General features: G+C 33.0%; 11 protein-coding genes across 19 annotated transcripts; 5 read left to right on the top strand and 6 right to left on the bottom strand.

Annotated features, from left to right (window-relative positions):
* The first annotated feature begins 14,759 nt into the window (after window positions 1-14,759).
* On the top strand, window positions 14,760-27,069 carry LOC133789178 (pleiotropic drug resistance protein 2-like). Its single transcript, XM_062226936.1, has 20 exons — window positions 14,760-15,073; window positions 15,409-15,529; window positions 16,268-16,356; window positions 17,131-17,215; window positions 17,312-17,602; window positions 18,089-18,179; window positions 19,259-20,159; window positions 20,330-20,490; window positions 20,988-21,091; window positions 21,178-21,337; window positions 21,422-21,493; window positions 22,126-22,232; window positions 22,393-22,728; window positions 23,034-23,324; window positions 23,423-23,506; window positions 24,446-24,579; window positions 24,667-24,894; window positions 25,014-25,185; window positions 25,270-25,524; window positions 26,800-27,069. The coding sequence occupies exons 1-20, from the start codon at window positions 14,835-14,837 to the stop codon at window positions 27,067-27,069; spliced, it is 4,191 nt and encodes a 1,396-aa protein (XP_062082920.1). The 5' UTR covers window positions 14,760-14,834.
* Window positions 26,667-32,031, bottom strand: LOC133789176 (disease resistance protein RGA2-like). 5 transcript variants are annotated; one of them, XM_062226931.1, is made up of 4 exons: window positions 28,488-32,031; window positions 28,161-28,241; window positions 27,891-27,984; window positions 26,667-27,159 (listed from the first exon to the last, which is right to left on the bottom strand). In XM_062226931.1, the coding sequence occupies exon 1, from the start codon at window positions 31,940-31,942 to the stop codon at window positions 28,508-28,510; it is 3,435 nt and encodes a 1,144-aa protein (XP_062082915.1). In that variant the 5' UTR covers window positions 31,943-32,031; the 3' UTR covers window positions 26,667-27,159; window positions 27,891-27,984; window positions 28,161-28,241; window positions 28,488-28,507. The 5 variants fall into 5 exon arrangements, with proteins under 5 accessions (XP_062082915.1, XP_062082916.1, XP_062082917.1 ...); XM_062226932.1 differs by having other exon boundaries at window positions 26,667-27,053; XM_062226933.1 differs by having other exon boundaries at window positions 26,667-27,048.
* A 1,561-nt stretch (window positions 32,032-33,592) lies between these two features.
* LOC133789175 (4-hydroxy-tetrahydrodipicolinate reductase 2, chloroplastic-like) lies at window positions 33,593-38,143 on the top strand. The gene is made up of 9 exons (XM_062226930.1): window positions 33,593-33,740; window positions 34,257-34,460; window positions 34,561-34,798; window positions 35,382-35,515; window positions 35,620-35,694; window positions 35,978-36,079; window positions 36,602-36,711; window positions 36,803-36,890; window positions 37,746-38,143. Exons 2-9 carry the CDS (start codon window positions 34,284-34,286, stop codon window positions 37,812-37,814), a joined length of 993 nt encoding a protein of 330 aa, XP_062082914.1. The 5' UTR covers window positions 33,593-33,740; window positions 34,257-34,283; the 3' UTR covers window positions 37,815-38,143.
* Window positions 38,144-46,143: 8,000 nt separating this feature from the next.
* Window positions 46,144-49,471, bottom strand: LOC133792623 (uncharacterized). The gene is made up of 3 exons (XM_062230530.1): window positions 48,069-49,471; window positions 46,916-47,220; window positions 46,144-46,499 (listed from the first exon to the last, which is right to left on the bottom strand). Exons 1-3 carry the CDS (start codon window positions 49,469-49,471, stop codon window positions 46,144-46,146), a joined length of 2,064 nt encoding a protein of 687 aa, XP_062086514.1.
* Window positions 49,472-57,570: 8,099 nt separating this feature from the next.
* LOC133789174 (protein TIC 22, chloroplastic-like) lies at window positions 57,571-62,983 on the top strand. Of its 3 annotated transcripts, none has more exons than XR_009873507.1 (9): window positions 57,571-58,077; window positions 58,522-58,584; window positions 58,987-59,061; window positions 59,327-59,377; window positions 59,738-59,797; window positions 59,907-59,978; window positions 60,091-60,126; window positions 60,212-60,385; window positions 62,710-62,983. XR_009873507.1 is itself a non-coding variant. In XM_062226929.1 (8 exons), the coding sequence occupies exons 1-8, from the start codon at window positions 57,691-57,693 to the stop codon at window positions 60,302-60,304; spliced, it is 837 nt and encodes a 278-aa protein (XP_062082913.1). In that variant the 5' UTR covers window positions 57,571-57,690; the 3' UTR covers window positions 60,305-60,396. The 3 variants fall into 3 exon arrangements, 1 of the variants encoding a protein (XP_062082913.1); XR_009873506.1 differs by having other exon boundaries at window positions 62,699-62,983; XM_062226929.1 differs by lacking the exon at window positions 62,710-62,983 and having other exon boundaries at window positions 60,212-60,396.
* Window positions 62,984-64,296: 1,313 nt separating this feature from the next.
* LOC133789173 (UDP-glucuronate:xylan alpha-glucuronosyltransferase 2) lies at window positions 64,297-68,742 on the top strand. 2 transcript variants are annotated; one of them, XM_062226926.1, is made up of 3 exons: window positions 64,297-64,678; window positions 64,782-65,442; window positions 67,594-68,742. In XM_062226926.1, exons 1-3 carry the CDS (start codon window positions 64,478-64,480, stop codon window positions 68,541-68,543), a joined length of 1,812 nt encoding a protein of 603 aa, XP_062082910.1. In that variant the 5' UTR covers window positions 64,297-64,477; the 3' UTR covers window positions 68,544-68,742. The 2 variants fall into 2 exon arrangements, with proteins under 2 accessions (XP_062082910.1, XP_062082912.1); XM_062226928.1 differs by having other exon boundaries at window positions 64,531-64,683; window positions 67,594-68,741.
* Window positions 68,743-71,195: 2,453 nt separating this feature from the next.
* Window positions 71,196-76,284, top strand: LOC133789168 (protein WEAK CHLOROPLAST MOVEMENT UNDER BLUE LIGHT 1-like). The gene is made up of 4 exons (XM_062226921.1): window positions 71,196-71,532; window positions 71,684-71,744; window positions 72,995-73,913; window positions 74,070-76,284. The coding sequence occupies exons 3-4, from the start codon at window positions 73,047-73,049 to the stop codon at window positions 75,945-75,947; spliced, it is 2,745 nt and encodes a 914-aa protein (XP_062082905.1). The 5' UTR covers window positions 71,196-71,532; window positions 71,684-71,744; window positions 72,995-73,046; the 3' UTR covers window positions 75,948-76,284.
* Window positions 76,285-76,748: 464 nt separating this feature from the next.
* Window positions 76,749-80,175, bottom strand: LOC133789169 (pentatricopeptide repeat-containing protein At2g04860). Of its 2 annotated transcripts, XM_062226922.1 has the most exons (5): window positions 77,696-80,175; window positions 77,472-77,584; window positions 77,269-77,373; window positions 77,101-77,189; window positions 76,749-77,006 (listed from the first exon to the last, which is right to left on the bottom strand). In XM_062226922.1, exon 1 carries the CDS (start codon window positions 80,090-80,092, stop codon window positions 77,891-77,893), a length of 2,202 nt encoding a protein of 733 aa, XP_062082906.1. In that variant the 5' UTR covers window positions 80,093-80,175; the 3' UTR covers window positions 76,749-77,006; window positions 77,101-77,189; window positions 77,269-77,373; window positions 77,472-77,584; window positions 77,696-77,890. The 2 variants fall into 2 exon arrangements, with proteins under 2 accessions (XP_062082906.1, XP_062082907.1); XM_062226923.1 differs by lacking the exon at window positions 77,269-77,373.
* On the bottom strand, window positions 76,863-77,857 carry LOC133792622 (uncharacterized). Its single transcript, XM_062230529.1, has 4 exons — window positions 77,563-77,857; window positions 77,295-77,373; window positions 77,096-77,189; window positions 76,863-76,991 (listed from the first exon to the last, which is right to left on the bottom strand). The coding sequence occupies exons 1-4, from the start codon at window positions 77,855-77,857 to the stop codon at window positions 76,863-76,865; spliced, it is 597 nt and encodes a 198-aa protein (XP_062086513.1).
* Window positions 80,176-84,997: 4,822 nt separating the features above from the next.
* Window positions 84,998-88,586, bottom strand: LOC133789172 (alpha-amylase-like). The gene is made up of 4 exons (XM_062226925.1): window positions 88,407-88,586; window positions 88,171-88,300; window positions 86,141-86,898; window positions 84,998-85,397 (listed from the first exon to the last, which is right to left on the bottom strand). Exons 1-4 carry the CDS (start codon window positions 88,494-88,496, stop codon window positions 85,146-85,148), a joined length of 1,230 nt encoding a protein of 409 aa, XP_062082909.1. The 5' UTR covers window positions 88,497-88,586; the 3' UTR covers window positions 84,998-85,145.
* Window positions 88,587-100,384: 11,798 nt separating this feature from the next.
* LOC133789171 (alpha-amylase-like) lies at window positions 100,385-104,083 on the bottom strand. Its single transcript, XM_062226924.1, has 4 exons — window positions 103,930-104,083; window positions 103,697-103,826; window positions 101,692-102,494; window positions 100,385-100,772 (listed from the first exon to the last, which is right to left on the bottom strand). Exons 1-4 carry the CDS (start codon window positions 104,017-104,019, stop codon window positions 100,518-100,520), a joined length of 1,278 nt encoding a protein of 425 aa, XP_062082908.1. The 5' UTR covers window positions 104,020-104,083; the 3' UTR covers window positions 100,385-100,517.
* Window positions 104,084-120,272: the final 16,189 nt, after the last annotated feature.

Below are 120,272 nucleotides of genomic sequence, written 5' to 3'. Positions count from 1 at the left end.
CGTGCCCAACGTCGTTCCCAGCCTCTCGCCGTTCTCGATCCACACCGTTCCCGACTCTAGCCGATCATTCACATCATAATATTCATAGCACAGCAAGCAAGTACAGAATTCTAGCATATTCAATTAAAGGGCTATGCCTTGCAGTTCTAACATATATGGTCTAAGCCCTGCATACCAATTCTATTCAAACACATTGGGCTCAGCCCTGCACACAAGCTCTATGGGAACAAGGGTTTTCTTACCTGAGTTCCGAGCTTTCTGAGCACCGATGCCCCGAGCACAGTCCTCTAACGTGAGCCTCGCCGAAACCCTAGTCACAACATATTAACAATGTCCATCCATCAAATTCTAATCCTCCAAATAACTTCGAGCCATAACCCTAACCTCCGGGACCTTGAATTCTATCATTCTGGGTGATAAAATCCATCCCGAGCCTTACCCATTGAGTTCCCAAGCCTAAATACCCTTAAAAACACAATTTGGTGCTAAGAGCCGCGACCCCTCCCACAAGCGCCGCAGCTACCCTCGAAACAAAGGCTAGCACCACATTAACCCCCACACGGGCCGCGGCGCGCCCACCAAGCGCCGCAGCGCGCTTGAACCTCTCAGCCTCCCATGGCCGCGCGCACACACGGGCCGTGGCGCGCCCCTCCTAGGGCCGCGACCCTCACCACCGAACCCAGATTTTCTCACCATTTTCCTACACCTTTCCTCAAGCCAATTCATCCTAAGCTTAGCTAATAATCCTAGGTAACCAGCACAATCATTTCAACCCAACAACAGCAGTAAAACCCCACTAAATCCTACTCCAAAACTCAGCTAAAGCACCCAAAAGTGACTAACATGCAATCCCCAATAACCAGCAGAAATCCAAGACTAAACCTTAGTAATTAGAGCTTACCTTTGCTGAACTCAGTCCCTGGGTTGATCCACAATCCTTAGCTTCAAGCTCCTAAGATATCACAGCTGAATTCCCTTTAATTTCTAGCCAATTCCTTTGAGTTTCCCTTTGAGTTTGCCTTAGAGAGTAAAGAAGAGAAGAGAATAAGAGCTATCTCAGTAATGGAAGATTGTATATGTTGGTTTCCCCAAAGCTTCTAAGTAACTCCTCTTTTTGTTTTATTTGACTTAAGTCTAAAGGGTTACCTTAAGGCTCGGGGTACCAAAACGTCCCCGAGGGCAAAGTGATAAATTTTCCCCAATATTCCCGCCTAGACATTCTATTCTCAAATATATCTCCAAATATTTATTTTCATGTCCTGATAATCCCATAACACACCTAGTACCCAAATTACCCCTCGACTCTCCCCGAGTCCGAATCTCAACCCTGTTGTGACTTTCTGACTAACCGCTCACCAGGACTGTCTCGGACCGTGCTACACAGACGTGTCACATATATATAACATTTATCACATTTATACCCCTAATATCCAGACGGAGCCCACATGCACATTTAGCTCAATTAAACATGCATCATAATCATATATTCACATAAATCCACGTATAAGCATATTAAATCATTTATTGCCCTCCAGACACACTAATCAAGGCCCTAAGCCCGATTAGCAAATTCGGGTCGTTACAACTATCCCCTCCTTACAGAAATTTGGTCCTCGAAATTACCTGAACAACTCGGGGTACTGCTCCCTCATCTCTGACTCAAGTTCCCACGTCGCCTCTTCAACCTTGTTGTTTCTCCACAGCACTTTCACCAAGGTGATGGTCTTGTTCCTCAAGACCTTATCTTTTCGGTCAAGAACCTGAACCGGCTTCTCCTCATAGGATAAATCCCGATCAAGCTCCAAATTCTCAAAACTTAAAACATGCGTTGAATCTGACATATACTTCCAGAGCATGGATACATGGAATACGTCATGATCCCCTGATAAAGCTGGAGGCATCGCTAATCTATAAGCTACCTCTCCAACCCGTACCAGAATCTCGAAGGGGCCAACAAACCTAGGGCTCAACTTGCCCCGAACACCAAATCGTTTCACACCCCTCATGGGTGAAACTCTAAGGAACACATGATCACCCACCTGAAACTCCACGCTCCTACGTTTCAGGTCTGAATAACTTTTCTGTCGACTTTGGGAGGCGAGCATACGCGCTCTAATCTTCTCAACTGCCTCATTCTTCTCAACTGCCTCATTGGTCCTCTGAACCATCTCTAGACCCAAATACCTCCTCTCACCTGTCTCATCCCGATGAATAGGTGATCTACACTTCCTTCCATAAAGCATCTCATACGGAGCCACACCAATGGTCGCCTGATAACTGTTGTTGTACAAGAACTCGATCAAAGGGAGATACTTACTCCATGATCCCAATCAAGCACACAGGCTCGCAGCAGATCCTCCAATATCTGAATCGTCCTCTCAGACTGCCCCTCCGTCTGAGGATGATAAGCGGTACTAAACCGTAACTGCGTGCCCATAGCCTTCTGCAGACTCTCCCAAAACTTGGAGGTGAAGGTGGGGTCTTTGTCCGACACTATCGACCTCGGAGCCCCATGAAGTCGAACAATCTCCTTCACATACAATTCAGCGTACTGCTGAGTGTGAGTACAACGCAGACTGGGCATATTATATTTCATGTTCGATCAACATGACTTGTTAGTATTTATGTGTGTGAGTACAACACACAATATGTTAGTGTGATATTGTGTTTATATATCACACGATGATTATTATGTTTATGATGTTTATTTTTGTTTTTTAGTTTGGGGAGTTATGTCCTACATAGCTCTTCTTACTAGGCGTCAGCTCACGGGTACTCTGTGTGCAGGTAAAGGCAAAGCAAAGCAGTGAGTGGTGCGGCCTCGAGGCATGGACGGAACATGTTAGAGGCAGGGCTCCAGTTAGTTTATGTTTTTAGAAATAAATGTTATGTTTTTAATTTTTCAGACTTGTATGTTTATTTTTTTATGTTGTTGTTATTAAACTTAGCGTCCAACATTTTTATTTTTAAATAATGAGATCTCATTATCTGTTTAAATTTTAAATAAATATTTTATTTTAGTGTCTTAAAGTATTTATTGATTATCATTTTTAGACTCCCTAAGTAACGTCTCGAGAAATCGAGGCGTTATATGGCCGCCACGGTCGGAGTACTTTTGAGGAACACAATGTAAGTGTCTGATTTTGTCGCCTAGGTCAACTATACAATGACTGTTGAATTGTAAATGTCTTAAACAACATTTCGGGATCCCAATATAACTTTTTTATAATCTTAATGAAAGTTTAAATATTTTGTATGAAAGTTTTATTAGATGAGTTTTTACGTTAATTTAATCATACTTTTGAGTCTAACACCTTGATTAGCGAGTCAAATACATATTTTAAAACCACACGGTAATAGCTCTAGGGTAGTATGGCGTTGCAATAAGATATTAATTTATTGTTATTTGATGTATTAGTGGGTCAGTCCATTTTGGTATTAGTGGTTCATGTGCCTATTTTCTCTCTTGTAATTGAGATAGTAGGGTAGTGGTATGTTTGTCTTGTATGCCTATATATAGGCACCTATTGAGCCAATAAAGTGTGCAGAGCAAAAGTTATTTCACACGACTCTTTCTCTATTCATATATGTCTTCTATTTATATTATAAAAGAAACTAAGTCTTTTTCCCAACAAAAGTGGTATCAGAGCCTTAACGTGTCTTGTGGTGAGTCTAGTGAAAAGACAATGGCCGTAGTTCCATGAGTGTTTCTCAACCCCTTATTTCCATTTTCAAAGGTGAGTGTTACGAGTTCTGGAGTATCAAAATGAAGACTCTATTTAGATCTCAAGACCTTTGGGATTTAGTGGAGACTGGCTACGACAACAATAAAGTAGATGAAAGTCGATTAAGGGAAAACAAGAAGAAAGATTCAAAGGCATTGTTCTTCCTTTAATTAACAAGCAGTTCATGACACAATATTTTCCAAAATCGCAATGGCATCCACTTTAAATGAGGGTTGAGAAATATTTAAGAAATAATTTATGGGCTCATCAAATGTAATACAAGTAAAACCTCAAACTCTTCGACAAGAGTTTGAGGATTTTCTTATGAAGGGTAATTAACTTTTACAAGAATACTTGTCTAGAGTAATTTCAGTTATTAGTCAAATGAGATTTATGGAGAAGAAATATCTGATGCCAAAATTGTTTCTAATTAAAGATTTACGAACTCTGTCTTCTAAATAAGATTATATATGTTGTGTTTGGTAAAATTTTTGTTTTTGAATTTTTTAAACACAAAAATAGAAATATTATTTTTATTTTTGTTTTTTATTTTTAAAAAATAAAAATATGTTTGATAACTATTTTTGTTTTTTGTTTTTAAAAATAAAAAAATAATAAATGTGTTTGATAACTTTTATTTTTATGTTTTGTTTAGCAATATAAAGTGAGGTGGTGATTTGAAGAAGAGAAGAAAAAAAACTAAAAGTTGAAAACAATTTAAAAAAAATTTGAAAGTGAAAATTTTCTATTTTCAAAATTTAATAAATTTTGTTTAAAATTTAAAAAAATAAAAATAGAGTTACCAAACGCTATTTTATGTTTAATTGTCAAATTTTTAATTAATTAAATAAAAAACTGTTTTTTTAATGGTTACCAAACAACACCATAGTAACTACAATTGATAAAAATAAAGGTATCTCAGTCTATTCTTCTGATGAATTAATGGGTTCTTTGCAAGCACATGAGGCAAGGCGCAATAAATCAGCTGAGAAAAATGATGAAAAAGTTTTTCAAGCTTCTCAGGTAAAGGGGGAGACAGACAAAAAGCAGGACTCTTCAGGAAGAAGACATGGAAGAGGAAGTTTTCGTGGAAGATGACGTGAAAGAGGCAGAGGAAGAGGAAGTTTTGATGGGCAAGAGAGGCAGTCCATTAAGGAGCAAAGGTGGAACAAAAGCTTCATTCAGAGTCACAATTGCAAGAAATTTGGGCATTTATTGGGCACCACAAGCACACTAAGTGGAAAAAGAAAATGATAAAATTAAGTCTGTGTTAGGTAAAATTTTTGTTTTTGAATTTTTTAAATACAAAAATAGAAATATTTTTTTTATTTTTGTTTATTTATTTTTAAAAAATAAATATGTGTTTGATAATTAATTTTGTTTTTTATTTTTAAAAACAAAAAATAATAAATGTGTTTGATAACTTTTATTTTTATATTTTGTTTAACAATATAAAATGAGGTGGTGATTTGAAGAAGAAAAGAAAAAAAAAAAGAAAATAAAAGTCGAAAACTATTTAAAAAAAAATTGAAAGTGAAAATTTTCAATTTTCAAAATTTAATAAATTTTGTTTCAAATTTAAAAAAATAATAAATAAAAATAAAGTTATCAAACACTATTTTATGTTTAATTGTCAAATTTTTAATTAATTAAATAAAATCTATTTTTTTAATTGTGACCAAACAACACCTAAGTTATAAGTTATTTATGGTTCATTCTTCTTCAAATGATATTCAAAATGATGTTTGGTTTTTGGATAGTGGTTGTTCAAACCACATGACTATAAATAGATCATTGTTTAAAGAGCTTGATGAGTCACAAAAAGCACAAGTTAGACATGAAGATAACAAGAAAATTCAAGTTGAAGGCAAATGTGTTGTTGTTGTAAAGACTAGCCATGGGAAAGAAAAATTACTTTACAATGTTTTCTTAGTTCCTAATTTAGGTCACAGTTTGTTAAGTGTTGGATAGTTGATAGCTAGTGGCTATGCAATTTTATTTAATAATGGAGCATGTGTTATTAATGACAAAAAGTATGAACAAAAAGTATGGGCGTCCATTGTTAGAGCAACTCCAATGGGAGTTGCTTTGGGGAAAAGCTTGTCAGAGTAGGGGTTGATAAATGAGGTGGAGGGTGAGGTGGAGGGGTTGTTTTAAGAGAAAATTGGCAACGTTGCCCAGTAGTGGCAACGTTGCCTTCATTTTTTTTTTTTTTTTTGATTGGTTAAGCAAAATGGAAAAGGTGTGATTTGACAACTTAAGCAACTAAGCACTGGAGGTGCTCTTAGTGTGCAGATGACAGAGAATAAGATGTTTCCAATTAAAATCTCTGCAGTGGAAGATAAAGTTTTTATTGCCAATGAGAAGAATGAATTTGAAGTGTGGCATTTGGGATATGTGCATCTCAATATCAAAGCTTGCAACTTCTAAGTCAGAAAGATATGGTCCAAAATAGAGTTATTTTACCAGATTTTATATGTTAATTGTTGCTTATTTGTAGAGTTTTTATTTGATTTGTTAAATTTGTAAGTAATTTTGGATTTATTAGGTTTATTTTAATTTGATAGATTTTTGTGTATCTTTATAGTTATTTTGTTGTAAAATGTTGTAGTTTAATTATTTGAATTATTATTGTTCAGTTAGAGTTAAAAAAAATGTGTTTTTATTGATCTTAAATGTTAAATTCAATTAAGTTTTAATTAATATTTTCAAAGAATTAATATAAAGTATTTTATAATTGAAAATACTTTATTATCACTTAATGCATGTTTATTTTGTAGGATGTACTTTGCATTTTTTTTGTGCTTGAAAATTCAGAATAAAAAAAATGAAAAGTGTTAGTTTTGAAAGAAAAGAAAAAAAAATTAGTGTTTTTGAAGCCAGGCCTTCAGCTCCATGCAGCCCAGCAAGGAACACCCGGCCCAACCCCCTTCTCTACCCAAAGGAAAGCAGCTCCCAACCAGCTCATTCACCACCATCGCATAGGCCTTCCTTCACCAGCAGCCCACCTGCCAGCAAGCCCTCCAGGCCCACTCCATCAGCTCCCAGCCTCCCTCCTCCTCACATGGGCCCACGCCTGTCAGAAGCCTCCCAGGCCCAAGCCTCCCTTCGGCCCAGATGCCCACAGCCGCCTGCACCCCAAACCCAGCCACCTGCTCCTTTGCCTTGAGCCCAACAACGTCCCATTGTCCCACAATGTCAACTTAGGTATAACTGAAGGGTATAATTGGTAGATTCAAATAAATGTTGGGTATAAAATTAATTTTTTTAAAAAGTGGCTAAAAATTAAATGACATCTCTAAAATTGGACACTCCGTGTAATTTGTACGTCAAAAAATGATATTTTTTACTTAATTTTTCTCTACACATTTTACTACAAAATCAATCATTACACTCCAAAATTGATATCTACATATGCCATATTATTCTTTATTTAAAATTGGGTTATTTGCGACAATAATACCTATGTAGTTCATTTTGTAGCACTTAAATACTTATGTAAAAAATTTAGCGGCAATAATGCCTACCGTTAATGTTTTGTTGCAGTAGTAGGTCTCTGGCCGTTAACTCTAACTGAGAACCTAGTTGGCGGACACATGGCAGCATCTAATTGGTGAAACTAAATTTAGTTTATTTAATGTACTAAAAATCATTACAAAAAATATTTTTAAAAATATAAATGACTTAAAATAATTAAAAAAATCAACAAAATCAAAATAAATAAATCAAAAGAATAAAAACTGAAAATTTAACTAATTGAAAAAATTTTAACGTGAAAACTAAATTTAATTGAAAAATTAAAAACTAATTAATATCTTAATATCACAATCAACACAATTTTATCATGTTTTCAAGATCACCAAAGCCTGGTAATATACTACAAATTTGAATCAAACCATTTTTCATCAATAATCCTTTCATTGAATTTTAAGAAAACAACTCCAAAGTTTAAGAAAACCTAAATCATTAACCAAAAACTCTTCAAGAACACCTCAGAAAATACCATTACAAAACACCCAAATCAAATACAAATCTAGAAATATTAATACTCAAATATGATACAATCCTAGAAGTTTCAATACCCAAATCAAAATACAATTTTTTTTTTAAAAAAACCCAGTAACTTTTTTCAAAGAAGAAATTAAGATACCCAGAAATCTCCATCCCCCAAATCTTGTTGCTGTCTCAGTCGCCCAGATTTGCCCCAAGCTTCGAAGTCGTCGTTGCTGTCCAAGGTCTCAGTCGCCCAGATCTGCCAAGGTCTCAGTCGTCGTTGCTGTCCAAGGTCTCAGTCGTTGCTGTCAAAGCTTCGAACTCGTTTGACGCCGGTCTTCAAAGCTTCGCCCAGGTAGTCGAAGTTGCAGTCGTCATCAAGATCTGCCCAAAGCTTCGAAATCGCCGTTGAGAACTTCAAAGCTTCGAACTTGTCTGTCGCTGGCCATCAAAGTTCTGCCTAGATAGTCAAGGTTGCAGTCGAGATCTACTGCTGGAAAAGAAGAATAAGAAGACCGGAAGAAGAAGAAGAAGAAGGACGGGAGACATTGTCGAGATTTGCCCATATGTTGAAGTCGCCATCGAGATCTGCCCAGAGGTCTTCGTCCTTCAAAGCTCCGCTTAGAAGTCGAACTCGTCTGCCATAGGCCTTTCCGTCGAGATCTGCTGCTGCTGAAGAAAAAGGACGGGGGGAAGAAGAAGGATGGGGTCTTTGCACGGTTGGGGGGAGAGAGAAAGCAAGAGGTTGAAGATGAACCCTTTTTTTTTTCAGATTTAGTTTTTAAGAATTTTTTAGTTAAAATTTGAGATTTGAGATTTTAAATTTTTTATTAGTTATTAAAATTTATGTTTTTACTTTTCTAATAGATTTATTTTATTTGATTGAATTTATTTATTATTGTAAATTAATTAGATTTTTAAAAATAATTTTTAATATATTTAGTAAATAAAAAAAATGGGCCAATCAGGTGTCGTCACATGGCTACCACGCTAGCCCTTGTTCAAACTTAACGGCCAAGGACCAACGTCTGCTCCAAATTCGTAACGGTAGGCATTATTACCGCCAAAAATTTTACATAAGCATTTAAGTGCAACAAAATGAACTACATAAGCATTATTGCCGCAAATAACCCTTTAAAATTTAGTTTAATCAATTTAAATTGATTATTTTAACATTTTATTTTGGCTATAAATAGGTAGTTTCAAGAGCATTTTGGGCGTAACCAGTTACCCTGAAAGGAGTAACCTTCTGCCTTGAGTGGAGAGCTTAGGTGGTAATGGGTACATATGCGGCCGCTTGACCACCACGGCCAAGGAGTTCTCAGAGGAACTAGGGGGCTTACCCTATTTTTGCCACTTAGGTCGGCGGGATTGTAAATTTGAAACAGTAATGACCATTTTGTACTGAGAACAACTTGTAAATGTTTTGATTAGCTCTACAGAGCAGTTTGTAATAAAAGGTATCCATCATTTTTTATTAGTTTTTCCACCTTAACCTGTTAATCACACTTCGAGCACGTTTTTAACCAAATGACTCGGGTAGCGGGTCAAATTTCCAGTTCACCGTAACTGTTCTGGGGTAACCAGGGCGTTACAGTTGGGGGCAAAATTCTTATAAATAGAGTGTTGTTATTTGACAACTTAAGATGTCCAACACCACATGAGATGACACCTCATGATTGGTTAGCGATACTTATAATATTTATTAAATTCAAATAAGTGAGATATTTATTTAATTGCACACTACTAGTGCTCAACCCATTAGCAATCTCATCATTATATGTGGAAATTACATTTTATATGGACTTTTTATTGAAGTTTTACAAAATATGGCTTTTTTTTCAACATAATTTTTTTATGGCTTTTTATACTTTTTTATCATTTTTATGGTTTTTTTTTTCCATATTTTTGTCAAAATTTCTGATTATACCATATCTTTGTTACTATTAAACTTTTTTTTCAAGTAGAAGGGTAGTTTTGTAATTTCATTTTATTTAATTTTTTTAACTTTTCTATATTACATTTTTCATGAAAAAAAAACTTACCTTTTTAGTTATTATAAAGGATAGTTTTATATTTTTATATTATTTTATTTTAGCTTTTTTATATTACTTTTTATATTATTTTAGGTGCCATCAAACCAACTAAATAAGCATGAAGGTATTTTAAAATCATTTTCAAAAATATCTTGAAAACTTCCTCGTGCCCTCTAAAATCAACTAGTTCTCATAATGATGTGAACTCCACTGTCGGTATCCACAATATCGCTAATCTCCCCAACCTTAAGAGCAAAGGTCGCCTCTTCGAAAGGCCTCTACATTTGACCACGACCAAATGGACATGCATGGATAATTTACACTTGGCTAGAACTGGTTTTTTTTTTTATATATAACTAATTTATATTAAATTTTTCTTTGGTTGTTTTGTAAAAAAAAAATTTTTGTGATATGAATTGTGTTTATTATTTTTTTATTTATTATAAATATTTTTTCATTTTTTTTATATTGTACGTTTCTTTTTTCAAATCCTGGGTAAGGTAACCAGTTACTTGATTGATCTTTGACAATTATGTAAAAAAAAATCCTAGAACTAGGTTAAATAACATGTACCAAGAAGAGTAACCAGTTACCCTAAAAGGAGTAACCTTCTGCCATAAGAGGGGTAACCAGTTGCCATAAGAGGGGTGACAGGTTACTCTTATTAAATATGAAAAGAAACATCAAATCTGAATGAAAAAGAGGAAGAACACTTCATTTAATAAAAGGAAGAAATAACTAAGAATTTTGTAGCATAGGTAACAAGTTACCATAAAGAACCCAGAAATATATACACACATCATAACGTGAAGGTAACCAGATACACACAGAAATATACACACAAAGAACATGAATGTAACCAGTTACCATCAAGTTTTTTGCGCCGTTGTGGGGGAGTTGCAAGAAAATAAACAAACTCTTACTCAAGGTTAGTGAATTCTTGTTCTAGTTATTTTAATTTTTGCACTATATAAAAAACATATAAAACTAAAATAAAAAGGATAAGAATAAAATATAGGACGGTTCTACCACCCATAAAAAAATTACTTATATATCTATTTATACTTACACTTTCTATTATTTTTGTATAGTTGACGACATTTGTGCCTCCTAACTTTTGTTGTAATTTTTATTTTATTTTGTTGTTGTATTATTGTCTTATGTTTATTAGTTGATGACAATTTTGCCTCATAGATTTTGCCTTATATTTACCAGTTGATAACAATTTTGCCTCCTAGATTTTGTCTTATTTATTAGTTGATGGCAATTTTGCCTCCTAGTTTTTGCTTTATTTTTGTTATGGTTGATGACAATTTTGCCTCATAGTTTTTTCTTTATTTTTAATTCTCTTATCATATTATTGTGTAATTGTGGAAAAAATGCTTGAAAAAAAACCTAAATCTTGTCCTTTCACCATAAGCAATCTTTGTTTAAAGGAAATTTGAACAAAATTCACAATCCGCTTTCACTAATTAACCTCGGGGAGTTGTTAGTAGTGTGCGAGTAAGTTGAATCAAATAGGTCAGGGACAAGTAAACCATAAAAATTATATTGTTGTGAAATCTTTAAAAATTCTAAGTATACTCTATGGTTGCGGTTTTAACTATTCTTCCACATCAAAAATTTGTGTGCTTGAGATTATCTTTGTTACTTTGTTTGTGAAAAATGTATTTTTTCTATTCATATTTTGCAGCGACATAGGACCTATTGTGACATAATTGCCCATACGAGTAAGTCAAAAAAAAATTATATAGTCTTTGTGTATTGTTAATTTATAATGTTTAAGGTATAATTTTAATTTAGCAAAGCAAAAACTATGTTTGATTAATTTTGATATATATTTGTAGTAATTATTATTTTTAATGCTTAATATTATATATGTATATAATTTAATAAATTTTAAATTTCATTAGTAAATTGAATAAAATTAATAAAAAAAATTAATTGTTTAGGTTTTATTGTCAATGAAGATCATATATTTCAAATGCTTAAAAGAGTAACATTTAGAACACTTTTATCCCATTCTCTACTAAAATCTTAATCTTTCTATTTTACATCGAATTTTTATTTTACAATGCTAACTCTACAAAATAGAATTATTTTATTACATATTAATGTCAAAATATGGATTAGTTTTTGAGTTTTTAATTAATTTATTAAGTTTTTAAGTAAATGTGAATTAATTAGTATTATTTTATTTGTATAGAATTTTGTGTGTAAAACACATATTTTTGTTTGAATTTGTTGTATTTTAATTATTGGTAAATTTTGTGTTTCATTTCTATTCTATTTTCCTATTTTAAGTGTGTACGCCCTAAATATCTACGGGCTATTAGCGAGCTGAGAAATGACATAATTATATCAGCCACGTGGATGCCACGTATCCGGAGCTGTTGTTACCAGGTCCTACCTCTTTAGCTCGAGGTAACCAAAGACTTAATAAGATTACTAAGGAGTCGGGTCAGAAGTATGGACACCACGGGCTAAGAACACAACAAGCTCGAGGTACGAGCTTAAGTTGGCACCTCTGACCTCTTATAAAGTCAACCACGCAAAGTAAACGTACATATATCAGACATCACGTGTCTGATATATCCCTGAATTCTCGGACAGGCAGCATAAATGTGCGTGTTTAGGCACCCACGGCTGGGTTGGGCCGTGCGGCCCATTATCCCCCTTACTTATTGATTAGACCACACTTCATTTGTCAGGTTTTAGGAATTAACCATGAATGTCACAGAAGTGACATGATAGGTAAGAAGGTCACGGGATGACCCCACTTGCCAACCCCCAGGTGCCCTCTCCCTATAAATATGGAGACCCTGGGAGTTGCAAAGGGTTGGATGCTATTCTGTAAAGAAATACCCTTGTAAAGAATATCAGAGAGATAGCAATAATATTGGCTGGTGGACTAGAATGATTTTAACCTTTGAACCACCTAAAAAAGTATTCGTGTCACCATTTTACTTTGAGATCATTCATCTGTTACGGTTCATTATTTAGCACTAATCTCACTATTTATTCTATTAATTATCTGTTGCCGAAGAACCGCGTCAACAAAGTGTATTTATACAAAAGTGAGGACTTAAGTGAAAGAAGATTTTGAAATTATAAAACAAAATTAGTGTAAGAAAAAATATTAAAAGCAAAAAAGTTGAATGTTGTTAGGGGCTAGCAAAGTGTATATGAGTATTTTTTTAAGACATGTTCATCCAAATATTTAAATCCAACCATCCAAACATATAACAAAATGAATTCAACGACTCAAAATTGATGAAGGAATAAGTCTTGAGGAATGGAAGATAATATATATTTAAAATTACATACTCTTTTTTTTTACATATATTATAAAATTTATTTAATTTTCACATTCTTTATAATAATATTTTGGATCGGTTCTCCTCTTTTTCTTTCGAAAAAAAAACTATTGGAAATTTCTATGGTAGGGGGTTCAAAAAGATCCCTATCGGTGTGATTCTTTTGTGTTCTCAACTCGTGAATAGCTTTTAGCGTGATTTTTTTTATGATCGTGTGTATTGTAGTTATTTAGAACATCATGTAAATTTTCAGAAAATTTCGAATAATTTAAATGCTGAAAACTAGTTTAAAAACAGGTTGTTGCACGCGTGACTAATTTTTTATGCGCGTGTAAAATAGCATGTTTGAATATAGTTTTCAGTACTGTAAATTATTCGGAATTTTCTGAAAATTTGCAAGATGCTTTAAATAACTACAATATACATGATAATAAAAAAAATTGCGCTGAAAATTATTCACAGGTCAAAAATATAAAATAGTCTCACCGGTAAAGCTCTTTTTGAAGCCCCTACCACATAATACTCCAAAACTATTACTGTATACAAAATTTATCAAAGACATACATATATAGATATGCTCTTCTTTATTCGGTTTTTCATAGTACTTTTTAGTTCGCTCAGATGTCTCCAAACAAAATAAACAATTTTTTTTGGGTTTATACATTTTTGGACCCTATGTTTTGTCTCATTACCTGTTTGGACCCTATGTTTTGTAAAATGGTTAAAATAGAACCTTAAACTCAATTTTGATGAAGAAAAAATTGAATATAACAACACATTTTTTAAGCAGAATGATTTTATTTTTGTTCTGAATTGTTAGTTTGGTAAATTATTTGTGATTTTAGTTGAGAAAACATTGACCAAAATCGGTTTTAGGGTTCTATTTTAATCATTTTACAAAACATAGGGTCCAAAAAGTAATTTTTCAAAACACAGGATCCAAACAGGTAATGGAAAAAAACACAGGGTCCAAAAAAGTATAAACTTTTTTTTTTTTAATTTATGGATAGATCTATCTAAACACATGATACATAAAATCATTTAAAGTGCTTCAGAAGATGCCATTCTTAACTTTTAAAGCTCAAATAATTTAAGTTTAAGATCTTTTTGGAATGTCTTCAATATCCAAAAAGATTGGTAGAAATTGATAACATTGATAAGGATAATTTAATAGTAGTCTTCTTTGCTCCAATTTCAAGTAAATCATTGTACTAAAGTGAAAGACAATACTATTATTGGTAATAAACTAAAAAAAAAAAGCAAAAAAACCAAAACCCATCACAACCCAAAAAACTACTGTAAATTGCAACATTATTCATATATATTACATCACATGATCTTTATTCAAACTTTTAAATATTCAAATCAAACGGTAACTGCAAGCGATTCCCATCACCTGCTTTAGAAAACACACCCTTATATTCTACTCAAGCACAATTTAATAGCAAATTCATGATCAAATACTGTGAAAAACACGGGAACAAGATTCTTCCTCTTATCCACAACTTTGTTATCAAATTTTTAGTTCACAGTTCTGAGATGTTTCGTTATCACTTCTTCAAATTTGATTCTTTCTTCATTATAGAAACTTCCCTTGAAGATGTAATATATTCCACCTTTAACATCACATTTCAAGTCTTTTGATAAACTACTCAAAACTGTCACCATTTTCATGCAACATATTTCAATATACCATGCTTAAACCATGTACAATTTCATAGTTCTCTAGCTGCTTTTGTTCAACAAGTACAAAAGTATTGAATATGGCGGGTGATGAAGATGAGCGAGCACTGAAATGGGCCGCGATAGAGCGGCTACCGACTTTTGATAGGATGAAGAAAGGGTTGATCAAGCAGTTGAAAAAAGAAGGAAATGTGGTGCATGAAGAGGTTGATGTTACAAAGCTTGGAGCCCAAGAAAGGAAGCATTTGATAGACAGTGTGCTCAAAGTTGAGGAGGATAACGAGAGATTCTTGAGGAGGCTTAGGGAAAGGACTGGCAGGTTAGTGCTTCTCTGTTTGGATGCTGAGAAAATGAAGGAAAAGACAGACAGAGAACCTTGTCTGCTGTTTAGAATCTCATTGTCAGTTTGCAAATTATTAAGTTTCAGCTTTGTGATACACAAGGTCTCTGACTTTTAGTCTCACATGTCTACACTCATAATTTTTATTTCTTTCTCCTCACAACTCTTGTCAATTTTCATCAAACTAAAGAATATGATTCTTGGTCAACAATACTCTTCCTTCAACACAAATTAATAGTCACAGAAATGATTTGAGTCAATTGTGTATTAGATACTTATTTTCATTTTTTTTTTTGCCTTTTTTGGAATAATAGGGTAGGAGTTGAGATTCCTAAGATTGAAGTAAGATTTGAGCATTTGTCAATTGAAGGAGATGCTTATGTTGGTACTAGAGCACTTCCAACTCTGCTCAATGCCACCTTAAATGCTATTGAGGTACTTTTCTTATGTTCTTCAGCAATGTTATCTTCCTTATAATAAAACTGTTGGGATTAAAATCTTATTTTATGGGTACATATGTATAATGTATAATGCTATTATAAAGTGTGATATAAAATTAAATGACCAATTATGTTATAAATATTATAGGGTATTAAAATGTCTTTAATGTGTATAAAATTTTTAATTTTATAATGGGCAAAATTGGAAATCACTAATTATAAATTAGGGTTGTGGTTTCCTATATAGATATATATATAAATATCATTTTATTCTGTCCGTCATCCCGTTAACAGAAAAGAAAAAAGAAATGAGAGACTGTTCTCTCATAGAGATATATATATATATTATATAGGAAGATCTAAACTCTCCATGCAATCTCCAACAATAGCATCAGGTTAGGGCTTCCGCTCTTGTGTTAACCTTCTTCTTTAATTTAGCAAAGGATCTATAGAATTATGATTTAGGATTTCTCATATATGTATTTATAGTGACATGATTTTGGATTATGCGTTGGAGATTATTGTTCGTTCATGTTATCTGAGTGTATTAGAAATTCTAACAAAAACTACTCAATTCTTTGAATCTTGTTTCTGTTTTCATCTATATCAAAAATATTATATTTGTCCAAATGAGAACTTTACTTTGCCTTTAATGTTTGCTAAGAAAAATACTTCCATATATAATTTAAAATGAACTACTTATAGATCAGGCTTACTTCTTTTCCCCTAATAGGATGTTCTTGGACTTGTGGAACTCTCTCCTTCAAAGAAAAGGGTTATAAAGATACTCAAAGATGTGAGTGGAATAGTGAGGCCATCAAGGTATATCTTTAATGAATTTTGCACATCATATTTGTTATTTTTGCACAACATATATGTTATTTTTGAACTGTCTAATTAGTATTTTTCATTTAAAGTGAAAAATATAATATTTCATTCTCAGCTCCTCGACCACTTTCTCCACTTTTTTAAATCAATCGCATCACTAACGACCCGATAATTTATTTTATAATTGAAAATATTTTGACCAAAATCGGATCTAGGGTACTATTTTGTAAAACACGATGTCCAAATTGTCATTTGACAAAACACAGGGGTCAAAATTGTATTTTCCCTTGTTATTAATTAGATTTTAAATTTTTGAGTATTTGAAATTTTATTTAATTAATTTGAAACTTTTAGTATTGTTTATTTATCTTTTCAAATGATTTTTAAAATTTTTTAAAGATTTAATTATTATTTTTAAAAAAGAAAAAAAAATTGTTTTAATAAAAATGGCACAATTTGGTGGTGGTCAAAGTTCGGGGGCAAAATTGTTAATTATTCTATACATGTCACTGTCACATCAACAGACAAAATGCTACATCATCATTGTGTTAGCTACTTAGATGAAAACTAATAGAAGTCTCATATTTAAGTAAGCTGCATAGTTCGGAGAATTTTTAACATGACAAATCATTCATGTCACGATCATACATTCATAGTTGTAGGGGGCAAAAAATACTATTTATTCTTTTTGAATTATCTAATTAGCTTTGTGAGCCTAGTTTTCTTCCCTTTATTGCTTTGAACTTCGCAAATGGATTGTGTTCTCAGGTTGACTCTACTCCTTGGACCTCCAAGCGCAGGAAAAACAACATTGCTAAAGGCATTAAGTGGAAAACTTGATAACAATCTAAGGGTCTGTCTCTTTTCTCTCTACTTTTTTGTGTTTCACTTGAGAAAATCTTCATTTCTAGTGATGTTCTATTTACTAAAGAGTAGTGGTTTTAAGCAGGTAACCGGAAAAGTCACCTATTGTGGCCATGAGTTTTCAGAATTTGTTCCTCAGAGAACATGTGCTTATATCAGCCAGCATGATCTTCACTATGGCGAGATGACAGTCCGCGAGACATTGGATTTTTCAGGACGTTGCCTTGGAGTTGGCGCGAAGTATGCAACATTAGTTGAGACATTGAGGCGCGAGAAAAATGAAGGTGTTCAACCAGATTCAGATATTGATGTCTTCATGAAAGCAACTGCTGTGGCTGGTCAGAGCACAAGTTTGATCACTGACTATGTTCTCAAGGTATGTTGTCCTGATATTAAGTCTTTCCTTTTCTTATTTGGGTAGGTAACCATTTGATACCCTGTGTTTTTGCAAAGTATCATTTTGGTACCCTCTGTTTTCAATAATGCTCACATGGTATCCTGTATTTTAAAATCGTACATATTTGGTACCCTAAACTTAAATTTAATTAATAAAATTTTACCAATTTAATCAAACTGCTGTCAATTATGTAAGTTCCAAATTTAAATTTAATTACTTAATTACATATAACTGATGACAGTTTAATCATATTGACAAAATTTTATCTATCAAATCTTAGTCTAGGGTATCAAATATGTATAATTTTAAAATACAAGGTACCATATAAGTATTATTGAAAACAGAAGGTACCAAAATGATACTTTGCAAAAACATAGGGTACCAATTGAGTAAATTCCCCTTTTCTTATCTTTATCAAAAAATGAGTGAGAAAAGAAAAGAAAAAAATGAATGTTTCTCCAACAGATACTTGGATTGGACATTTGTGCTGATATTATGGTGGGTGATGATATGAGGAGAGGTATCTCTGGTGGGCAGAAGAAACGTGTGACAACTGGTATATAACACTTGCATACAGAATTTTACCACTTTTATTAACTTTCTTCAATTATAGTTACAAAACAGATATAAAACTTAGTAATCACAAATGTTTGATTGATTATATGTTTTATTGTATAAGATTGGTAGTTTCCATATACAAGATGAGATCAAGTGTAGAGTTTTTCTATTCAAGTATGAAAATATTACATGATATCCATAATTTTTGAAGTAAAAAAATCTAATTGTTAGAACAGTTCGAATCACAAGATTGCATTGTTAGATATTCATACAACATCTTATTCATAATTTTGCATACAACTTATAACACAATAAACAATTAAAGAATATAGTAAACATACCTGATTAAGCCATAAGAGAAAACGTGAATTGTTAATGCAATACTAACCAACTAAGCCTTCTTCACTAAGACCTCTATTTTTGAAGCAGATTATCAATCTACAAAATAACAATGAGACTATTCATATAGATAGAGTTAGAGAGGGGAGTTAGCTTATATTAAGCTAGTTGGACTGGGTCTCCTCATGAAAGGCTTCAGTTAACTAGAAAGCTCACACTTATGTCTCAACTAGACTAATATAGATACTAAGCCCATAAACAAGAGATCACTAAAATTAAATGGGCTAGATCAGCAAAGAACTATTTATCAACCCATATTTTATTAAACAAGAAAATAAATAATGTAAGCCCAAATAAAAGTCTAACATGCTTATCAAACTAGAAATCGAAAACCAAGAGAAGCTAAGACCGTCACAGCACAAAGACTAAGAGTTATGTGGTTTGGATGTATAAGCCCGCATCAACAGCAAGGAACACATCAATGGAGCTTTACTATGAAATCAGTGAAGCTCAGTACAAAACTCTCTTTATACAGATCAAAGATTGTGTTACTTTCAGTCATCACTAGCATGACATCAACACACCCAATAAGAATATGACATGTGAACTAACCAGCAAGACCACCAAACTAACTTAACTTAGGCAACCATATAAGAGAGCACATCAACATTCACTGACTTTTTTTTTCTTGTTTTATATTGTTTGAATAGATTTATTTAAGAAGTAAACTAAATGCAGGGGAAATGTTAGTTGGACCAGCAAGAGCATTTTTCATGGATGAAATATCAACAGGCCTGGATAGTTCAACCACATTCCAGATTATCAAGTACATGAGGCAGATAGTTCAGATTATGGATGTCACAATGATCATATCTCTCTTGCAGCCAGCTCCCGAGACATTCGAGCTTTTCGATGACATTATCCTACTTTCAAATGGACAAATAGTTTACCAAGGTCCACGCGATAATGTGCTTGAATTTTTTGAACACATGGGCTTCAAATGCCCAGAAAGGAAAGGTGTTGCAGATTTTCTTCAAGAATTAACTTCCATAAAGGACCAAGAACAATACTGGTATAGGAATAACCAACCTTACAGATATATATCTGTACCTGAGTTTTCGCAGGCCTTTAACTCTTTTCGCATTGGCCAAAACCTTTCTGAAGAGCTAAGAGCCCCTTATGATAAAACAAAAGTCCACCCTGCAGCTCTGGTTAGAGACAAGTATGGCATTTCAAATTGGGAACTCTTCAGGGCATGCTTCTCAAGGGAATGGCTGCTGATGAAGAGAAATTCTTTTGTTTACATTTTCAAAACATCTCAGATAACAGTCATGGCTGTGATTGCTTTTACTGTGTTCTTTAGAACACAAATGAGAACTGGAAGAATACAAGATGGAACAAGGTTTTGGGGAGCATTGTTTTTCAGTCTCATTAATGTCATGTTCAATGGGATGGCAGAACTTGCAATGACAGTCTTCAGGCTTCCGGTTTTCTATAAACAAAGAGATTCATTGTTCTACCCAGCATGGGCTTTTGCCCTGCCTATTTGGCTACTTAGAATTCCAATTTCACTCATGGAAGCTGGGATTTGGATTGTTCTAACATATTACTCTATTGGTTTTGCACCTGCTGCTAGCAGGTAAGTGCTAGACAAAAGTGCGTGGGAACATTGTACTGTTTATAAGAGCATGAATTACTTCACTCATCATCAATTGACTTTGATATGAAACTCCATGAGTCTAACCATGCCCTTCATTCTACTATTTAAGTTTACTTTTCAAACAAATTGTCTTCTTTTTTTTTTCTCAGGTTCTTCAAACAATTATTGGCTTTATTTGGTGTACATCAGATGGCTCTTTCTCTCTTCCGATTCATTGCGGCTGCTGGCAGGACAGCAGTTGTTGCAAACACACTTGGTGCCTTTACCTTACTATTGGTTTTTGTTCTTGGTGGTTTTATTGTGTCTAAAGGTAAGTAATGTAACTTTAGTTTCAATACTTCTTCCACTTCAAAAGTAGACTTTTTATTTTTTCATTAAGTCAAATAAAATCAACCATGTAACATATATATATATATATATATGGAAGACTTCTCAATAGTTACTACCCATAGATGAGTACTAACAAGTATGATGATGTAGCAACATAGTAACTTGATATAGGAAGTCAACAACAAGTAAATATATATTTTTTTACATTAATTTCGAATTTAATTTTTTCTTTGCCATAATTAATGGTGCTTCCAACCAATAAGAAACACTAGTTATATTTAGAAATTGACATACATTTGAAAAATGAAAAGTTTACAATATTATATTTTCATAATAAATTCACATTTTTCATCAGATAACCCTTCCAAAAATTTGAAAAAATCAAAATTTATTTTTAGAAATATTAATTAACAACTATAAATATGAACCATTGATCTTAATCCAATAGTTAACATTGTGTGTACATTTTAATGGCAGATGATATCAAACCATGGATGCTTTGGGGATATTACATCTCTCCTATGATGTATGGACAAAATGCCATTGCTATCAATGAATTTCTTGATGAAAGATGGAGCACTGTAAGTTATCATAATTCTGGAAAAGTCCCTCTAAAGACTATCTTATGCTATCACATAAGCTCAACATGATTATGTCCTTGTCACAGCCCATAAGTGGATCAAGCCAGCCAACAGTTGGGAAGACCCTTCTTAAAGAGAGAGGCCTTTTTGTAGATGAAAATTGGTATTGGATAGGAATTGGAGCACTTCTTGGTTTTTCTCTTCTTTTCAATGTTCTTTTTATTGCAGCATTGACATTCTTAAAACGTAAGCCATGTGTTCTATAACAGTTCATGCGCTTTTTTTTTATACATAGCTATCTCATCATTCTGTATCCAATCTTAATTTCAGCTTTTGGCGATTCGAAGCCTGTAGTTACAGATGAAGACTTCGAAAATCATACCAAAAAATCCAATTTGGAAGGTTGGTGATTGTGCCAAAGTAGAACCAAATTTATTGCATCATAATTGGCTTTTCAACACTTTGGATCAGAACAAAAAAAATCAAACTTTAATGCCTCTTTTATATAACTCATAAGTAAGATGTTAGCATTATTAGACTATTATGTCCCACATGCAATAAGTGTAAGAATATTGAACCATTAATAAGAACATGTGTAACTCCACTAATCACCAATTGGTTTTTAGATGGAGCCTCATGATTCTTGTCATGGTATCAAGAGCCAATTCTCTAGCGGGCATTCGATCCACACCGATCCAAAAAGAGTGAGCCAAGTCGAGATCCACATAGTGCGAAAAGACACTTGAGATTAAAAAAAAAATAAGCGAGCTGAAAAAAAAATGGGCCACTTGTGATCAGGTGATTCAAGATTGGTGAGTGAAAAATCGCCACCATCTTGAGAGAGATATTAGACTATTGTGTCCCACATGGAATAAGTGTAAGAATATTGAATCATTAATAAGAACATGTGTAACTCTACTAATCACCAATTAGTTTTAGATGGAGCCTCATGATTCTTGTTAAGCATCATATCCCTTCATGCTCATAGCTTTTTCCTGTGATATATCTAAATATAGTTTTTAATATGGTTGTAGGAAATGCTGGAGAAAATGTTGTAAACAAGAAAACAGTACTGGCCTTGCCCTTTCAGCCTCTAACACTTGCTTTTGACCATGTAAATTACTATGTAGATATGCCTGCGGTGAGTTACTTTCTCAAACAATGACTAGCTTAAACTTCAATCACCTATGCAGATATGATCTATGTCAAAGTATTAGCTTATTAAAGTGCATATTATAAGAGAAGAGCCACATACTTTGGTTCCAATGGTGCTTTTGGATTTTTCTTTTTCATATAATCAGGAAATGAAGAAGAGTCAAGGAGCTCAAGAAACCAGGCTGCAACTGCTAAGAAATGTTAGTGGTGCTTTCAGACCTGGTGTGCTAACTGCACTAATAGGAGTCAGTGGTGCTGGAAAGACCACCCTTATGGATGTCTTGGCTGGAAGAAAGACCGGTGGCTACATAGAAGGAAGTATAAGCATTTCTGGCTATCCCAAGAACCAAGCTACTTTCGCTCGTATTAGTGGTTATTGTGAACAGAATGACATCCATTCACCATATGTTACTGTCCATGAATCTCTGCTATACTCCGCATGGCTGCGCCTTGCTTCAGATGTGAAGAAGGAAACTTGGAAGGCAAGTTACTTATGTTACTGCTGTAAAATCCTCATACAACCCAAGCTTAGAACAAGAAAACTCATAACAACCTTCAAAGGCAAAATCAACCACACAAAGAACACAAGTTTCTATACTGGTTCGAACCAAACACTGACTAACAACTAAGAAATTACCAAAGTAGTTGCAATCTTCAATAGCTATGATTATGCATTCGAAAAAGTTGCTTCCTATTGAAAATTTTGAATAGTATCACACCTACTGACCTTGTCATGTTGCTGTGAAGTTGGTTAGAGATTGACTTTAATTTTTGTTTACACTTGTAGATGTTTGTTGAAGAAGTCATGGAGCTGATTGAGTTGAAGCCATTGAGAAATGCTTTGGTTGGACTTCCAGGAGTTAACGGTCTAACAACTGAACAGAGAAAAAGGCTTACTATAGCAGTAGAACTAGTTTCCAACCCTTCCATTATCTTCATGGATGAGCCAACTTCAGGCCTTGATGCTAGAGCTGCTGCAATTGTTATGAGAACAGTGAGAAACACAGTAGATACAGGTCGAACCGTTGTATGCACAATTCACCAACCGAGCATCGACATCTTTGAAGCTTTTGATGAGGTATAGTTAGATCTTAGACCCTTTGTACTGGAAATATAATTGCTCATATGTCTTTAATTATAAGGTCTAATTCATATCAATCTTGTTTCCTTTTTCAGCTGCTATTGATGAAAACTGGAGGTCAAGTTATATATGCTGGACCACTTGGTCACCATTCACAAGATCTTGTTGAATATTTTGAGGTAAATTTTAAGGAATATACTAATTTAGTACTGTATTGTTTGTTCTAGAACCAACTTAATAGTCTATATTGTTTGAATCAATACATTTTTGATACCTTGTATATGTTAAGTCAGTTAAAATTATACCTTTTTCCACCAATTTTGGTAAATATTTTGCTTGATAAAAAATTTATAAACATAGTTTAAAATATATCTAAAAATTAAATTAAAGTATTTAAAACATAGGGTTTGTTTGGTAAAATTTTTGTTTTTGAATTTTTTAAACACAAAAATGGAAATATTATTTTATTTTTGTTTTTTATTTTTAAAAAATAAAAATATGTTTGGTAACCATTTTTGTTTTTTGTTTTTAAAACAAAAAATAATAAACTCGTTTGATAACTTTTATTTTTATTTTTTATTTAATAATATGAAGTGTTGATTTGAAGAAGATAAGAAAAAAAAAAGGAAAAATTGAAAACTGTTTAAAAAAAAATTGCAAGTAAAAAAAATCTATTTTCAAAGTTTAATAAATTTTAATTAAAATTTAAAAAAATAGAAAATACAATTACTATTACCGAACATGATTTTGGATTTTGTTTTCATATTTTTAATCAAATAAATAGAAAACTGTTTTATTAAATGTTACCGAACGCTACCATATTTATCAATTTTTTTGTTTATCGAAACTGGTGGAAAAATACAATTTAAAAAAATATGGTGTTAATTAGACGACAGATGACTAAATTGGTTCCAAGACAAACAATAGGGTACTAAAATGATATATTTCCTAGTTTTTTTATTCAGATCCTTTTAAATAAATTTCTTAAAATGAAACAAAGTCATGTAATTAGTACAAATATGTTCTTGTTTTGGTATTAAATTTTAATGTGCTTGGTGGGAAAAGGGCACTTCCATTCAAGATGAATATATCTAAATAACCTAGTGCACTTTTTGCAGGCTATTCCAGGGGTTCCCAAGATTAGAGAGGGCTATAATCCTGCTACATGGGTCTTAGAAGTGAGCTCTAATGCTGTTGAGACTCAACTTGGCATAGATTTTTCACAAGCTTATGCCAACTCTGACCTCTATCAGTAAGCAACTTTCCATGCAATATTTTTCTTAACCTCCTAATCTAATCTATTTGTCCATAATTAATGATTAATTTCCCCACTTTTCAGGAGAAATGATGAGCTTATCAAGCAGTTAAGCACCCCACAAGAGGGTTCAAAAGATCTTTACTTTCCCACTAAATACTCTCAAAGCTTTATGACTCAGTGCAAAGCTTGCTTTTGGAAACAACATTGGTCATACTGGAGGAACTCTCATTTTAATGCCATCAGATTCTTCATGACAGTTGTTATTGGTATTATGTTTGGAGTGATCTTTTGGGGCAAAGGAAATAATATGTGAGTCAAGTTCTTTACTTTTACTCTAGCACAAAGAAAAATGTTATTACCCTTGAAGTAAAACTTCTTTATCTTCATGTAAATGTTGTTGGATTCTCATTCATCTGTTTTTTTTCTAGACAAAAACAACAGGACTTGCTTAATCTTCTTGGGGCTACTTATGCTGCTGTACTTTTTCTTGGAGCCACAAACACTTCAGCTGTGCAATCTGTAGTCGCAATCGAAAGAACAGTCTTCTATCGCGAGAGAGGGGCCGGAATGTATTCTGCATTTCCTTATGCATTTGCTCAAGTAAGAACAAGCCCAAGTACCAATTTTGATGTCTCATAACTCTGACCTTTGTATTACTAATGTGTATTTGTATGTTGAATCCAGGTGGCTATAGAAACCATTTATGTTGCAATTCAAACCATGGTCTATTCTCTTTTACTATATTCCATGATTGGATTCCATTGGAAAGTAGACAAGTTCTTCTATTTTTATTACTTCATTTTCATGTGCTTTACCTACTTTTCAATGTATGGAATGATGGTGGTTGCATTAACTCCGGGCCATCAAATTGCTGCCATTGTTATGTCCTTCTTTCTCAGTTTTTGGAACTTGTTTTCCGGCTTCCTCATCCCCAGACCGGTATGTATATTAAATTTTCACTGTGATCACAAAACAATTAACAAAATTATAAGTCAAGTTTTTGTCAAATTAACACTCTATAGTGTCCAATGATTTGTAAAAAGAACAAGAGACTTGCATGTATTTTAGTTATTATTGGAAGACTGACCTTTTAAGTAGTAGTGGAAGCAAAAATTAAGTGTAATTCAGTTTACATGTTAAGGGGCTTTAGTGTCAATAACTTTTAAAGTTTGTATAATTTTGGGCCCCTCTACTTGTTTTAATACTAGTTTGGACCATCAGTTTCAAACAATCACATCAGGACCCTCTATTTGTAAAGGATTTATACATTTTTAGACCTTGTGTTTTGTTCCATTACTTATTTAGACCCTGTGTTTTGACAAATTACTTTTTGGATCATATGTTTTATAAAATAGTTCAAATAAAACCCTAAACCCGATTTTAGTCAAAGTTTTTTCAACTGAATCACAAATAATTCACCAAACTAACACTTCAGAACAAAAATAAAATCATTCTGCTTGAAAACTATGTTGTTATATTCAATTTTATCTTCATTAAAATTGAGTTTAGGGATTTATTTGAACCATTTTATAAAATATAGGGTCCAAAAAAGATTTTTTTAAAACACAGAGTTCAAACAGGTAATCAGAAAAAACACAGGGTCCAAAAAAGTATAAACCCTTTTGTAAATTGGTAAAATATGATATAGTCAACTCAGCAGTTTGGATTCTTTCTACTCCCACATATTCAGTCTATCATAGGAGACCAACAAGGAAAATCTGTACTATTTTTTAGTTTATTATTGACTAAATTTAGGCTGAGGGTACTATTTTTTACCAATTTATAAAACAAATAAATATTTCTATTTGTAATTGTTTGAAACTGAGAAATCAAACTAGTATTAAACAACAGAGGGACCCAAAATAATATAAATGATTTTCATCAAAGAATACAAAGTGTAAACAAGAATAGCGAAGCATCCTAACTAGGTGAGCACCCAACTCTAAATTCATCTTCAAACCCCTATCCAATATATCAAAACAAAAATACAAATACAAATACAAAGTCAATCTCAAATAAGAGGATGTAGCTTTGTCATATTGCTATTATAGCAAAGCCATATAAAATTTTAGAAGATGTGATGTTCTTATGAAGTATTGTTAAGATTCTTTAGTGAAAACATGAAACAAAATATTGTGACAGCTTTTAGTGAAACAATCAGTTACAATGACAACAAAAGAAGTTTTTAACACTTGAATCTTTATATAATTGCAGCTAATTCCAATCTGGTGGAGGTGGTACTACTGGGGTTCACCAGTAGCATGGACAATATATGGCATTTTCACATCCCAAGTTGGTGACAAAAAGACTCTGATTGAAATTCCTGGTGCAGCACCAAAGGCAGTGGATGAGTTCCTCAAGGAACTTCTAGGCTTTGAGTATGACTTTCTTGTATATGTCATCTTTGCCCATGTTGGTTGGGTTCTTATCTTCTTCTTTGTCTTTGCTTGTGGCATCAAGTTCCTTAACTTCCAAAAGAGATAGAATGCATCAATCCTCTAAATCATGTTGCATTCAGTCATACTCTTAAGCGGTAAAAAAATATGCTTGTTGTTTCCCTCTTCTTAAACAAATCTACAGATAACAATTTGGAAAAATACTAAAAATTATATTTGGTGTTAGTCCATAGTGCTAAAGTACAAATTACATGTAAATACTCAAATTTGGTTATACTGTTTAATATATATTAAATTTTTTTTATTAATTTAACAAAAGGCCCCTCTCTTTAACAAGGGTCTTCCCAACTGTGGGTTGTGACAGACATAATCATGTTGAGCTTATGTGATATGAAACTAATGAAGATCAACAGATAGTCTTTGAAGGGACATGAAGAAATTCATTGATAGCATCGACATTTTGTCGATACATGTTAAACCAAATGTATCTCATTAGAGCTTGTTAGAATGTGGAAAGTGGTCTAGAGGTAGAATGAAGTGCATGGTAAAAAGTACGAGGTTCCATCTCAAAATCAATTAGTAATGAGTGGAGTAACCCATGCTGTTATGTATTGTTGAATTTACTCACACACTTTTCATGTGGGATATTTTTCTCTAACAGAGATTAATATGTTTATTACGTATTCCCTTATGTTGTCCTAGTAGTCCTAGCTATGCAATGGCATGTGTCTCTATTCTATTTACTTCTAAAATGTACTACTCTTCCTATATAATGTGTATTCATTGAGATGGTTTTGGCATTTATATTGTTTATTCTATTTCCTTTCATATTTGATTTTATTTGGCTTAGTGCAAAAGGAAGCCTCCTTTTAAAATGAAAATAAGTCATGAAACTAAAGTGACATTTACCTTTAGACACAATGAAACCTCCAAGAATAAAGACCAATAGTGAGGTAAAAGGCACCAAGTTTGTTTGCAACAATTGTTGTCCTTCTTCTGGCAGCTGCAATGAAACAAAAGAGAGAGAGAACCATCAGCCATCTGATGTATAACAAATAAAGCTAATAATCATTTGAAGAACCTGAAAAGTAAAAAAAAAAAAGACAATGTGTTTGAAAAGTAAACTTTAAATTTTCATACATCAAATTCCAAGTAACATTTTTTTTGTCTAGAAATTACCTACTAGCAGGTGCAAAACCAATGGTGTAATAGGTCAGAACAATCTATATCCCCTCTAGTCTTCCAGTTCTCATTTGTGCTCTGAAAAAAAGACAGTAAAAGCAATTACATCCATGACATGAAAAATTAAACAATTAGGTTCTGCGGTAAATATTCAAGTTTGTTCAAACTAAATTGAAAAGTCTAATCATCACTATCAAGTTTGTACTTTGTGGCAAAACTACAACACTAAAAAATTCTTAAATATTTACCAGTTAGGTCCAGCGAAAAATGACAGAAATAAGAAAGGAGAAAATACCAGCAACTTATTATAATTGATTCATGTACCTGAACTTGAAATAAATGATTTATGAACCATCTGCAATGGAACTGGAGCGCAAATCCAAATGCGGGATATGAGCAATCTTATGCCAATCCTGGCCTATTTCCCTTTGGCATCTTCTCAGTAAGCTTGGACAATCATGAATGCTTAGAATTTGTAGACTAGACATGTTTCGAATTGATTCTGGCAATGATGTTAAAGTGGGGCACTCCCAAATACATAGAGTCCTAAGTGAAGTGAGTCTCCAAATCCACTCTTCTGGAAGAGCCATAAAGTTGTAGCAGCCCCATATGCTGATGCGTTGCAAAGTGGTAACATGTTGAAGCTCGTCGACGAGTGTCACTAGTTTTGGAAGCTTAAAGAAGGACAAGGAGCGGAGGCTTCTAAGGGAGTGCCACATAATTGCATTTCCGTTAGATATGTCAAGATTGTTGCAACTACTAAGCTCCAATAGCTGAAGAGAAGATAGATGTTGAAGACCTGGAAATAGACACTTTAACTCTGGACAGTCTCTAATACTCAGCTCCTTAAGAGATGTGAGATTTTTCATACAATTTGGTAAGCATTCCATATCCTCATTCTTACCAAGAAATAGAGTCTTCAATTTGGATAGAGGAGTGAGAACAGAAGAAGCTGATAGTACTGTGACATTCATTAATGTTTGATGAAATGGCTTCAAACTTGTGTTTATTAGCTTCAAACATTCTTCAACAAGTGGAAAAAGTGGCATGGATGACAAGTTGGGGCAATAATCGATACTTAAATGCGAAAGACGAGGAAATGAAGGCCACAACTTTTTCTCTACATTCAAAGGTAGTCCTGTTTCTGTATTAAATAAATCATCCTCATCATTGACAGATACATCCCTCCACCATCCATTTAATTTAGGTAAGTTAAACAGCTCCACATTGCATAGAGATGGCAGTATAGAATTTGTTGATGAGTCATAATTGTTCATAATATACTCAAGAGCAGGCATATGACCAAGCTTTAGTATCTTCAGAGAATGAAATTGGTCCAATGGTGGTAGATTTTGGCAATTCACACAGTAAAATAGCTCAAATATGACCAGATTTGAAAAAGAGGAGGGAAACCAACTTGGAAAGCTAACACCTTTATAGTACTCCAATCTCATTTCTTTCAAACTCGGCACCACCCGAAATCCTTCCAATGCATTTCCATGATCAACAACGTCTGCTGCATAAACTTCATGAAGCGAGTTTTCCCAAAATAAGATTAAGGATCTGAGATGTTGCTTATCCTTAAAATTTGCATCTTCATAATGGATCCCATGCCTCAAATTTCTAATTTCCAATCGTCCTTGCAGGTTGTTCAGTCCCGCGAGTTCATTCAGCCCTGCAGTATGCTCTATCACAGAGCTAATGTCTCTACTCAGCACAAATTGTGAGAGTGTTTGCAGATTAGTCAGTTTGCCAAGTCCATTTGGCATATAAGTCAATTTGTTATCACCATAAATCTCAAGATGCTTGAGGTTAATTAGATTTTTAATGCCTCTAGGCAATTCTTCAAGATTATAGCAATAATTTAGTTTCAATGTCTGCAAATTGACTAACTTAATAACAGATTTGGGTAGAGCTCTCATGGATCCATTTCCAGACAGATCAAGATATCTCAAGTGCTTCAAATCACCAATAGATTGAGGAACTATTTCGATCCCCATGTTATTAAAATCCAACATGCGCAGGAACTTAAAATTTAAAAGTATCATGTCACAAACCAACTTTGGAAATCTTGCTTCAGTCACATATGGTGATTGACAAGGTAAAAGAGTTGATCGAATTCTTTTCGCTTGAGTCCATGAGGATGGAATTTGGTCTGGCGAGTACAAATTAAAGTCAAAAGAGAAGTGGCGCGCTTTCCTGTCAACAATTCCTTTAATTGATCCTAACATGATGCACTTTGTGCCTGCTATTGATATAGCAAGCTCATGCATAAGATCATGCATTTTGCATGTAAGTATATCACCCAACACATCATCTCTTTTATCTTCTTGAATAAAGGATCTTGAAAGTAACTCCATAAAATACTCATGGCCTATTTCATCTAGACACTCACTTGGATCACTAGCCTTGATGAACCCTTGTGCCATCCAAAGATTTATCAAGGTTTTCACATCAATCTTATGATACTTAGGAAATAAGCTACAATAAGCAAAACAATTTTTCAGATGGGATGGGAGGTGATCATAACTCAACTTGAGTGTCTGTAAGACCGTGTTATCCTCGTCCTGAGAAATCTTAGAAAGTTCCTTCTCAACAAAAAATGACCACTCCCTCTCAGGATTTTTGAAGTACAACATCCTTCCTACTGCTATAATGGCTAAAGGAACTCCTCCAAATTTTTTGACAATCTTCATTCCCATTTCGAAAATCTTAGAGTCACTCGATTCTTGTCCCGGAACAAAAGCCAATTTTTTGAATAGAGACCAAGATTTGTCAGGATCTAAGGTCTCTAAGCGATATGGCCTTATGGTGCCTACAAGCTTTGCAACCTTTTCGATACGACTAGTTACTATTATTCTACTCCCCTTTGCACCATTTATTAACAAGTCTTTCAACCTATGCCACTTCTCAGAATTCTCATTCCACACATCATCAAGTACAAGGAGGTACTTCTTCCTATTAATCTCTTTATGAAGAATATTTTGCAATTGCCCCATCTCAAGGTTTTCCGGGCTAGTATTAGTAGCGGCTTTAATGATCTTCTCAACAATCAATTTCACATCAAAATCATTAGCAACACACACCCACAACTTCAAATCAAAATGTTCATGGACCTTCTCATCATTAAAAACAAGCTGAGCAAGTGTGGTTTTTCCTAATCCACCAATACCAACTATGGGAATAACCATCACATTCTCCTCAATCTCATCTTTGGTATCCAACAACAGTTTCAAAATTTCCACTCTATCTCCATCCCTCCCTACAACATTTTCCTCAATTACAAAAGAATGGGTGTCTCTCTCTCTACTCACAACAACATTAGCCTTTTCATTGTTCATCACTTGAAAATGAAAATCCCTCCTATCAGCAGCAATCTTATCTAGTATCTTCCTAACACTATTGATTTTATTTGCCATCTTGAGCCTAAAAGCAATTTGGTTTGGGGTTGAGAAGAAAGTGCTTACCTTCTTGGCCACTTTGCTTTTGCTCCCCATGTATTTGACTTGTTGTCTCATAACCTCACTTGAGAACTCGTCTAGGACATCATCAGCCATGAAAACTGTATCTTCAAGCCTCTCGAGCCAATCTTTCACTTGACGATTATGGACGTGTTGGTCCTCTGCATCAAGGAGTACAGCTTTGATTGTTGAAAGAGTGTCCTCAAGGCCTTGAAGCTCCTTCTCTAAACCCCATAAGGACCCAATCTCACGAACTGCAGCAGAACCCAACCAGCTTATGATTCGATCTGTAACACTGAACACAAATCCCTCTGACATTATTAGCTTCAAACTTTGGCACACTGTCTCTCCAGGAGCTGAAGTTCAAGTTAGTGATTAAGAGCAAAAATATCCAAGTCTTAGACTGAAGTTTCTCTTGTATTACTTTTTCTAACACTATTTTGGCTGCTATTGATTTTTATTTTATGAAGGAAAAAGACAAGGCATAACATCAATTATTGCCCACCTACTATGACTTTTTTTTTTTTTTTCTTTGTGTTATGATTTATACCATGTATTTTTTCTCTTCTTTTTTTTCATTATGTTTAGATCATGAGTTTTAATAAATTATTTTTTAGACTTTATATTTTGTAAAATAATTAAAATAAAACTCAAAACTCAATTTCGGTTAATATTTTTTCAACTAAAATCACAAATAATTTACCAAACTAACAATTCAGAACAAAAATAAAATCATTCTACTTAAAATCTGTATTGTTATATTCAATTTTTTCTTCATCAAAATTGAGTTTAGGATTCTATTTTAACTATTTTACAAAACATATGATCTAAAAAGTAATTTATCAAAACACAGGGTCCAAACAGATAATGGAAAAAAACATAGGGTCTACAGAGGTATAAACCCTTTTTTTTTAAGCTAGTTTACACAAAGACAGGCTAAAATTATTCACCATAATTTTAAAGTCATGTGCCACTGCTTTTTAAAAAAATGAGTTCCGACGAAAATAAATGTGATTATTTAAAAAAAATTATCACATCCGTTGGTGTAATATTTTAGTGCATAATTATTTTGTCTTTTGAATTATGTTGGGTTAGATTTATGTTGTAAATAGAATGTATACATCATTAATTGTAACATGTCAGGAAAAAAACTACAAATTTATAATAATAGTTGTGACATATATCACTGTTAAACTATACAATAAAATACCACATGATTCAATTCAAAATAATTCTCAAAGGAAAATTTGAGCTTCTTATGCTTCCTAATACCCCATAATTAAAAATTATCCTAACTTTAATAATTGTTTTTAATAAATATGCTCCAAAGTTCATTTCGGACCAAAATACCCCTCCTATAATTATTTTCCTTCCTTTTGGTTTTTCCTCACCCTACTAGGAATGAGCATATTTGTAACAGGATACATGAATTTCTACCAAATCTCTTAGTAGTGTTTGGTATGAGGTTTGAGTTTGTGTGAGTAGAGTTAAAAGAGATTTAAAGTAAGGAAATATCAAACTCAAGTATTTAAATAAATTAAGATTACCCTCAAATCAATTAACTCACTTAAAAATATAAAACCCAAACCATTAAAAATAAATTTATCAAAATAAATTATAATTAATATTCTCATTCTCATCAAACTAAACTTTCGTACCAAACACCGCTTTGAGATAAATAATATAAGAGTTGTGGAAGTGACTACTGTTTGTCTTAATCACTTTTAAATCGAGTACCACCTTTTGATGAGAAAGGAAGTAATAAAATAAAATTATGTACTTTATTTATTAAAAATTTAAATTATAAATTTGAATTTTACTAAATAAAATAAATAATTAAATGAAAAAATATAAAAGTTGAGTATAATTTCAACTATAATTTATAATTTATGTAAAGTTAATTGAAAAGTACAACAAAATTACTTTCTATGTGGGACTTTCATTTTGTTAAATATGAAAAAATAAAAAGGAAAGAAGTGGAAAAAAACAAATAATAAAAAACCTAGCCACAGTCTAATCTGCCTCTTGTAAAGTAAACTCATTCACTCCCAAAGCTCTCTCCGGCCCGACTCGCCCGACCTCTCTCCTCCGCCTCTTCGGCCGCCGTTCATTCTCTGTACAGTCTAAGATCTCTTCTTATCATTTCCTTTGTGATATTTCAATATCTGTATCATTTTGCTGTGCTCATTCACTTTCTTTCTTCCTTCACACTAACTGTTTGTGTAAATGCCCCACTGTAAAACTCATTTCACTTGCTTTGAAATGGTGAAGAACTTCTCTTTTTGTCATTTTCTTTCTGATTTTCACTTGTGGTAAATAAAAGCCATTGCTTGTCTATAATTTATAAGAAGTGATAAGCAGTAGTGGTTCCAGCTGATATTAAGTACTTAGACTCATTCTGTTTGTATATAGTTTTAATATTAAAATTTAGTTGATGGGTATTGCTTGGAATGATTGGTAATCTTCTTGTATAACTTAAACTCTAGTTGATACATGTTAACTTGAGTATCCCAGAAAGTGATTCTTGCCTATAAGAAGTTATGTTGGGTGATGTGAAGACATGGGTTTGTGGATTTTACTCTTTGAAGATTGCATTGTATGATAACTACTGAAATCTGACTTTAACTTGCAGCATTGAAAACCGTACAACCAATACTCAATGTCTTTTATTGTGAAAGTTCCAACAAGCACAGTTGGAATATCTTGTGAAACCACCCGATGGATGAAAATGCGGAATCATAGTCGAACTTCCTCATCAGCTATGATCCCTCGTGCTTCAATGGCGACACCAAAAATTCAGCCACTGAATAACTCTGTCTCTAACATCCAAATCATGGTTTACCTCACCAACTTATCTGCATTCCCATTTTTCTTGTACTTAACTTACCTTCATGAGGAATATCATATCATATGTATTTTGTTATGTTATCAATTAGGTAAATGGTTGTACTGGAAAAATGGGGCAGGCTGTTATTAATGCAGCGAGTTCTGCTGGTCTTAACATTGTCCCTGTATCATTTGGCTCGGAAGAAGAGTCTGGGACGATTGTGCAAGTTTGTGGGAAGGATATCACAGTGCAAGGCCCTTCTAAAAGAGAAAAGACCCTTGCCTCACTTTTTGATGAATATCCAAATTTGATTGTGGTTGATTACACTGTGCCTGCAGCAGTCAATGGTATTTTGTCCAAGGAAAGATTACTAGATAAAGAAAAATGATATAGTTCTATACTTTCGGAAATTTTGTTTTGTAATTAGTTTGAATTACAAGAAACAAATTGGTTATTATTTGAGAATCTTTTTAGTGTGTTTTCTTTTTTGGCTTGGAAAAAAAAATTGTGCATTAACTTATTGTGGTGAGCCAGTATATAGAAGGCACACTGGTTGAACACTAGCCTAGAGTAGAAAGGGTTTCAGAAAGGGAATAATGCTCTTGTTCAGTAGCATAACTAATGAACCGAGAAACGATGGTTTGGAAACTAGATTGTAGCTCAATTTTTTCTAATAACATTTTACTTGGTTGACGTTTGTTAAGTCAAGTGTGATCCTTATGATTGTGTTGTTTTGTAAATTGCATATGCCCCATTTGTGTTGTAAATCTAAAGTACAATTGCATAAATTGTACTTTTTTTTCCTTTCGGTTTTGTAATTATTCAATGCAGATGCCTCATTTATTACAAAATGCTGCTCATTCATAGTCTTTGTTCTGTTTGTGAGTTTTCCTTTCGAGGTTCCTTAGATTTTTTTTTGCCATGGTGCAGATAATGCAGAGCTATATTCCAGTGTTGGGGTGCCATTTGTGATGGGAACCACTGGTGGAGACAGGGATCGTTTGTATAGGACTGTTGAGGAGTCCAAAATCTATGCAGTTATATCTCCACAAATGGGAAAACAGGTATATCCTTATAAAGGGAAAGCAGGTAATCAGAATTGGATACCATTATTGATATAAGTATGATTTGCATTCACGAGTTTTTAATAGGCTGTTATTTTCTGTAGGTTGTTGCATTTCTCGCAGCCATGGAAATTATGGCTGAGCAATTTCCTGGTGCTTTCTCTGGTTATTCTCTACAGGTACTCTTTGTAAATATTTCATTTTGACAATTAAGATAGTGGTGATGTTGATGATGATAATAATGAAGCTGTAAACTTTTTTATTATGGACCTTAAAGACAAGCTTGTCTACAATCTTTTTGATATATTCATGTTATCACTGTCATCATGCAGCATGCTACCACAAAAACTTTATTAGATCTAAAACTTTGAAACACTTAAATGACATAAAATCAGGGTATTTTATGTTCTATTGGCTGCATTTGAGTACTAACAAACATGGCGGATTGACCTCTTATATTAGGTGATGGAATCCCATCAATCCAGCAAAGTAGACACTTCAGGAACTGCCAAAGCTGTCATTTCTTGCTTCCAAAAATTGGGGGTTTCTTTTGACATGGATCAGGTTTGTTGATGGACAATAATAATTCAACATTGAATGGGATAATTATTTGTATTGTGAGGATTACTAGCCCATATGCTCTGTCATTAGTCATAGTCATAATCATCTTATTAGCTTTAGCTGCACGGTGAACTTGGACAAGTACACATTCATTATCAGTCACACAGGATGAAGTTCGCGGATTATTATTTACTTTTTGGCTTTGTCAAATGGTTTGGTTAGAAGGTTTATCTTCTTCATAATGGTCTAGAAGTCGCAGTTTTAAAAATTTGCTGTAAATTGTAAAACAAACTTTGTTTTTCACACGCGTAGTGTGTACGTATGGGAGAGGCCTTTTCAATTAAAAAAAAGTTTTTTGTTGCATTAATGAAGGGGAGTAGAAACCTCTATATGAAAACTTCTATAGTACTACATCTTTGTGACTGTTTGAAAAGAATGTAAAGTCTTATTTATAGCTTATTGACTAGATCAACTGTTTCTCCCGATGTGATCTGTAACTTTTGTTTTTTTTGACACTTCGATTAGGTACAACTGATTAGGGATCCAAAGCTACAAAGAGAGATGGTTGGAGTCCCGGAGGAGCATTTATCTGGCCATGCATTTCATATGTACCATCTCACTTCACCTGATGAAACGTAATGAGAGGCATCCCTTATCTCTTTCAAATTTGCATTTTTGTCCTCAACTCCAAAAAGTTTAAGATCCTGTTCAATTCCCTCTTGGCAGAGTTTCTTTCGAGTTTCAGCACAACGTTTGTGGAAGATCAATATATGCTGAGGGAACCGTTGATGCTGTGATCTTTCTCGCCAAGAAGGTGCTAACACTTTGAACTTGTTCTTGTGCTTTGATTCTTGATTTATTTATGTACTTCGAATAATGGTTTATTTGTCATCAATGCCTTTCTCCTAGTTGGTGTGTTTGTTGTAAAAGGACGGCTGAATCTCTCTCATCTATTTTTGTTTTGTGAGTTGGCTCAGTCAATATGGTCAAAAGTGTGGGCTGAGTTTGGGTTGAGTTGGTGCCTTCCACCTTCTTATTCTCAGTTGTTATGTCGTGGTTTAGTGGGGATAAGCGTTTGAATAAGTTGTGGAAGGCTACAATATTGGCTTGTTTTTGGGCAAATTGGTCAGAACGAAACAGTAAAATTTTTTATGAAAAGTCTAGCCTATGTGTTTTCATTTGGGAGAGGATTAAGTTTTGGGTTGCCACTTGGGTGGGTGTATCGCACAAAGGGTTTTGAGGGATTATCCTTGGATCTCTCTAGAGAGTGGAGAAGTTTTTTGTTTGTGTAGTTTGGTGTGTAGTTTGCGTCGTTTTGTGTTTGTTTTTAGTTTTTTTATTGTACCAAGGTTTTCTTCCGCCATAAGTGAGGGTTTTCAATATATTTGAGAGGGGCCTGACCTAGTATTTTGTCTCTATCTCCCTTTTCAAAAAAATTTGTCTCGAGTAATGCTATAAAAAAAATAGTTCTACTTTGTTTTCCTCAAAATATGACCATATAGTGTAAAATTTGTGTTCCTAACATTGCTCATTTATTATGGTGTGGTGTGATTGAAGTCTTGAACAGCTCCAAATACAATTTAATTTCATTGTCTATCATAACAATCGATGCACTGCTCTATCACCAATCTCTTTTTTTATGACAAATATTTTCATGTAACATTTGCAGATTCAGTCGAAGGCAGAGAAGCGGATTTACGACATGATTGATGTCTTGCGAGAGGGCAACATGCGCTAGTATTCGTATCTCGGCCAGTGAGGAGATGTGGGCGGAGCTCGGGTTGGTAGTAATAATGATTTGCAAATTTTGTTCCTTCTCCAGTTTCTGTTAATATTATTATCTCTTTCTTTTGGCTGTGCTCATTATGGTAAGAGAATTTCTGATTTAGTTCATGGTTAAAGAGGATGTTAACTTGGCTATGAGAAGAAATGAAGAGGAGGAATAACCTTACAACCTCCTCAACCATGGAATGGCCCTGAAGCTGGGCACAGTTGAGACTTTAAGTTAGACCTTAAACATTTTTGTCCTATGTTTTTATATATATATGGGTGCACTCTTAACGGTTACTATATATGGTTACTTTAATATTAACTATTGATTAAGATAAAAGGTCCATATTTATACTTGTTAATTAATATTTCTAAAAATAAATTTTGATTTTTTCAAATTTTTAGAACGGTTACCTAATGAAAAAAGTGTATTTATTATATAAATATAATACTGTAAATTTTTTATTTTTAAAATGCATGTCAGTTTTAGAATATTGGAAACAACATTAATTATGGCAAAAAAAAAACTAAATTCGTAATTAATGTAGAAAAAAAATATTTACATGTCGATAACTTGTTATACGTAGTCATTATGTTATATAATTGTTAGTATTCATATATGTGAAGAGTATTCCATATATATATATATATATTATTGCAAACATAATCTCTTATTTATTTGTTTAAAATTGCATGATATATGCACATATTTTGGTTATACAATATCACCCATTTAATTTAAACATTGGGGCAAAACAAAGTTTTATGTTTTTTTACTATATATATATATTAGATACAATAAACGTGCAATATGCACGTTTGCTTAGTTTTATTTATAGAATTTATTAATTATTTTTATTAAATTTATATTAATGTTATATAAATTCTGAAATAAATATTGTATATTAATTAAATAATTTATTTATGTTGTTTAAGTTTATGTTTGCTTTAGTTTATGAATTTAAGAGTGACAACAAAATATTATATAGTATATGTTTAATGTAATATTAAATATTATACGCAGATTTTAAATTTAAGTTTCTTTCTAGATTTTTTTTTTAAAAAAAACTATTTTTTGCTAATTTACAGTAGATTATATTATATGTTTAATATGATATTATTCTAATAAGTGAGTGAATTTACGTTTAATTAAATGTTTATTTAAGTTATAAAACATATGATTTTATTATTTTTAAATAATTAGCATTGTAAAATATCTCAAAAATATCATATTTTAATTTGTTTAATTATTTATTATTTAAAAATAATAATTATTGTAAAATATCTAAAAAATATCTTATTTTTAATTTGTTTAATTATTAATTATTTTTAAATAATTATCATTGCAAAATATCTCAAAAATATCCTATTTTAATTATTTATTTTATTTTAGTTAAGTTTAAGTATTTAGAAACTACGGTTAAATATAAGAATATTCTATTAAATATAAAAATATTCCGTTAAAGTTAACCTTAAAAAGATAAAAAACCGTTAAAACCAAGAATTTCCGTTATCTACACACTTATTATATAGAAGAGATATTGTATATCTTTCTTTATATAATAAATACCAATGTAACGGTTTTTATTGCTTATGATTTGTATTTTAAATCAATCAAATTTATTAAAGTGGGACTATACTAATTTTAAGTGCCCTTTAAAACTCATGCCATTGTACATTTTCAGTTTAAAATAAGTATGCGTATCTTCCACCTGAAAACAAACAATGTCAGGTTTCTAAACCGTTTCTAGGCCAAGGTGGTTCCATCCCATTTTTGTTTAAACTTTCTAAACTTAATTTCCAAAAGTTTTGGTTTTTCTGGAAATTGGTCATCAAATTTGTACCTGGATTTATATGAATCATATTACAAGCTAAACAAAAAAGATTAGAGGAGTAATATAGAAAAAGAAAAAGAAAAAGAAATTGCCCATCTAGAAGAAAAATAATTGTTGATCAAATCCTCAAGAAAACTCAATTCAGTTTCAGTGCAAAATATTAAGTCTTTTCTGTGAACCTAATCTAATATTTTAGATATTCCAAATAATATTTGTTTCTTGAATTTTTTTATTTTTCATGTTAAAAAAATTAAAAATTAGAATCTGAAATCAAGTCAGACTTGGTAGGTTTGTGATACCAAATGAGGATGATCATGTTACATTGTTTTGTTCATGGTAATACATTTAATTAATACTATATTTTTTGGATTTTGATTATTGTGTGGATTATCACAAATCCTTTTAAGAAAAAAGATGTGATTATTATGTGGAATTGCATGTGTTGTTATATTGTGGGTTAATTTGGTTGGAGAAATGGAAAAATCATTTAAGAAAAGAAAATGGATTTGATATGATATGTACATGAGAGAGTTTACAGATTTTCTCTTTTTCTTTTTTCTTTTTCTTACTTATTAGTTGGAAGCCTTCAATATTTTTCCTTTTTTCATTTGACCAACACACTGAGAGGTCTTGCAACGATTATATTTTATGTGTTTGATTTGCTGTATTAAGTCGTATTGTATTGTGTTATAATGAATTATATTTTATAACATATTTTTATATTGTACTATGTCTTATATTGACTTGTATTTACATATAAATATATAATATTTTAGTAAAAGTCAATACCAAATATATTACTATATAAAAATATACTATAAAACACAATTCATTATAATACAATACAATACGACATAATAAGAGATACCAAACATTATGGAGAAATGAATAATATATTATCAATCTTAATGAATAATAAATTAAAATTTTCATATGAAATAGTGGTAGTGTCAATACTACAATTTGGACATCAGCCATCGGACATGAGAGGTCGGTTCTCCTTAAACCGACTTAATACATGTTCATAAGTCGGTTTACACAGAATCGACCTATCATGTATGTCCAAGGTAAGCATGGGAGGTCGGTTACGCGAGAACCGACCTACTATGTGGACATGGTAGGTCGGTTCTGTGTGAACCGACCTCCCATGCTTGTAGAAGACATAATAGGTCGGTTCGTGCAAAACCGACCTATCATGTTGTCATGGTAGGTCAGTTCTGTGTCGACCGACCTACCATGTCCTACCTTGCTGACATGGTAGGTCGCTACTATGTGAACCGACTTATCATGTCACATTGTAAGAATTTTAAAATATTTTGATTTATTTAAACTATAAATATATATATCTATATGTAAGCTATTAGTGTATGAAACGATTGTAAGAAATTTATATTTATTAATTTTACATTATAATGTTTTGTAGTATAAATAAATAAATTAAATTAATATATTTTAAAATTTTAATAATGTACAAACAAATTAGAGTATCTTTAACACTATATTTGTGTAATAATGACACACAATCGAACTAACATGTCATTTAAAAAATTATTTAAGAAACTACTCTTATCAAATTTTTATTTATTTATTTTAAATTGTAAATATTATTAAATTAAAATATTTTTTATTTATAAAATATATTTATAATGTAATATTAACAAATATAAATTTTATATTATTTGAATTTAAAATATATTAATTTATTTAAACAATACATATATAAAATTTATTTGGGTATGAAATAAGTATAAAAAATATATAGTTATTAATATTACATATATTATAATTTTTTAAATATAAATAAATTAATAAATTATTTGTAATTAAAAAAATTTATTTCATTTTTATAAACAAGAAATATATTTTAATTTAATAATAGTGATAATTTAAAATAAAAAAAATTATAACATAATTTAATGTATCTCTTTAATAATTTTTTAGAGGACATAGTAGGTCGGTTGTGTGAGAAATGACTTCTCATGTGACATGGTAGGTCGGTTGTGTAGAACCAACCTACCATGTCATTATAAAAATACATTATTAAAGATGCTCTAATTTGTTTATATTATTGAAAATTTAAAATATATTAATTTATTTAAACAATACATATATAAAATTTATTTGGGTATGAAATAAGTATAAAAAATATATAATTATTAATATTACATATATTATAATTTTTTAAATATAAATAAATTAATAAATTATTTATAATTAAAAAAATTTATTTCATTTTTATAAACAAGAAAATATTTTAATTTAATAATAGTGATAATATAAAATAAAAAAATTTATAACATAATTTAGTGAATCTCTTTAATAATTTTTTAGAGGACATGGTAGGTCGGTTGTGTGGGAAATGACTTCTCATGTGACATGGTAGGTCGGTTGTGTAGAACCGACCTTCCATGTCATTATAAAAATACATTATTAAAGATACTCTAATTTTTTTTATATTATTGAAAATTTAAAATATATTAATTTATTTAAACAATACATATATAAAATTTATTTGGGTATGAAATAAGTATAAAAAATATATAATTATTAATATTACATATATTATAATTTTTGAAATATGAATAAATTAATAAATTATTTATAATTAAAAAAATTTATTTCATTTTTATAAACAAGAAAAAATTTTAATTTAATAATAGTGATAATTTAAAATAAAAAAATTTATAGCATAATTTAGTGTATCTCTTTAATAATTTTTTAGAGGACATGGTAGGTCGGTTGTATGGGAAATGACTTCTCATGTGACATGGTAGGTCGGTTGTGTAGAACTGACCTACCATGATATAAAATTTATTTGGGTATGAAATAAGTATAAAAAATATATAATTATTAATATTACATATATTATAATTTTTGAAATATAAATAAATTAAGAAATTATTTATAATTAAAAAAATTTATTTCATTTTTATAAACAAGAAAATATTTTAATTTAATAATAGTGATAATTTAAAATAAAAAAATTTATAACATAATTTAAAGTATCTCTTTAATAATTTTTTAAAGGACATGAGAGGTCGGTTGTGTGGTAAATGACTTAATATGTGGCATCCTAAGTCGGTTGTAGAAGAGACTTATGGTGTTACATTATAAGTCAGTTGCTAATGGGCCGACTTACCATGTAAAATTTAGGGCATTGAAAATAAAAGCCAATTTTTTTTTAAGTATCCCGCGTCTTCTTCACTGTATACACCCCCGCCATTTTTTAACTTCTTCTACTTCATTCTGCCAGCGACCCAAAGGAAATTTTTATACGATAAAATTTATGGTATGCTTATCTTCGGCCTTCAAGTAAATATTCCAGTTGTATAAGATTTTCTGCCTGATTCTTCAACCACAATTTATTCTTTCTCAGATGATGAAAATAGTCTCGCAATAAATGGAGGTCCAGGTTCCATGCAAATATTGGGTGCTATGCGCAGGGTATATACATGCTTTGCATACTATTTGTCTTCCAAATCCCCTTATTCCTGATTTTCTTTTCAGAACAGAGAATATCAAATACTTAATATGATGTCCCTTTTTGCAGGATGCGTTAGAGGGGTCCAAACCTTTGACAGTTTTGAGGTCTTTTGACAACCAAAATCAACAAATTGTTTGTGTCTCTGTACGTAGTAAAAATGTATTATCAGCTTTCTTTGTCAAATAGAAAACATTAAAGCTGAAAATTGGTTCTGGTTCTATCACGTCAGTCTCATATATATTTATTCATGTGATGAGAAATGAAGAATTTATTATGACTATTATGTTAGCTATTGGAGAATCTATTTTAACAAATGAAATATTGAATAATACTATGACACTTATGTCTATCAAGAAAATTCAGCATAAATTTCTTTTCATTTTGAAGGCAACACTAAGAAGATTAAGAAGAGAACTATTTCTTTTCATGAATAAACTATAAAAAAAATTGAAAGTAAATCTAATAATTTTTTTTTTGTAAGTATACATGTTAATTTGTGAGTAGTTTTTGTACTTATAATTGTGTCAGTTACAAGATTTGACGATGATATTAATTGTATCATTAACTTATGGTACAATCCTTCACACACATATGGGAGTTGAGCTTCAAAAGTTTATGTTAATATAAATTTTCTCTCTAATTAAATTTTATATTTTATTCTTATCCTTCTCAGATCTCTATTTTTTTTATTTATTTTGGTTATGCTTGAAGTCTCAAAACATTGTCCATGTATTGAAAGAAAAAAAAATTCTCACTAATGGCAACAATTTACTGAACTTCTACAAAAGATGAAAATCTTGTGCTGTGAAACATTTTGATGTAATATGTCAGTCAAAAATCTTTTATTGCCAAATTTTACTATTGCCACATTTCAAAGTAAATTATTGGTCATGAGCCTGTTTACCCTCAAATATCATAATAGTAATTTTTTGTATCAAACATAATAAAAGGTCATTATATTTGCACCTAAAAATTTGATTAAGACACTTTATTTTTATTAAAAATTAATATATAATATATATTTTTATAAATTTATACTCACATTTTTAGAATTTTTCATATTCTAAAAAATGCATATAAACAATATATTTAAATATTTAAATAAAATTAAAACTAAAACAAAAAAAATGTAAAACTAATTAAATAAATAGTTTTTCTAAAAAAATATACATTATTTTAGAAAAAATTTATGAAAACAAGATAAAATAAAATTATTGAAATTAACAAAAAAAAAGAATTTAAAGAATGTCAAAAAAAATATTGAGAAAAAATGTTAAAAATAATTTTTCTAATTAATGGGGTGCCTATATACATTTTTGGGATGTAAATATAATGCCCCTAATAATATTATATGTAATCTCCACCCTCAATTTAAAAGCCTACAATAAACTAATAAAAAATTGTTGGTGTAATTGAAATAATTTTACTAAATTATGATGAATAACCTAGTGATAAACTACAAAAACATGATTTTTTTATTCAAAAAAAATTATTGGTATGCAAAAGGGTCATTGCCAACCATAAAAACATAATTTTCCATCCAAGAAATTTGGACAAACATCAAGATGATTTAATTCAATTCTGTTTGATGAGTATCCTACTTGATTGGCAACAAAATTATAATAAGTAATTAGTGATGAAAAGAATCTTGTAATATAATTGTAATTTAATAAAAGTATTATTTTGAATATTTTATTAAAACTATTGTTGATTTTGACTCAAATTCTATCTGCTCAGTCTTAGAACTTTGCTTTTTAGTGAAACAAATATTGAGAAAAATCTTGCCTGTGCCCCTGGGTGTTGGTATGCCTTTATTGTTCTTGAACATATATAATGTTATCTCAGTGTCTAAACTGCTGAGATTATATTAATCTCACAAATTACGCACACAAAATTTACAAGTCTTAGATTTCAATCTCATAATTTTCAATAACTTTTTCATAACTTTTTTATTTTAGTTGAAATTGATTATGCTTGGGGGTGGTCAAATCCATGATTTTGTTTGATGTTCTACTCTATACAAACCTGCCTAAGAGCACTCCCAATGTAGGAGGTAAAATGTATAATTTTTTATAATATAGAGAAAAAATTGTCAAATAGTATTCCAATAGGTGATGTAAACTTATAATTTTTTATCTAAATGAATAGTATTTCTCTATATGTAGTGAAACAGTATTCATCAAGCTATAAATATTTTATTATTTTTTAATAAACTTTTGTATATATATGAGTGTGATACTATTATATTTAATTATTTTATTTCTTAAAATGAATAAAATATTTTTAAAAAATATAATATTTAAATGATGTAGAGAAAAAATAGAGAAATTGGTGTATAGTATAATATAAAAATTTGAGGTAAATTATAAAAAAATATATGTTTTGGTGATATATTTTGTAATACACTTTCTCTATAATATTTAGCTAAAACTCACAAAAACATCTTCCATCAGCTCATTTATACATATATTTATAATAACTATGCACAAACTCTAATTAATTCATATCTACATTTACATAACATTTACATATCTTTTATATAATATTTTATTATTATTATTCTTTATAAGGTTTCTTTCTCCTATTTAGTATATATATTTATTATTTATTTTTTCTTTTTTAATTATTTTATTTTATTTTAATTAATAAAATATATTTAAAGATATAATAGAGAAATATATAGAGAACTAATGTGTGTGGTATGATATAAAATTTATAGGTAAATTAAAAAAAAAAAAATGTGTGTTTTGGAGAGGTATTTTAAAGGATGTAGTAAAGCATACTGGGAGTGCTCTAACAATTTGTTAAAGTTTCCAGTCTTTAAAGATTGTGGTCTTCACTAATATCAGAGGAAAAATTATGTTCATTTTGTAACTGTCATTCAAACCCATATAATTCATTAACAACAGGAAAATAAAAAAAGTTGCCCCAAAAGCAAAAGCTCTAACATAAGCCAAAAAGCTAACTTCTCAATCACTTTACAATGTGGCATCTGAAAAATCTTGAATTTCCTTCTTGCTTCTCACCACACAGTGACTCTTAATGTTGAAATCAAGTTTATCCAAATCCTCAACAATTCCCAGGTAGCCATACAAAACACTTTCCAACTTATCTGACACCGCCAATTTTCGAATATCTTGGTGAGTGTTAATATGGCCAGTGGAGTTGTTTTGTTGAAGCTCAAGCCTCCCATGTTTGTTCTCAGCATAATGCTTATGTAGCCTTTCTGCTTCTTGTAAACCAGAAAGTGTGCCATTGAATGTCACTACCAAAATACTCTCATTTGCCGCCATACCTCGAAAGACCTTGGTCTTCTCCCCATTGAATCCCATGCCTGCAATTAGAATTGAAAACAAGCAGATATTAGTTTGTTGTGCATTGAACATTAAGAACAGTAAATATGTGCATTGTTCCAAAGAAAGAAAAAAAGTAAGTTAGAATATGCATTTTCATCAAGCTTAGCAGAAACAAAGATTTTAGCAGTAAAATCTGAATCCTTGCCCAAGAATGTGGAAAAGGCAGCAATATATTCAAGGGTAACATACCTTAAAAATTGTTATTGCATTAAAACAAATCAAAAAACATAAATGGTATTTTCATAAAGTCAACAAGAATCTTGGCCCAAGAAAATGGAAGAGGATAGCACTATCTTTATGCATTAACATACCTTAACAAATTCTATTGCAATAAAAACTATTCATTAGCTTTTAGAGAGAAAGAGAGAATAAATCACTAATTAAGGAGACTTGCCTCTAAGAATAGCTTCAAACTTTTGAATGCTAACAATCACCCGTTCGGCTAGATTGCGATTTGCTATGGAGATATTTTGAATGATTACAACAGGAGGCCAGATAATGAAGTCCTCCTTCAAAGCCATGGCTTCAGCATGAGGCAAAATCTGCCGAACCCAAGGGGTATTAGGGGCTGTGGCACTGTTCCAACCCAATAGTACACAAAGAGCTTTGTGAAAACCCAAGTGTTCTGCTCTCAACTCCTTTCTGCACGACATGAAAGTATGCTTTGCCAGCTCCAATGGACCTAAAAACTCTTTGAAGCTGCAGTATGTAGTGGAGAAATCAAGTAACCAATAACCAAAAACATGTGAACCTTAATCAACAACAGCATGTAGCCCATACTGCAGCCTATTTGAAAATCAACAAGTTGTTTAGAAGGAGATATAGGAGGTAGTATTATTCATCAATATTTTAAGTACCAAAGAGGTTTGTAATTATGGAAAAGATAGCTCAATAATATAACTACTGCTACTACCACAAAAAATCTAACTCAAACATTTCTACAGAATAAGATATAATGAAATAGTTTGATTAAAAGTTTTGCTGAAGGTGTGCACTAAACTCCGCGACCAATAATTAATGCTGTACCAACCAACTGATTTGGTTTGATCAGTTTCCTCGGTTGATCGGTTATCTTGAGCACACCTAAGCCATCTCGCATTAAAGTTTAGACAAGGGAAAGCATGAGCCATGTTACTAACTGTCTTTTCCATGAAAGTATCAACATAAAGATTTTCTTTCTTCATCAACAAGAAAGAAGATAAAATAATCTTGTAATGAGAAAGATGTACAGCCCTGATGATGTCCTGATCATTTCCATAATTTCAGAAACCAAGCAAAATAATAAAGTTCTAACACCTAGCATTCTTAGTCACCCTCCTATACTGAATGCATTCACTACTCCTTAAGACATGTTATGATATACACTAATTTTTCTTGAACTGAAATGTCAACCATACCATCAAAATGATCAAAATATAGTCATACTATATATAGTTGGAATTAGCTAAAGATGCTCAGTAAGATTGCAAAATATGCACTAATATCAAATTAACTGTAAAGAAACTCTATCTACAGAGTATGAATGAACATTTAATTAGATGACAGACCTGCCACATACGCCACACTTCAAAGCAAACTCGCCTTCTTGCTCCAAATATTTTCTTCGTTGAGCTGGGTGCTCATGTAAATTCTTAATGAACTTAAAGAAGGCCTTTCCAACCAACCTGTTGAATTCATCTGAATCTTCAGAGAGCACGGTCTTTGAAGTATTTCCCTTATCTGAAGAGCAATTATTGTCATCAGTTTTCCTTCTCAAGAACTTGTTCTTATTTGGTTCAAGTCTCCCACAGACTGATATTGAAATGGGAGCATTTTGAATAGGCCCCAAACGCTTCTTTACATCTCTTCTAGTAAGTTTCAATTTCCTGCCACGAGTTCTGTTACTGAAGCCCCCATATCCATGGCACCGATAAGAACCATTACAGTCAGAATTCCATCTATATAGACTCCTTTTCTGGTCATCTTTTCTTCTAAGCATCCTTTCATGCTGGTCATCCATCTCGATCCTCTGATGTAACACACTATCCCTCTCTGACATAGCTAACCTCTTCAAGTTCAAACCTTCATAATAATTAACCACCCTCCTTTTCGAGCCCAACACTTCATCAACTCGGTCATCCCTTCGAAAGAAACCTCCTTCCCCATCATCATTACTAAAAATAGTTCCTTGTCTTGAAGATTGATCAAAAGGGTTGTTGGCTACATCAAAGTTATGCATAATACTAGGTCTTAGACAACTATGGGGCCCAATGCTTTCTCCAACATTAGGAACCGAAGTACCCACTTCACCATTTCCATCTTTTAGCATATCAAAACGCTTGTAGTCCGAAATCTCACCGAGTTTTATTAGTTCAGAATCGTTATAGTATCTAAGAGAACCTTCTTTGACATACCTACCACTCGATTGGAGATCATCCCCAATAATCATTTCTTTGCTCTTTTTAAGTCCACTCAAGGGAATGGAGCCGCCATTGTCGTAAACCCCTCGAATGCCTTCATCCTCAAACAATGTATACCTCTGTCCTTGGCCGTACGAAGAGTTATCAAAGTTGATAAAGCCATCGTTTTTCTGAATACCCAGTTCGAGTTTTCCCAATGGCGCCATCGAGAGACCATTTGAATAGCCGTAGAGCCTGGTACGGCCCGAACCCAACTCCCAAAAATCGTTTTTACCATGACCCATTTCCGCTCTCGTTGTGTACGGATTCGGAGACGCGAGTTCAGGGCGTGATAGATTCTGCCACTGAAGCTGATCCAAAGACGAAGATTCTCCGCGAGTTGAACCAGTATCCTTGAGATTATCTCCACGGCCATCAAAATAGTAAGAATGACTCATTGTTCGTAGTCCAACTCTGTTGCGAACTCCATACCGATCCGAATCATCGAACCGGGTCGAGTCATAATACTGGGTTTGGCGGCCTATTTCTCTGTCCCGAGAACGACCCTCCATTGTTGATGACAGAGAAAAGCTTTGTAACTCTGAAAATACAAGAACCCAGAGGAACTGTTGAGATGTTTTGGTGGGAATCCCGAATAGGGAAGTGTAATAAGGTGTCAGAGGATAGAGAGAGAGAGAGAGAGAGAGAGAGAGAGAGATTATGGGAGCGGTTTATGGGAAAGAAAATGGATAATGGAAAGGCTCGAAGGGAATTAAAGAGTAGTAGTGTAGTGAAATGACCGAGGAAGAGTGAGGGAGGGACTATGCTGAGTTGCATGGAAACGCTTCATTCATTTTCCCGCTAACTACGCCTACCTACCTATGCAATAGCCAATAGCCAATAGCCCCCAACTCAAAATAAATATAAATATAAAAATCTTATATTTTATTGGTACATTTGCTTTGAAAGTATGTAAGTTATATTTTTAGTGGCAAAAATATTTTTTTGTTAGTATTTTGGTACAGTTTTAATTCTTATTGTTAAGATTGATTGTAATGCGTGTATAAAAGTATTCAGATAAATAAATAGACTTAATTAAATAAATATTTGTGGTAAAAGTATCTAATTAAAAAAATATTTGTGGCGAAAGTACTCAATTTAAGAGATATTTTGAGTAAAAGTACTCAAGCTATAAGTAAATTTCACGTCGTGGTGACCGACTTAATAGTGAAACAAATAGAGACACTAAACTGTACCAAAACATAGACGAAATGTATTTTCACTACTAAAAAAATAACTTAGGTACTTAAGTATTTAAGTGCTGCAAACGTAATAATTTAGATACTTTTGCCAGAAATAACTCTATTTTATTTTATTTTTATTTTTTAAATTAAATACTTTTAGTGTGAAAGTAGATTTTTATTTTTGGTAAATAGCACTTGAATCCTCAAGTTTCATCACTTGTATTACTTATGTCCTCATTCTTTTTTTCTTTTCTTTTTTTTTTGTATAAATTAGATCCTTAACATTTATATTTTTGCTCACATAGATTTATATTTTATTAAATAAAGCTTAATTTATAAGGGTAAAATAAGATTTTTAACCCAAAAAATATATAGCACCTTTTTTTTTACTTTTTAATTGATTAACTATTGTCAAATATATTATTTTGGTAAATTGATTTAAATATTTTTATCAAATATTAAAAAATTTATTTTATATTATGCTTCTAAAATATTTAATATATCACTTGTATATTAATTAGTTTATCATTTTTAATAAAAAAATTGCATATTTTAAATTTTAAAAGCATGAAAAAAAAAACTAATAAAAATTTAGAAAATAATTGAACTTATATTTAAGTGCCGCTATTAGTAAAGATTTAGTATTATTTCCACATATATATATATATATATTCATTAAATAGTTTTTATAAAATATATAAAATCAATTTGATTTATAACAACAAATTATTTTAAAAGATTTGGCACTTAAGTATAATTATTAATAAAGATTTTGTATTATTATCGTCAAAATAAAAGAATTGATACTTAAGTGAAACTACTAGCAAATATTTGATATTTTTGCTGCTGAAAAAAAAAATTGGTATATAAGTGAAAGTATTTAAAAATATTTGGTATATTTGCTAGCATAATCTATTCTTCAAAAATTTAAAGTATATAATTATTTTTATGAAAAAATAATAAACTAATTGATATATAAGTAATATATTAAATACTTTAGAGGTATAATGAGAATATGTTTTTTTTATTATTTCTTGATATTTCAATGGAATATTTAGGTCAATTACCAAGATAATAATCAATTAGTTAAGAAGGGTTTAAAGAGAAAAAAAATGGGTACTATGTTTTTTTGTTTTGTTAAAATCATATTTTACCTTTATAAATTATAATTTATTGGGATATTTGTGGCGAAAATACTTAAATTTTTAACTTTATAACACTTAAATACCTAAGTTTTTTTTTTTTTTTTGCGGCTAAAATACTTTCCGTCAACATTTTTGGCAGCCGTAGGTACCTCACCGTTAACTGCCAAATAAACTCACACTTGGAAGCATTTGATTGGTCTACGTTATTTATTATTTATTTTTATTCAAAAAAAACCATTTTAATATTTAAAAAAATAAATAAAAAATATTAAAAATATCATAAAATATAAAAAATAAAAATAAAAACTAATAAATTAACATATTACAATTTAGATTTTATTTATATAACATATTACAATTTAGATTTTATTTATATAGGATGTACTTATTTAAAATTGCTAAGACAAACAAGATATTTGAAAAAAGAAAGAGTATAACTAATCACATTTTCTTGGATACGATTCTAAATCTAAATGCTTATTGATGTGTTTTATGAGCACTCGGATTTTTATTTATTCTTGAGACAGTGACAGGAATACTTAATTTGTTAGTTTTGTAACACTTAAATACTTAACTCTTTTATTTTTTTGCGTTGAAAATATAATTAGTCCACACAATTTTAAACCGTCCAGGTCACTTAATGAATGTCATGCCAATATTATTTTTAAAATAAAACTGATATAATTATATAAAAGTAATATAAATAAAAACTTAACCACTAGAAAACTAATTTAACAAAACAATGTTCTTAAAAAATAAAACAAATGTCAAATTTGGTTATGGAGCTCCTGCAAACGTGAAGAAAACGAGACGGGTAGGGCGCAAGCATTTGTACGAACATTAATTCAAAAAAATCTAAAATCTGTAAAAGGAAAACTGAGAAACTTTTTTTTGTTTTTGTCTAAAGAAAACCTAGAAAGTTCTTCTTTTACCCTTCTCTCTCTGCACATGACGATTTGGGTTCTAGGACGGTATGCACACCATCGATGGTGCGACGAGCTAGGTTCGAGGCTGTCTTTCCGTCTGCAAGGCAACAAGCTAGATCTGAAGATGAGATCGAGGTTGGCGAAGAGAAGAGATTAGGCAGAGGTTGGTGATGACTACAGAGGTCGATGATGGAGTTTGGGTATTAAGTTGCTAGCACCAAGGCAACAATGTTCAAGTCAAATTTATGGTCAAAGTCTTCTATTGAGCCTTCGACTTGGCATGCCATTTTTGCACCAGGCCATGTCGCAAGTGCCTTGCAAGTTGGAGGACGAATAAACATTTGTAGATTTGGGTTAAAGACAATGAAGATGGCATTGATGATTTTCAGATCTTGAGTTTTTTTTTTCTTTTCTAGATTCAGTTTCTTCTCCAAATCTGACGACTTGTTATCTGGGAAAGCTAGGTAACGATGGACAACGAAGAACAAATCCGTACGTCTACTTGGGCAACGACGAACGGGGTCGAAGAAGAAGGTCTTGCGTTTAGGCAAGCTAAGGCAATGGTTGGGCTTAGGCCTGGGTTTGTTGTTTCCTTTTTTACTTCTGTTCATATATGCTCATACATAACAACATTGAAGCCAACAAGTTTATGGTCTATATTTTGTAGGTTTGCTCATGTTTCATATTGTTCAACTTGGATATGCACAAAAATTGAGAAATTTGCTAATTTTATTTTTTGGAAATTTCTTCTGATGTACATATTTCGACTCTGGGCTTCATTTTGTTCAGCAATTAATATGAAATGATGATGATGATTGCTGTTGATGATGATCAGATTTAAAAAATATATTTTTTTAATGATTTTTAATATATTTAATAAATTAAAAAAATGAGTTAATCAGTGTTGCCACATGTCTGCCAGGTTGGTCTATAGACAGACTTAACAGCTAAGGACCAACAATTGTACTAAATTCGTAATGGTAGACATTATTGCCGCCAAATTTTTTAATTTAAGTATTTAAATATAGGGCGTATACTTTTTTAGACCTTGTATTTCGTTTTATTATTTGTTTAGACTGTAATATCCAACATTTTTATTATAAATCAGAGTTTTAATACATAAAATGTACAAGTTTAAAATTTAAGAAATAGTAATGGAAAAATAATGTTTAAAATATGATTTAATGTTTTTAATGAGATTAAAGAGAGAGAAACTTGAGTAGTCAAGTATTGGACCCAAATGTCATATAATTTTAATTGGGGATTTTTATAAAATTAAGAAAGTTTTGCTAAAGGGCTTATTTGAAAAGAATTTTAATATTTTGGGTCCAAGTGTAATTTTAAAAATAATAAAAAAAAAAAGAAAAGAAAAGGCTTCAGCCTTTCTTTTTTTACCCGAGTCTCTCTCTCTCTCCTCAGAAAACCCCTCTCTCTCTCTCTCTCTCTCCTCTGCGTATTACTGTTGCCGACGACGCAGGAGTACTTTCTGGCCACCATTTTTAGCCATGCGCCGGACCGTTGGATTCAGAGGCCTCCGAACTATCGACCCACGTGAGAATCTAGAGCTCACTCGCCGATTAAACGCCTCAACCACTCGATTTAAGTTCGGCCACCCCGCGACTTCAAAGTTGCGATTCGGTCACCTCGGGCATCCGTTTGCCGATCTGTCACCACCATCGTGCTCCTTGTGTTGTGGGCTTCAAAACCCAATAACTTGTTCCTACATCTACCATAGTTGGGTGGTGGGCCCACCACGAGCCACCGCGATCCACCGTAGACCGACGGTCGAAACTTAGTGTTCGGGGTTTTGAAGTACGTTTTGAGTCTCAGAAAATTATCGTTTGACTTGTTGTGGAACCCGATCATTTTGGTATAATTTCTTTGACCAATATATTGTGATTTAATTGTGATTGATTAGAGTGATTGTTATTATGTGTATTTATAGTATATAATTATATATTATTGATATATGGAATATTTTTCTGTAATTATACTGGCTGTCTGGAATTATATATATTTTTGATACAAGTTTTGATTTTTTGGAATTGTCCACTTTATAGCCGTTGTGCTGTCCAATTTTCTAGAAAATATTAGATATTAAATAAAATATAAAAATACATATTTAATTGATTTTATATTAATATGGAAATTATTATGATTAAGTAATTTTAATTATTATTGTTATTATTTTGTTAAGTAAATCAAGAATATAGTTTCATACATATATATATATATATATAAAGTGTGATTTATAGTAAACATGTTATTTAACAATTATTCTTATATATTAATATTTTGTTAATATTTGAATATTAAAATAATATCAATATTAGTTTCTTACAGTTATTGATATTTGTAAGACTAGTGAATTTTGGATAAAGTATATTTATTATATCACTGGAATTGATATTATGACTAATTAATAATAATATAAATATTTATATTTATATTATTATCATTATACTGATTATTACAATTTTATGTTAAAAATATGATTTCTTTTATAAAATGACTATTGGAATATATACATTCATATACGTATTGTTATTGAAGTATTTTGTTATGAATATTGAAATAAGTTTATTTATAGACGATAATTATAATTATTGTTGGGATTATTATTATTATTATTATTATTATTATTATTATTATTATTATCATAAGAGTACATTATCTTATGAGCAAGGTTTAAAGTATGGTTTTATATGAAGAGTGATTTGCATTACGTTGATAATAATTATTATTATCATTTATATAGTTTCTGGTATTGTTAATATACACTATCAATAGTGTATATTTATGGATTTGATAGAATTTAATAAATTATGTGTCTTGAATAGGATTTGTATGGATTTAATTGATTGACTCTTGGTGAGCCGTTTTAAAATAAGCTAAGGACCTAAAGTAAGTAAATCTCACCTTTTGTGCTTAAGTGTAAGATGCATGACTACATTGATTGTGTACATCTGATGAGTTAAGTATGGTACGATGATGATGCATATGATAAGTATGTGAAGAATGGTTATATGAACACCATAAGGGTGTTGTGTGATATGTAATTGATGAATTCTGTGATATGTGAAAGATGTCTTACTTGGTTAAGAATGATATGAATTATGTGCAAGTATGTGTTCTTATGTTTATGGATATGTGGATTACTCTATGTTCATGATTTGTTATATGTTATGATATATGAAGCGTTTAAGTTTTTAGGCTGGAAACCTTAGACCTAAGCCATAGCTCTACGTTAAGGTATAACAACGCCACCAACCCAAAGCTTCATGTATTATGACTAAAGATGTTTTGAGTTATATGAGATGTGATACAATGCCTTGATTGAATACCATCAACATGAATCATGAACATGAACATTGGCATTTCAGCATCAACATGTATGCATGGCATGTACAGTTATGTGATACATTATTATGTGATATAAGACCATGCATATGAATATGAGAAAAATTATGAAATGTCTTGAAAAGTCTTATGTAAAGTTAAACATTTTAATGACACAAGACTTAAGCAAAGTGATAATAAGATGTTTAAAAAGGGTGCCACTGTTTTGATGAAGCAATCAAGTAAGTTCAGTAAAGAAGACGGAAGTCTATAAGACTTATAGTGGCTGCCCACTAGTGTGGGCTAGGTCAGAGTTGACCATTCAGATATGCTTGCCATGTTTCCGTCTTTCTCCTCCATATGTGTAATAAGTATGGCAGCTATGACAATGATGAAATGAGTGTTATGATGAGCCTAGCTGAGATGATGGCTAGCCGGAGGAGAACCCATGGGATTCTATATGATATGTGTAACAAGCCCTGTAGGCATTGGCTGAATCAAACAGTGTGCACAAGTGATATTGGGCCCATAAAAATGTGAAACTAAAAGAAAGAGCATAAAAGTAAAGTTTGAAAGTGCATGAGCAATAAATGAAATGCATAAGTATATAGGTCAGCATATTAGTATATGTGCACTACAAACTCACGACATTCATGTGTATGTGTATGCATGAGATTTGCTTACTGAGCGTTAGCTCATTATGTTATTTTCCAACATTTTTCCAGGTGTGGCTTTAGCTGTTGAGCAACTTGTGGAGCACGGACTCAGTAGCAATGCAATAATGGTTTAGAGTTTTCATATGGCTGCCTTAAATTTAAAGTATTCATACGTGTAATAATTTCTTCTAATAAGTTTATATAAAAGTTTTAAATTTTTCTGTATTTCTTCGTATCATTTTATTTAATTCTTTTGGTCAAGTGCCTTACATACTCGTAAACCCTAGAATTACGAGTATGTGGCAGACGTACCCTACCTCAGGGACGTTACATAGACCCTGTGTTTTGACAAATTATTTTTTGGACCCTGTATTTTGTAAAATGGTTCAAATAGGCTCCTAAATCTGATTTTGATGAACAAAAAATTGAGTATAACAACACAGTTCTTAGGCAAAATGACTGTATTTTTGTTCTGAGTTGTTAGTTTGATAAATTATTTGTTATTTTAGTTAAAAAACTTTGATCAAAATCTAGTTTAGGGGTCTATTTGAACTATTTTAGAAAATACAAAGTCCAAAAAGTAATTTGTCAAAATACAAGATTCAAAGAGGTAATAATACAAAACACAAGATCTAAAAAAATATAAACCCTTAAATATAACAAATCTAAGTTATAATTACCGCAAATATCACTTTTTAAATTACGACTCTTTACTCGTGGATTGAAAACCAAGCATGAAATGTAAAAAGGACACAAAATCAAAACATTATATTATAAGGTGTGATTTCCTAAGTAAAAAATAATAATAAAAAAAAAGGTGTGGTGAGAGGGTAAGATTGAATGGAACAATGTTTTTTAATTGAGAATGGCTAAAGGCACTATTGGTGCCCAACATCACAATGTGACGTATTATTATTGGTACAATTCAATATTGAGTCTACTCGCGAACGATCTGAAGGACCTATCCTTTTGCGCCAATACTGTTGCGAGACTGGTTACACTTATTTGAATTTAATAAGGGTTTATACTTTTTTAGACCCTGTGTTTTGTCTCATTAACTGTTTGGATCCTGTGTTTTGACAAATTATTTTTTGGACCCTATGTTTTGTAAAATGGTTAAAATAGAACCCTAAACTCAATTTTGATGAGGAAAAAATTGAATATAATAACACCGTTTTTAAGGAGAATAATTTTATTTTTGTCTGAATTGTTAATTTGGTAAATTATTTGTGATTAACCATTTTAGAAAACATAAAAAGTAATTTGTTAAAATAAAAAAAAAAGGAAATGAAAAAAATAATTATTTAATAATTATTTCAGGACATAGTTGACTGTTGTTCGTCACCTCAAGGTGAGAAATAACAATAATGTCAAATATCAACACTCGTTTTCGATTAATCCAATGTCTACTTGGCTCTCTCTCTCCTCTCATATGGATGTGGAAGCAAGCTACAGCTTAAGAGCTTTTTCCGCACTCTCCAATGGAGTCTCCAAAACCCTCAAACCCTCTCCTATCACTCTCCACCTTCATACACCAACAATGCCTCCGTCTTGGTACCGACCTCTCCACCCGACTCCAACATACCAAGCGCTTCGCCCAAACCGTAACCGGAAATTGGCCCAACAGGAGGCGCCTCCGTCTCTCGCCACTACCACCTCTTCCGCCATTTGCCTCCTTAACTCAGCCCAAGCCAGCCATGGCCGCCGCTTTGTTCTCCGATCATGTGGCCAAGACTCTCGCCGGCACCGCCGTCTACACCGTTAGCAATTCGAATAATGAGTTCGTCCTCATTTCCGACCCTGAAGGAGTCAATTCAATTGGCTTACTCTGCTTCCGCCAGGAGGACGCCGAATCGTTTCTTGCTCAAGTTTGTCCTTTTATTCCTCTTCGATCATTTCTTTCCTGTTTCTGCCATTTTTAGTTGTTCTAAATTTGATACTTTTGGCGAATTTTTTTTGGAATATCATTATAATGTAGAAGAATTAAGTGCATTCCAAAGTTCCAGTGCAAATTTCTGTTATGTTGAACTTGAACACAAGGGTCATGCTTGGAAAGCAGAATTGAATTAGATAAGATTGTACTAAGATATATATGGAAAAAAAAATGTAGAAGAATAAATAAATGAGCTGATTATTTGCTGATAGTAAATTAAGAGAAAACAGGATAAACTATTTTTTCTTTTTTCTTACAATTAATATAGATGAAGATGTGGGATTGGATAGGATAATTTTATTTCCCAGCAAGTAATTGGGGGTTTAGGATATTGAATTCTGCTGTTGGATTCAGGTGGATTTGTCCTGATTGTTTACAGGTTCGGCTGCGGCGAAGAGAACTGAGAAGTGGTGCTAAAGTTGTCCCCATTATGCTTGATCAGGTGATGTTTTGTTCTGAATTGAATCATTTCCTTTTCTTCTGCCTAAACTAAAACTTGTAATGCCTAGTCATGACTTTGCACAATAGTTATTATTACTTGTTTCTGGGTGTACCGTGTATGCCAATCCGAACATACGAAGCTTAAGTGGGAACTAGTTGATTATCCGAGTTGGTGCTATAGAGTCCAGGACAGGAACCGACAATGGTAGAAAGGTTAGGAAAGTATGAGGAAGATAATTGTTGATGACAGTTACATCTCCTATGCTTAAGCAGAACACCATAAAAAACGCATCTCTTTCGAAGTCTATAGGCCTTTTGACTCTTCCCTGAAATATTTTTAACTTCGGCAGGTACAATTACAAAGAAACCTACATGCTCTAGTGCTTTTCCTTGTGATATTTAGGTATATATGCTGAAGGTTGAAGGAATAGCATTTCGGTTTTTGCCTGATCCAGTTCAGATAAAAAATGCTCTTGAGGTTAGTTTTTCTCTAATATTGTACTATAAAATATTGGTTGATTTAATTTGGATGAGCTGAGTATTAAATACCACATCATTTCAGTATAGTAGCATTTATAATATTCTTTCTAAGGTGAATTTCTGTGTCTGATCATTGAATTGTATTTGCTTTAGGAATTTGGCTATATTTTTTATCTTCTTTTTTACTGTCTATATATTTGAGCACATAATATTGTGCTTTCTTATACATTAAGTATTTGCTTACAATTATTTATATGTTATAGCTCAAAGCAACTGATCTCAAAAATGGAGTCGACGGAGTTCCTATTTTCCAGGTATTGAATCTAGTATCTTGCTTGAATACAACTGCTTTATCATTTGGTAAATTTTGTTTATGGTTAGGATTATTAATTATTTGAAACATCTCTAACCTAGTAATTCATTATATATAGATGCTTTCGAACACTTTTTTTTTTCTTTCCTTATATTCAACATCTACTTTCATGGAGAAATTTAACTCTGCTCATACAAACATATTTATATTTTGTAATTATATCCATTCATGGGACATCTATTTATTTATCTTATCAGTCATTAAGGTAATCACCGCATGTTTAATTATTTATTTATTACTTTATCGCATTCCCTTGCATGATGCATGAATGTACTCTATCTGATTAGGTGTGTGTTTACAGTCTGACCTACTGGTTGTGAAGAAGAAAAACAAGCGTTATTGCCCAATATATTTTACCAAGGTTTGTTTGGCTATGTTTTCTCGTAGTTTTAATTGTACTCAAAAGAACGCAACACTTGTTGACGTACACGTGTCATTCGCTAGATGCTGAATATTTGACATTATTGCAGGAAGATATAGATAGAGAGCTCTCTAAGGTCTCTAGGTCATCAAGAGGACCAGGGGTTTCTCAAAATATCTTGGTAACTTTAATTTTTCTCAACATATGCATACAAGATATATGATTTACTTGCTCATGTTATAGTTTCTGTTTTTATATTCTCATAATATGCTGATTATAAATTGTGTTTACAGGTTGGTAGTCTGGAAGACGTTTTAAGAAAAATGGAGGTATTGTGGTGCTTAGTTTATTTTAAATTTCTCTAGTCCTTGATTAAAGCCAGATCTTAGCTAACTTTATTTGGATCAAATGCAGACGAGTGAAAAGAACTCTGGCTGGGAAGATTTGATTTTTATTCCACCCGGAAAAAGTTACTCCCAGCACATTCAAGATGTGAGTAAAAAATGAAGATACACAGCATAGCTACAACTTACAACAACACCAAAACAACGAGACAGTTGCATATTCCGATGGCTCGCAGCGAAGCAGGTGAAGCATCATTCCTCCCTCTCTTTTTCTCGTTCACTTTCGCATAACAATGCAAAATCTTTGACACACCCAGCTGGTATCTGTACAGTTTAACCGTTCTGGATTTCTTATTTTACATTTTTGTATGGAGTAGAATTCTAAATTAAGGTATTTTGTTGCACTACTTGGGTGTCGGGTGTTCGTTTTGAGTAGTTGAGTTGCATTGGAAATTGTAGAGAGATTTAGGATGAAGGTAATATTAAACTCTTGTATACAAAAGTTTTCACTTTACCTTTAGGGGGTGTTTGGTATGGGGTAAAGTAAAAGTGGGAATGAGAATCTAAAAACATTTCTATGTTTGGTTCAAATTTTAAGGAGTAAAGTGATTAATTTATGTAGGTTCCACATCTATTTTAAATCTATTTTAAAGGTAAAGTGAAACTTTTTGTACACAAGAGTTTAATATTACTTCCATTCTAAACCCCTCTACACTTTCCATTCTAAACCCCTCTACACTTTCCAAGGCAACTCAACTGCTCTAAACAAACACCCCTTAAAATACATGTGAGACCTACACAAATTAATCACTTTACCCCTTAAAATTTAAAACAAACATATAAATAGTTTTAGATTCCCAATCCCACTTTTACTTTAGCCCGTACCAAACACCCCTTAAACTCTTCTCCTATACATACACCTCTAAATGCCAATGTTTTATTCCACTGCTGTTGGAATCAAGATTAGGTACTTCTAATAAGACTGTGGGATTTCATGGCATTTGTGGCCAGCTGTTGCCCTAGGCTGGGAAAATGCCATAGTTGACCAATATTTTCCTGAGATATTGGACAATAAAGCCATATGTTATTATTACACAAGATCTTTTTTATTATATTTTTATTTAGATAAATGCCTTAACTTATAGTTGACGGTAAATTGTGATGGCCCACCAAACGACATAATGAGTCTATCTATTGATAATTTGTTTGTTTAATCAGCATGCATGGCTGTGCATTGTCAATCTGTTCATGCCTTGTAGCATAATAATGAATATGGTAAATAGCACTTGAAGTCCCTATATTTTACCGATTGTATCACTTAGATCCCTAGCTTTTATTTATAGTAATTAGATCCCAATTTTTGCTTTATGACACACATAGGTCTCCAAAGTTATAATAAAGTTATATTTATTAAATAAATATTAATTTATAAGGGTAAAATAATTATGGGACTTTTTTAAAAAATAACATCTATTTTTTTTCTCTACAAACACTTTTATTACTAATATTTTTTTGTAATTGACTTAAAAATTCTCTTGAAATATTAATAAATAATAATTTTTTTCTATTATACTTCTAAAATATTTAATATATTAATTAGCTTACTATTTTTTATAAAAATATTTATTTACTCTAAATTTTACAAACATGAAATTTATTAATGGTACATCTATATATATTAATTTTATCTCACCGCACATTTTTATTTAATCTCCTAATAAATTTTGAAAAATCATTTTTGGAACTTTATGTTGTCTATTATATAAAAATGAAACATTTATAAACAAATGGAATATTGGTGGAGCCTCTTTTGCATGTAAGAAGTTGACTACCTAACAAATTACTAGTTGAAGCTCAGCCTCTTCTCTCAACTTTTTTATTTTTATTTTTGGTTTAAAATTATAGGATAATTCTTCTATTAAGCTTTATTTGTAGGACTCTCAGTGTTTTTCGACCTGTGAACAGTTTTCGGCATGATTTTTTTTATGACCGTGTATATTGTAGCTATTTAGAGCATCCTGCAAATTTTTAGAAAATTTTGAATAGTTTACAGTACCGAAAACTAGGTTCAAACATGTTGCTTTCCACACGCATAAAAAAAATTAGTCACGAGTGCAACATATTTGAACCTAGTTTTCGGTACTGTAAACTATTTAGAATTTTCTGAAAATTTGCAGGATGCTTTAAATAGCTACAATATACACAGTCATAAAAAAAACTGCGCTGAAAAATGTTCACGGGTCGAGAACACTGAGAGCCCCACCGGTAGGGCTTAAAGTGAAGCCCCTTATAAGATAATTCACCTAAAATTATATTTACATAGTTCGTAGAGCTATTTAACAATCTTAATAAAATAAAAAAGGTAGAATCTTTGAACATGTAAACACTAGATAGAGCTCTATAAATGGGTGGCCTTCATTACTTTTTACTTAAAAAATGTTTTTTCTCTCTTGATCCCTCTAGCTACTATAGCAAAACCACCCTTCAAATATTTTAATCATCATCATAAACGATTGTTGTTAACTACACGAGTGTGATGCATCGTTTCACCTTGCAGAGCTTTTGTAGGTAGAAAAAGCAGAGGAAGATGAAAAAGAAGGGTTGCGAGGAAGAAAGGACTCACTATTGTTATCTTCATTTTTTAGAAATTACATGTTCTAGATGTTTTCATTTGATTTTCTAGAAAGGGTAAATAGTTCCCAACCTTCCCCAATATTTCATTTAGGTCTCCAACTTTTTTTTTTATAGTGTCTAGGTCTTAACCTTTATTTTTTTGGTTTTTATGGCTCACTAGTCCCCGAGGCTATATTCCATTCAAAATCTATTAAATACCATGAATTATGCATATGGAAAAGGGTATAATGAAAAAAAAAAGAGACTCCCATTTTATTCATTTGTGCATCCTTTGATGTTCTCCACCATTAAAAAAGCTTAGGTAGTAAAAAATAAGTGTAATAAATATTATTTTGCTCACCAAAATTACCAAATTAAGCCTACACGTTATTGGTAAAATGAAAATAATATATCTATATATTAATATAATTAAGACTACATTCGTCACTTTTGTTTACGATATATGCTCTTAGTTGGTAATTATCATTTTATATATAAATTTTTTAAAAATAATAAATTTTGTATAAGACCCCTTCCACATGGGTCCAACCTGATTGTAAGAAGCTGAAATAGTAATTTAAAGTAAAACTGCTTTAAAATTTAGTTCGGAAGTGGCTTTAGGCTTTTAACTACTCCTCTCCCTCTCACACACTTATATAATGTAAAATCTAGAAACAATTTATGTATATATTTATAAAGGGGTGTTATTTGGTACTTTAAGGTGCCCAACATCATATGGAGTAAAGTGATATTTTATAATTAGCGATACCTCATAATACTTATTAAATTAAAATAAGTAGGATCCGATATTAAATTGCACTGATAGCGATATGCTATCTGCTTGTGGCGCTGGACACCTGTGTCTCTCTTATCAATTCTCATATTTATACTATTTTGCCATCTAAGGAGCATTTTGACGAGCACTAACGACGCATGAAGACTTTTCTTTTGTGCATGAAAATGATTTTGTTTCGTTGGATCACCAGTTTTGATGGTTCTTATAATAGTCTGTTCTTCGATTACGAGATTCCCTTTTCACCAAATTCACTTATCATACTCCAAGAGCAACCCATTGGTAGGCTCACCAAGACAAAAGACAACCCTTTCTATCATTCTTATTTATGAAAGTAAAACGTTACTGCCTGTATTAATTATTTCACACCAACCCAATCTAGAATGGGTTAAAATAATAATAATAATCATATAGTTGGTCTAACTAATATCAAGACATTTTCATAATAAAAAAAAGATACTATACCATACTATCTTACATAATGTGCTAAAACATGTCCAATCATCAATTTTGGACCTAAAATATAATCTTTTTGTATTATAAAAATGGGACATTATAAACAAATGGGAAAATTGGTAAGAGTCCCTATTGCAGGTAAGAGAAGTTGACTGCTTAACCAATTAGTAGTTGAAGCAAAGTCTCTTCTCACCATATTCCATAGAAACACCAAATGGAGCTCTACAAATGGTGTTTGTGACCTTCATTATATTTTACTCAAAATTGTTTTCAATCTCTCTAACAACAACTATAATAGTGTCAAGCCAAACCAGCCTTGAAATATTCTAATCACCATCATTAACCACTGCTATTAAACTAAACACAACACACAGCAAATAATCTCATATATATGCATATTGTACACATTATACACCTCAAAACTCATCAGAATTCAGACACACACCAAGAATTTTGATCTGGGCATCGGCCAAAATGGCTGAAGGTTCGGTTAGTTTGCCTCAGAGGATCATCAAGGCAGCTCCTTCGAAAGCTCTGGTCCTTAAACTCAACTTGTTATTCCTTGCTTTCTTCATCATCATCTATGCAGTTCTACTTCTCAAGCCTTCTTTATCAGTCTATCATGAAAACACAGCTTATCTTGTTAAATGCTCCTTTAGTGAATGCCATCCCAAGGTAAGGTGAGCCTATAATAGCCTTGTTTTTATAGTCCTTTTTCTTTCTTTCTTTTGTGAGTTGATTGTGAATACTAGTTTTGTTTGATCATATATGTCATTAGGGTGAAAATGAGGTCAAGGTGATCAAGGGTGTTTTAGAGGAGCCAAACTATAACTCAACTACTAGTAGATTAGAAGTAATACCAAGTTTCTTGAAAGAAATGGGGAGAGGGAAAAAGAAGAAGATTGGTATGGTGAACATGGAGGAAGAAGAAGTGATTGAGTGGAACACTAGACACAACACCATTGGAGAGGCCATATCTGTTCGTTTCGATCATGTCACGGATTTTTTCAAGTGGGAAGATTTGTTTCCAGAGTGGGTGGATGAGGAAGAAGAGAGCGAGGTGCCGTCCTGTCCAGAGATACCTATGCCGGATTTCGAAAAGTACAAGAAGATGGATGTGATATTGGCTAAGCTGCCATGCTTGGAGGGGCAAGCAGGGGAAGCTGGGGCTGGGAGGAATGTGTTTAGGCTCCAAGTTCATCTAGTTGTGGCCAATTTGGCTGTGAAGAAATGGAAGAGGGAGTGGAATAAGAAGGGGAAGACTACTAAAGTGGTGTTTTGGAGTAAGTGTAGGCCAATGTTGGAGCTGTTTAGGTGCAATGATTTGGTTAAGAGGGAAGGAGATTGGTGGTTCTATGAGCCTCATATGCCTAAATTGGATCAGAAAGTTTCTTTGCCTGTTGGCTCTTGCAAGTTGGCTATGCCTCTATGGGGACAAGGTATGTATGATATCTACATCCGAGTAATCCTCGGTGAAAATGACATCTTTTTTAGAGTCATTTTTTACTATATCATATTTTGATAATTTTTTGCAAAATGACATCTGTCTAAAATTTCGATCAGATGTGTAAATATTTCGACCAGTTGTTTGGAGTGTCGGAGACCATTCTGTAAGAAATTATCAAAACTAAGTTAGAGTACAAAATGACTTTAAAAAAAATAGGTCATTTTGTCAAATAACCCTATCTACATAAAATTTGACACAATAATTTACAATCAATTTCAATCCCTCTCCAATTTGGATTTTTAGGATGGAAAAAAAATTGAATTATATATATTGTATTTTCTCTTGTTTGATTCTAACAATAACTGAGAAATCTTTGTTTAGAAAAAAAAATAAAACTTAAATTTACTATTACTTTATAATATATTCAGCATAATTGTAAATGCATTCAAAAAGATAATATATATATAAAAAAATACTTATAAAACTTCAGAAAAAAATATTTTCTTATTTCTCTATCCAAACAAATGCTGTAGTCCCACCTGACAAAATTTTGCTAGAAGGGATTATAATATGTGTCATGACATTACTTGTTTTATTATTAATATTAAAATTATTTCACCAAACAAAGAAAATAATTATATTATTTCACCAAACTTGGAAAATGAAACTTGATGATGTTGCTTTGAAAATTTCCAATCGTTTGGTGTCGAAATCTTTATTTATTTTTTAATTGGATAATCTTAACAACTGTTCGGAACCATCACATTATTTAAGAATAAAATATAATATTAAAATTAATATTAATATTAAAAGAGTTTTTAACATAAATATGCCTAAATTATTTATTATTTGGTAATTTAATCCTTGATTTTTTATTTATGAGTTGAAAATATAATGAGGTGTTTTTAAATAAACAATTTGGTTGGTTAGAAACTTATAATATGCTATTTTTAATTTCGTATTTTTTAATTTTAATTATTATTATTTTTCAAAATAAACAATCAATCAAGTATTTTAGTTAATCTCTATTTTTTTTTTTTTTTAAATTTATAGGCTTATTTTGAAATATAATTTTCTATATATCATACACTTCTATTTTTAAAAAAAAAAAAAAGTTAGGAACAATTCAATATATTTATGCTAAAACTATTATAAATCTAGGTTGGAAATAGACTCTCTTTCCAGTGAGTATATTATAAATTTTCAATTACATATTTTTTAATATTATATTTTCTTAATTAATAAGGTAAAATAATAAATTAATTTGTTCATATAAAAATATGATTAGGAAATAGATGCTCCTATCCACCGAGTATATTATATTTTTTCAATTACTTGTTCTTCAATATTATAATTTCTTAATTAATAAGGTGAAATAATAAAATAATTTGTTCATATATAAATATTATGGGTGTTTTTAGGTTAGGAGTTTCCCGACCCGTGAACAGTTTTCGGTGATTTTTTTTTTTTTTTATGACCGTATATATTGTAGTTATTTAGAGTATTCTGCAAATTTTTATAAAATTCAGAATATTTTACAGTGACGAAGACTATGTTCAAACATATTGTTTTCTACGCGCATAAAAAAATTAGTCACGTGTGCAATAATAACTTGTTTTTAAACTAGTTTTCAAGACTGTAAATTATTCGAAATTATTCTAAAATTTAAAGATGCTCTAAATAACTACAATATAAAAAAAATCGCACCAAATACTGTTCACAAGTCGGGAACACTAAAGAATCCCACTGACTCTTTTTCTAGCCCCTACCATAAAAAATCTTAAGGGGTGTTTGGTATGAAGTTTGAGTTTGTGGGAGTAGAATTAGAAAGAATTTAGATTAAGAGAATGTGAAACTCAAGTGCTTAAAAGAGTTAAGATTACAGTCAAATCAAGCTAAAAAATAATCTACAAATCATTGAAAATAAATTTAATAAACATGAGTTAGATTTGACATTTTCATTCCAACTAAACCAAACCCCGATACCAAACACTCCCAAATATTATTAGGAAATAGAGGCTCTATCCACCAAGTATATTCTAATTTTTCAATTATACTTGTTTTTTAATATTATATTTTTCTAAATTAATTAGGTGAAATAATTAATTAATTTTTTTTTTGTATATTTTTTTTAATGGTACAGGAATTGATGACGTGTACGACCCCACAAAGACCCAAAAAACGACGAAGAAGAAAGCCAAACGAGAAGCCTACGCCACCGTCCTCCACTCCTCCGAATCCTACGTCTGCGGCGCCATAACCCTCGCCCAAAGCCTCCGGCAGAGTGGCACCACGCGCGACCTCCTCATCCTCATCGACAGCTCCATCTCCCCAACCAAACGCGCCGCACTCGCCAGAGCCGGGTGGAAGATCCGAACCATAACCCGAATCCGAAACCCGAGAGCCGAGAACGGCTCCTACAACGAGTACAACTACAGCAAGTTCCGGCTATGGCAGCTCACCGACTACGACAAGCTCATCTTCATCGACGCCGACATAATCGTCCTCCGAAACCTCGACGTCCTCTTCCAGTTCCCCCAGATGACGGCGGTCGGAAACGACTTCTCGCTCTTCAACTCCGGCATCATGGTTCTCGAACCTTCCAACTGCACCTTCCGGATCTTCATGGACCACCGGGACGACATCGTTTCGTACAACGGAGGCGACCAAGGGTTTCTCAACGAGCTCTTCGTGTGGTGGCACAGGTTGCCGAGGAGAGTCAATTTCTTGAAGAATTTCTGGTCGAATTCTTCGGAGAACGAGATCGGATTCAAGAACGAGCTGTTCGGAGCTGATCCGCCGAAGGTGTATGCCATACATTACTTGGGGTGGAAGCCATGGCTGTGTTACAGAGATTATGACTGTAATTGGGATGTGGAGGAGAGCTTCGTGTACGCGAGCGATGTGGCGCATCGGCGGTGGTGGAAGGTCCACGACGCCATGGATGAGAAGTTGCAGGGGTTTTGTAGGTTGACGAAGAGGAGGAAGACGGAGTTGGAATGGGAGAGAAGGGTTGCGAGGAAGAAAGGGCTCGTCAATGGCCATTGGAGGATCAATATTACAGATCCGAGAAGGTCTCATTTGGTTCATTAGATTTTTTTATTTTTTATTTTTTATTTTTCAATGAATTTTTGCTTCAATGTTTTTTTTTTCTTTTTTTGGTTATATAATTTATGTGTGAATAGATTAGATACACAAAACTCATAAATTTGGAGGTAATAAATTTTGTTTATTATTTTTCTTTTTCTTTATTAGATGTAATAATTTGTAAATTGGTGAATGAGATTGAATGTTGTTTTTCTTCTTCAAATTATCCTCTCAATCATTTTGAAGGATAAGATTCAAATTTTCATACTAATTATTTGATAAGAAATTGGTGAAAATGACTTTTTTTTAATTGATTTTACAATGTGGACTACTTTTTGTAAATTTTTGTAAAATGATCTTTATCTAAAATTGTCGAACGACATTTTGAATTTTTCGACCACCTGTCTAAATTTTCGACTATCTGTCTAAATTATGAGAGGTTATTTTACAATAAATTATCAAAACTATGTTAGATTGTAAAATTATTTTAAAAAATAAGCCATTTTGCTAAAAGATCTCTTATTTTATATGTAAATTTTAGTATGTTAAATTGTTTCATAAGAAATTAAGCATTGAAGAAGGTTTTTAGTCATCACAAAAATATAGCTAGCACTACTTGAACTCATATCATATAATAAGTGGGTAATGAAATATAGTGAGTATTTAAACAAAAGACATAATTAGTGTGGTTAAAAATAAATTGTGATTAACCCTTTTTTTTCTTCCTTTGTTATGTTCCCCTTTTATAACCATTTAGGAGCTCTTGTAAAAATGAATGACTTGATGTTGGGGACAAAATTAAGGGGAAAAGTTGAGAATTACCCATTTTTAGGAGTAGTCAACTAAAATTAGACACTAAATATATTTAGTTGAACTCTACCCATTATTATCATGAGATTTCCCAAATTACCCTTATTTGAGCACATGATTTTAAGTGTTGTTGTAATGTGTATTATATGTGTCATATTATAGTTAAATTGGAAATACATTCTAATTGTAGTGTGTTTAAGGAGAAAAAAAAACATGTAATTGAAGGAGTATAATTGGTACATCAATTGAAAATTTGGGTACTAAAATAAAAGTTAAAAATAGTGGGTAACAATTAAAGTTGATCATTTAAAATGGGTACAGGATCTAATTTTGCAACTCTGGTTTCCAAAAATGCAAATATTCTTTCGTTAGAAAATTGGTATTGTCTCTCCTTCTTTGAACAATTTCTTGAATCTCTGATGAAGGGAAAACACTTGAGGTTACCTACAAGAAAACTCTTCAATACTTAAGTCAATCGAGTATTCTATTGTACAAAGTAACAATCCAATGAATGCAAGTAACAGATTATAAAGGGTTATTTATAGACAACGAGAGGGGTAAAAAGTGGCAGGAAAAGTCTCCTTGTGATTGGTTGAGGATCAACTACTTTTCCCGTGTGTTTACTTTTTTTCTTTTCAAATTTGTTCTTAACAGAAGCTAAGATAGGAAGACGTTGCCTTTTGATTTCTCGCCTTCTGTATTTTCTTTATTCCGTGAATCCCGCATCTACACACACTTTTAGTGAAAATAGTGAGTCGTGAATAGTATATATGAATAAAATTATCGAGGCCGAATATTTTGGGTCTAACAATAGCCTTTTTTGAAAGTTGTTACAAACATGTTCATTTATGTACCATTACAAAATAAAATTTAGTTTTTATTAAGTAAGTAAATGACTTAATTAATAAAATCAGTTACTTAATAAAAAAAAACACATTAACATTAATGGGCGATCATTGGACCATTTCATTATTAATGCTAGGTATGCGAGTTGCTCTTGATTTGGTGAGGATCATTCTTTGTATATCATGTGAGGTTGTTTTCACTTATAGACTAAAAATTAATTGTATAACAATAACAAAAAATTACTAATATATATATATTTTATATCAAATTCAATAAATTAATATTAGATTTTTGATAATATCATTCGCCAATCCATCAAATTTATTTAGAACCCAAATTTTGGAGAACTATTTTTTTCAAAAAAATTAGATTAAATCATATTAGTTAAGTCGATTTGGAATGAATTTTGAGCATCCTAGTACTATGAGTCCTCTAGTCCTCCAAGTCCTTTCCTAGTTGTCGACCGGAGCTCGCTTCGAGGTTGCTCAGGTCGAGCAGTGTGGTAGAGGCTACTAAGATTTGGGTCATGGTGTTGATGGTGGGAGCAATATTACAAAGATTGGTTAGAGAGTTGTCATTGGCCAATGATGGCCACCATGGTTGCATCTCTCAAATTTGTTCATTTTTGGAAATGTTTTGTTGCTTAATTTTTGAGTGAAGTTGTAATATATTTTTTGGTGTGTTAATGTTTACTTGCTAAGTTTTAGTAATAAATCTTGTTTTAAGTGCTAATAATGATGTTTAATGTATCACTTTCTGCTTTTTTTGCTTTTTACCATTATTTGGAATAAAAAGTCTTGTGTGCTTAGTTGTTATTAAACTTTATTTTCAAGATTTTTTGAGGTTAGTAACAAATTGTTACCATTTAATAAAATTTATATTTATATTTATCTTTAAAATATAAAAAAGCAACATTATTTTAAAAAAAGTTACCATTTTATTTGATTGGTGGAAATAAATCTATATTCATGTGAGAAGAGAATTGAGTTCATAAAGTGGACAAAAACAACACCAAGAAGACCAAATCCCTCTTGCCTTAGTTCAGTCAACCAAGCTAGCTTTGTGGCTCTCCTCTCTCTTACTCTACTCTCCTTACCTCCTCTTTATGGTATGTTGTTATCTCAGGGACAATTTGTCGAACACTTACGGCGCATAGGAGTATGAACACTTTTCTTGCCTGATTTTGTTTTGTTCTTTTGATGGGTCTGGTCTGGTCTGTTTAATAGTCTGTTCTTTTTGGTGGGTCTGTATAAATAGTTCCTTTTGATGGGTCTGTTACGTTATATCAAGACCAAAAAGAATAGAGCGTACAGATGGATCTAGACTGTGTTACGACGAGGTAAGCTCCACTCACGTGTATTTTCTCTTCTCTTCTCCCCCGCCAATCTCTCTCTCTCTCTTGCTATTTCTAGCTCCAGTTTTCTCCACCTCTCATATTTCTTTTTCTAATTTAAATTCTTTTCATTCATTTGATGTGATTTTTGGTGCAGTAATCCTTGACATCCTATTTCCAATTCCCTGGTCCCCCTTTTGCGTGTCTTGATTAATCCGGTAAGTTTTCTTGATTGTACTTTAATTTAAGCTTAAATTGATCTAGTTTTGTAATAATCAATAATTAATTATTATAATTATAGATGTGTTTATGTTGATGAGTATCGAATCTGAGTTTTGATTAGAATTATTGAATATGTATGCTTAGTATTGAAGAACCCAGAAGCCAAATGGGTTGTTGAAGTTGATTTATGCTTAGATTAAGTCCTCCTTTTCAAGAAAATTTAATGGGGTTTCCATGTATAAGCATGGTTCGAGTTAATTTCCATTTATTTCTAAATGCTTCAGGATTTGGGTAAAAATAGAAACTTATCTTTATGACGATGACCCAAAATCGTTTGGAGGAATAACAAGAAAATTTATTTAAGTGTATATGGGAGATTATAATTATTTGGTTCAAGATCCAAAACAAAGAACCATTCTTGCTTCAACAAACAACTCTAACGTTACATTTTACTCACGGGAATATGGTTTTGTTTCAAGCTTATTTCTTGACATATTATAATATTTATAAAGCGTATGCACCCAAAAAAAAAAATGAAGCATAAAATTCCGTGAAGATTGGTTGAAGACCACAGTACATTGCATTTTGTTTTTCTGTGGTGGAAAGTTTTGTTTTTTTGTTTTACAAGTAAGCTTGATGGTTTTGAATATTTTTCTTTGGGGTAAGCTATTTGTTATCGAAATTATTAATTGAAATCGAATATCTGAGTTTATTTCTTATTTTGGAAACGATGTCAATTGCATGGTTGGTTTCTGATTGTTATTATTATTATTATTATTTGCGATTTTATGTCGGGCAATGTGCAAGAAATTTTTGATGACATACAACAGAAAGATTTTCATTTTATGATCCATATTTTTGTGAGGAAATTAGTGTCCAGCACTTTCAATAGCTTCATGGGCGAGCTTGAGTTAATTGAAAATTATATATCTTTGATTGTACTGGAAAGTGTATTTTTTTTAGTTAGTGTACTGTTTATTAGAAAATGAAAATGGGGATATGTGACATGCAATGATGATAGATGGAAGAAATGAAAATGCTTTCTCTTTGATGCTCATTTATCAAGATTTCATTTAGGATTATGGGGTTTGTTACTTAAGAAGTTATAACTTCTACTCAAGGCAATGAGAGTTGCTTTACCAAACTTACTTTTCGTTTATCGAACAAATTATACTTTTGCACATAACTTGTGCTGTTTTAATTTTCCAAACATACCTAAGTTTCTTTTTCTTTTTGCCTGAGGTAGGTTCTCTATTGGAATACGGATACCTTTTTGGACATTTTATCACTTTCCGGAAATGGAAGATGTGAAAATTGGTGAACAGCTGCCTCCAGAAACCTCTTCATTGTCCCACCATGATGATCATTCTAGTGAGGAGATTACTAATAACTTAGTTCTGAATGCAAAAGCTGAAACTGAGAGTGACTTGTCCATTGGGGAAAGTACTAAGTTAACTACATCTCAAGCTTCTTTAGAAAAAGACCAACTTCTTCCTGCAGATAATCAAGCATCTACCTCAACAATCTCAGAAAATTGTATAGCAACAACTGCGGTGGATACATCTGGTAGCTCATCCATAGAACATCAACTTCTTCCGTCTGATGCTCCAGCTTCAACCTTACCAAAAGCATTCAATGAATCAGAGACCCATGATGAGGTTGTGATGAAAAGTTCTGAAAATGGAGCTGTACAAAACACCTCTAATGGAGCTGCACTCTATACCTCTAATGGTAATGGAGCTGCAGAAGATACCTCTAATAAAGCTTCAACATCTCCACATGCAGTCAAAGAAAATGATAATCACAGTACAGCGGTGGAGACTTCTGAAACAGGAGCAAAACATGATGCCTCTGATGAACAGAAATCTCTAGAACATAGTATCAAGACTGCCCATGCTCAGACTGATGACACTACTGCACCTTCTGCTTCATCTGCTGAGATGACAATCTCTAAAAGTGATGAGGGGTTTTCTCTTCCTGACACAAAGATTGCCAGAGTTTCTGTCAGAAAAGAAGACACTGTTGATTCTCCTAAACTTGTTAAGCAACTTATTGCAAATAGAGGCCTTATTGATACGACAGCTCCTTTTGAGTCTGTTAAAGAGGCTGTCTCTAAGTTTGGAGGAATTGTTGATTGGAAAGCCCACAAAATTCAGACAGTGGAGGTATACATCCTTTTCTGACGACTTTCATAAATTTTATTTCTCACAGCTTTGCTTTTAAAAATTGCCCAAGGTTCTTTTCTTTTTAACAGTGAAAATAGAGGTGGTTGGGTTTCCATGTATGAACAATTATGTGACTTTTCTTCTTTGGCTTAACAGAGACGGAAGCTTGTGGAGCAAGAACTTGAGAAAGCACAGGGGGAGATCCCTGAATACAGGAAAATATCAGAGACTGCCGAAGAGTCAAAAATACAAGTGTTAAAAGAGTTGGACAGCACGAAGAGACTCATTGAAGAATTGAAGCTCAACCTCGAGAGGGCACAAACAGAAGAAGATCAGGCAAAGCAAGACTCAGAACTCGCGAAGCTACGGGTGGAAGAGATGGAGCAAGGGATTGCTGATGAGGCTAGTGTTGCTGCCAAGGCACAGCTTGAGGTTGCTAAGGCCAGGCATACAGCTGCGGTTTCAGAGCTGAAATCTGTAAAAGAGGAGTTAGAAGCACTGCGTAAAGAATATTCTTCTTTGGTAACTGACAAAGATGTGGCTGCCAAGAGAGCTGCAGAGGCTGTTGCTGCCTCCAAGGAAGTTGAGAAAACAGTTGAGGAACTCACTATCGAGCTAATTGCAACAAAGGAGTCGTTAGAGTCTGCACATGCTGCCCATTTGGAAGCGGAGGAACAAAGAATAGGAGCGTCCATGGCCAGGGAGCAAGATTCTCTTAATTGGGATAAGGAACTAAAACAAGCTGATGAGGAGATTCAGAGACTTAACCAACAAATTCTATCAGCTAAGGATCTCAAATCGAATCTGGATGCTGCCTCAGCCTTGCTAGTTGATTTAAAAGCTGAGCTAGCTGCTTACATGGAATCAAAGTTGAAGGAGGAATGTGATGAAGGAAACTCAAATAGTGAGATAGAGGAATCAGAGAAAAAAACTCATACCAACATTCAAGCAGCAGTTGCTTCAGCAAAGAATGAGCTTGAGGAAGTAAAGGTCAACATAGAAAAAGCATTGGCTGAAGTAAATTGCTTAAAGATGGCCGCTCAATCATTAAAATTGGAAGTTGAAACTGAGAAATCAGCTCTTGCCTCCATGAGACAGAGAGAAGGAATGGCATCAATAGCTGTTTCATCTCTTGAAGTTGAACTGGACAGGACCAAATCAGAGATAGCTCTTGTTCAGATGAAGGAGAAAGAGGTCACAGAGAAGATGGTAGAACTACCCAGGAAATTACAGCAAGCAGCGCAGGAGGCTGATCAGGCCAAGGCACTAGCTCAAATGGCTCGTGAAGAGCTGCGAAAGGCAAAGGAAGAAACAGAGCAAGCAAAGGGCACAGCAAGCACTATGGAGAGTAGGTTACTTGCAGCACGAAAAGAAATAGAGGCTGCCAAAGCTTCAGAAAAATTGGCGCTAGCAGCTATCAAGGCCTTGCAAGAGAGTGAATCAGCTAGATCGTCTAATGATGTAGAATCACCTGCAGGGGTAACACTTTCTTTAGAGGAGTATTATGAGCTCAGCAAACGGGCCCATGAGGCAGAAGAGTTGGCGAACCTGAGGGTTGCATCTGCTAACTCTGAAATAGAACTAGCTAAGGAATCTGAGTTGAGAAGCTTGGAAAAGTTGGACGAAGTTAATCGGGAGATGGCTTCTAGAAGAGAAGCATTGAAAATTGCAATGAATAAGGCCGAGAAGGCCAAGGAAGGGAAGTTGGGAGTAGAACAGGAGTTGAGAAAGTGGAGATCAGAACACGAGCAACGACGCAAGGCGGGTGAATCTGGTCAGACTGCGGTGAATTCTATAAAAAGCCCAAGGGCTAGTTTTGAGGGGAGAAAAGAAGCTACAACCTCTGACCGGGTATCTGATGCTACTGTTCCTGTACATTACGCTCCAAGCCCGAAGTCATATGTGCGTGGGAATGACAGTGAAACTGATTCATTCCAAGAAACCAAGGCCGGGAAGAGAAAGAAGAAATCATTGTTCCCCCGGTTTCTTATGTTTTTGGCAAGGAGAAAGGGTCATACTACCAAGTCAACATAACCTCTCCTTGGAATTACTACTTCTTTGTTGTGGTTTAAGCTCTTATTTGTTGGTGGTTCCTCTGGCAGTGAACATAAATATACTAAATTTACCATACAGGAATTTCTTGGATGTACATTTTGGTGATTTGTTTATGTATACTAAAGTTGATTGGATGATTTGTTTATGTGTAATAAAGTTGGTTGGACTTATAATTTTTCTCACTGAAGTCATCATAATTTTGGTGATTTTGGCCAAAGACTATTATGTACAGGCCTAGGAATGTTGAAGGTATACTGCTGTAATAGTTTTTCAAGTTTGCATGATCAAAGAATTGGTGTGGGTTTCTTGTGAGCTATTTTTAACTCTGTTCAATACTGAGTTTGTTTCAATTGTCAATTAAAACTAGTGTTTCACTGGCCAATGACATGATTAGCTAGTAATTCCTTCATGGTTGGACCATTTTCAAGTTCATATGATCAGAATCATAATGTTTAGTCTTTGACAAGTTCTTTCTACGTAAGACTGGCTTGTTCAAACTTTTCCACTACTCTTTTGCACAATAACACACCAACAAAGCTAATACAGTATAAAATATGTCATGGTAGGTCACCAACAATTCACCTAGTACTGACACAATCTTTAGATTGGTCTAGCTGGAAAATCTATTAAGTTTGCAATTCTGTTTTTAGTTATTTTAATTATTTACTAATCAACCTTAACATATCCCACTTGTTCAAATCCGGCAAGCCAGAATTTTTTTATATATTTTATTTTTGATAGTCCATTTTGTTTGACATAAAAGTGAAAATAAACAATAAATATATGAAAAGAATGCAACTTGTATTAAAATCATTGGTCATAAATGTGCACAACGAAGAATGACTAAACAAACATTAAAAAAATATAAATGGAAGATGAGGTCTTGTGACATATTCAAGAGCTAGAGTTAGCTAAGGTTTGAAAAATAGTTTTCTGCCATGGATCAGAGAGGTGCTCCAAAAGCTTTTCAACTTGCCCAACATGAGTTGCTGAAACTTGCACAGAGAAGCCAAGCATGGCCACCTAATGCAAGGCATCCTGCAATGAGAAACAGTTTTAAGAAACTCGAACCTTAAAATATGGTGTCATGAAATGTTAAAAACATCGGTAAATGACTGAATCTGAACCTCACCATTTTTAATCTCCTTGAGCTTGGAATCCTGACCATTCTTTATATCTTTTGCCAAACCAAGAGGATTGAGTAAAGGGCCATCCGAATATCTGTCAATTATTGGAAAAAGTCTTTTTCAACTTTCGAAATTGAATAAAAGATTAACTTTTACTAAAAAAAAAAAAATACCCAGGTTCTAGATCCTCTAAAGCAACTTCCAACCCGGAAAATGATCTTTTCTTGGCTTGAGACTAAGGGCTAACAAAATCCATGTATCTTTTTGTTTCAACAAATCTGTGATTAGACATGATACAAGGATATAAAGATGAAAATGGTAAACTAAAAATATATAAAAACTAATTGATGATTTATTTAATGAGTAGAGAATTTACCCCATCAAGATTAGATGGGCAATGAACAAAGTCTCTGTATTGGCAAATCCCTATTTAACTGCACCAGCTTTGTATTAAAGTGGTAAACTACTGACTCCTGCTGCACGCAGAAACTGCAATAATGTAATAAGAGCAAGTAAGAGTACATTAGACAATATTATATCTTTCAAAGAAATAGCTTTTTCAAAGAATGAGTTGGTTGTAACTTCAAAAAAGAAGCTAACATCTGAAAATACATGAACGGCCAGGCCTCCAAATGCCATCGCATACTGAATATGCTTAAGATACTGACTTTCATGGGAGTTTGCTATAACCGGTGGGGCCTCAGGTGAATCAGTGACTGCATATTTTTTTGTGCATGAAGTGACCATCCACAATGGAATCATCCTTGAGGACTATCTAGTAGCAGTATCAATTCTTCACCTGTTGGAAATGGAGATTTCAAGATCCTCACGATGACTATGAGAATTACCCATCTCAGCATCGTTTGAGAAAGTTGTATTCATATATTGCAATGAATTGACCTCAATAACGCTAATACCAGAACAGCCATCCCCTCCACTTTCTCTCATCATCTTCCTCACCTTGGCTACTTCATCCCACTTTCCTTTAATAGCATAAAGATTTGACATCAACACATAGAATCCCCCACTTGAGTTGTCCAAGAGAAATAACTTCTTAGCCAGATACTCCCCAAGCTTGATCTCTTGATGGATGCAACAAGCATTAAGCAAAGCTCCCCACACAGCAAAATCAGGTTTTATCTCCATGTCTTTTATCAGTATCAATGCCTCCTCAAGCAAGCCTGCACGACCTAACAGACTTACCAAGCAAGCATAGTGTTGCAGCCCTGGCATTACATTGAATTCCTTTCTCATAATTTCAAAATATTTTTTTCCTTCATGAACAAGACCCCCATGGGTGCAGGCAGCTAAAACACCCAAAAAAGTGATGTGATCTGGCTTTAGCCCTTGTTCCCGTAATTCAGAGAAGCAAGAGAGAGCTTTATGTTCAAAACCGTATAAGCTATAACCTGAAATCATTGAGTTCCATGTCACCAAGCATGGATCTTTGATGCTCTTAAACACATTTTCAGCACGCTCTATTCTTCCACATTTGGTGTACATGTCAATAAGAGCAGTTCCGACAAAAGACTCAACTTTTATGTTGTTTCTTAAGACATAGTTATGAAGTCTCTCCCCAAATTGCAAGTGTCCAAGTTGTCCACACCCAGACAGTAAAGTAGCAATAGTAATAGCGTCTGGACCATGTCCATGCATCTTCATTTGACAGAACACCTCAAAAGCATCAGTTGCCCTTCCAGACTGCACACAGCCAGAAATCAAAGAATTCCAACTAATCAATGGCTTTTCACGCATAACAAAAAACAAGGAAAAGGCAGCTTCTATGTGGTCAAACTTTGAGTACATGCTAATCAACCCATTTGCAACAAGATTATCAATACTCAACCCACTCTTGAGCCCATAACTGTGGAAGGCAAGTCCAATGCCAAAGTGAGCAGGGTCAGTAACCCCATGGAGAATGCTAACCATAGTGACTGCATCTGGTTTCATGTCTAACTGCTGTAATTGAGCAAACCATTCCATCACAGATGACATGTTACCTTTCTCTGCGTGGCTAGATAGAATTGCAGTTAAGGGAACCAAGTTTCTCTGGGGTAATGACTTGTAAAGCATTTCTGATGACTTTGAATTGCCACGTCTTGCATATTCACAAACTAGTGAAGTATTTACAGAGCATTTGTTGATGAGACCAGTTTTAATCACCATACAATGAGTGGATTCTGGATTAGCATTTGCTGAGAGGAGGCACACCATGGTAACCTCATTTGCTTCAACATTTCCCTCCCTCATTTGTTTGAAGTAAAGCATTGCATCACTGAAGAAACCATTTTGGCCATAGGCACCAATCATGGTGTTCCAAGAAACCACACTCTTTTCAACTATCTCTTGAAACAAGCTCTCAGCAGCTTCCAAATCCGCACATCTCGCATACATAGAGGTAAGTGAATTCTTCACCTGTGAATGCAAATCGAGCCCGGACTTAATCCCAAACCCATGAATGGTTTTCCCCTGGAAGATCAACTCATGTCTAGCACAAGACGGAACCAAACTAACCAAAGTCGTATGACAAGGACTAAATCCCTCTCTACACATCCGAACAAAGAGATCCACCGCATCAAAATGATACCCATTTCTCGAAAATCCACAAATCAAAGCATTCCAAGACACAACATCTCTCTCGGGCATATTATCAAACACCTGCTGTGCAACTGTCAAGCACCCCAACTTCATATAGAAATCGAGAAGAACAGTACTGAGGTGCACAAATTGATCAGCACCTGATTTGATCAAGTGGGTATGAATCTGATTTGCTTCAAGCGTTGCTTTGAATCCAAAGGAAGAGGAACAAGAAGAAGCACATGCCTTGACAAGCAATGCGAAAGTGAACTCATTGGGTTTCTCATTGTAATCCAACAATTCGCGGAAAGTAAGCAGTGCCCGTCTTGGAATTTTGGTGTCGATATAATATTTGAACAGAGAATGAAAATGGGAAAGATTGGGCTTTGCGGAGAGACCAATCGAAGAAGCCACGTTCATACTCTGCAATCTCAACTTTTGTGACTCCACAGCTTGGCGCCAAAGTTCATGGTACAGATAACTAAAGTTTATAGAGCAACTAATTTTGTGTAAGAATTTTTGTCCCCATATATGACCAGTATATTTACATTATTGTTCCTATGATTTTCTCAAGCCCTTCAAAATTACATTTTGTTATCGTATATTTGATATTACTATTTCATCACTCGGGACAAGAATCACGAAGTTCCATTTAAAAATCAATCGGTGTGGTTCAATATTCTTATACTTATTCTATGTGGGACACAATAGTCTAATAACTCAGTTGTTATTTTTATAAATACATCAGCGTTATGTGTCTAATTTAAAATTAAAAAAATTATATATTTCTTTAAATAGTTAAAATTAAATATTATTCAAAAATTCAAAAAATATATATTTTAACCATTTTAATCTTCCTCGCACCCATCTACGCATATTTCTCGTTAGGAGTTGGGCAACAAATCCTCATTAGGACAAGGAATCTCTATTTGTTTAAAAAATAGATTTTAAAAATAAAAAATTGAATTACATAAAAATTTAAATATTACACAATGTTATAATTCAAAATACTAAATATTATTTATACTTTTTTGGACTCTGTGTTTTTTCTCATTACCTGTTTGGACCCTGTGTTTTGCTAAATTACTTTTTGGACCCTATATTTTGTAAAATGGTTAAGATAGAACCCTAAACTTAATTTTGATGAGAAAAAATTGAATATAACAACACAGTTTTTGGACCCTATGGTTAAAATAGAACCCTAAATTTAATTTTGATGAGAAAAAATTGAATATAACAACACAGTTTTTAAGCAGAATGATTTTATTTTTGTTATGAATTGTTAGTTTGGTAAATTATTTGTGATTTTAGTTGAGAAAACATTGACCAAAATCGGGTTTAGGGTTCTATTTTAACCATTTTATAAAACATAGGATCCAAAAAATAATTTGTCAAAACACAGAGACCAAACAGGTAATGGGAAAAAACACAGGGTCCAAAAAGATATAAACCCAAACATTAATATAAAATACTACAAAACCTATTGGGACAAAGATTTATGTCTCTGCTCCTGTCTTATTTAACATCCGGGGATAGAAAATTGCCCTCACATCTTGTTTATTCTCCATTTAGATGAGAAATCTCCACTCTATTAAGGTTGGTCCCCTCGCAGGAAATATGCACTTTTATTATCGTGGTATACGGTAATAGAATCGAAATAAAGGAAATTGACTATTTTGAACATTACTTAACTACAATAAGAGAATTTACTTATTTGGTACCATTTGTTTTTGCAAAGTATTGTTCCGATACTCTTTGTTTTCAATAATGCTCATATGATACCTTGTATTTTGAAAACATAGATATTTGGTATCCTGATTGATAAAATTTTGTCAATATGATCAAACTGTCAGCAGTTATATATGATTTGTAGCTCGTATGATTGAGAGTAATTTGATTAAATTGGTAAAATTTTATTAATTAAATTTGAGTTTAGGGTACCAAATATGTACGATTTTAAAATACAGGGTACCAAATATGTACGATTTCAAAATTCAGGTTACCAAATGAACATTATTTGTAAATACAGGGTACCAAGATGATACTTTGCAAAAATACAGGGTACTAAGATGATATTTTGCAAAAACACAGAGTACCAAATAGTTACCTACCCCTATAATAATAACAATTGACTACATATAATATGTCATAAAAATAAATAAGACATATTATCTAGTGCATGCACATCAACGTGCAATGTACATTTGCTTAGTTTTATTTAGAAAATTTACTAATTATTTTTATTAAGCTTTTATGATTGTTATAAGCACATTAAAAGAAAAATTAAACCAAAACATTGTTTATGTTTTTTTAAATAATGTGACAACTTTTTAGATCACAAACTACCATATTTAATGTACAAAACATTCATGGTATTTTTCAAATCATACCTCAATTATTGGAGAAAAAACTTGTTTATTCTTGATAGAAGATAATTATTAACTATCTAGTTTTGTATTAAATATTATTATAACAATGATTTTTTTTCAACTGCAGTTTCTATTATTTACACTTTGTAACACTTAATTAGGTCTCAAAAGTTGATTTTGTATCAGATAGGTTCACAACCTTTTCAAATCGTATCATTTAGGTTCCTAAATACTATTTTTATTTTTTTTTTCTTTTAAAATACATAAAAAATACAAAATAAATGGTGAATCATTATTAAAATATTTGGACATTTAATTTATGACAATAACAAACATAACATGAGAAAAAATATATTTTCATGACATTTTTAAAAATACATAATATTTTTTAAATTAAATTAATGTTTCATTAAGAAAATATTATTACCTACATTGTTGTTTTATAATTTATACTAATAACTATATTATCTCGATTATCTTGATATTATCATTTTTTATTATGTTTGTGCTTGTTTATTTCATATATTTTTTTTAAACTTAATAATGTATATAATGTTATTTATGTGCATATATATATGATTTGTTATAAGTTGCATTATAGAAAAAAATTACAAAACAAAAATAAATACGTACATGATAAATATTTATAATCTCGTGATAGTCCAGTTATCAATATTAAAAAAATATGGGCAAGAATTTTTTTTTAATAAAAAATTAATTTAATTTGTAAAACTATTAAATATTTTTTAAAATTTCATGAAAATATATATTTTTTCAATGTCATGTTTGGTATTGTAAAAAATTAAGTGGTCCATTTTTTTTTAAGATTGATTCACATTTTTTATATATATTTTATTTATGCATTTTGAAAGAAAAAAGAAATAAAAATAGCATTTAGGGACCTAAATGATACGATTTAAAAATGTTGGAGACCTAACTGATACAAAATCAACTTTCGAGACCTAAGTATTACAAAGTGTAAACAATAAAGATAGCAGCTGAAAAAACCCTTATAATAATGATATTTTATAATATCTGAGTTTATGTTATTATAATCACTAAATATTTATTCTAGCATAATTTTATAAAAATTAGAATTATATATTACATGTTATAGATTATTATAATAATAATATTTATAACATTTAAATTTATATTAATATAAATTCAAATATTATAAAATGTCATTATCATAATTAGATATTTATCAATTATATTAATATAAATTTAAGTATTATAAAATATCATTATTAAATATATAGTTTTGAGTATCATTATTTAATGATATTATTAAATATCATTATTATAATAATATATAATACAAAATAATGATATTTTATAACACTTAAATTTATATTAATATAATTGATAAATATCTAGTTATGATAATGATATTTTATAATATTTGAATTTATATTATTATAATTAATAAATAATAAATATATAAGTTTTGCAATCATAAAATATATAGTCCACACACAGTATCTCTTTAATATGTATAGAATATATAAGTTTTGCAATCATAAATTATATAACGTTGGTAGAAAATGAGGCAACAATTTCAAAAACTAGAATACATACTCTCTAATATAATTCCAAAGATACCATATAAGTGTGTGTGTGAGTCACTTTCTTCTTATTCTATTTTTCTCAATACTTTATTATTTTGATCATATTCGGTTAATTTTCAAGTAGACAATGTTATAACTTTCGTTTATTCATGTCACGAGTAGGAACTAATAAATAACCAAGAAGCCATCTTTTTCTACACTTGATCAAAGTACTCAACAACAAATGAAACTTATGGTTATTACTTAATTCACATGCTTTCTTCTTTCCTGGCTCCTTCTATTCACTAAAAAAAATTTGTTGGCCCGTTTCTTCTTATTGTATTCTAATTTTAGCACGAGTTCATTCACTCAATTCGAGTACAACTGACAAGTAAATACGTGGAAGCATAACCAAGTAGAATATTTGCTTATTATCCATGTGGACAACTCGAGATTCATAATGGTCAGACCTAGTGTTAGGCATCCTGACTTTACCACGAACTAAGAATAAGATAGATGTCAAAGCGCTAGCTCGAGGTCAGATAGCTGTCAAAGCACAAGCTCGTGAGAGATATGTAGCTTCAGATATAACACATAACTAAAGGATCCCCAAAGACTCGAGATTTGTTTATACGCTTATTCATGACCAGACTGTCATATTTATTATCCGAGATAGTAGGAACATATTTATTTTGTTATCAAATCATACCCCAACATAAATGAGATATGATTTGTATTAAATATAGACATTATATATCAAATCATACCCCAGTTTGAGGGTGCGATTCCCACTCGCCCGGCACGAACCGCAAACTGCGTGCCTGAGTACGAAGCTTGCTCGGTTGGGCCGTCCGGCAAGGCTGTACTCGTGGGTCGTATAATTGATTCATGTGATTGAAATGAATATCTCTGTAACTGTGAATTGTGAAACGTGTTTATGATGTGTATGGTTGGAATGAATGCATTTACTATTTGTGAGGCATGTGTTTATTGCTTTTGAATATTTGGGATTATTGTTATGCCTTATGAGGTTTTCTTGCCGGGCAACGGCTCACGGGTGCTCTATGGTGTAGGTAAGGCCAATTGACCAGCCATGAGTTGGAGAGCTTCGGAGGCGTTGTGTATATATGCGGCCTGTTCGATCACCACGATTGGGATTTCTTTTGTGGATCTAGAACTATTGATCATTTTGTCGCTTAGGACGACTATTTTGTATCCTGGTTGTCCTGTATTAGTTTATAAACTCTGTTCTGGGATCCCATGTACAGAAACTTTTTAATGAAAATGATTAATTCTTTGACCAAACTTGTTAATACCTAACTTTTATTTAATTTTAATTACACATTTAAGTCCAAATGACTCGTTTAGCGAGTTAAACACTATTTTAAACACACATTGTAACGATCTTGGATAAGTAAGACATTATACTTGTGTCTTGTATTGTTTTATTTATTTATTTATTTTCATTTAGTAAACTATACTTGTTATTTTGACCACATTACTAACTAGATAATTATTCGAGAATAAAAGAAATTAAATAATTAAGATTTATTACTACTTCTTCTCCCAAACTGCATAGTCTTGGCCAGAGGTAGCAACTTGGTAGTTGGAGGGCAATAGATTACCCAAATCCAACTTGGGGCCTATCTTCATTATAATCTTGTCGTCAATTTCAGCCATATAAAGCTCAGCTTCTGCAGCTAGTATCTTCACATTACTACTCGTATTTATGTTGTTTCTTCCTCTAATCACACTTAACATGGTTATATGATCCTTAAGCTTCCCATCCACTAGATGATCATAGAACTGCAAAACCCCACATTTAATTAATAAGAATAAGAAAAATAAGTAATCATGTGTACATTATACATACAACAATATATTTAATTTTTACTAGAAATGAATGTGTGCATACAAAGGTGCACCAAACTAGATTATATATTAAAAAACTAGTTATCATATCATTATATATAGGCTGTATGTAAGAAATTATGCATGTCTTGCATTATTGTTTAACACAAAAATTTTTATGGTAAATAAATATGATTGGAAGAAAAATATTTTATGTTAATGCAAATTTGGTCTACAAATTAATGTGTTGTGTGTTCATATCAACTCACTTCGTACCAATTGGTTTTAAGCTATAACCTCAATTTTAAGAGAATTGTTAAAGGGTAGGTGACATACTCCTATTGGTGTAATCTAATATCGGGTCCCACTTATTTGAATTTAATAAGTATTAGAGCATCTACAATGGGAGCAATACTAAAAGTAGCTTAAGTGGTCCCATCATAATAAAAAAATAAAATAAAAGCAATGTTGCTTCTGCTAGGCAACGTTACCAATCTCCTTTTAAAAAAATCTCCTCCACCTTTTCTACCTAACTCACCAGTGACAAGTAATTCTCCAAGCAACTCTCATTAGAGTTGTTTTTATGGGGTATCGCTAACCAATCATGATGTGATAACTCATGTTGAGCACAACACCCCCCCTCTCCCTCAATTGTAAATAAATATGTATGTGTTCAAAGTTGAGAGTTAGTTACTTACGATGGTTGGGGTTCCAGGGTGAGTGAGAATGTAGACATAACCCAACATGACTTTCTCAGGTGGGAAAACTTGATCTGTGGACTTAGCAGTGTCGTGATTATCAATGAATGTCACTGCATTTTCCGGCATTATTCCTATCAAACCCGGAGGCTTCCCGTTTGAATCTTTCAACCGCGACAGCTCCCCTTGCAGTACTGCTCCACGCAACACTCCCCACGTCGTGAAATCAAATGCCTTGACAACCCCACCTGCTGCCGTGACCCAATCTTGTTCTTTCCCGACATCATCCCACTTCTCTCCCACCGCAAACTCCGGCGTAGTTTGCTCCATGTAGATCTTGGTGAATTTTGGGGCGTACCCAGTGACCATATCGAATCGCCACCCGACAAATCCAATCTCAGATTTCATCCAATTCATCCACTCCGAGAGCTCCTTCTGAACTCGCGGGTTGACATGGTCGATATCAGGAGCAGGTTCGAACGGTACTCCAGTGTCGGGGTTTCCAGTGCCATCGGAGTACTCTTTGTCATCGCTGCAAATAAAGGAAGGACCCCAATCAAGGCGGTCATCTGGGGTACCGCCTTCGAAGATGGACCATTTTCCTCTCTGGTCTTGCTTCTCAGCTGTTCTGTGGTTTATGACTATGTCTGCTATGGTTTTTATTCCTTTGTCTCTAAAAGCCGAAATTAGTGACTTCAATTCCTCTTTAGTTCCATACTTTGATGCATCCAAATCATACAGCCTTCCCGGCATGTAACCTGATGATGGTAAAAAATTTTAATCATCAATCAAAAATTAATTACTTTCCAAAATACAAAACTTAATTAAGACTAAAATAAAATTAATTTTGTCACGAATACGATCATTCAAAATATTCACCAAAATATTATAAAGTTTTTAAAACAGTGGGTTTAAATTTTAATAACAATGATTGGCTAGCTTAAACTACTACATTATTGTATGTAATGTTTGAGGGATGTTTGGTATGAAGTAAAGTAAAAGCGGGAATGAGAATCTAAATCCCTTCCTATATTTGGTTCAAATTTTAAGGGGTAAAGTTAATAATTTGTATGAGCCCCATATATATCTTAAGGGGGTGTTTGGTACAGTGGGAATGAGAATGTCAAATCTAACCCATATTTGGTAAATTTATTTTTAATGGCTTGGGAGTTTGTGTTTCCAAGTGGGTCCCATTTTTTAGCTTGATTTGAGGGTAATCTTAACCCTTTTAAAAACTTGAGTTTCATATTCTCTTAATCTAAACTCCCTCTAACTCTACTCCCCCAAACCCAAACCTCATACCAAACGCCCTCTAAGGGTAAAGTGAACCATTTTGTACACAAGAGTTTAATATTACATCTATTCTAAGTCCTCTACACTTTCCAATGCAACTCAACTACTCAAAACAAACACATTAAAAAAATGAGGGAGTAAATATATATTACATACAAAAAATAATGAAGGGGTAAATTGATGAATTGTTCTTCACCATTTCATGTTGTTAGTTTAGCAAATTTTCCCTTACATGAACTTATAAATAAGTTTATATAAATTAACAATTTTTCTGCACACGGTGTGCATAGGCAAGCCATGTGCCTAGAGTGCCTAAGTTAAAAGGACTCGAGTTTTTTAAAAATATATTGTTATTTGACACCTTAATGTGTTCAACACTACGTGAGGTGTTACCCCATGTTTGGTTAGTGATACCTTATAATACTTATTAAATTCAAATATGTGGGACCCGATATTGCATTGCACTAATAACGGTATATCACATCCTTGTAGTGTTGGACACTAGTAATTCTCCTTAGCAATTATCTTTTTAAAAATACTATTTTTTTATCTATACAAAAAGCTCCTAAAATTTAGAAAAATACCATTTTATACAATATTTTTATAGAATTATGACAATTTGCATTGGGACTTCTGCATATCTGAAATTGATTCTCTTTTAGGTCGAATAAACATTTTCAACAAATTTATGTCTTCCACAATAATTCTTAGCATATTATTATTGTTATTGTTAGTACCTTGTGGAGCAACGGATTGAGAGGGAGGAGGGAGCCAAACATGGGTTACTCCGGCAGCTGTAAGAGCAGGGATTGTGTTCTTCAGAGAATTGTACCATCCTGGTTTGTCACTTGACCCCCAATTGAACCCCTATTGTATAAATATATATATTTTCAATCAATAATTCAAAACTTACAACTTCTATATATATATATATAATTTGAAGAATAATGAGAAAGTGATGATATTGATATACCTGAAATAATATGGTGGGAGTTGTGAAAGAAGGGAAGAAAGAGATGAGGAGAAAGAGGGAACAAAGTGAAAGAGAAATGAGAGAGTTCATAGCTTTAGTGTTTTAATTTGGCTTGTGTGTTTTGAAAGAATGGGTTTCTTTTATGGTCTTTTATAGGAATAAGTAAGTACTCATTTGCATGTTTAAACTTTAATGATACCTTATTCATAGATATTAGGGACTTTAATCATTTAGTAACGGTATTTTATCGACTTTGTACTATATGTTTTCAATAATGTTCATCAGGTATTGAGTAATTTAAAAGTGAATATATTTGGTTAATTGTACTCAATTTTGAATAATAAAATTTTATTAATATGATTAAATTGTCATCAATCAATGTTATTAATAGAGTACCGAACGAGTATTTGCCCTAAATATTATTCTCGTTATGTTAATTTGATATTTAGTAGGTTTCTTCTCTTCCTATTTAAGTGGTAAGGATAAAATGAGTTTTCCCATTATAACGAGAAAGAAAACAGAGAAGGTGAGACGAAAGAGACTGGAAAAAAAATGCAAAGAAATTTTTTTGACTAAAGGGGTATACAGTGGAGGAATAATAATAATATTATTTATCATCATAAAATGAGTTGTCCCATTATAACTTAACGAAGATGATTATGAGTCAACTGGACAAAAAAGTGTAAAGAAAAAAATTGACTAATAAAGCCAATATTGAATTTCAGTGTTTGTTTTTCTTTGTAATGTTTTGGAGCACAACAAATCAGGGCGGCTGTCACGCTGCAACACCGGAAATACGTCAAAGCTTTCGCATTATAAGAGCACTCTCTGTCGATATTCTATTTTATCTTTTAAAATATTTTCCTAAAATACACATTTTTTTATTTTTTTTAAAAATTTTTCATTATACCATACGTCATATTTTTTTTTACATTATTTAAATATTATATATATTTTAAACATAGTTTATTAATTAAAGTAAAATAAAATAATTGATAAAAAAAATATATATATATATATTAAAAATGGGAGAGTAATCTTATAAAGAAAAATAATAATATTAAAATATTATATAAATGATATGTAAATGTAGATATGAATTAATTGAAGTTTGTATATAACTATTATAAATATATGTATAAAGGAGCTGATAAAAAACATTTTTGTGAGTTTTAGCTAAATATTATAGAAAAAGTGTATTAGAAAATACACCACCAAAACATATTTATTTTTTATAATTTACCTCAAATTTTTATATTATAAAATACATCAGTTTCTTTATTTTTTCTCTACATTATTTAAATATTATATTTTTTAAAGTATTTTATTTATTTTAAGAAGTAAAATAATTAAATATAATAGTATCACATGTTATAATTTTATATGGACTAATATAATTACAAACATAATTCCATTATCACAATCATTTTCTAGAGTGCCTACGAATAGTTAAAGACCATAATGAGATGGTTAATATTAATCTAATTGCAATTGAGGCACATGGTAACACCCTAAAGACTATAGATTGACCCATTAAATCATAGTTCACCATATCTGATAATATAAGCCCAATATGCCCAATATACCCCTTAGGGTAAGAAGACATATGAGACATATATATTGAACATATATGTTGTTGGGAAACATACAGTGGCATATGGTTTGGTAATGGTTGCTCTCCATAAGATCTCTCTTGCATTACTTTTCTAATATTGTTTTGTGTAGATCGTGAGAGATTCAAGGATGAACATTGGAGACTCAATGTCAGGTATGTTTCATCTATATATATTCAATTCAATGCTCTAAATAAAATGCATTCCTGGATTGTTGTATGAGCATGTAATGTTGTTTTGAATCTGATTTATTGATAATGCTCATAGTATTGTTTTTCAATTTAACATCACACTCATATATATACAAAAGTTTATAAAAAATAATAAAATATTTATAGCTTGATGAATAGTGTTTCACTACATATAGAGAAATACTATTCATTTAGATAAAAAAAAATATAACTTTAAATCACCCATTGGAACACTATTTAACAATTTTTTTTTCTATATTATAAAGAATTAGATATTTTACCTTATTTATTAAGAGTGCTTTAAGTATAGATTAGAGTGCTTCTAGGTGCACCCAAAAAAAAGTATTTATGAACTTATTTATACTTTTAGGATCTAAATTAAATTTTTATAAAATAATTTACTATGCCGAAAACATAATAACATATATTTTAGAATTTCTTTATAGGTTATTGACAATTTTTTTAAGAGACTTTTTATCAAAACTAATTAGTTTGTAAAATATGTTTGAAAGTTATTAAAATATATATTAAATAATAAAATATCATAATATAACCTAAAAATAATTAATCAATATATTAAGATGTCTACAAATAAGTTTTGGAGATAACCAAAAGGTTTATCAAATATTATGATCTAAAAATAAAGTTTTTTTTTTTATAAAAAAAGTAACCATATGGTATTTTATTATAAAGATATCATATGGTATTTTAAAGCTATTTTAAAAATATTTCAAGTATTTTTTTTTTGAAATAAATGCTTTAGGGTATTGTATGATAACTTTTAAATAGATTATAAGAAGACTCTTTTGGTAACTTACTAAGTAAATTGGTTGCTTTAAATTTGTGAAATACCCCAAAATTTAGTCATAAATCAAAAGGCATTCAATTAGAATCTTTAAAAGCAACAAAATGTAGCTTTTATAAAAGTAACCATGTAGTATACTAATTAGTATCATTTTTGTAATAGATTATTCATGGTAACTTGAAATTGTAGGAGTAACTTTTTATACTATATTATAACTAATTAGTTTCTAAATAAGCTTGAAGGTAACATAAAAATATATTCAATAATATTACATGAATGACTAAAAAAAGTCTAAATAAATTTCACTTAAAAGTTATCGTGTAGCATACAAAATTATTTTTTCATTAATAAGCTATATGGTAACTTGTTATACTATGTGACAACTTATTAACCTTTGAAATAAACTTGAAGGTTATCAAAATGTATCTTAAACAACAAGATACCATGATATATTCTAAAAATATATAATTAACATATTAAGATGTCTACAAATAAGTTTTAAAGGTAACCAAAATGTATTCAAAATAATATAATCTATCTATATATATATAATATATAAGATAACTAAGCAACTAAAATATAACTTTTTACATAAAAAAAAAATAAAAAATTTCGAAAAGTGAGAGTTGCTAATTTTTAAAAAAATACGGTATATCATGCCAACATTATTGTATGATATTTGTGTACATTGTTATTTTGCGGTATTTTTGGAATAAGTTTATATATTTTTAAGATATTTATGTAAATTTTCCTTATTTATATAATTTAGTCCTGAATATTGTAAAATTCTGTGAATATAGTAATTTCTTATAAAATTATATCCAAGTGCCCAAAAGACTAAATCCAAATTGTTGTGTTTGAACATAAAAGTTTAGGCAACTTCTTATAGATCTGCTTAATATGACTTGTAAAGCCTAATAGGACAGTGGATGTGACTGATACACAATGAAAAATCAGTCAAATATTATCACAAATGCTGTTCACATAAATTTATTTGAAACTTTTGTGTACAAACTACGACTGTAAATACAATACTTCCAAGCCAGAATTTGAGATCACATTACTAAATTTAAAAAAAAAAATTACAATTATCCCTAGCAGGGAATGATGACATCCTTTTTATGATGAATTTTGACAAATATTTTATCATGATTTGGATAATGACAACTTCATATAGGGATTATTAAGGAAGATAGAAAAGTGATCAAGTGAGAGAGTTAAAAATGCAAACAAATTACTCCTCTTACATGAATGTTGGTCACACTACGCAATCCTAATAAGATCATACTTTTAAGAAGATTCAAACACATTAGATACACTCTTTTATCTTATCCACCAACATTTAAAGAAAATACTCATCTACATTAGATACAATGTATACAAATTTTAAATGATAATTATGTTAGAATTTATGAAACACTCAAACAACATGCATAAATATCAATATTTCAATATATATTCTCAGATCCTAATCATGTTACTAAAATTGTTTTAATATAAAATCATAAATCATATTTCTATAGATCATTTGCTAAATCAAAAAAGAAGATGAACATGAGAGCGGAAGTTCTTCTTATATAATATGTATCTCTATGAGAGAATAATCTTTTTTTTTTTTTACGTTAATGGGATGACAGACATAATAGAAATATACATATATATAAGGGACCACAACCCTAATTTATAATTAGTGATTTCTAATTTTGCCCATTATAAAATTAAAAATTCACTTTCCTGTTTCTACACATTAAATTCATGATACTTTAATACTCTATGAAATTTATAACATAATTAATCACTTAATTTTGTATCACACTTTATAATAGCATTATACATTATACATATTTTGTGCCCATAAAATAATATTTTAATCCAACAAAATATTGAAGGGTTGGATTGGATATGAATGTAGTCATTTTGTCTAGAAACGTATGTGAAAAAGGGATAGGCATTAGGGAAATCTAATAGGTGTGTAGGTGTCTTGATGGTACTCATAATACTTGTTGGTATTAAATCATGGTGTAAATTTTCAAATAATTAATAGATAACCTTTCTAAGAAGGGGAAGAGGATAAGACTTTAACCAAGTGATATTTAAAATGAACAGAGAAATAGATGACCGTGTGAAGACTAAAGGGGATGATTTTGTTCTTGTGACATGACAAAATGAAGCAACTTGAAAGTTAATTGTAGCCGAAAGGAATAGAAAATATACTACTACAAAAACATATTTTTAGGACACTCACATAAATACGAGTTCTAAAAAAATCTCCTGGATCTTTTTAGGACTCCCGCTGTGAGTCTTTCAAGAATTTGTTTTAGGACTCTCTCCGCGAGTCCTAAAAACTATGTGTATCCTAAAAGTTGGATTTTTTTTAAACAAACACCTCATGGACTTTTTATGACTTGCATTGCGAGTCCTAAAAACTTATGTGTATCATAAAATTTTGAATTTTAAAAATCTGGAGTTTTTTAGGACTCGCATTGCGAGTCCTAAAAACTATGTATGTCCTAAAAGTTTGAGTTTTTTTTAAACAAAACACCTCCTGGACTTTTTAGGACTCGCGAAGAATGTTTTTAGGACTTGCATTGCGAGTCCTAAAAACTTATGTGTATCATAAAATTTTGAATTTTAAAAAATTTCGAATTCCCTCTAATTTTTTTAACAAAAGTTTTATTATTATATATTAAAAAAAAAGAAAAAAAATCACACAACCCATTTTCACTCTCTCTCCTCAGTTCCCTCTCTCTCTCCCCAAAGTTCTTTCTCTCTCTTCCTCTCTCCCGAACTGCCAACGCCGAACGCCGCCGTCCCCTCTTCGGCCACCGCCACGCGCCGGACCAGTGGAAGCGCCGTCCCCCGAAACCCTCGACCCCCGGAGATGGCGACCTCACGCGCGGCCTAAGGCCCTCAACAGGGCACTTGAAGTTTGGCCGTTCATGGGTTTCTCCCAAACTTTCCGAGCATATTCCAGCCACCTCGAGCCACCACGAGCTGAACCACCACCACTACCATACTCCTTGCTTCTTGGGCTTTAAAACCCAATAGTTTGTTTTCCGAACCACCACCTTTTAATGGTGGTGCCGCCACCGTCGCCGGAGCCCCGCCGCCGGATTCAAAACCCACCAATCAATTTTTTAAAAATAAAACTTTTCAGGACTCGCAATGCTAGTCCTAAAAAACATTATTTTAGAACTATCATTGTTTTTAGGACTCGCAACGCAAGTCCTAAAAAAACCCCAGTTTTTTCAGGCTCTCAAATAGAGGACTCGCGCCCCGCGAGTCCTAAAAAGCCTTTTTTGTAGTAGTGATAGTACATATTGGGTCTCTATAGGTGACAACCTTTCTTATCCGATGAGTACAAAAATTCCATATGAATTATTTACCTATGAAATTTTTTTAGCATGAATGTGTTTAACAAAGGAGGATCAATTCAAAGTAGGGAAGCGATCAAATAATGTGACATGAACAAAGGATGTTTAAGTGTGACAGTCAAAATCCCATGATCCGCATGGGGAAAGACCGGGTAAAAACTATTGGAAAAAAATTGAGTGAATGAGAAATTGATGCCTAAAATGGAAATGATTCAGCAAATCACCTTGATTAAAGATGATATTATATGAATATTATGTGATTTATTCTGATTCATTTTGGCAAATCACTTTGGTCAAAATTAAGATATCAGAATATTGTGTAATTAATTCTGATTGACTGTCAGAAAATCACTTTGGGTAACAACTGATATTGCCAGAATAAGTGTGATTAATTCTGATTGATTATCAGAAAATCACTTTGGGTAATTGTTGATATTACAAGTATAAGAGTATTTAATTCTGATTGATTTTCAGATATTAAGATACCAGATTTGTTGGATATTTGGGCATTAGTGCATTTGATTCACACATTTTTCAACTCTCCATGAAGCCTATAAAAAGAGGCTTCTCCTTTCATTCTAGGCACACTGATACATAATATCACACACTTAGTTTTTTTCCCTCTTCAGTCTCTGTAGTATTTTTTAGTGATAGAGGGAAAGTTTGTTTCGAGTTCGCCTAAGCAGACGTAGTGGTGCATTTGTCCTGCTTGATAGCTGTTGTATCCTGGGAAGTGGTTGCTCACGGATTCTCTAGCACCTTTCAGGTAGAGGGGGCAAATCTGCTTTAAGGAAAGCGTGTTTCGCGTGCCTCGGCTTTGGTTTATTCTTTCTATTGTATTGTTTTTCATTTCTGTTCTTCAATTAAATATATTAATATATATTTTGTTATTCTCCACTATATTATTTCTAACAATCTTAAAGCAGATCATGACTCCTTTGGAGAAGACGAACAGGTTGAAGGACAGAAGGAAATTTTAGAATTTCTCTTTGAATTTTTTTTTTTCAGTTTTATCGGTGCTAATAACTTCTACACATATATGTTATATGTGATCTAATCTATTTTTTGTTGGTACATTTTTTTTCATCTGTTTTCGTTTTTTCTAACGCTTTTGTTGTTTGTTCCAATTTATATTTCCATTGATATATACTAGTTTATTTGTATGCATGCATTATACAAATATATTCTATTACCCTTACAAATGTATATTGGTTTTAAATATATTGTATGCATTAGTTTATCTGTTACATACAATCTATATTTGTATACGCTGGTTTTAATTCAATTTGTATGCATGTGGTGAAGCCAAGATCTTAAATGAGATCTTTTTCCAATATATTTTATTTATTTGATAGTGTCATTCAATATAATCTTAAATAACAATAACCTCTTATCACATAAGGGGTACACATGCAAAATTAATCTATGCATATGATTAATTTTGGTTAATCAATCTGTATATACACATATGTTACATATATATGGTCGTATATATATATATTTGTACGTTAGGTTTAAATTGCAATATCTATGTATTTAACTTTACTTATGTATTAAATATATTATGCATACTATATTACATAATATGATTAATGGATATTTAGTTTCCATATGCAAATTTATATTATTTTACAATATAAATGTATATGTACTTATTTCTTTAAGTATTATAGAACTGTTCAGATATGACTGAAAATATGGATGTTATTCCTACTGAAAGCACTGGTGGATCTCCCCGAACTCCAGCTTCGACCACAAAGAACCAATCCTCAAAGGACCAGCCTGTGCAAGTTTCGGTTCCAACGGTTCCTGTGAACCATAATGAGAAACCAGAAAAATTCACTGGTGTGAATTTTAAGACCTGGCAGCAGAAAATGTTATTCTACTTAACAACATTGAATCTTGTGAGATTCTTGAAAGAGGATCCTCCCACTGTTGGAGAGGACGAAGTAGATGTGCAAACTTAACATGCAGTTGAGGCATGGAAGCATGTTGAATTCCTTTGTAGGAATTACATTCTGAATGGCTTGTTTGACTCGCTGTATAGTGTGTACAGTGTGAAGAAAATGGCTAAGGAACTGTGGGAGTCTTTGGACCACAAGTACAAAGCCGAAGATATTGGAGCCAAGAAATTCTTGGTTGGCCAATTCTTGAACTTCAAGATGGTGGATTCCAAAAATGTGATAAGCCAAGTGCAAGATCTTCAATTGATTATCCATGGAATACATGCTGAAGGGATGGTCTTGAGTGAGTCTTTCCAAGTAGCTGCAATTATAGAGAAGCTACCCCCTGCATGGATAGACTTCAAAAATTATCTCAAGCACAAGCGAAAGGAAATGAGTGTTGAAGATCTCATTCGCAGACTTCGCATTGAAGAGGATAACAAAAGTGATGAGAGGTGATCCTCAAATCCCAATGCTGCCAAGGCTAATATGGTGGAGCATGACAAAGGATCCAAGGGGAAGAAGGATAATAAGGCCAAGTTATGGTCCAAACTAGGACCAAAAGGTGGAGTTTCAAAGAAGCCGAAATTCCAAGGGCCAAAATTCCAAGGGTAGTACTTTAACTGCAGCAAGACGGGACATAAATCGTCAGATTGTGGACTACCGAAAAAGAAAGGAAATGAGGATAATGCTGTGGAAGCCATGTCCCAAGAGATCGCTAACCTAGGCCTATGTGTTGTGGTCTCTGAAATAAACCTGGTGGATGCTAATCCAAAGGAATGGTGGCTCAATACTGGAGCTACTCATCATGTCTGTGCGAACAAGTCTACCTTCTTCGACCTTACTTTGGTGGAAAATGGGGATAAGATCTACATGGGCAACTCGGCAAACTCTGAGATAAAGGGGCTGGGTTCTGTGTACTTGAAGATGACGTCTGGAAAGAGTGTCAAGCTACAGAATGTGTTGGAATGCTACTGAGTGTACATGGGTTCAAGATGGTTTTTGAGTCCTAGAAAATTTTACTGACTAAAGCTGGTGTTCCTATTGGGAAGGGTTATGTGAAAGAGGGAATGTGGAAGATGAATGCAATGGCTGTTAAGCCAAAGACTATTAGTAATAATAATAATACTACTACTACTTCTTCTGTTTACTTGCTTGCGTTTTCAAATTTATGGCATGGTAGACTAGGTCATGTTAATTATGATACTTTGCGTAGACTGATTAACTTGAATCACATACCCATGTTTAATATTAATTCCAAACATAAGTGTGAAACTTGTGTAGAGGCAAAAACTAATCAGGTCATCATTCCAAATGGTTGAAAGAAACACTGAACCCCTTGATTTAATTCACAGTGACATTTGTGATTTAAAGTTTGCTCAAACAAGAGGAGGTAACAAGTACTTTATTACTTTCATTGATGATAGTATAAAGTATTGTTATGCATACTTGCTGAAAAGCAAGGATGAAGCTATAGATAAATTCACTCTCTGTAAGCAAAAGGTTGAAAATCAACTTAATAAGAAAATTAAGATGATAAGAAGTGACCGTGGTGGTGAATACGTACAACCTTTTGGTGAATTCTGTGCACAACACGAAATTATTCACGAGGTCACACCACCTTATTCTCCTCAATCCAATGGAGTGGCAGAACGGAAAAATCGCACTCTAAAGGACATGATGAATGCTATGTTAATAAGTTCGGGATTGCCACAGAACATGTGGGGTGAAGCCATTTTGTCGGCTAACTATCTTTTAAATAAGATTCCCAAAAAGAAAGAACAAAAGACGCCCTATGAACTTTGGAAAGGTAGGCTACCTTCTTACAAGTACTTAAAAGTGTGGGGGTGTCTTGCAAAGGTTGTAGTACCATTGCCAAAGAAGATGAAAATAGGTCCTAAAATAGTTGACTGTATTTTCATTGGCTATGTGCAAAATAGCAATGCATATCGATTCCTTGTACACAAGTCTAAAAACCCTGACATCCACAAGAATACGATAATGGAATCCAAAAATGCATCGTTCTTTGAACATATATTTCCTTGTAAACCTAATGGGGATGAACCAAGCTCTTCTAAACGAACATTTGAGATCATGGATGAGAATATCCATGAGCAAGAAATAGAAGAGGAGAGTGAAGAAGTCCAACTAGAGCCAAGACGGAGTAAAAGGGCAAGGATAGAAAATTCTTTTGGACCAAATTTTCTAACTTATATGGTATTGGCAGAACCTCGTACATATAAAGAAGCTATGAGCTCTACCGAGGGTTCTTTATGGAAGGAAGCCATAAGAAGCGAAATTGATTCCATCATGCAAAATCATACTTGGGAACTTGTTGACCTCCCTCCCGGATGTAAATCTCTAGGGTCCAAGTAGATTTTCAAACGGAAAATGAAAACAGATGGAACAATTGATAAGTATAAGGCTAGACTTGTAATAAAAGGTTACAAACAAAAAGAATGTCGTGACTACTTTGACATGTATTCTCCTGTGATGAGAATAAATTCATTAGGATGATTTTGGCAATTGCTGCATTGCGAAATCTTGAAGTCCACCAAATGGACGTAAAAACTGTCTTTCTAAATGGGGATCTTGATGAAGAAATCTACATGAAACAACCCGAGGGTTTTGTAGTTTTAGAAAAGAAAGGAAAGTGTGCAAATTGGTAAAATCCTTATATGGACTTAAGCAAGCTCCAAAACAATGGCTTGAAAAATTTGACAGTGTCATGATGACTAGTGGCTTTAAAATCAATGAGTGTGACAAATGTGTTTATATCAAAAATACAAATGATGGATATATTATTCTTTGTTTGTATGTAGAAGATATACTCATTGTCGGAAGCAACCAACGAATGGTAAAATCTACCAAAGATATGTTGACCTCAAGGTTTGACATGAAGGACATGGGACTGGCTGATGTAATTCTAGGAATAAAGATTACAAGGACGCCAGTTGGACTTAGTTTGAGTCAGTCACACTATGTGGACAAGATTCTTGACAAATTTGGTAAAAGTGATTCTGGTGTGTCCAGAACACCAATTGACATAAGTCATCATCTGTCCAAGAATAAAGGCGACAGTGTCTCTCAAGTAGAGTATGCTAGAATGATAGGTAGTCTAATGTACTTGATGAGTTGTACAAGACCAGATATTGCTTACACTGTAAGTACTTTAAGTTGATTCACGAGTAATCCAGGTATTGAACACTGGAAGGCAATTACAAAAGTACTAAGGTACCTGCGGTATACTCGAAACTATGGATTGAACTATACCAGAGAACCAGCTGTTCTTGAAGGATATACTGATGCAAACTGGATATCTGACATCCAAGATTCGAAAGGTACCAGTGGATATGTGTTCACTCTAGGTGGCGCAGCTGTTTCATGGAAATCATCGAAACAAACTGTAATCACTAGATCCACGATGGAATCTGAGTTTGTAGCTCTGGATAAATGTAGTGAAGAAGCAGAATGATTGCGTAATTTCTTGGAGGATATTCCAGAATGGCCTAAACCTGTGCCTGCAATATGGATATTGTTGACGCGGTTCTTCGCCAACAGATAATTAAGAAGATAAGAGAATGGGATTAGTGCTAAGTGTTGAACCGAAACAGATGAGTGATCTTAATGTCCTATGATAATGCAAACACTTTTTTTAGGTGGTTCAAAGGTTAAAATCCTTCTACTCCACCAGCCACTATTATTGCTCTCTTTCTGGTATTCTTTACAAGTTCATGATTGCATCGCAAAAGCATCGAAACTCGAAACGATGCAAAATCGATGGTATTTCGATGCTTTTGCGATGCAATCATGAAAATATAATTTTTGGGCAAAACGATGCTTTTTCATTACATATATTCTATTTTAATATTTTACATATGATAAATCAATTCAAGATTGTACATTACTATCAATTTTGGTCAAATATTTTTAATTATAATTAAAATTGAATTTGAAACTCATATAATTGATGACAGTTTGATCATATTGATAAAATTTAAAACACGAGGCCTAATCAGATAATTAGAAAAAACACAAGGTCCAAAAAGATATAAACTCGAAGAACAATATTATACTTGTATTATATATTATTAGAAGAAAATATGTATATATATAGATATCACTCTTTTAAAATATGCACTAAATATAAAGCATATCCTATATATACTAGGATTGCAACCACATCTACTTCTTCTCCCAGACTGCATAGTCTTGACCATCTGCAGCAAGTTGATAGTTTGAAGAGGGCAAAAGCTTACCCAAATCCATCTTGGGGCCTATCTTCATTATAATCTTGTTATCAATTTCGGCCATATAAAGTTCAGCTTCTGCAGCTAATATATTCACATTACTACCCATATTTATGTTGTTTCTTCCTCTAATCGCACTTAACTTGCTTATCTGCTCCTTAAGCCCCCACTCAATTAGATGATCATAAAACTGCAAAACACCACAAAAACATAAACATATTGCATGTAAAATGTGTATACTAACTGAGCGCCAACATTCATATCCGGCCCTAAATAGGATTGGGCCAAGGAAATATTAAAGATTAGGAGCTGTTTTTGTATGAAGTTTGTAAACGTTTATAATATTTAAAAAAAAAAATTAAATGGGCCATTGGGCTAGGCATGGGTCTAGCCCGCCTTAGCTCAGAGCCGGCCATGCATTCATTACATATAATAATTATGGTAATTACACGCTCATGCTGAACTTATCACAATTTAAAGAGCAGGAATGGAGGGTATAGTAAGATTCATAATTCATGCAGTTCTATCTCAAAACTAATGTATAATCTTATAAATCAGTTGAGATGTTCAAATGTAGAGTAAGACTGGCAATTCGTATAAACATGTTAGATTTGTATCGGTACGATACAATTTAAAGAGTGTTGATATGCTGGCCATGCATTCATTACATATAATAATTATGGTGATTACATGCTCATGCTGAATTTATCACAATTTAAAGAGCAGGAATGGAGGGTATAGTAAGATTCATAATTCATGCAGTTCTATCTCAAAACTAATGTATAATCTTAAAAATGAGTTGATAGGCTCAGATGTAGAGTAGGAATGGCAATTCGTGTAAAAGTGTTAGATTTGTATCGGCACGATTATGACACAACTAAACACGAACACAACAGGATTATTAAACGCATCAAAAACTCAAATACAAATACAAACACGATTATTAAATGTGTCACCCAAACCTATTTATATTCATGATGTATTGTGACCCAAATTGCCATTCCGGAGGCAGGCATTATTGTTATACTAATCTTATCTAAAACAAGAACACATATTTCACATAAAAATTCAATGCTATGCTAAAAAAGTGAGAGTGAGTAGATACTTACGATGCTTGGAGTTCCAGGATGAGTGAGAATGTAGACATAACCCAACATGACTTTATCCGACGGAAATGGCCAAATCTTTTGGGACCAAGTATCATGATTATCAATGAATGTCACTGCATTTTCTGGGTTCAACCCTATCAAACCTGGTGGCTTTCCATTCGAGTCCTTCAACCGCCACAGCTCCCCTTGCACCGCAGCCTGTAAGATTCCCTTGGTGGTGAAATCAAACGCCTTGACGGCCCCGCCTGCTGCCGCGACCCAACCCGCCAGAGCGCCACGGTGGGCGTCCTGATTCAGGTTGGGCTTCCCGTCTTGCCCGTACGCAAGCGAATCCCACTTCTCTCCCACTGCGAACTCCGGCACAGTTTGCTCCATATAAATCTTGGTGAATTTTGGGGCGTACCCAGTGACCATATCGAACCGCCACCCGACAAATCCAATCTCAGATTTCATCCAATTCAGCCACTCCGAGAGCTCCTTCTGAACTCGCGGGTTGACATGATCGATATCGGGAGCGCCGCCGAAGTCGGCTCCTGTGTCGAGATTTCCAGTGCCGTCGGAGTAGGCAGTGTCATCTTTGCATATGAAGGAGGGACCCCAATCAAGGCGGTCATCTGGGGTACCACCTTCGAAGATGGACCATATTCCTCTCTGGTCTTTCTTCTCGGCTGTTCTGTGGTTTATGACTATGTCTGCTATGCTTTTTATTCCTTTGCCTTTCAAAGCTGAAATTAGTGACTTCAATTCCTCTTTAGTTCCATACTTTGATGCATCCAAATCGTATAGCCTTCCCGGCATGTAACCTAATGGTAAATTTTTTTAATCATCAATAAAAAATTAATTACTTTCCAAAGAACAAAACTTAATTAAGAGTGAAATAAAATTAATATGCACTCAAAATATTCACTCAAATAATATAAACTTTTTAAAATAGTGGGTCTAAATTTTTATAAGAGTAATGATATGTGTACCTAAAATATGCACACAAATATTATACACAGTGACGTATCACTACCGTGTGTAATGTTTGAGTGTATATTTTGGGTGCACATATTATTACTTTTTTAATAAATGTGGCTAGGTTAAATTATTATACCATGTGTGTAATGTTTTGGTGTATATTTTGAGTATACATATCATTATTCATTACTCTTGTGTCGTTGAGGGACATTTGAAGAAAATTTAAAAAATAAGGGAGTAAATATATATTACATACAAAAAATAAAGGGGTAAATTGATGAATTGTTCTTCACTATTTCATGTTGTTAGTTTAGCAAATTTTTCCTTACATGAACTTATAAATAAGTTTATATAAATTAATGATTTTTCTACACACGACAGTGGCATAGGCGAGCCGAAGCATGTGCCTAAGTTAGAAGAGAATTGCTAAGGGGCACCACTAGTGCCTAACATCTCAAAGAGATGGCATATCGCTATTTGTGTAATCAAATATCGGGTCTCACTTAATAAGAATTATGGAGCATCGTTAATCAATCATGGGGTGTCACCTCATGTGGTGTTGTGTGTCTTAAGGTGCCAAATAGCAACACTCAAGTTAAAAAGACTCAAGTTTTTTTAAAAGATTGTTGTTATTTGGCAACTTAAAGTGTTCAATACCGTATGAGTTGACACCCCATGATTGATTAGTAATACCTCATAATCTTATTCAATTAAAATATGTGAGGCCCGATATTTGATCGCATACCAACACATTGTAGTGTTGGGCATCAGTAGTGCCCCTTAGCAATTCTCTTTTTAAATATACTACTTTTTATATATACAAAAGGCTCCTAAAATTTTGAAAAATACCATTTTACACAATATTTTTATAAAATTATGACAATTTGAATTGGGAGTTCTGCATATTTGAAATTGGTTCTCTTTTAGGTCGAATAAACACTTTGAACAAATTTATGTCTTCCACAATAATTGTTACACTAAACACCAAAAGAAAAAGTATTATTATTATTATTATTATTATTATTATTATTATTATTATTATTACCTTGTGGAGCAACGGATTGAGATGAAGGAGGGAGCCAAACATGGGTTATTCCGGCAGCTGCAAGATCAGGGATTGTGTTCTTCAGAGAATTGTACCATCCTGGTTTGTCACTTGACCCCCAATTGAACCCCTGTTATATATATATATATATATTCAATCAATAATTCAAAACTTACAACTTACTATATATATATAATTTGAAGAATAATGAGAAAGTGATGATATTGATATACCTGAAATAAAATGGTGGGAGTTGTGAAACAAGGGAAGAAAGAGATGAGGAGAAAGAGGGAACAAAGTGAAAGAGAAATGAGAGAGTTCATAGCTTTAGTGTTATAATTTGACTTGTGTGTTTTGAAAGAATGGGTTTCTTTTATGGTCTTTTATAGGAATAAGTAAGTACTCATTTGCATGTTTAAACTTTAATGACATCTTATTCATTCCGTAAATGGTCATGTATTAGATATTAGGGATTATAATTATTTGGTTTTCAGATACGAATATTATTGAAAATATATAGTACAAAATATATATTTCGATAAAATACCTAGATATTATTCTTATTATGTTAATTTGATTTTTAGTAGGTTTCTTCTCTTCCTAATTAAGTCGTAAGGATAAAATGAGTTTTCCCATTATAACGAGAAATATTATGGAAAAAACAGAGAAGGTGAGACGAAACAACTGGAAAAAAAAAATTGACTAATAAAGCCAATAGTGAATTTCAGTGTTTGTTTTTCTTTCTAATGTTTGGGAAGACAACAAGTCAATGCTGTCACAATCCAACGCCGGAAATACGTCAAAGCTTTCGCATTACAAGTATAGATTAGTGCTTCTAGGGTGCACCAACAAAAAAAAAAATGTATTTATATTATAATTTTAGAGAGCGACTACAACGCATTTTTCTTTTTATAATATCGGTGTATTTTTTTTCTATTTCAGTACCTGAATAGTTATAATCCCAAAAAAATTTATATGATGGTATACATTATAGCTCTATAGAACATCCTATAAATTTTCAAGAAATTCTAAATAAATTATGGTGCCGAAATAGGGTCTAAACTGTCTGTTTCACGTGTGCCTGTTTTTTTTGTGTACGAGTGTAAAATTTGATAGTTTGAACTTTGTTTTCGGCTTCGTAAACTATTCAGAATTTTTTGAAAATTTGCAGGATATTCTAAATACCTATACCGTACACCATCATATAAATGTTTTTGGGAATATAACTTCAGGTGCCGAAATAGAAAAAGGATGCACCGGTATTGCAAAAAAAAGTGATGTATTGTAGTCGTTCCCTATAATTTTAATTTTTTATATGACCATATATATTAAAATAATATAATATATTCTATAAATTTTTAAAAAAATTATAATAATAATTTAAAACCTAATTTTAGAGTGTATTCTAGAATTTCTTTATAGATTATGGAAATTCTATAAAAAAAATTGTCAATAATCTATAAATAAATTCTAGAATGCTTCCTTATATTGTTTTCCACATAATAAATTATTTAAATCTTTTTAATTTAGGTACTAAAAATATAAATAAATATGGATTTATACATTTTTGGACTATGTGTTTTGTTCCATTACATGTTTAGACTATGTATTTTGATAAATTATTTTTTGGACCCTATGTTTTGTAAAATAGTTCAAATAGAACTCTAAACCCGATTTTGGTCAAAGTTTTCTCAACTGAAATCATAAATAATTCACCAAACTAATAATTCAGAATAAAAATATAACCATTCTGCTTAAAAACTGTCTTGTTATATTCAGTTTTTTCTTCATTAAAATTGAATTTATGAGTCTATTTGAACTATTTTACAAAATATAGAGTCCAAAAATAAATTTTTTAAAACACAAAGTCCAAACAAGTAATCAGAAAAAATACAGGGTCCAAAAATATATAAACTCATTGTAAAATAGGCTTGAAGGTTACCAGAATATATCTTAAATAATAAAATATCATAATATAACCTAAAAATAATTAATCGGTATCTTAAAATATCTACAAAAAAGATTTGGAGAAAACAAAAATATATATGAATTCGTATTGTCTAAAAATTAAACTTTTTTTATGAAAAGTAACCAATCTGTTTCTTATTGACATTGTAAGTAACCAAACATGTGGATTATTTTGCTATGATTTTAAAGTGACTTGTAAGTTTTTTTTTATTTATTTATTTTTTGCTTGGTAAATCACTATACCTCAATAACTAATTAGTTTGTAAAATAGGCTTGAAAGTTATTAAAATATATCTTAAATAATAAAATATCATAATATAACCTAAAAATAACTAATCAATACATTAAGATGTTTACAAATAAGTTTTGGAGATAACCAAAAGGTTTCTCAAATATTATGATCTAAAAATCAAGTTTTTTTTTATAAAAAAAAAGTAACCATATGGTATTTTATTATAAAGATATCATATGGTATTTTGAACTATTATAAAGCTATTTTAAGAATATTTCAAGTTTTTTTTTTTTTTGAAATAGATGCTTTAGGATATTGTTTGGTAACTTTTAAATAAATTATAAAAAGACTCATTTGGTAACTCACTAAGTAAATTGGTTGCTTTAAATTTGTGACATACCCCAAAATTTAGTTATATATCAAAAGGTAATCATTTAGAATCTTTAAATGCAACAAAATGTAGCTTTTATAAAAGTAACCATGTAGTATACTAATTAGTATCATTTTTGTAATAGATTATTCAAGGTAACTTGGAATTGTAGGAGTAACTTTTTATACTATATTATAACTAATTAGTTTCTAAATAAGCTTGAAGGTAACTAAAAATATATTCAATAATATTACATGAATGACTAAAAAAAGTCTATAAAAAATTTACACTTAAAAATTACTGTATAGTATACTAAATTATTTTTTTATTAATAAGTTATATTGTAACTTGTTATACTATATGATAACTTTTTAATGTCTGAAATAAACTTGAAGGTTACCAAAATATATACATATATATATATATAAAAGTTAATCAAACAACCAAAATGTAACTTTTTACATCCAAAAAAATAAAAAAATTCGAAAAGCGAGAGTTCCTAATTTTTTTTAAAATACGGTAAATCATGCTAATGTTGTTGTATGATATATGTGTAAATTGCTATTTTAAGGTATTTTTGGAATAAGTTTATATTTTTAAGATATTTGTGTAAATTTTCTTTATTTATATAATTTAGTCCTGAATAATGTAAAATTTTGTGAATATAGTAATTTCTTATAAAATTATAGGACAATTCTCCTATAGAGGCTTCACTTTAAATCCTATTGGTGGGGCTCTCAGTGTTCTCGACCTTTGAACAGTTTTCGGCGCGATTTTTTTTATGACCGTGTATATTGTAGCTATTTAGAGCATCGTTGCGATTTTTAGAAAATTATGAATAATTTACAGTACCGAAAGCTAAGTTCAAACATGTTGTTGCACGCATGACTAAATTTTTTTATACGCGTGGAAAACAACATGTTTGAACTTAGTTTTCGGTACTGTAAACTATTCGGAATTTTCTGAAAATCTGCAGAATGCTCTAAATAACTACAATATACATGATCATAAAAAAATTTGCGCCAAAATCTGTTCACGAGTCGAGAACACTGAAGAGTCCAATCACAGGGCTTAAAATGAATCTTCTATAGAAAAATCCTCTAAAATTATATCCAAGTGCCTAAAAGACTAAATCCAAAACCGTATATATTGTTGTGTTTGAACATAAAAGTTTAGGCAACTTCTTATAGACCTGCTTAATATGACTTGCAGAGCCAAATAGGACAGTGGAAGTGACTGATACACAATGAAAAATCAGACAAATATTATCACAAATGCTGTTCACATAAATTTATTTGAAACTTTTGTGTACAAACTACAACTGTAAATACAATACTTCCAAGCCAGAATTTGAGATCTCATTACTAAATTAAAAAACAAATTACAATTATCCCTAGCAGGGAATGATGACATCCTTTTACAATGAATTTTGACAAATATTTTATCATGATTTGGATAAAGACAACTTCATATAGGGATTATTAAGGAAGATAGAAAAGTGATCAAGTGAGAAAGAGTTAAAAAATGTTATTTTCCAACCCCACAATTTTAAAAATATCATAAAGTGTATGCAAACAAATTACTCCTCTTATATGAATGTTGTTCACACTACGCAATCCTAATAAGATCATACTTTTAAGAAGATTCAAACACATTAGATACACTCTTTTATCTTATCCACCAAGATTTAAAGAAAATACTCTTCTACATTACATACAATGTATACAAATTTTAAATGATAAATATGTTAGAATTTATGAAACGCTCAAGCAACATATATAAATATCAACATAATCTCAGATCCTAATCATGTCACTAAAATTGTTTTAATATAAAATCATAAATTATATTTTTATAGATCATTTGTTAAATCAAAAAAGAAGATGAACATGAGAGCAAAAACACTAACCTGAGGCCATTGTTGGAGATTGCAGAGAGTTTAGATTTTCCTATATAATATGTATCTTTATGAGAGAAGTGTCTCTCTTTTCTTTTCTGTTAATGGGATAACAGATATAATAGAATGATACATATATATAGAGGATCACAACCCTAATTTATAATTAGTGATTTCCAATTTTGCCCATTATAAAATTAAAAATTCACTTTTTGTTTCTACACATTAAATCCATGACACTTTAATACCCTATGATATTTTAACATAATTGGTCACTTAATTTTGTATCACACTTTATAATAGCATTATACATTATACATATGTGTCCATAAATTAGGATTTAATCCAACAAAATATTGAAGGGTTGATTTGGATATGAATGTAGTCATTTTGTCTAGAAACGTATGTGAAAAAGGGATAGGCATTAGGAAAATCTAATAGGTGTATAAGTGTCTTGATGGTATTCATAATACTAGTTGGTATTAAATTACGGTGTAAATTTTCAAATAATTAATAGATGACATTTCTAAGAAGGGTATGAGGATAAGACTTTAACCAAGTGATATTTAAAATGAACAGAAAAATAGATGACCGTGTGAAGACTAAAGGGGATGATTTTGTTCTTGTGACATGACACGATGAAGCAACTTGAAAGTTAATTCTAGCCGAAAGGAATAGAAAATAGACATATTGGATCTCTATAGGTGACAACCTTTCTTATCCGGTGAGTACTATAGCTTGTTTGTTGTTACCATCAAATTCCATATGAATTATTTACCTAAAAAAAACTTTTAGCATGAATGTGTTTAACAAAAGAGGATCAGCTCAAAGTAGGGAAGCGATCGAATAATGTGATATGAACGAAGGATGTTTAAGATAGTAAAAAATTACACCATCACACCCTTTATAATATGAGAAGCAGGGTCGGCCTGTGAGCATTAAGGATCCAAGGAAAATTTTGGTATTTTTAAAATATTTATATATAAAATAGTATTTTTGTAAAATTATAAGACCTTTTTGTATAGAAAAAATAACATTTTTAAAAAATAAGACCTTTTTATGTGGGGACCCTAGGCACAGACAGCCCTGATGAGAAGGTGTTTGGGTGTGTAGAAGGAACCGAGCACATAAGCATGCCAGACGAAGGATATCCCTGAGGAAGATGAGCACGCTATAAGACCTGTGGTCGTGGTGTCCTATGTCGAGAGGTGTGCTCGAGTACAACAACTATTGCTGCCAAAAAGACAAGAAGGCAATCAACCATAAAGAATGAATAAATGTTGAGTGTTCATATGCATAAAAATAGGAAACAAACTTAGACATTTCCTTGCATTTAATTTTGTTATCTGGATTTGAATATTTCAATTGTAACAAAAATCAGGTCACTATGTCTTTGGATCATAAGAAACCCTAGTGATCGACCATTTTATAAATAAAAAGTTGATGAGTGTGTATTTCATGCACTCATTTGTTGTTTCAATTTTAGTCTTTGTGGAACCATATCGACATTCATACCACTTTACTACTTATTTGATTGTACACTTGTAAACCTTACTCATATTTAACACAGGATCATGGTGAAATATGTAAGCCATTATATGTATGCCAAAATGCTACTTGAATTATTACCCAAAATAGCAGGAATAGAAATCAATAAACATAGGATACTTTTGTAGATAAAACCACTATAAATCTTTTTTTACTCTTTATTTTCCCGTAAACATAGTCTTCTTTTTAATAAAATAATAATTGGCTACAAACACAGTCAATATATATACATATACTGTTGACGCGGTTATTCGCCAACATGTAATTATACGAATAAGTAGGATGGATTAGTGCAAATTGGTGAACCGTAATATGAAAATAACTATATTCTAGACTTGAGAAACTAATAGCATGGGAAGATGGTCACTCATTTATTTTTAGGTGGTTCGAAGGTTAAAATCCCTCTAGTCCACCAGTCGATATTATTGATATCTCTTGACTATTTCTTACAGAGTGTTTCTTTACAAAAATTATCTCAACCCCCTGCACTACCCATAGTCTTGGTATTTATAGGAATAAGATATCTGGGTTGGCAATGGGGTCATCCCGTGATCTCTTTATCCTTTACGTCATCTCTGCGACACTGATGATTAATTCCTAAACCTTATAGGGAAGTGAGGTCTAATCAATAGGTAAGGATGGGTAGTGGGCTGCATGGCCCAAATCAGATACGGAATGTTCGGATACGCACATTTATACTGTGCATCCAAGAAATCAGGAATACAACAGACATGTGATGTCTGAAATATGCACGTTTATATTGCGTGGTTGACTTTACAAGGATTCGGGTGTCAGATCTCTGCCGCATTACGAGCTTAATTGTAATGCCCCAGATTTCCTAATATGGTTTAATGGCCGGGTTAGTAGGCCGGGAGGGCCATAACTGTTTAATTATGCCATTAAATGTGTTTATACATGTATATGTGAATTATATTATGATATGATGTTATATGCGTGCATGAGGGTCCACATTTAAATAATTATGCTATTCTGATAATTTGGCCCATTGAGGGTGAATTTGTGTATTTGGGTGCATAACTTGATTTGTGAATGAGATTCCATTATTATGGAGATATATTCGAGCTATTCGGCATGAGACGGTCATATATGATGGATTAGTGGTTTTGTCATAACGGGGTCAATTTTGGGGTAATAGAAATGTTTATTTGATGATAAATTGGGAATATTTGAGATCAGGGTGAAATTTTGGAGGTTTTGACTATAATGTCCCCGGGGGTGTTTTTGGGACCCCGAGCACTAGGTTTTATTTGAGGTTACTTAAGCTTGAAGTAGCTGTCAGATAGATCGTACGATAAGAAAACCTCTCGTTCTTCCTTTTGATAGCTCGTTTTACCGTTTGAGCATTTTCGAAGATATCTCGAGTTCTAGGAGTCGGAATCAAGCAAGGATTGAGGCATAGAGATCCTAGGAAAGATTAGAAGCTTCTTAACCGAAGGATTTGACGGGAAAACAACCTAATCGAAGGTAATCGAGGTTTAAGTTTTGAGTTTTTCCGAGTTTCTAAGCTTTGAATTGATTTTGTGAATTATTGAGTTTCCGATTCGTTTGAACCTTGGGTTTTGAGGGTTTTGATGCATGGGGAAGCTTGGGAACTTTTTTTTGATGATTGGGGAATGTTTAGGTATGATTTTGGAGGCTTTGGAGTGATAAAATCACGTTTGGGAATGGCCCAGGGTGGAGAGTCGCGGCCCTGTTCTTGAGGTGCCGCGGCCCTTCTTTGAAGAAGCAGGTGGAGGTTTTGTGCTTGCTGGGCGCCGCGGCCCTTGCCTCTGGGAACCCTGGGGGCCGCGGCCCAAGGTGCTAGGGCCGCAGCCCTTGCCCTGTTTTCGCCCCATTTGCTCGTTTTGACCCCGGGAACTTAGTTATAGGCCTCGGGAGTATTCCTACTACTTGGATTAGTTGAGATTGATCTTCCGGAGGCTAGATATTGGTGTGGGAACCTATGTTGATCATTATTATTAATGATGTCTCCTGTTTGGTTTTAATTAGGTGACCGCTAAAGGACTAAAGGTTGATCGTTCTCACGGGTCGTTCTTTTAATCTTTCTAGCTCGAATCTGAGGTAAGAAAACAGTGTATGGATACAGTCGCACCCTGTATATGTATAAGACATGCATGGTTTGTTATTGAAGCATGTGGGTTGATATATGTGGACACAGATTGCATATTAAATGCTAGTGAATGTTGATTACTTGTCTATTGTACTGACTAGTCAGGGACCGACCCTAAAGTCAATGAACATGCATTGAATGGCTCTGTGGCATTAATGCTGGACCGACCCTAAGGTCGAAGAACTTATAAGCGCTTGCCTGGTCTAAGACCAGATGTTTATAGCCAGGGCATATGGCCCCGGTGACTGATTGTCACATGGCTAGGGGACGCTGTCCATAGTTACGACTCTAGAGTTGGGAGGAAGGTTATGTTGGTGACCAATCACCATGCACCTGTCTTGATTAAACTTATGAAAGAACCACCTCTCAGTTAAGCCCTGGTGGCCCTATCGTCACATGGCTAAAGGGAGTTGTACCGACTTTTATGACTTTTGCTACTGTCACCTATCTGTTATGGACTGATAGTCCAGAATGGTTATTATGATCATTATTGATATTATATCATGCTTTATTGTGTTTTCTTGCTGGGTTTTGGCTCATGGGTGCTATGTGGTGCAGGTAAATGGAAAGAGAAGCTCACCCAATCCTGAGTGGAGAGCTTGGGCGATGTTGTGTACATATTGGGCCGCTTGACCACCACGGTCAGGGAGTTCTCAGAGGGACTAGGGGTTTACCCTATTTTTGCCGCTTAGGTCGGCGGGGATTGTAAATTTGAAACAATAGCGACCACTTTGTATTATGTACTACTTGTAAACGTTTTTAAAGACTCATGAGCAGTTTATTTACTTAATGAAATGTGTCCTTTTCTTTTTACTGGTTTTTCACCTTAACCTAATAATAACACTTAGATCGCGTTTTTAACCAAAGGACTCGGGTAGCGAGTCAAATTTCCGGTTCACTGTTCACCGTAACTGTTCTGGGGTAGCCAGGGCGTTACAACTTGGTATCAGAGCAATGCCAAGGTTAAGGTTCTTGTAGACTGGCTGGGTATGTACGCACATCACCAAAGTCAAGCTCGACTCATGGTTTGGTAACTATCTATGTGGTTACATGTAAAACTGCTTAAATGTGATATATATGCTTTACTTGTGTGCATGAGATACCATGTTGAGCCTGTGCCCTGAAATATTATATCTTCAGCAAATGTGTGCTAATTAGTACTGAGATTGCTGGCGCCTGCTTATTAGTATGGTTGTTATGAGTTATTATGTGATACATGCTGAGTGCTGAATGCCATAAACATGTATCTGTTTGTGAATATTGAATGACTGTGGAATGTGATAATTGTCTGTTTGTTCTTGGACCGTGAGGCGGCAAGAGGTTTAGTTATTACTACCTGACTGGCCGTATTGATTATTGTTTCAGTAAGGTATCAGTGACAGAATGAACCCAGGGCAAACAGACATGTCAGCTGGCCAGAGTGATCCAGGCCAGAATAATAACAGTTAGGGTCAAGAGAATGACCAATCCTAGATTCCACAGCCAGCACCTACAAACTGGCAACAGTTGTTTGAGGAATTGCAGGCTACAGTGTTAAAACAAGGAGAGGAGCTTCGCCTCCTAAGACAGCAGCAAGTGCCTGTAGTGGCCAGTGTTGCAGAGGCACCTTCTGTGTCGGGGCCAATTACTGGGCAACTGCCTGAGGTTGGAAACAGATTGGAACCTCTTTATGAGTGGTTCAGGAAGCAACAACCTCCTGTGTTTGAAGGCAGTGCAGATCCCACCAAGGTTGAACAATGGATGAGCATGATTACCACTATTCTTGACTTTATGAGGGTAGTTGGTAGTGAGAGGGTGGCCTGTGCTACCTATATGTTTCGGGAAGATGCCCGGATTTGGTGGGAAGTGATTGGTCAGACCAAGAATGTTAATCTCCTGAGCTGGGAGGAGTTTCAGACCTTGTTTAATGAGAAGTACTATAATGACGCTATTAGAGCGGCGAAGGCCGATGAATTTATGAGGCTACTTCTGGGAAGCTTATCAGTAACTGAGTATGCCTTAAAGTTTGACCGTTTGGCAAAGTTTGCCAAGGAGTTGGTGCCCACTGACGGGACCAGGAGAGAGCGTTTCTTACAGGGGCTACAGCCCAGTTTAGCCCGAGATGTACGTATCACCACTGTGGCAGGAATTACTACTTATGCACAGGTGGTGGAGAAGGCACTCACAGCTGAGAGTGCAGAGACTAAGATCTGGCTTGACAATGCAGCCAGAAGGGATTTTAGGAGGCCAGGTCCTCCATTTGTGGGTTCTGGTAGGGGTGTTGGCCCCAGTGATCAGAAGAGGAAGGTTCCTGACACCTTCCCAGTTCCAGTTCCTGACAGACGACCCCATGGTATTTCTATGGGTCGTCCAGGTGGTAATGAATCCTGGAGGTCTTATCCTGAGTGTCCTAGATGCAAGAGGCATCACTTGGGAGAGTGTAGAGCTAGGACATGCTTCTCTTGTGGAGCAGTGGGTCATCTAAAAAAGGATTGCCCTAAGGCAAGAAAGGAAGAACCCAAGAAGGCAGACAGCTCGGCCCCAGCTCGAGTGTTTCCATTGACTCAGGCAGAAGCTGAGGCTTCCCCCTCAGTGGTTACAGGTCAGCTTCTTAGTGCAGGAACCGCTTATAATGTATTGATTGATTCTGGTGCTACACACTCCTTTGTTGCTAGTAGTATTATTGATAGGTTGTGTAGACCTTGTGATTTCTATGCTGTGGGGTTTGGTACTTTGTTACCCACTGGGGAGTTGGTTGTATCCAAGAGATGGGTCAGGTCTTTGCCAGTGATAGTGGAGGGCAGAGAGTTGTCAGTGGATCTGATAGAGTTAGTTATGACTGACTTCAATATGATACTGGGTATGGATTGGTTAGCAAAGTATGGGGCAACCATTGACTGCAGAAGGAAGATGGTCACCTTCGAGCCTGAGGGTGAGGATCCTTTTGTATTTGTTGGTGTTGTGCATGGACCCCGTATTCCTATGATTTCTGCATTGAGGGCTAGGGATTTATTGCAAGGAGGTTGCATTGGATTCTTAGCCAGTGTGGTTGATACCACTCAGGTCGTGCCAGCGAGACCAGAGGATACTAGACTTGTGTGTGAGTTTCTGGATGTGTTTCCAGAAGATTTGCCAAGGTTGCCACCACACAGGGAGATTGAGTTCGTTATAGAACTGGCCCCAGGGACAGAGCCAGTGTCTAGAGCACCATACAGAATGGCCCCAGCTGAGTTGAAAGAATTAAAGGTACAGTTGCAAGAGCTGTTGGATTTGGGTTTTATCAAACCTAGCTTTTCACCTTGGGGTGCGCCAGTTCTGTTTGTCTTTCTATATCTGGAAGTAAAACCCAACGATGAATGATGACTTGCTACTATTCCGGTGATGAGGTTTTCCTTTGACTCATCGGGATCATCTGCAAGAAAGACACTCCGATGCTTAAGCCAGTTCAAAGTTCGATCCATTTCCCTTCTACGAATTTTATATTTATAGGACAAAATATGCAAAGCAGTTAGTGTTGGAAAAAGCTTATATAGGATATTTATTTATTTTCATGTATATCTAATATTAAACAAATTAATACAAGATAGCCTAAAACATGTTTCTAAAATTGAATTCAAAGAGAAACAAATAATATAATACTTACAGTATACGCAGCGGAATTAAGAGTCCTTCCTTCAGTTTCTCTAACTCTTGTATCCTTTCTATCGCAGAGTATTATCAAGAAACTGAACCGATCTTCTATTTTCTTCACAATCTTCCAATGTATCCTTAGAACCACCTAGACTAGTGTGGGAAATTCTCAACACTTGAGATAGATATAGAGAGAAGAAGAGAAAATAACAAAGTGGCTTAGAAAAGGACTTGTGTTTAGAGAGAATATAAAACTATAAGAAAATCTGACTTGTGACTTATTTGTTGTCTCTGAAATCTTCTCTCTAAGCACTCCTTTTATAGACTCAATTAGGCCATTTAATTTAATTAAAAAAAATCAATAAAATAACAGCCATTTTGAAGCCCTAGGTCGAAATTATCATGGGCTATAGGCTCGCGAAATTTCCCATTTGATTATAAGCCTATTGGACTTAAAATCAAGGCCTGTATTATTTTCTATTGATTTAATTAATTAAATAATTATTTAAATCCTTTATCAAATTAATTATTTATAATTTGAACCTTGATTTAAATTTATTTATTAATTTAGATACCAATTTATCTTAATTAATAAATCTACCATAATTTCTTTTTTTTTTCTCAAAATTACACAACTCTGTAAAACTATCAAAAATTGACCTGGTCAACTTTGATAATTCTAATTGATGATTAAATCAATTAATTGAGACTATCTAGATGATTTTATCCAAGGTGCAATGGGGACCATGGGCCTATGAAATCAAGCTCCAATAAGTTATCATAAATCTAACAAATAAATTTACTAACTTATTAATTCCTCGTGACTCCACTATAGACTTGGAATTGCACCCTTGAATTCATAGAACACTCTATAACAAATATAGATACGATGTTAATTATCCATTGTTACAACCATAATTGTCACTCAATCCTCTATAGACGGTCTACAATGAGATAGGACTAAAATACCATTTTACCCCTCATTGTATTTTATCCTTAAAACACTTAGTTCCTTGTAAATGATATTTCAGTAAACTAATTTAATTACTGAAATGAGATCTCTATCATTTAACACCTTGAACCAAACTAAAAGGAAACCATCGTTTCACTTCTTCATCAGAAGCTATAGATGTTCATATCTATGATTAACACTCCCACTCAATTATACTACCGAGTTCCCAAGATGTAAGTATGGGCAAGTCCGTAGGGTAAGCTGGTAACGAACAAGTCAAAGAACTCAAATAATACAATCAGTTAGAATACTAACCACTCAGAATTGAGATTGAATTGACCTATGGTCAACTATATGATATGACTAGAATAGATAATAACGGTATGTTTACTTATCTTATCAACTGTCAATATCGGTCCAGTCCGATGTAACAAATACATCTGATCTTATCTACTTTGCTAATGTCCTGGAAAGAACATAACACTGTAATGTGTAAGTAGATCAAATCGTAGATTGGCAAGTCAGTGTAAATCCGGTGCACTGACTAATCTTAGGACAAACTTATTTTGAACATATAATCATATTTATATTCCACTGTGATTACGTCACTATAAATAAGATTAGCTATATGCTCGGGATTTAATAGAAGTTTATATTAAACAAATAATCATGAAAATAAAAAATTTGAGCAAAGTGATTGACCAAGTCAAAAAATGATTTATATTCTTTTATTGATAATAAAATGAGAGTACAAAGAATTTGAGTTTTAATTAGGGCATAAAACCCCAACAGTTAGTTGGTTCAAGCGAACCATGTAATGGGGGGAAAGAAATAACTGAATTTCCCTCCCAAAATACCGACTTTGAATGTCTCGCTCAGGGGTCAGAGGCGCAGATCGCCTCTGACTCACAGTTTCTGCCTTCGAAACCTTTCTTTGTCAAAACGTTCCGTTTTGAATATTTGATAAGTGAGGAAAGGGTTTTTGGGCCCAACAGATGCCCCCTGGCCCAAGCTTCGGACAGGCGTGGTGTGCTAATCTGTTTGAATCTTGGGCCGACTCTTCAACACCAAAAAGTTCGCCTAGAGCCGTCATTCTCCGTAAACTGGGGTAATCCATAGGTCCATGATCATTTGATTACCTAACAAGTTACACTTAATGCAAACACGGTTGTCGAGTAAAACGTTTGGTTCAAAATTTTACCTTTCATTTAAGTAGTTTTTATTTCAAAATAATTTTCATTCAAATTTCCAAACTTTATTCCAACTTCCAGAGAGAAGCTCCGAAGAAACCCTAGAGATTTCCTTCAGTTCAAACCTTCGACAATCATCTCATTCGGTGTGATAATGTCTTCCCGTTCATCTCCCGAGCCTTTGGATCACGATGGATACAAGAATGCGTTCGAACGCATGCGCAAATCGTTCGACATTCCTGACAATGTCACGGTGAGGATGCTCTCGGATGCCGAGCTTCGAGAATGGCGATTTAAGGATGTAGTGAAGCCTTCTGAGATCGTCATGAGTCTGAGACATATCGAATGGCTCCGCCTCCCTCTCCCGGCTCTGCTTGTTCAGATAATTTCAAACTCCGAGGCTCACATTTCGCAATTTCTCTCAAATGTTATTCAGTCTATAGTCGGGGCTCAGATGATAGGGAGCCTCAGGAATGTCAATATTCAATCGGACGACATTTACGCGTGCTTCACCAAGTCTACGAACAAGGCGATAGAGGGAAAGCCTTGGAAAACCTTCTACCTCTCTCCCAAAAAGGATCGGACAATCTTCACCGATTTCGATAGCTCTCATCGAAATTGGGATAAATACTTCTTTGTTGTTGGAGGAGCGTGGTATCCTGAATTCCTGCCTCAGGAAATTTTTCCTCTGGCCAGGGTATTTATAAAAGGTGAGTCACATTTTTCATTATGTTCCTTATTGATTTTAATGTGAATTAATCATATCTAGATGATTGTCTGCTAGTTTAACTTTGTGTATTACTGTTTTGGTTCTTTGCATCAGATTTTTCTTGGCCTCAGGTTAGCGTGGGTTCTGAGCGACAAAGCATGCTGACGGATAAGGGGCTTTTGCATGAATCTAAGGAGAACGCCATTAGTATCAGGGGTGTATTGAACCCCTACTATATGCAGATTATGACTCAGCTTTGTTTCGTGGATCGAGTCGATCCTGGTGCCGTGCGAGTTAGATCGCAGAAAGGTGACATGACCCTAAACAGAATTACAACAGCGTGTGCAAAGCAGCTGGGAGCTTTCATGAAGAAATCCCCTCATACTCCTTCAACTCTGTCGCTGACGAAGGCTGAGTTAGAAAGGGCGTGTTCTGAAACCTACGATGCGTGTGCCAAGCGTCAAGGGGTCCCAGAGGGTAAAAAGAAGGATGGCTCTGGTCTGGCTTCTGCTGTAGAGTCTTCCCCTGATAAGTCCGGCTTATCTCGCAGGTCTTCCCGCATCCAAGGGCGATCGTCCACGCCTTCTGACGCTCTGCAGATTCAGCCTCTTCAGCAAGTGCCTTTGCCTACAGACGCCTTAGGAAAAAGAAAGGAGCATGAGGAGTTCTCTTGCGAAGATTCGGACGACGGAAAGTGCATTTCGTCCAAGCTTCGGATCCCAAAAGGTTTTGCCCCCACTACTCAAGGATCTCCCTTCGCAATCCCCAAACTTACCCTAGGAAAATTACCAACGGGCCAGGCTCTCTCGTTGTGCAAGAAGCCGCGAGGATCTACCCCCGTTGGGCATTTACCTGGGGCGTCTCCTACTTCACATGCAATTGGGTCTTCCTTGGCAGCAGGCTCAGAAGGGGTGGCTCATGCAGAGGGCGTTTCCTCTTCTCCGTCCAAATTATCAGGAGTGGCGAATGGAGATGAAGTGCAGGGTGGCTTACCGTTTGAGGTGAAGTCGCCTGCTGTCTGTGTGAAGCCGTCAGAGGCATTGCCCTCTGCTTCTGATTTGGTTGATGGGTCTGCCATTGGCCATAAGCGTGGCTCAGAGGGGAGACGCCTTTCCTCTGCCTCTCGTAAAAACAAGCTTCTAGAGGATGCCTTCGGAGAGGGTTTTGAGGCTGCGGACACCACTCCTCTGCCAGTTGAGGCAAGTAAAGCCGTTGTGTCTGAAACTATCCCTGGGTGTCAGGAATCAGGGGCTGTCGAAGTAACAAGTGTTGACACTCTCAGTGTTGACGTTTCCTTATTACCGCCTACCGCTTCTGAGTCTCATCCAGGAGATGTCATTGCTGTGTCCCCGAAGGGTACTAACACTTTTGAATCTCCTAGCGCTTTCTTGGAGCAGCTAACGTCTTCTGCTGTGCAGACACCGGTGTACCTCCCCAGTGATTTGGGTGAAGATGATAGCTTATTTATACGCCCTTCGAAGATGTATTCTTCTAGCGCGGGGACAGTTGCGCTGGCGTCTGATAGCATTATGGTATCGACGTTAGCAGAAGGTGGGAAGCCAGCTGCCCCCGTTGCTTCTGCAGCTGCGCTTGCAGGGGACAGAGCAGGAGTTGTGTCGGAATATGGCCCTTCTGCGTCTACTGAAGTTATGGATGAAATGCTACGTATAAGTAGACCCGATCAGCCAACAAAAGCGATTGGATCCTTGAGCGGGCAAGGTGATTTGCTGCAACAAGTATCAGATCACATCTGGATGGTAAGTTGGTTCAAAAATCAGGCCTTGTTTATATCTCTTGATATGTATAAGATGTTATTTTTAATGGGTGTAATTGATTTTTCACAGAGCTATGTATGCGCATCTACTGCAAGGCGGGAATATGCGGCGGCTATACAAAATGGCTCTAAACTAGGGGAGCAAACGGCGAAATTAGAAGAGGAGCGGGCTGGGAGAATGATGGCTGAGGAAAAT

Source organism: Humulus lupulus, chromosome 7, assembly GCF_963169125.1.
Source record: "Humulus lupulus chromosome 7, drHumLupu1.1, whole genome shotgun sequence".
Lineage (NCBI taxonomy): Eukaryota > Viridiplantae > Streptophyta > Magnoliopsida > Rosales > Cannabaceae > Humulus > Humulus lupulus.
Note: the sequence above shows the minus strand (reverse complement) of the source record. Positions and strands in the feature narration are given on the sequence as shown.

Bases quoted from the DNA above. Each gene is read 5' to 3' on its own strand.
- LOC133789178 (XM_062226936.1), top strand. From the start codon at position 14,835: ATGGCGGGTGATGAAGATGAGCGAGCACTGAAATGGGCCGCGATAGAG. The intron at 22,729-23,033 runs GCAAGTTACTTA...TTACACTTGTAG, and splicing joins TGAAGAAGGAAACTTGGAAG to ATGTTTGTTGAAGAAGTCAT. The intron at 25,186-25,269 runs GTAAGAACAAGC...TGTTGAATCCAG, and splicing joins TTCCTTATGCATTTGCTCAA to GTGGCTATAGAAACCATTTA.
- LOC133789176 (XM_062226931.1), bottom strand. From the start codon at position 31,942: ATGTCAGAGGGATTTGTGTTCAGTGTTACAGATCGAATCATAAGCTGG.
- LOC133789175 (XM_062226930.1), top strand. From the start codon at position 34,284: ATGTCTTTTATTGTGAAAGTTCCAACAAGCACAGTTGGAATATCTTGT. The intron at 34,461-34,560 runs GTTTACCTCACC...GTTATCAATTAG, and splicing joins TCTCTAACATCCAAATCATG to GTAAATGGTTGTACTGGAAA. The intron at 36,712-36,802 runs GTAATGAGAGGC...CCCTCTTGGCAG, and splicing joins CTCACTTCACCTGATGAAAC to AGTTTCTTTCGAGTTTCAGC.
- LOC133792623 (XM_062230530.1), bottom strand. From the start codon at position 49,471: ATGGAGGGTCGTTCTCGGGACAGAGAAATAGGCCGCCAAACCCAGTAT. The intron at 47,221-48,068 runs GTCTGTCATCTA...TACATACTGCAG, and splicing joins AAGTGTGGCGTATGTGGCAG to CTTCAAAGAGTTTTTAGGTC. The intron at 46,500-46,915 runs GCAAGTCTCCTT...TTCTAATTGCAG, and splicing joins GTTTGAAGCTATTCTTAGAG to GCATGGGATTCAATGGGGAG.
- LOC133789174 (XM_062226929.1), top strand. From the start codon at position 57,691: ATGGAGTCTCCAAAACCCTCAAACCCTCTCCTATCACTCTCCACCTTC. The intron at 59,062-59,326 runs GTTAGTTTTTCT...TATATGTTATAG, and splicing joins AGATAAAAAATGCTCTTGAG to CTCAAAGCAACTGATCTCAA. The intron at 59,378-59,737 runs GTATTGAATCTA...GTGTGTTTACAG, and splicing joins ACGGAGTTCCTATTTTCCAG to TCTGACCTACTGGTTGTGAA.
- LOC133789173 (XM_062226926.1), top strand. From the start codon at position 64,478: ATGGCTGAAGGTTCGGTTAGTTTGCCTCAGAGGATCATCAAGGCAGCT. The intron at 64,679-64,781 runs GTAAGGTGAGCC...ATATGTCATTAG, and splicing joins TTAGTGAATGCCATCCCAAG to GGTGAAAATGAGGTCAAGGT. The intron at 65,443-67,593 runs GTATGTATGATA...TTAATGGTACAG, and splicing joins TATGCCTCTATGGGGACAAG to GAATTGATGACGTGTACGAC.
- LOC133789168 (XM_062226921.1), top strand. From the start codon at position 73,047: ATGGAAGATGTGAAAATTGGTGAACAGCTGCCTCCAGAAACCTCTTCA. The intron at 73,914-74,069 runs GTATACATCCTT...TTGGCTTAACAG, and splicing joins ACAAAATTCAGACAGTGGAG to AGACGGAAGCTTGTGGAGCA.
- LOC133792622 (XM_062230529.1), bottom strand. From the start codon at position 77,857: ATGATTCCATTGTGGATGGTCACTTCATGCACAAAAAAATATGCAGTC. The intron at 77,374-77,562 runs GTAGTTTACCAC...GTCTAATCACAG, and splicing joins TCTGCGTGCAGCAGGAGTCA to ATTTGTTGAAACAAAAAGAT. The intron at 76,992-77,095 runs GTTCAGATTCAG...GCCTTGCATTAG, and splicing joins AGGAGATTAAAAATGGTGAG to GTGGCCATGCTTGGCTTCTC.
- LOC133789169 (XM_062226922.1), bottom strand. From the start codon at position 80,092: ATGAACGTGGCTTCTTCGATTGGTCTCTCCGCAAAGCCCAATCTTTCC.
- LOC133789172 (XM_062226925.1), bottom strand. From the start codon at position 88,496: ATGAACTCTCTCATTTCTCTTTCACTTTGTTCCCTCTTTCTCCTCATC. The intron at 88,301-88,406 runs GTATATCAATAT...TTTATACAATAG, and splicing joins CTCCCACCATATTATTTCAG to GGGTTCAATTGGGGGTCAAG. The intron at 85,398-86,140 runs GTAAGTAACTAA...GGGGTTTTGCAG, and splicing joins ACCCTGGAACCCCAACCATC to TTCTATGATCATCTAGTGGA.
- LOC133789171 (XM_062226924.1), bottom strand. From the start codon at position 104,019: ATGAACTCTCTCATTTCTCTTTCACTTTGTTCCCTCTTTCTCCTCATC. The intron at 103,827-103,929 runs GTATATCAATAT...TATATATAACAG, and splicing joins CTCCCACCATTTTATTTCAG to GGGTTCAATTGGGGGTCAAG. The intron at 100,773-101,691 runs GTAAGTATCTAC...GGTGTTTTGCAG, and splicing joins ATCCTGGAACTCCAAGCATC to TTTTATGATCATCTAATTGA.